We start from the raw sequence: 143,547 nt of genomic DNA on the forward strand, positions 1-143,547 counted from the left end.
TGATATTGACCTTACACCATTTCCTGACTTTGTTGCTACGTCTCGTTTTGGACTCAGACTGATTCTCTACACCTGACTTTGGCTTATTAAGACTAGGGTTGCCAGGTTCAGGGCCTGAGACTGCTCCTGTATCTTTAGGAGAAGAGAAAGTCAGCCAAGTGCAGGTGTTCTTACAACACTGTAATGGGAAAAGCCACAAGGTGGAATTCTCCCTTCCCCCTGCACAACTGATACAGAAGACCTCTTGGAGACTGGGCCTGGCAACCATGAGCTCTTCTGTATCTTTAAAAGTTGTGCAGGGGGAAGGGAGAATTCCACCTTGTGGTTTTTCCCTTTACAGAGTTGCAACTCACTGGCAGAGCTTGGAAAAGTTACTTTTTTGAACTACAACTCCCATCAGCCCAATCCAGTGGCCATGCTAGCTCTTTCCAAGCTCTGAACCTGCACTTGGCTGACTTTCTCTTCTCCTAAAGATACAGGATCAGTCTCAGGCCCTGAACCTGGCAACCCTAATTAAGACTATGCTGCACCTTGAATCCTGCTCTCTTGGATAAGTGTTTGGGTAAAAGGTTTTATCCTTCTTGCATGGAGACCCCAGTCCCTGAGGTCATCCCCGCCCCCCCAAGCATGACACTGAGCTAGATGAATCCATTTCCTGACTTCGTGTAAGGCAGTTTTTCTTTAAATCAGCATTTTATGTTGTTTTTCTTTAAATCAGCATTTTTTTCAGAACTATGAGGACTAGGACCTCACATTATTTTTAGGGAAGGGTTGCAGCTCAGTTGTAGAGCACCTGCTTTGTATTCAGAAGGTCCCGGGTTCAATCCCTAGCATCTCCATGTAGGGCTGTGGGTAAGTCCCCTTCCTGAACCTCTGGAGAGCTTTTGGCGGTCAGTGTCAACAATACTGAGCTAAACAAACCAATGGCCTGACTCGACATAAGGCAGCTTCTTATGTCAGATGGATCTGGCCTGGGGCACCCAATCTAGTAGCCCCATAGAAAACTATGGGAGCTGTGCACGGTAATTTCGCTGTGAATTTTAGCAGAGGACTCGCGCAGAATTTCTCCAGGCCGTGTCAGTAACGTTAATTTCCTCTTCTCCCAGGCAGTTTAGCATGTGTTTTAAATTGTGTTTTAAAGTGTTTTTAAAAGATGTGTTTTTAAATTTGTATATTTGTTTTTAATGTTTTTAGTTATAAACCGCCCAGAGAGCTTCGGCTGTGGAGCAGTATATAAATACAATAAATAAATAAATAAATAAATACATTTACCACATCCGGCTTTTCCACCCCAGATACTGAAACGTTTTTGGCTCGGCTGCTTCCAGTTGCATCACAAAATCATACACCACCTCCTGTTTTCTGGAGGGTGGATCCATTTTGCTCATCCCATGGCACCCGGTCGCTGCTAGGTTACACTGATTCATCCCTTTGAATCGCTTCTTCTGCACGAAGCATTCCAGGCCCTTTCCTCGGGCATTTTGAGTGCCAGTCCATCTTTTTCTACACACCAGAAGGAGATGAGCTCAAATATTTGGCTCCGCTCAAAGGCCTAAATAGCTTTGGGAGAGCTTTTTTCGTCTGTGGCATAAAAGCAATTTCCCCGCTGGTAATTTATAGCCTGAACCAAGAAGGCTACCTTGAGCTCTGGCCTGGCATGCTTGCTTGTGTGGACGCAGTGTTCTTTCTCAACCGCAGCAATGTTTTAACCTGTGCCTTGACATAACAGAAGTGGAGAAGGACAGGAAAGCAATGTTGTATCCACAGAGGTTGCTAGGGAGGGGAAGAAATCAGCTTCAGTTTGCATACCTTGCAACTCCCAAAACGATAAGTGAGATGAAATGTAGCCTTTGAAATTTATCGTCCTCTGATTTTTGCAATGCAGTTTTCTAACCAAAAATGTCTACAAAAATGCATATATTAGTGGAAAGGTATGCATACAAATGCATGGATTTGTGAAAATATACAAAAGTGCATTGTATTAGGGGAAATTCCGTACAAAAATGTGTATATTAGGAAAAACACGCACAGAGATGCTGATGAATTTTTGTGAGAACTTCTTATTAAAAAAATCTTTTTTGCAAATGGAGGCAGAAATGGGGAGAAATGAGCTTAATATTGAAAAAATGAGAAACCATGCACAGAATCGTCCATTCCTAACACTTGCAGAATATTGTGAATGGGAAAACAGCGTCCACAGCTTAATATCAGGGATGGAGACATTTGACTTGCTTTGCATTTGTAGGCAAACCTTCCTAATTTGCACTTTCTGAAACAAAATACAAACTGAAACACAGACATCCTTCACAATTTGCCCTTCTCCAAATTTTGCAGTCCAGTTCTCCATCCAAGTAATGTGTATGAAAATTAATATATTAGGGTGAAGTGTTTATAAAATGCATACAGTGTAGTGAAAATAGCATTCAAATGCATTACATCAGTAACTAAGAACTTCCTTTTTCTTTCCTCCCTCCTCCTCCTCCCTCCTTCCTTGTGTGTCACGGCGTTTCAGAATGTCAGCCTGAGGAAAGAGACCATTGTAGTACTGATTTTTGTAAGTCACTCTGCGAGCCTTTTTGGATAAAGGGTGGTGTATAAATGCCACAAATAGATTCTGAAAATGGGACTGAGACCTTAGAAATGGGCTGCTGCCAGTTAGTGTAGGCAAGGCAGGATTAGGAGGGCCAATGGTCTGACTTCCCATGAGTATGCACCAGATTGTGGGTTGAATTTATCTTTCAGCCAGCCTCCAGTTTTTGCATTGAGGCAGGAGGCATTTGGTGGGCGACAGTGATTGGTGGGGGGAGCCAAGCTAGTAGTTCTCCACGTTCCAGAGCCTTTGTCTGAATCAAATGGGTGTTCGCTTTGCAAACATTAAAGAATGTTCTGTATGCAGGCAGTCTGACAACATTAAGAGGCATCTTAATTGCTTATTTTGTGCCTTTCCCTCCCTCCTTGCCCCACATGGCTGCTAAGTGGCTACTTGTTCCAAGGAAGGGAACAAAATGCCACTTTGTCTTTGGCTCCAACCCTGACATTGCTAAGGAAGGGAAAGAATGTGGCCAGATTATGGAAGAAACGAAGCTCAGCAAGGAATCTCAGAAGGCACCCGCGCAATGGTGCCGTTTAGGTAAACGTGGACCAGAAGTAGTTGCAATAAACATATGGGCTAAGAAGTTTATGATCCAGACATCTCCCCAGTTGTAATTTGGGATGGGGAGTGATTTTGCAGTGCAGCTGGAGCTACCTTCTCCAGCTAAAGAATGTGTACAAAATGCACATCCCAGGGCAGAGGTGGAGAATCTCAGGCCCGGGGGCCAAAATGCGGCCCTCTAGGACTCTGTCTGGCCCTTGGAACTCTCACACCATCACTGGCTCTGCTTTGCTTCTCAGCTGTTTTAGGCTGAGTCCTTGAACTCTGAGAATGCCTACTGATTGCCTGGATGAAAGATAAAGAAGGATGTGTGAGTGTCTGTAGAAACTCGCATACCGTATAGAGGGGAAATTTATTTATTTATTTATTTATTTATTGGATTTCTTAGTCGCCCATCTGGCTGGCTAACCAGTCACTCTGGGCGACGTACAAAATTTGAATGGTGTATGCCTGCAGTGCAGACATATCCTAAGTCTTCAGCAATACGAACACTAGCATTAAACATTTCAATTGACAGATAGTATGAAGGGCTGGATTAATATATCATTCACCGTGTTTTACTAACATCATCATGCTTTACTAAAATTGGGGCTCAAGCGTATTTATGAAAAAAAGTAGTGCCTTTTCCCTTCACCAGCAGCAGGGCTATTCCACATCTCAGTAGGAAAACTCCCAAGCACGCAAGCAAGCAGCAGCTGTCTTAGTGGCAGCAGCATTGCTAACTGGAACATATTTTATTTAGGCACAGATATTTTCTTTATACTAGTTTTTCTACATAAACCCTTGCATTCATCTGGGCAAAGGTTTACCTGTAATTAAAATAAAGCTTCAAACCATAAATCTCACACATACCATTACAGATTACATTTAAGGTCCCATTTCATTTGACAAAAAAAATGTTTTGTTAAAGATTTGCAAGGGATTGCTTAAAAATGAGGCCTCAGCTGCTCTTTGCTTTTTAAAGTGCAAAAACTAATCCTGACAGTTGTGCTTCTTAAAACACCAAACAACTGTTTGATGTCTGTTTCAGAAATACCAAAGCACATCATTGCAAATGTTCCAGGCCTTGATAGAAAATCTGTAATCTTATAGTGGGCTCAAATATGTCATTGTATTTGGTAGTGATAGGGGCAGTGAGTCTTTAAGGTCTTCCTTTTTCAAAATGACATTTGGTCATTCAAGTGAGACTGGCATTACAAAAGATTTTTAAATGATGATTAGATGTGAAAGTAAACAGGGACTCACGCTGATGAAAAAGCAGCAAGAAATGAACCAAATTAAATTATTAAATGTAGCTCCTGTGATAAACCAGTCTCCGCTTTTCCCCCCTGATATTTTGTGAGTCACCACCGTCATCCCTACAGTCAGCCTTCCAAAACAGAAAGATTCTAATGTTTCATTTCCAAGGCAAGTAAATGTACTTTCATTGTTCAGTCCACGGCTGGCATGTGGCCCTCAGACGTTTGCCCAGAAGGGTGTGCAGCTCTCGAGCTGAAAAAGGTTCCCCACTCCTGTACTAGGGGAAACTGTATATAAAAACGCATGTATTAGTGAAAATAACACAAAACCCATTATATTAGGGGGAATTGCTTTGCAAAAATGCATATGCATATAAATGTGTTTATTAGAAGAAATTGGCACTAAAATGCTGATGAATTGTCATGAGGATATAGATATAGATATTCCAAACTGATGCAGAAATGCGGGGAACTGAATTTATAACTGGAAAAATGAGAAATTGGGAGAAAATGAAATTCACACATTTGCCTCTTGGTAATCTAACAAAATTCACACGCGCACGCACACACCTCTCTTCACTGTCCAATCAATGTTGAATCAACACACAATTCTGTCAATCCTGTCTTTCCCCTCACCCTCCCTCCCCACTCCAGCCCTCCCCCCCTTCTCCTCCCCCAGGTCAGTTTCACCTGTCCTAAGCATTATTGCAGAGGAGTAAATCCCATTGAACTCAGTAAGCATGCAAATAATCAATCCATTCTCAGCAAACTTGCATAGGATCCCATTTCTTACCTCCCAGATTAAAAAGTAGAGAAATTCACCAGTCTTACCAAATTCTTCCAAATTACACCAGAATTGGATTGGACTGTGAAAGACCAACCCAAACTGTGTTTGCATTTTTACAAATTTGTACAATATCTCAGAGAGGAGGTCCGGTCTCCTGCTCCCCTGGTGCATTCACTATAGCTGCCCAATTTCCCTGCTTTTTAAAGTTTGATAGAAAGATCTGTTGGCTTAAACTGCAAGGATTTTTTGCCTATTAGTGAACTCCTAGCGCGAATAACAGATGGAAGAGCTGATCTAGGGTTCCTCAACTGGAGGTCTTTGGTGTAGTTCATAGATCCACTCAACCTTTTCAGAGGGCTGGAGGCCCATTGCCTTGTTTCCTGCCATTGTGACTCTGGTCCTGTCTTGTTCCTCTTCTGTTCTAGAGTGGCTGCTGCTTATGCACGTACGTACGCTCAGACTGAACATTTGTAAATGAATTAATACAGCAGGCACCGTATGAGTCTCTCAGATTTTGCCCTCCAAAGGAAATGAATCTTGAATAGGCTGCCTTGTTTGCAGAAGGAGTGGAGTGATGAAACAGCCATTTGAATCTGGGCCGGGGACAAAGCAGCACACAAGTGCAAGCTTAAAAATGTCCCAGGAATAGGGATGGAAAGCTCTTTCAGTTTTGCTTCTCTCAGCGTCTCCCTTTTCCAATCAATTGATGCACCAATTTGCAATTTTTATTTAAAAAAGAAACCTCATGAAAACTTTTCAGTATTTTAGTGCAAACGTCTGCTACTAACATTTTTGTATGTCACTTTGGCTAATGTACACATTTCTGCAAGTAATTTCTCCTAACGTGATGCATTTTTGTGTAATTTTTCACTAATATTTTCAGTTTCATGCACACTTTCCCCTATGCACTTTTGTAAACATTGGTTGGAGAACTGCATCGCAACATGCAGATAAGTGTGAAGGATGGCTGTATTTGGTTTTCATATTGTTTCAGAAAGTGCGAATTTGATAAATTCAGCTTTAAATGCAAACTGAACTGAATGTCTCACCCATCCCTCCCTGTGCAGGATCATTATCGGTCCAAGCTATGTTGAGCATCTTCGGCTGCAGCTGTGGTTGCAATTTGTGATGCTGAGCCGAGGTAGCTGCTCTTGCAGATGCAACCTGTAAGTACTTTGGGGTTGCTGGGACAACCTGTCTGAAGATCATCTTGCAAACACAGTGTGTGTGGGGGGGGGGGAAACAGGGTGACAGTTTGACTTTGCACTGGTCTCCAGCTCTGTCAAATAAATTGCCGACACTCTCCAACCTTGTGAGATCTGTTTGTACTGCAAATGAGGAATGTATAGTATCCAAACCAGGCAGAAACCAAGCACACAGTATCTCTTTTCGGAAACATAAAACAGAACATTTTGGAAATGAAAGACTATAGAGAGAGACTCAGAGGCAGAGGCCTGGGGCAAAAGAACAGCTTTAAACAGGCACCAGCGGAAACAATTGTTTAATAATGGATTCCCTACCAGTGTGTTCTTGCGTGACATATAAGGATTTGCTTTTTCTTACTGTACAGCCTTTAGATCTGAAGAGGGCTGGGAGTAAGCGTGGATTGTTCTGTGCTGCATGTATTTCAACACTCCCTGTTGCATACATGAAAACAGCCCTTGAATGATAACATTATTTTCTGTATGTTTTATTGGATGGACACTTTAGGGCGTTCCCAGAGTGTTGCTATTTTGTGGGTGGGATTCACTCGCATATTGGAAAATGCAGCTTGTGCAATAAAAGTGGATTTGGTGCTTTTGTGCAACGAAAACGCTTTCTGGGGGGAAAATGGGACTTTTTTTCCCACTAAGTAAAGCGATGGTACAATGCACTGAAAAGTGTGGACTAGCCCTTACTGCAGCATCGTTTAACCTCCTTCAAACAAATCAGAACAAATGCTCGTTAAACAGCCAATACTGCATAATCTACTCGTAAACCTTGTGCAAACAAAGGCCATCTTGGAAACAACTGCAGATAAGGATTGTAACAGCACAAGAGATACGATAAATGTATGGTGGTAGCATGCTGGACACACATGCAACGCTTTGCTGCATTAGGATAGCCTCAACTACCACCTACAGATTTGCAGGAAAGGCCTTTTTTATTGGCGACATCCAGGACGTCACTTTCTCACATGGGTATCAGAATTCAAGGACACATTTCAGCCATGCTTGAGGAAGGTGCAAAGCAAGGTCGGTAAGGGGAATGTGGCCTTTGGAGAGGAATGTGGCCAGGGAGGGGATATGGCCTAGGGACAATCCCATGGGCCAGACAGGGAGGCTTGGAGAGCTACAATTGGCCCCTCACACCTGCACTTACCCACCTCTGTTCTGAAGATACACCTGCACCAGGTGGGAAGGCAATGTCATTCCACGTTCCATCCCCACAGCCACCAGGGCCACCCGGCCTCTAGGTTCAACTTAAAGGTTGACAGTTTCAGTCTCCTGCTCAGGACCTCTAGCCCAGGGAAAGAAGTACAATAAAAGCTCAGGGTGAAGGGCCAGAATCAAGAGTGCAGACTACTTTCCGATTTGCTTTATTGACTTTGTTCTTGGTTCCACCCCTTCCTATCTACCAGGCCGCAGTCCGAGGCACCAGCCAGACTGCATCATCTGCCCGCAACAGGTACCATTAGGCTCCACCCTGTTCTGTTGGGCTCCACCCCCTAGCTCCAAGGCTCCACCCCCTGTATCACAAGGTCTGAACCTCTGGAAACTGGCTGTTCTGCTCACCTCATTCATATGCTTTAACAGAGCCTGCCCAAAGACACTTTGGTGTATGAGGCCAAAAAAAGAATCCACATGGTGCTTGCAGACAAATTAACATGGGGGACAATCCATGTTGCACACCTCTGGTGTGAGCTTCGCTGGAATGAACAGAAGCTCTGCGAGAGCATGGTAACTCTCCCATTCATTCCAACGTAACTTGCAAGGGAGAATTTTCCAACGGATCATGTCCCATGCATCAGCACTCCCCCTCTGCCTTCCTCAAATGGTGTTCCAAATTATCTGCCCAAGATAGCCACCTATTTTTTGCCTCACATTAAGGTTACCTCATTTTCCTCAACATAAATTGTTTAGCTAAAATTCAGATGGACACAGGTCACTTTCACAGTGAGAACCAAGAGACGCAGAACTATGTGGGGTGAGCCCCCAAAGTCTGCTTGAGAAGCCAGCGCAGAGGGCTGAAAATCAGGATCTCACCAGAATCCACACCAGTGCGGGGTGGCGGTTTGGGGCACCAGGGTTCAAATCCTGACTCGGCAGGGAAATTCTCAGCAGTACAACTGGGTTGTAGCCCCGATTCAGAGTAGACTCAGTAAAATCAATGGACCTAAGTTAGCCATATCCACTGATTTCAATGAGTCTACTCTGAGCAGCTGGATACAACAACCCACTATCTCTCAGCCTAACCTACCTCATAGGATTGTTGTGAAGATAAAACTGGGAGGGGGAGAACCGTGTACGCTACTTTCAGTTCCCTAAAGGAAAGGTGGGATAGAAATGTAAGAATAAAATAAGTAGATAAATATATTAAGCTGGGACTTTAAAAATCTGCACTGCGCGGGCAGCACCGTCTCTCGGCATGTGCCAAATACCCTTCCTTTACCAAATAGCCACCAGAGCCTACCAAAGAAGAGGGAGTGTGGGCTTGTCAGGGCAGAACAGTGAACCTCAGCACCAATTCTTTCGCAGGGTACATCGCGTGGGCCGTTGCTTCTCTTGCAGGGAGAGATCCATCTCAAGTTTTCTCTAAGCAACAAAAGCTGTGCTCTTGTTCTGATTTTGTTTCTGTTTATTTCCAACGGGTTCCTTTTCCTTTTCCGTGTTTCTTTTTCCACTTTGCTTAAAAAAAAAATGAGCAGAAATGTCTCCTGTAATTTGCAATCTTTTATGTCAGAGCAGAGAAGGCGACCCACTGCCAGCTCAGGTGTAGCCAACCAGGCGTGGGGTGCTGGGAAATGTCTTCCGCATCCCCATGCATTTCTCCTTGTCGATGAAGAGGGAGTTGGCCTTCACCAGGAGGTCGTGCTCCATCTTTGCCTTGTTGAGGATCAGCAGCTGAAGGGTGTCTTGAGCCTCACGCAGGCGCAGCTTCAGAGTCTGCAGTGTGTCGTCGATGGTGAAAACTTCATTCACTAGCCTGAAAACGGAAAGAGAGAAACAAGTTGCTGTCTGCTAGCGACTTTACGGGAGGCCGCCTCCCCTGATGCTCGCCATCTCTTTCCCAATTACTTCCTGGGCTCAATTCAAAGTGCTGGTTTTGGCTTTAAAGCCCAATCTGGCTCAGGACAAGGGCCAGTTCTAAAGGGCGGCCAGGTGCTGCACTGGCCGAGGGCCCTTGGAGCTACAGGGGACCCCTCAGGGGCCCCTCCACTCCCCTTCCGCGATCCGTGGCAGCAGCCGCGGATCGCAGGGCAGGAGCTTCCGCCTGCCCGCCATTCCCTTTCCCAACCTACCTGTCTCCTGCCTTTTAGCATTGCCCTTAATGAAGATGGCAGCCGAGGTTTCCCTAAGGTACTGAAGTCCCTGCTGCCATCTTGGTTGATGGCAGAGATGCACGCGCATAGCACGCCGGGGCCCAGGGCAAGCTGATGCCCAAGTGCCCCAGCATGTCTGGGGCCAGCCCTGCTCAGGACCCCAGTACCTCTTCCCATATGAACCAGCTCAGACCCTACAGTCTTCATCAGAGGCCCTTCTCCATGTGCCCCACCTGACAGAGATTCAGGGGGTAGCCACATGACAGTGGGCCTTTTCAGCAATGCCCCCCCCACTCCATCTGTGGAATACTCTCCCCAGGAAGTCACCCAAGACACCATCCTTGTCAGCTTCTAGGCATCACTAAAGCCACTGGTAATTAAACTGCATCCTACAGCGGTCCTCCTCTTTTAGTGGGGAGGGGAGGACTTCTCCTTATTAGTGTAGTCTTGGATGAGTATTGTGTGTACTTTCTGTTGCTTGTTTTACTTTCTTTCTGGTTTTAAATTGCTTCCGTTATATTTTATCTTAAGTAGCTACAAGTCAGATGTTTTCTTTTGTATAAAGCAACTGACATAATGATGATGACCATCATCTCAGGGAAGGTCAGAAGGTATCAGGATCTACTGGTTGATGAGTGATTTGCAGCAGAAGGGCAAGAGTTTCTGGCTCCCATTTGTCTAACGACACAACCGCTAACAAGCTTTCCCTCCCTAAATTAGATTGCTGAAAAAATAATGCTTAGGGGGGGAAACCAGGAGTGGATTTTTGTTTGAAGAGACTTGCGAGTTTAATTCTAACGCTGATCACACACTTCTAGGCTGAGCAGCTGCCTACTGAGAGCCCTGTTCCTTATTCTTAGTGTGTGTCCACCCATCTGCGCTCTAGTTTGCACCTGACTCTGGTAGGTGGATCTCAGGTTCCTAGTACAGGGATGGGGAAACGTTTTCCGCCCGAGGGCCGCATTCCCTTCTGGGCAACTTTCTGGGGGCCACATGCCCGTGATGGGGGGTGCCAGGGGCAAACGTGGGCAGAGGAACTAGTGTAAGTGCGACATTTGTACAGTAGGCTAGTTTCTACACGCACTCACAACACAAGCCCCTCTCTATCCTCCATGGCAAGGAAGAGGTATTGTCAGAGTTCAAGGACACATTCCTGCCAAGTGAAAACACTGATAGGAACGTAGGAAGCGGCCTTATACTGAGTTAGGCCACTGGTCCATCTAGCTCAGTATTGTCTACACTGACTGGCAGCGGCTGCCCAGGATTCCAGGCGGGATTCTCTCCTAGACCTACCTGGAGTTGCAGGGGACCGAACCTGGGACCTTCTGCATGCAAAGGAGATGCTCTCCGCCATAGAGCTACGACCCTTCCCCACTCAAGGAGGGTGTGAAGTGAAGTGCAGCCTGGGGGTCATTCTTGACTCCCAGCTGACCATGGAGGCTCAAGTCTCGGCTGTGAGCCGGGCGGCGCTGTATCAACTCCATCTGATATGGAGGCTGCACCCCTACCTTCCCAACCATCTGCTCCCACCGGTAGTACATGCCCTGGTCACCTCTCGCCTAGACTACTGTAATGCGCTCTACGTGGGGTTACCCTTGAAAACGGTCCGGAAGCTGCAACTGGTACAGAATGCAGCAGCTCGTCTGATTAAAGGCAGCTGCCGGCAAGATCACATCACTCCAGTGCTGAAGGAGTTGCACTGGCTACCGGTTGTTTACCGGGCCCAATTCAAGGTGTTGGTTTTGACCTTTAAAACCCTATACGGTTTTAGCCCAGTCTATCTGAAGGAGCGCCTCCAGCATCGTCAGGGATGCCGCTCAACAAGATCAGCCTCAGAAGACCTTCTCTTGATCCCACCGGTTAAAACAGCTAGACTGGTGAGGACTAGAGAGAGGGCTTTTTCAATAGTGGCCCCCACCCTGTGGAACTCTCTCCCAAATGATCTCCGCCATGCCCCTTCTATGATAAGCTTCCGCTGGGCCTTGAAGACCTGGCTCTTCAGGCAGGCTTTTGGGGTGGGTTAGGTTTCTTACTGTTATGGTTTTAAATTTTAAAGTTTTAATGTATTGTTTTATCTTGTACGTCGCCCAGAGTGGCTGGACAACCAGCCAGATGGGCAACTAATAAATTAAATAAATAATAATAATAAATAATAATAATAAATAATAAAGAGTGTGGTCAGGGCAAAGAGGGTGTGACTGGGGAGGGCTTATGGCCAGAAAAAGAGGCATGGAGGGTTGGACTTGATGGCCTTATAGGCCCCTTCCAATTCTACTATTCTATGTTTCTAGTAAAAAACAAAATAGATCCCACAAGCCTTAAGGACTCCAGCCACAGAATGGAAGCATGTAGTGTGGGTACTACTCTGATCACTCAGCAAAAGAAGTAAAGTTTGGCCTCTTGCCTGCATTGCAGTGCCATCATCACAGATTGCCATTGCACCTACGAGTTCAACTGGATTCAGGTGACTCAAGGGTCATCCACTTGCACCATAGGCACAGACTGAACTCTCTGAATTTCTGTCTCTGCATCCCTGACTGGGCGAATGCTTCCCAGTTCAGCTCCAGATCACCAGCCCTGACCCAATATATGTGTGGGGTGGTTTTCTCCAACAATACTGATTTTGGAATGAATGGTTTTCACCCAGAATTTGCGACGATTGCTGGCTGGTTCACACACGTTACATCAGGGCACAGGTACTTATCCCAGTGTCGTTTTGTTTGTACAGAGAAGATGTGAGCTAGGAGCGGCTAGCTAGGTCATCTCAGGTGGACCATCTTCTGGAACGGCAGCAGTTGCAGCATCTGACATCCGTGTGAACTCCTGGCTCACACAAATGCAAATACTGGAATAGATTCTATGCCTGCAGGACTTATTGGCAACCCAGTTGGTGGTTCTGCATGGGAGACCTGCGGCTCTTCAAACAGAAAGTGTAGAGTCAAAGCACACTTTTTAAAAGCTCGATTAAAGTAAAGTGGCACTGGGCCCTTTGTTGCAGCCACATGGCCTGCAATAAGGAAGGGCTGTTGCTCAGGAGCAGAGTACCTGACTTGCACGCAGAAGGTCCCAGGTTCAATCCTCAGCATCTCCAGGTTAGACTAGGAAAGACTCCCTGCCTGAACCCTGCAGAGCCGCTGCCAGTCAGTGTAGACGATACAGCGCCAAATGGATGAATGGTCAGATTCCGTCTAAGGGAGCTTCCCATGTTCCTATTGAGTGTCCCTGCTCTTTGCCTCTGGAGGGGGGCTGAGGTGATGCAGTACTTGCAAACTCTGTTTAAAAACCTCTTTGATCCTTAGCCGCAACCTGAAAACGCCTCTGGCTAAATAGCTGCTGGAGATGTTCTCTGTCCCACCCACTGAGGCTAAAACAGGTGCGCTTGGAAAAGATGACTTAGGGCTTGGGGGGGGGAACCTTTCTAAATGGCTTTCTGTAAAAGCCTTTTCCACCCTTAACGCTATAACCACCGCTGCCTGGAGTGCAAACATCCTGCACCCTTCCCTATATTACAGGGAGTAGAGAACTTTGTTTTAGACATATTTTATAACTGTTATTAGACGTATTTACAATTGCTATACTTTCTTGTTCTGCCTTTGATGATATGTATATTGATTAAGATGTATTGTTCAGGTATGTTTTATAATGTGATGTCTGGTTTTCCTTTATTTTTGTTGAGATATTTTTATAATTGTGATGTGTTGTTTTTGAAGATATGCATATTGCTTGAGATTTATTGTTCAGTTATGTTTATTTAAAATGTGATGTATTTGTTTTCTTTTACCAGCTATTGCACCAAATGTGATGGTATATTGCTTTTATGTTGTAAACCGCCCAGAGAGCTACAGCTATGGGGCGGTATAAAAGTGTGATGGATGGATGGATGGATGGATGGATGGATGGATGGATGCAACAGATGCGCAAAACCTTTCATGACAAAAGGAAAAGACAGAAAGGGAATAAAAGCATTGGGAAACTGTAGGCAGGGATAGCCAACATGGTGCCCTCCAGACGTTGTTGGACTACAACGCCCATCAGCCCCAGCCAGCACAGCCAGTGGTCAGGGATAATGGGAGCTGGAGTCTACAACAGTTACATCCATGCCATACATTTACAGCATGTGGCTTCCCCCAAAGAATCCTGTGGATGCAAAACCCATAAAGGATGAATACTATTATTGGATCGGGCAGATGGTTTAGATGCCATCTCTGAGTTCCCTCCAAGCCCATGGTTTTATATCTGTAAGATGGAATTCTGAAGTAAAAGGGACTGCTAAAATGGTAAAACCGGTCTCTTTGTTAAGCTTTTTACGAGTCTTTTACATGACTAAGGGCCCCTCAGAATCCTTAACAAACTACAGTTGCCAGGATTATTGGGAAGGGGGGAGAGGAGGAAAAATGTGCTTTAAATGTATGGTGAGTATGCAGCCAAAGAGAGAAGACTCTGAATAAACAGCACACAACTAGCATGGACAGGGGCGTCACTACCGGGGTGCAGAGGGTGCGGCCCGCACCCAGGTGTCACCATGAGGGGGGTGACACCCAAAGCCACCCCACCCCACGCCGTTGCCCGGCAAGGCTGCTCCAACTCCTCCTTGGAGGCGGGCGGGCGGGCGAGACCGGGAGCAGCGTCGGCGGGGCGAGGGAGGCGCGCCGGCGTTCCCAGGCCTTCTCCGGCTGGGTGCCCCTCCAGCGCGTGCCCTCCCAGGGGCATGGACGGGGTGGCTGGTCTTGAGTGCGCGCATATGCGCGCACGCACGCAAGCCCAGCCACCTTGTCCATGCCCCTGGGAGGGCGCGCACCGGAGGTCCGCACCCCCCCCGCACTCCCGCTAGTGATGCCGCTGAGCATGGAAACACATGCAAACAATGTAAGCAAATAGTGTGCCCACATGGCACATCTGCCAACAGTAGGCTGATCAGAGGAACAGAGATACATCTCTGGGCTTAAAAAAGCACACCAAACCAACACATTACTGTAGCAATTGTCCTGTGAAAATTAAATATGCATCAAAGTGAAACAGGCATTATTATTTTTCCCTCCATGTAATTATTTCAGCTGACCAGCTCGCCAGTTCACAGAGACTCAGCGGCTGTATCAGAGCTTCCTTATAAATAAACAGCTATGATTTCTGACAATATGTACAGGGTTGTGATTGCATTGTCAAGAGTGCTTCCTTTCCTTAACTGTGTTATCATCAAACTCCTGACCTGATCCATCTCGTGTTTATTTTCCTTACATAACACTGAATTTAGAAACAGTTCTATTGAACCAGTGATCTTCAGGGACAGAACAGGGACAAAATACTCAGAAGGCTAGGCTCTTTTATTCCACATTCATTAATCCATAATAAATACAGGGGGAAACTCTCTAAATCTCTGTCCAACATGGCTGCAGCCTGACCCAAAGCATGTTTGGGACTGCAGCCTAACACAGATGGCAGTTGGCAACCTATACTTTGCACCTCAAGATCACAGTTCATTGTACTGACATCAATATGTTTAAATCTAATGCAATAATAAAATAAAATAAATGAACATGCCATCCTGCTTGCTACAAAGAGGAAACGAGTAATTAAAGCCTTGTCAAATTGGCAAAGAACAGAAACATATTAATTAAAGAGGCCAATTCAGGAATTCTCTGGCTGTGAGTGAAAGCATGCAGTTTATTAAAGGGCCATTTAGCAAAGTAAAATCCACTTCAAAAGGAAGAGAAAGAAGGAAATTATTTATTAAAGGACCAGTAGTCAAGGGAAGTGGACCCTTCGCTCAACAAGATTTACTTCTGAGTAAACATAACTTAGGGTCTTGCCTGAGGAGTCAACTGCTGCAGATTATGGCAAAATACCACTATGTTAAGTGCTGTGTATCAACATCTTTTTAATTCCACTTCCAATTGATTGTGGGAACCAGAGCTTGGAAAAGTTACTTTTTTGAACTACAGCTCCCATCAGCCCAATCCAGTGGCCATGCTGGCTGGGGCTGATGGGAGTTGTAGTTTAAAAAAGTAACTTTTCCAAGCTCTGGAATGCCTCAGTAGCAGCACTAAAGGACACTAATGTGGAAGCAACCCTAGGGCATTCTAGTTATGAACATGGGCTTCCCATGTCACCTTTGCTAAAGCAGTGGGAGAAAGCAACCATAAATGTATCCTCAGGCTTCAGAGACGTCACCAAACACAACCAGTGGCAACTGAACCTGAGCTGTAACTATGACGTAGTCATGGACATGCATTGCTTTGCTAACCACCAGGCAGAGAGCCATGTCCCAGATCAAGACAGGCACCCTGAGCAGTTGTCAAGTTGCAGAGATCCAAATCTCCTATTCTGCTCCAAACATCCTGTGCCTCATAAGAACATAAGAAGAGTCTGCTGGAGCAGGCCAAAGGCCCATCCAGTCCAGCTCTCAGGGTGGCCAACCAGATGCCCATGGGAAGCCCACAAGGAGGACCTGAGCAGAAGAACACTCTGCTGGTTTTGACCTATAAAGCTCTATACGGCCTAGGTCCAGGCTATTTGTCAGACCGTATCTCCCCATATGAGCCTGCCCGGGCGTTGAGATCCTCAGGAGAGGCCCTTCTCTCAGTCCCAACACCTTCGCAAGCGCGATTGGTAGGGACGTGAGATAGGGCCTTCTCGGTGGCTGCCCCCAGGTTCTGGAACTCTCTTCCTAGGGAAGCATGAATGGCCCCTTCCTTGCTATCCTTCCGTCGGCAGGCAAAGACTTTTTTATTCCGACAGGCTTTTGGACGAGAAGTTTAAGATAGGGCCTCATAAGGTCTGTTGTACTGTTCTATGGTCCTATTCTTAATGTTTTAAATTGTTTTAGTATCTTAAGTGTATGTTTCATGATTTTAATGTTACGAATAGTTTAATTCTATTTTAATTGTATATTTTTGTATGTTTTTTTACCTATGTGTAGTTTTTATTTGTAAGCTGCCCTGAGTTCCAGTTTTGGAGAAAGGGCGGGGTAAAAATAAAGATTCATTCATTCATTAATTCATTCATTCATTCTCCCCACTTGTGCTCCCCAGCAATTGGTATTCAAAGGAATGCTGTTCCCACAATGGAGGGAGAGCACAACCACCATGGCTAGTAGCCACTGATAGCCTTCTCCTCCATGAATTTGTCTAAACCTCTTTTAGAGCCATCCACGATGGTAGCCACCACAGCCTCTTCTGCGAGTGAATTCCACAGCTGAACTAGGTCCTGTGTGAAGAACGACTTCCTTTTATCTGTCCTGAATCTTCCAACATTTAGCTTCACTGGATGTTCCAGAGCTCTAGTATTTTGAGCTCTCCATCCTGCTGTGCCTCAGGGTTCCAAAGGGGACAAATGGGAAGGACGGCAGAATGCATCCTGCACCGCACTTTCCCCAAAGATCTGGCTGTCCTGCCTAATGCCAGGATTCAGGCAAGATGGCGAGAGACGTTTCTCTGTGCTTCTTCGTCTCGGCCTGAGAGGAGTGGGTGAGGATCTCTCTTTTCAGATTATTGTGCCTCAGAACAGCCCGAGCTCCAGTAAAGACGGAGAATGGAACAGCACCTTTCTCATGCCCCCACTTGAGAGCTGGATAATAACCCTTCCAAAAAAGCCATACCTACTTAGCCTCACTTATTCACACCGCTCTTCAGTATTGGTCAGTGGAGGCTAGTCAGATAGGGTGGGTGAGTTCAGTTGGCCCTCAGCCAGTCCCCACCTGCCTGTCTTTACTTACAACCAATCAGGGAATGGCTCTGTCTGTCATTGGTTCTGTTTCCACCTACTGTTGCTCTCTCTGCCTTCTGTCCTCCCACTCCGAATGGGCACCAGCTGCCACCGCGTTTGCTCATACTCCAGCTTGCCCATATTGCTGGGATGGAGAAGCGAGCTAAATACTGCTAAGCAACAGCAGGAAATACCCATAGCGTGAATCCTTTATGAGTTTTGCACCCACAACCAATAGATCTGAAACTCAGCAGGTCTTCAGATGGCCATATCTGAGGGTGGGGGGAGGAGAGGAGGGGGACTCACTTACTTGAACTGTGGTACGTCCCGGCATAACTCCATATTAGGCCGCCATGTTCGTGCTTCAAGGCGAGTCTGAGCCACCTTGAGTGGGCATTCCTTGGCCATTATAGCTCTTTCCAGTAACATTATTGTATTTTCTGTTTGAAAGATTTCTTGAAGCGTCTGAAAGGAGAAGAAAATATTTTTGTGAGGGTTCTTTTTAATCAGAGTATGGTTTCTGGTGGATTGATATGACTTTCACTGTCCTCTCGGCTGATTCTAATGTAAAGTTAGGACTGCTTTGGGAAGAAATGTACTTGGGGAGGGTGGGATATATCAGAATGGAAAAGCCACATGGATGTTCTTAGAGCTGCCAACAGGAATCCAGTATCATACCAATACAAAATCCATGTGAATATTTTGTTGCAATACCACATTTTGTTTCCTATATTTTACATACTAATCAGTCCAGTAAATCATAGCATCGTCCTCATTCTTTGTGTTGCTTGTCTCAGAGCTATGCTCAGGATACACTTGGCTGGATGTATTCATAGAACAGTAGAGTTGGAAAGGCCTAGATACAGTATCTTCCATATAAGGAAAAGTGAGTCAAAGAGCTACGAGCCTTGTCCACAAACAGGGTAGAGGCTATAAGTAAAATAACAGAATCACAGAAGAGTAGAGCCTATCAAACCCAACCCCCTGCTCAATGCAGGAATCCAAATTAAAGCATACCTGACAGGCAGCTGTCCAGCTGCCTCTTGAAATGTCTCCAGCGTTGGAGAGCCAACCACCTCCCTAGGTAATTGGTCCCACTATCGTACTGCTTTAACAGTTAGGTTTTTCCTGATGTTCAGCTGAAATCTGGCTTCCTGCAACTTTTTTGTAATCTCTCTCTCTACTCTCTCTGCTAAAACCTGTGCAATGCACATCTTTGTATATGCGTTGTGTAAGAAATGTATTTATAAACTATTATCTTGGGGGAGGTTCTGATGCATCTTATGGATTCATAGTAGCTGGAGCCCAGGAAGGGGCAAAGAGTCATGCCCCACCCTCACTTCCCAGAATCCTCATTTTTCTATCCCAATTCTTCTCCATGCCATATCAGGAAGTGATGCTTTGTGATGCCTACTTCCGGGAAGGACAGGGTCTTCTCTGCAATGGCTCCAGCTTGGATGGAGAAACCCCATTAGGAGCATAGGAGGAGCACAAAAGCTGGCAGCATCTCTCCAGGATTTCTGGCAGGAGTCTTTCCTAGCCTTCCCTGGAGACACCAGGGATTTAACCTGTGGCCTTTTGCGAGCAAATAACATAAGAACACAAGAAGAGTCCTGCTGGATCAGGCCAATGGCCCATCTAGTCCAGCATCCTGTTCTCACAGCGGCCAACCAGAGGCCCATGGGAAGCCCACAAGCAGGACCTGAGTGCAACAGCACACTCCCCTCCTGCTCTACCACTGAACCATGGCCCTTCCCAATATACTGGGGATGTATTTTTATATACCAGTTCTTTACAAATTAATACGGGCTCCAAGATTGTCATGAAAGCAAGCTGGATAAGTTATTTTACAGAAAAAACGTCCTAGAGGGCTGTATTTTGTCTCTTCAAACATAGCAGTACTCCTGCCCAGTTAAGTAAAGGTCTAGCCCTACAAATTATTCATTCTTTCTTACCTCTTTTTTCCTTTAGTAATTAACAAGATACCTGAAACTAGCCTCTTATTTCTCCATTGGCTGGCCCCAAATCTGTAAGTAACCCTAAGCCCTTCCCTCCCAACCTGACTGCCGTAAAGTCCCATAACAAAAATCCTGCCTCCTTATTGGAAAAGTGGAGAAATGCAGGAAAGAAATGCAGTTTGTCATAACTCTGACTGAGATGGGAGTATGAGGGGTGCCAGTTTTTAGCAAAGTATCTTTCTGTGACTTAAATGCCAGCTCAGCAAAATGACCATCGATGCACAGTCACAGATATGTTCATCTTGTCATACTCTTGCAAAGTACCAGTTCATTCTGATAGGACTTCTGCAGGATGACATCAAAATGCTACCAATGTAGGATCCAAGCGGATATCCTAGGAGTTCCTTAAGCTGGGTGCAACTGTGGTATTTAGCAGGTGAGTGGCATTCGTGCAGGGATGCCATTTGGAAGAACTGGCATTCCTACATGGGGAACATCTGCATGGACACCATGGTCTGCATCATCACAGTAACCTTCAATCCACTGCATGTGTGTGCAGCTGGGTCTACAGCCCTCAGACAAAAGTGCCATTGCTCCTAAAAAATGCCTCTTGAGATGAGTGCCGCCTGACTTCCTGCCAGATTGTGCCCCAAAGGAGGAGATAACGGATATGTAGCCAGCAGTTGCCTCCCTTGTCAGCAACTGAAACAAAATATTATTTGGACCTTTGTGCAAACTCCCAGTCCAAACCAAACATTCAACCATCATTTAGCTCTTGGCTGGGGATTTAATAATATGAGTGGTTTTAAGGTCATCCTGCTGCCTTCCTGGTTGCAATCTCCCATCTTTTTCCTCTTCCGCTTTAAGAGTATTATTAAGAATCAAGAAGAAGCAGGATGGACGGGGAACCTGTGTCTACAGAGTAGCTACACTTTACAACACATGGCAGAAACTTACTACAAGTGGCCTTTGATTACACACCGTAACTATGCATTGGCTCAGAATAATTCACATCATTTGAAAGGGCTTGAATGGATTGGCAGGGAAAGTCATCAGATTGTATTACATTATTATTATTATTATTATTATTAGCTTCAGCTATGGGGCGGTATACAAGTATAATAAAATATAAATAAATAAATAAATAAAATATTATTATTATATCCCGCCCTTTCTCCCAGTAGGAGCCCTGGGCGGCAAACAAAAGCACTTAAAACACTGTAACCCATCATAAAAAACAGAATTCAAAATATATTAAAGCAAAACAACAATTAAAAATGTATTAAAACAAAACATCATTAAAACATTTTCAAAAGCTTTAAAACATTTCTTTTTAAAAAAAGGTTTAAAAACATATTAATCTACATCGTTCTGTGGCCATATTTCATGAATTAGGAAACATCTCTCTCTCTCTCTCACGCACACACACACACACACACCAGAGTCTGGCTGAGGATTAGTATGTGCCAAACATATACCCTTCTCTTCCAGAAAATAAGCACAAGTTTGCCCTCCAGCTTTCTTAACAGTTGATGTAAATGTCTATCCGTCTTCATCATAGCCAGAGACAAGGTGTGCCATGCACTCCTTTGTAAAAAAATTAAAATGAGAGTGCTCTTTTTAAAAAAAAAAATACCGCTTACACAAAATTCCACATTAGAAAGAACAAAAACGGAGACACAAAAGGGGTGTGACTCAGTGTGAATAAGGTGCTACATAACATATTTCAGACACTCCTTTGCATTCGCATTGAGTGGCTAAAATGTATTAAGTGGTATTCATGATGAAGAAGGTTAGAGTGTTGAAAGCATGAACATTCTCACTCTGCATGTCCATGATGTGTGTGTGTGTTTCATTGTGCTATTTTTGACCTACTGTTTTTTCATTATGAACAAACAGAACCATAAATGTAACAACTATAAAATAAAAAAAGCACGTAAATATAACCACCAGGGTTAAAGAGTGTATGCATCTTGCTTATTGGTTCTACAGAATCTCATTAAATGTGCATGATATACCTTCTGACACATAAAATGCAATCTTAGTATTCATGTCATGAAGATTATGTGGGTACCTTACACCAAAGAGTCCCTCCAAACCAACTCTCCATGGTGTTTTGACTCTGGATTCGTGCTTTGTAAGGTCATTCCCAGTTGGCCTCTTTATAGAAAATTCATCCAGATTTGTTTGCACAAAATTTGTGGGGAGGTAATACAACACCCACTGTTTATTGAAGATTTATCCTGATTTGTGGGGAGGTTATATGGCACTACATCAACAAATTATTATCCCGTACTTCCTTACTGCAGAAAGTCCATTTGGAGATGGGGTTAGGAACATAGGAAGCTGCCTTATACAGTAATACCTCAGTTAATGAATCCTCCAGGAAGGAAATTCCTTTTAACTAAGGCTTTTTCAAAGGTGAAATTGACCAGCTTTGCTGTGCTTTGGATAAACTTTCAGGGCTGTGCCTTTGCTTTAAAGTGAAACTGACCACCCTGTGTCTTTGCTTTGCTATCAATAAACTGACAAGCATAAGCCTGTGCTTTAGGGAGAAACTGACTAGACTGTGTCTTATGCTTTGCTGTGGATTAACTTTCAGGCCTGTGTCTTTGCTTTGCTAAGGTGAAACTGACAGACCTGTGTGTTTGCTTTGTATTAGAGATATCTTGCTTTCTCCCAGGGCTGGGGAGGGAAGGTTCCAATACTAGTCAGAGGAGAAGGAGGGAGTGGGGGAGTGGGAGTGGGTGGATGCTGGATAGGCACCCTTTAAAGCCCCTGTTGAAACTGCCCCCACCATCTTTGAGCAGGTGTAGGAACCTACCCCTATTCTTTCCATGTAATTCCTACCTCTGGTACCAAAGTTTCTGTTAAAGAAGTAATGTTAAGTGAGGTATTACTGTACCGAGTCAGAGCATTGGTCCATCTGGCTCAGTATTGTCTACACTGACTGGCAGTGGCTCTCCAGAGTTTCAGACCAGGAGTTTTTCCTAGCCCTAACTGGAGATGCAGGGTTGAAGCTGGAACCTTCTGCATGCAAGGCAGACATTCTACCACTGAGCTACATCTCTCCACTGTTAATTGTGCAACCTGAATTTGCTGATATGCAGTTGAATCACACCTGCAAATATCAACAGTCTGGAAGTGGCCTAAGTCTTTTGGGGTAATAAATAAGGAAACATGAAGTCTTGTGGCACCTAAATACAAACAAATTTATTATGGCATAAACTTTCATGGTCAACAGTCCACTGATGAAGTGAACTAGAGCCCACAACAGTTGGTGCTAAAATATATTTGGTAGTCTTTAATGAGCCACTAGTCTCTGTTGTTTTTATTACAAAAGACTAATAAGGGCTACCACTCTGGGAATTTTAACAGAAAAGCAACTCATGAATTCCTAAAATGTATAATATGCCATCTTTTACTTTTACATTCATTACACAGATTAACATCCCTGCTTCACATTGAAGGAAAGCCCACTCTTTAGACTAGGGGTGTGAACCTTTTTGCAGTCTGAGGGCCACATGCTAGAGGTGGGTGGGGCTAGAGGCAAAAGTGGGTTGAGCGACAAATGCAAATATTACCTTTGCACAGCAGGTTACTTGCACTCTCAAACCCCCTCTTATCCTCCATCTGGACAAAAATGCATTATTGCATCCAATTGCCTTGGAGTTCAAGGACACTTTCTTGCTAGACAAAAACACCTGTGGTATGAAGTAGGGCCAGTGAGGGGTGTGGCCTGGGAATAATTCCAGGGGCCAAGCAGAGAGGTCTGGAGGGCTGCATCAGGATCCTGGATCTGAGGTTCCCCAGCCCTGCTTTGGACTGTTTAACCACACTGATAAGTTCCACCTCTGCATGGGACTGGGGGCTGTCTAGAATAAGAAGCTTCCACTCTGAAACAAGAAAGCACCATTGGGCCTTGCCTAGCAACTCAGCTGGCCAGATCTCCATGATGCAGAAGCACTCTCCAGAGCCACCTCTCTCTTCTTGAAAGTGCATCTGCCTCCAGGGGTAGTAGCTGGCATGCATCTCGTTGAGTGATGCCCACCAGAGAAGGTTGGTTCTGCTTTAATCAGATGCCTTCTGGACACAGCTTAAATAGAGGCCTGCAGTCCTCCCTTCTTAAGCCTTACAGTTAAATTAAGCAGAAGCACCCAACCCAAAGAGACGGTCCTTGCCATTTCATATGCTGGACAGGAACCTTTACACGAAGCTCTAGGCAACAACCAGCAAAAGCTCACACATGCCTATGCCCGTGGCAGCAGGATGAAAAATGTTGTGCTAGACTCGGTGCCCAGTCCAGCAACAGTGGAAAGAGATACAACTCAATGCACACATGCAAGGTCTACCCTTCATGCAGTGGGTAAGTTAGCAATAAAAGGAAATCATTAGCTGCAGACCCAGATTGAGACCCTAGTCTGCCAGTGGCACATTCCAATCCTAGGCCAACAGGTTTAACCCAATAAAGGATTTCAACTTAGTTATACATACTTTCTTGTGTGTATGTGCATATATGTCCATCAGCATTTTAGATATATATATATATAAATCCATCAGCATTTTAGTGTAAATTTCTCCTCAAAGACATACTTTTTCAAAGCAATTTCCCCTAATATAATGCACTTCTGTATGTTATAATGCATGTTCAAAGGATGGCTCTGTTTCAGTTTGTATGAATGAGAACTAAATGTGAAATTTAAATGCGAACGAAATCAAATTTCTCAGCTATCCTTACTTGGGAGTCACCTGCACCAAACTTAGTGGGCTTATTTCATAGCAAGCATGCGCAATATCAGTCTGCACATTTAATTTTTTTTTAAAGGATTACGCAAAGGAGTTACCAGCTAAGCTAGCATCCACTTTCACAATGTATTGTTTTAATAGAAGAGGTTAAACAGATATTAATTATCATCATGACTTATGTACATTTTTATGCTAAAACTTTTAAACCATTATCCGATCAACATGTGGCCAAGCAAAAAGAAATAAACAAAATCATTTCCTCTCTACAGTATTGCAAAATCGATGGGGGTGGACTCCTCAGCATGATAACTCTTACCAAATAATGATTTACAAAGCTCCAAATCCAACTGAAATCTAATAAATTATTTCAAAAAGTTAGAAATAATTGAATAATCTGAATTTAGCTATTTTAAACAAAATTAATTTTCAAGCATAATCTAATCAAAACAAGTTTTGTGTTGTTCTGTGGGGCATTAGAGATCATTTTTAGCTGCTTTAAATGGGGGATAAAGTTGCCTAAAATAGAAATGTTGGGTAATGGCAGAGTTTAAGTTCCTGATGGTTTTTTCCAAAAGCATTTCAATTGCAGAGCATCATACAAATTCTCCAAAACGTTTTCCAAAAAGTATACAGAATGCTTGGGAAAAGACTGTGGCCCGGTTCACACGTCACTTTAAACCATAGTTAAGCTTAGTTGGTGCATGGAATGAAAATCTCTGATGCTTCACTCACTTCTCCTGCTCCTGCTATAGTGCCAGGAGTTAAGCCGTGGTCTGGCTTTGCGTTACATCCAAACCCAAGCTCTTGGTTTGACTCTCTCCAAACAAATCATGAGCTACAGCCAAAGTTTGTCCTTTGCTTAGTGCTCACTGTTTGTTTTGGGAAAACAAACTACAAGCCTGGGTTTGGACATAACTCTAAGCCAAACCATGGTTTAGCTCCTAGCAGTGCAGCAGCAAGAGGAATGGAGCAGCAAAACAGCCATGATTTTCACCCTGCGTACCAGTATGCTGCCCATTTATTTTGAATAATATATGCATGTTTGTGAACCTTTTCGATTGGAGAATTACAGAGCAGAATTCGGATGAGTGCAAGTTTCAAAGAGTGGCTGTGTCTCTGTTTTCATATCGTTTCAGAAAGTGTGGATTTGATAGATTTGGGTTTAAATATGAACTGAATCAAATTTCTCTTTCATCCCTACTCAGAGTAGCCTCACTGAAATGAGTCATGTTGCAATGGGTCCACTATGAGGAGGACTAGCATGGGTTGGGGACCATTATTCTGGGTTCGTCTTGTGAGCAAAGACGACCCAGGATAGATTCCTTGCGGGAACAGCATCAAAGTAATGGCAAATATTAAACAAGATTTCCTTGATAGCAACAATTCACTGTCACCCATGTGCCCCCCACACATACTGCGAACACAGATACTGAAATAAGACAACTCCTGCCCCACCCACTTTTCATGCCAAGTCTGCCCATACGATGCTGCCTATATGTTCCTGCCCAACATGAATGGGGCTTGCTGTGTTCTCCCCACACACCTCTCACCGCTGTCCACTGGTAAACCTTGTCCAGGTTCTGTGGCATGGTGACATCACAGTGCAGCTTGGGCAGGGCAGAGCTACATATTCCTGAACTAAGCAATTCACAAGGCCAGCATACTGAGCTGAATAGACAGCACCCACCCTGGCCTCCGAGAGTTATCATCCAGGACAGCCACCTCACACTGCAACATGGTAAGATCATCTCTGGTCCAGAGGCTTCAGTGTGTACATCTCCTACGCTCAGCCAGAAGTTCCATGAGGACCTGTGCTCATGAAGAATGGAACAGTTGGAGGGCAACCCAATGGGTCACCAATCTAGGGGGCTTGCTCGAAAGGAGGCATGGAGGAGAAATTAGATCAAATTCACATGTAAAGGCTAATTTACCTAATTTGCACTTTCAGAAACAATCGAAGAACCGAAACACAGCTCTCTTTCAAAACTCACACTTCGCCCAATTTTGCGATGCAGATCTCCAGCCAAGTAATGTGTACAAAAATGTCAATTAATGTGAGTGGGGCTGGGGTGTTCATTTGTATTTTCTGCTTCAGGCACTATAATGTTTTGGGGCAGCTATGGCTTGACTTCCTGTCCAGAGAACCACAGAGCAGACAGATAACATGTGATCTTATCAGCACAGAGTAGGGATATAAGAAGACATCATTTTCCATTCCATCCTGTATTCACCACATGCATCACTGTTTCCATTCCACTGCAGTTGGTCTTCCAACAAAAACAATACTATTCATCTCACTGGCCGCCGTGGCGAAATTACATAACTTAAGTAATTAACTAAATTGATTACATGCATTACATTGTCATTACGCTATTCCACCCCATTTTCAGTGCAAAAGAAACACAATGCAAGGAAGGGGAATGTAATCAGTTATGTATTATTTGCAGACTGAAAGCAGCAACAGCGAATACAGATCATATTCACTGGATTGATTTCCATTCTGGACATGAGGTAAATAAGCAGTATTGGCAATTTCTGCTCTCATTTCCATTTTTGTCAGAGTTCTCCAACATCCCTAGCCCAAAGCAGAGTACTAGAGCTACATTCACACCATACTTTATTCCATTTTAAATAGTCATGGCTTCCCCCCAAAGAATCCTGGGAATTGTAGTTTGTGAAGGGTGCTGAGAGGAGAACCCTATTCATCACACAGCTGCAGTTCCCAGAGTTCTTTAGGAAGAGGGACTGACTATTAAACCACTCTGGAAATTGTAGCTCTGTGAGGAGAATAGGGCTCTCCTAACAACAGAACCTGTAATCAACTACACTTCCTAGGATTCTTTGGAGAAAGCCATGACTGTTTAAAGTGGAACAAATGTATGGCGTGAAAGTAGTCTAGCTGTCTAACCCATCCAGCTTTTTAAAGAAATGTTGTCCTACCTTGGCCAGCTGTGCCTGCAGCTGGTTCTTGGCATCAGCTATTTCTGCAATGCGGGCATTTAAAGCCAAGTTGGTGTCTGTCCACTGCCTCCACATATCATCGGAAGTGATTTCCAGGGTATGATCTGCTTCCTGGCGGAGGGTGGCCGAGTTGGCCCGTGCGTTCTGAGAATACCGGATGTTGTCATCGCTAAACTTAGCCCATGTTTCAGGGACTGAGACTCTGCAAGGTGAGAATCAAGTTATTGCTAAAACCCATATAACGTCCAATGTTTTAGGTTGTTGTGCACCTCTTTCATCTATGACTCTCCAACTTTCTTTCCTTTCCTTTAATTCTTTTACGTTTTATATTATTTATATTTAAATTATTTTAAATGCAGCTGCCACATTTCAAAAAACATTAAATAGACAGGTGTTTTTTTTAAACTGAGTTTGAATCCTGAGAAAACAGAGGTTTTGTACGTAGTCGTTTTCTATGTCTGGAAGATAGGAAAATTGCCTGTGGATGGGATTGTACTCCCTCTGAAAGAGCAGGTGCATAGCCTGGATACATATTTGCCATTAGAAGCCTGCATGACCTATGTGGCTAGGAGTGCCTTTTAAGAGCTTCATCTGGTACACCAGCTATGACTGTATTTGGATCAGGATAGCCTGGCCATAGTAGTCCATGCACTGGTGACCTCAAGACTGGATTACTACAATGCACTCTATGTTGGGCTGCCCTTGGGCCAGATCCGGAATCTCCAACTAATGAAGAATGCAGTGGCTAGACTGCTGATGGGGGCAGTCAGCATGTGATATCTCTGCTAAAACAACTACACTAGCCGCCTATATGCTACCAGGCCAGGTTCAAGGGCCTCTCCCGATACAAACCCACCCGTACACTACGCTCAACATCTAAGGCCCTCCTCCAGGTGCCTACTCCGAGGTAAGCTGGGAGGGTGGCAACAAGGGAGAGGGCCTTCTCAGTGGTGGTCCCCAAATTATGGAATGATCATTCTGACAAGGTGCGCCTGGCGCCATCACTGTTATCTTTTCGGCGCCAGGTCAAGACTTTCCTCTTCTCCCAGGCATTTTAGCATGTGTTTTAAATTGTTTTGAATTTTTTAAACTGTGTTTTAAATTGTTTTTAAAAGATGTGTTTTAAATTTGTATATTTGTTTTTGATGGTTTTAGTTGCTGTAAACCGCCCAGAGAGCTTCGGCTATGGGGCAGTATACAAACACAATCAATCAATCAATCAATCAATCAATAGTGTTAATATTGTCAACTTGGGTCCCGGATATCCTAAGGACCACCTGAGCCCCTATATCCCTCCTTGATCAGTAAAATCATTTGGAAGAGCACTGTGAATTGTCCCCAACTGACCTCAGCTATAAGTCAGGTATTTAGCGTTGCCAGTCCAATGCCAAAAACGTTGTTCCAGCATTCAGATGTCTCTTGAAGACTTTTTTTTATGTTGACAGACCTATTCAGTTATTTACATTTTTAGAAGATGAGCCTGTCATTTTTATGATAATTTTAGATTATTTTTACAGTATTTTATTATGGGCTTTTTTTTGCATTTTAAATTTTGTGATACACTGCTGTGGTATCTTATATGAAGGGTGGTCTATAAGCAAAGAAATAAATAGAAAAGGGGATAGGAGCATTTCGGTGTTATTATATGCAGATGACACTGTTCTTTTGTCACACGCCCAAATGGAGATGTGAAGGCTCCTAAGGGCTTTAGGTTTATATTATGCCAGGGAACTTCTACAAGTCCCAGGCTATGGTCTGAAGGCACCTAAGGCCAGCTCCCTGCCGGTCAGGTGTGGTCAGTGCCTGGATGAGAGACCGCCTGGGAACCATATGTAAGCCGCCTTGGGTTTCATGAAAAAGAAAGGCGGGGTATAAATGTAATTAATAAATAAGTCAACTATGCTAAAAACAAAAATCTAGTTTGGGGGAAAGAGGAAGAAGAAATACTGATGGCAATTAGATAACCAGCCATTCGATCAGGTCAAAATGCATAAATACTTGGCTGTGACATTTAAAAGCTCAGGATCCTGGTCTGCACTCCTGAAACTACAGCTCTGGTGGCCAGTGTCACTTCCTCCCGAAGGACCTCAGGGTGGCAAATGCAACATGATAAAACAACTCCTTGAAAAGCATTCTAAAACCAGTTAAAACATTTTTAAAAACCAGTTAAAACATTCAACTAGTAGTCTCAGGGTTGTGAGGAAGAGTGTCTTTTGCCCACCAAATGTCTGGGTAAAGGGGAATCTTTAACTTCCTCCTGAAATTCAATAAAGAGGGAGACAGATTGGCCTCATCAGGGAAAGCATTCCACAAATGAGGGACTGCCACTGAAAAGGCCCTGTCATGAGTCAACGCTAACCAGGCTACCCCCAGTGGTGGCACCACCAGGGGGACGCAGAGAAGGGTCTCTAAAGATGATCTTAGAGTCTGGGCGTGCATACAGTGGAGGAGATGATTCTTCAGGTAACCTGGCCCAAAGCCATTTTGGGCTTTAAATAGTAACACTTTGAACTGGGCCCGGAAATGGACTGGAAGATAGTGCGTATTGTACCAACCAGTCCAAATTTCCAGTCTTGCTGCTTTATTTTGGACCTACTGAAGTTCAGGACTATTTCCAAAGGTAGCCCTTTATAATAATGCATTGCTGTAGTCCAGCCAGAAAGTTACTAGAGAATGGGAAACTGTAGCAAGACTATCTCCTAGGTCACAGTTGGTATATCACCATAATCTGATAAAAGGCACTCCAAACCACTGAGGCCACCTGCACCTCAACAGTATTGAACTGGAGGCATGAAGAGAGGCAGAACTTGCAAGGAGGGAACTATTAATTAACTGAAAAGGCAGGACTAAATCGCACAGAATGATCTTGGGGACGGGTAAGAGCATTGCAAGATAATCTAGCGCTATGCTATGTGGAAACATGGTTTTAATGTCCCTTCCTGCTAAATGTGGAGAAGCAATGCTTCAGCACCATTAAGGGTTCAAAGGTGGAGGCAACCCATCTCAACAAATGCTTGCAGCTCTTGAGTGTGTGGCGCTCCATGCACACATCAGACACGCAGTACTCTAAATCATTTATTTATTAGGTTTATATCCCACCCTTTCTCCCGTTAGGAGCCCAGGGCAGCATTAGTGGGGAAATTTCTGCCCACCAGATTTGCTGAACTACAACCCCCATCAGTCCTGACCGTTGCCCGAGCTTGTTGGGGCTGATGAGAAATGCAGCTAAGCAACATGTTGAGGACCACACATTCCCCACACCTGCTCCAGGTCCTGTTTGTTGGGTCCAGTGGATCATCAGCACTGCCTAAAAGATTTAGAGATGGCTCTATAACAGAGTTCAGTTAGACAACATAACAAGCATTTCTCTATCTATTAATACAGGAAACAAAAATGTTATCGCCTTCCCCCTCTCCCCGATGTACAGTAGGGCAGGGGTTCCTAAACTGTGGCCTGTGGACCATCAGCAGTCCATGAACTTCATTCAGGTGATCCATGGAATTCTACAGAATTCAAATTGTAATACGATAAAATGCAATTTATTAGAAATAAAAGAAGGCAATAAAAATACAATTAAAAATCATACAGCAGAAAAATCATAAAGTTTTCCCTCAATTTTCAAGTGGTTTGTTCTGGGGTGGAGAGTTTGGGGACCACCTCAGTAGGGGATTAAGGCACTTCTCAAGTAGTTAGCATTCAAGGAAACCCCAGCAACACAGAATACTTGTCTTCTGAAATTAAGGAATTTGCTTTTTAATAAAAATGTTGTACCATCTGAAAGTCATGCGTTTTGGGCTTGGTATCAGTCTTATATCAAGCATACACAAGTGCATGCTCCAGTCATGGATATTTTAAGAGTGCACTATACTTACGTTCCATCTATTTTTTCCACTCCATGGTAGTAGTTAATGCTGTCAGAAGTATTCCTCAGGTTATAGCACTTCTCATCAATGAAATGGGCTGAGCTTTTGTCACCAAGGTCCCTCTCAAGGGCATGTTGGGCATCTCTGTTAATACTACGGAGAAGAACAAAGATTTCTGTTATATCTGCACATTTACAGGTTTTTTTTACAATAATTTTTATTCAAATTTTCATAAAACAAACAAAACAAAATCATAAAACATTCAAAGACAAAACAAAACAAAACAAAAATGATTAAACAAAAAAATAAAATGTTGACTTCCCATTTGTCGCAGATCAGTTATAGGTCTACAATATATAACAATCCTGTCTCTTAAATTATATTATAAAATCACTTTCCTCCAGTAGTTATCTTAATTAATCATCAAATCTCATAGACATTACTTTATTCTTTCCACAAAAAGTCAAAGAGAGGTTTCAATTCTTTAAGAAATATATCTATCAATTTTTCTCCAAATAAACATGTCGATTAATCCATCTCGTTAATAATAATAATAATCTTATTGTCATAACCATAGTCCAAATAAACATATCGATTAATCCATCTCATCAAATCTGTTAAGTCCAATAATTTCAATAGCCATTATTCCATTATCCATATTAATTCCATCTTCCATCTTCAATAGTCCTGTTAAGTCCAGTAATTTCAGTGTCCAATCTTCCATTATCAGTATTCCATAATAATCTTGCTGTCATAGCCATAGTCATATAATAAGAGTCTAATGGGAATTTCCTCTATCCCAAATATTTTCTTGCCATCGATTCTGAATAAGTTGCTGAAATATTGTTGTAAAGTCATATCTCTGTTCTTCTTTTTTACAAAATGCACTGGCTCATCTCTTGAGAGTTTTTCCATTGTCACATGGCTGCAGTTAATTCCATAGATTTTCTCTATATCAAGCTCCATCACGTCATTCCAGTCCAGAAATGGACCACAGATTGAAAAATGTTTCCCCACCCTTGCTGTAGCCCAAACTTCAGTTTGTTTTCACAATTTGTCTGGGAATTCTACTTCCATATTCACAAATTGTGAAAACAAACTGAATTTTGGGCTACAGCAAGGGTGGGGAAACATTTTTCAATCTGAGGACCACATTCCTTTCTGGCAACCTTTTAGTGGAGGGGGGCACATGCCCCAGTGGGCAGGGCCAGTGGCAAAAAGTAGGCAGAGCAACTAATGTAAATCTTTACCTTTGTACAGTAGGCTAGTTTCTACATACATGCATACACTCCTCTCTATCCTCCACCCAGACAAGCAAGAGGCATTATGAGAATTCAAGGACACAGAGGTGTGTCCCAGGGGCGTCACTAGGGCAGTGCGGCAGGTGCGGGCCGCACCGGGTGACACCACCAGACGGGGGTGACACCCAGAGCCACCTCCTCCCCAGGTACCGCCTAAGCACCAACAAGAGTCTTCGCATGGTGCGCCGGCTGCCTTCCTCGGCTGTTAGAAGGTGGAAGCGGCGGCAGACAACGAGGCGGCGGCGCGCTCCCGGGCCCTGTCATTTGGCCGCATGCTGCTAGAGGCTGCGCGCATGCTCTGCCCCACACGCGATCGCTCAAAGTATGAGAGAGAAGGCGCTGCGGGCCACACCAGGTGACACCAACCCTAGTCCGACACCTTCACTATACAGTTTTCGTTGTATGCTCTTTAATCCTGGTCTTTGATGCTTGTGATGCCTATTTGTACGACCCACCATATTCTTGTGATTGTAATTTGTTTAAAACTATTATTAATACTGTATTTTGAAAATAGTTGTTGTGCCCAGCCCTGGGACCTTAGCATGAAGGTGGGTAATAAATGATGATGATGTTTTTTGTAAACTGCTTAGAGGTTTTCTACAAACAAGCAGTATACACATTTTGTTAAATAACAATAAATAAATAAAATGTGATGAAGATGAAGATGATAATAATTCCAGCCAGGCAAAAGCTCTGAAGGAGGGTGCAAAGCAGGACTGATGAGGCGTGTGGCTTGGGAGGGTGTGTGGCCTGGGTAGAGTCCCAAGGACCAGAGGGGGGTGGGTGGTAGGCCACAATCAGCCCCTGCACCTGAAGTTCCCAACCCTGGCCTAATGTTTTGCAAAATAGCAACACGCTTGGCCAGAAACTTGTCATCCAGGCTTTGTTCCTGACAGAGTTCCTGTACTTCTCTCATTCCTTTTAGTGGGACTTCAGATTTGTATTTCTGATTCCTCAATTGAAACTAGTGCCATCAGCTCAGCTAGGCCTTTTTTCTCTCTGCAGGGGGGCTGCTGTGCATTTTACCAGCTTTATAACGGACAGAAGCTGAACAGGTAAGTGAAGATCCCCCAACACGGTATCTTCTAGCCAGGAAAGGCCTTGCCTGTTGAATTTCCACCTGCTGTTGAAGTCACAGAAACCCTGTCGGGAATTTGTTTTTTAAAAGCCAGTTGTACCAACAATTATGCTTTTTTAGCAGTTGCAAATTTTTGCAGTTCCTCCCTTTGAGGACTGGGTGTGATTTCCTGAGTAGTGTTATGAATTCTGGGTGCATTCCAGATGGCTGCAAATCCAGATATGTTAAATGGCTTTTGCCGTTGAGAATTGCCTGCTGAAGCGACTGCCACTCATTGGAGGATAACACCCTAAAGGAGACTTCTTAAGGCAAAGGATGCTGAGCTATAACTGTAACCATTACATTATAAACGGATGCGTGCAACACAACTTGCCGCCCACCTTTAAATACCAGGTTACATTTTTTAAAAGCTTACTTCAGTTGTTGGTCAATTCTTCCTGCAAGCTTTCTCATTTTATCTTGGCATGCTCTGATCAAATCAACCTCCTATAATAGAAAACATACACACCTGTTGTCAGTGAAGATCCCACAAAACTGAAGGCCAAATAGTATCCTTTGTGGGATTGTCTCTCTATAATTGGGGTGGGTGGGTGAGCAACACATAGGAAATGGAAGAGATAACATGAGAGTTGGCAGCTCTCCAGCTCCAACACTTTGAAAGTCTTGTCCCGGGAGACTCATGGGCGTTCAGAATCATCTTTGGCACCTGCAAAGACCCTCTGCCCTTCCCATTTTTAATGTTAAGTTTTTAAATGAACTTTTTTGGTTGTTTGGACTGTTCTGGGGGGCAATTCCCTGGGTTTTTGTGGGGGTTTTTGTGTATATAAAGGGGGGAGAGAGGGGTGTTGCTTCTCACATTTGTTGTTACCAACATGGATCTTAAGGTCCACATGAAGGAGTGCTTTACTGAAAGATTATGCAAGAGAGATTCCACAGTGAAACTAGAACTTACCAAGTAGTTTGATACTATAAGTATAGGCTTGAATTGAGGCAATAGATTCTTCTTGCACTACAGCTTGTAATGAATGCTCCCAAACTAGGATGCTTGTGCTGTCCCCTTTTACCGCTGGTGTGAGGGGTCATTGGCTTATTTCATGTACATTTATGCAGAATATATATAAATACCATTGTCTGTCAGCTGACACTACCTCACAGGGTTGTTGTGGGGATAAAATGGAGAAGGAGAGAACCATGTACACCACCTTGAGCTACTTGGAGGAAAAGTGGGATGTAAATGTAACAACAGTAGTAACAACAGCAAGAAGTGCCATTTGAGGAAGGATAACACTTCACAAGTATGGTGAAATGAGTTCTAGACCATGGAAACTTCTGCATCAATAAATCTGTTAGGTTTTAAGTTTAAGTGGTTCTGTTTGGTTTCGTTTGTGGAAACATGACTAAGGTCACATCCACATCATGCGTTTAAAGCCGGTGGCTTCCCCCAAAGAATCCTGGGAACTGTAATTTCCCAATAACAGAGCTACAATTTCCAGCAACCTTACCAAACTATAGTTCCCAGGATTCATTGGTGGAAGCCACATGCTTTAAATGTTTGGTGTGGATGTTACCTACTACAGCTGTCAGTTTTATGTCAGTTTCTCTTTTGGGACTAGAACTGGACTAGTTTTTCTAAACCAGTTTCAGGGGTAAACCTGGCATCATCTAAAGTGACAATGAGCAAAAATCCAGATCAGTGGGATTCATGTAAGTGCACTTTTGGGACAAAAAAACCACAGTCCTTTAAAACTTTATTTGAAGGCCTGGCATTCTCACTTCCCAATGTGCTAGAGTGTATATCTCCTGAGCTTTCTTTTTTAGGAGGCAAACAACAGCACAACTATCTCCTCCTTTTTTCTATAATTTGGCTTTTGGTTCAACTCATATTTGATGTTAAAATTTCAACAAAATCCCCCATTTACTCTAAAGTTTCCAGTCAGCTTTGCCTTCCATGGGCCAGATAAGGTTTCAGGGGAAAGAAAAAAGAAATGCTTTTGTCAAGCAAAGAAGACATAACAGCTTGAGTGATATTTTTGGCTACCTTCTGCAAATGTTTTCATAAAGCCAGCAAGCCTTGTACCTGTATGAGATTCTTTTCCACATCATCGTGGACCAAGTCAATCCCCATCCGCTTCTCCCGATTGTATAAGCATTCCAAGGCCACCTGCAAGAAGCAAGCAAGAAAATCTTTATACAGTAGGGCATTCGTGGTGATTTGTGCTGAAATCCTGTAACTTTTTATACCACAAATGTCCTGGTTTATTTTTGTCTTGCTTTTGTTGTGCTCCAGACAGCAGTAATGTGATAGTATTAGGGAAGCAGAATAAATCCACCACCAATGCACTATGATTGTGTCAGGATCAAGAACACGTTGCAGAACACACAATAAAACACCAGTCTAGAGGAGCCCTCAGTGAGTCTTTGGAAAACATTACAAGTTTCTTTCTTATCCAAGTTAGGCTGTGAACACACTAATCGCCAGTGCAAAGCATTTCCATTAGCTGCACCTGGAGGGACAATGGGTTGATCTGCCAATCAGCCGGCGAAATCTGTGTGAAGCTGAATTTAAAAAACGCACTTGAGCTGCTCCAATGAGGTTTTACAGTAAAAAGGGGTGGAGATTGACTAGTGTCATGTGCCCCCATTTTCAGAAGAGAGAGGCGGAGATGCACTGGAACCAGCAAAGCAGTGAGTGTGTTTCTACCCTTAATCTCCTAGTAGTGGAAGAAAAGAGTTCCAGATATACCTCTGAATAATTAACATGTAACTACACGAAATGAATGGATGGATGGTGGTTTGTTGTTGTGACCCAATGATCCAAGTGCTGGATCTGTCAAAATGATAAGTAGGAGACCCATTTGCTGTTAACTCACTGGGCAACTTCTCTAGGCCAGCCTAAGGACACTTGAGGAATTTGATCTTTGTGAATTCTGATCCAAAGTGATCTGCTCCACACTTCCCGAACCAATGTGCAGATCAGAAGAAAAGTTGCAATTCTAAACCTACTGACCGGAGTGTAAACGCCATTCACACTTCCTGAATCCTGGGAGTAAAACATCAACCAATGTAACAAGTAACCTGAACTAGTGTGGGGGCAATAGTCAGAAAGGCAATCTATTCTTCCCTTGCTTATTGATGTAGTTAAAGTGTTGGACTATGACCTGGAAGACCAGGGTTCAAATCTCTACTCAGCCATGAAGCCTATTGGGTGACCTTAGCCCATTCACTGTCTGTTAGCCTAACCTACTTCACAAGGTTGTTGTGAGGATACAACAGGGAGGGAAAGAAACATGTACTCCACCTTGAGCTTCTTGGAGGAAAGGTGGGATGTAAATGCAATAAATAAAATGAGACAGTTGCATTACTTGTTGATATGCAGACTGTTTTTCTCAGGCTTTACTACCTTCCTCCTCCTCCTTAGATAGTGTTAGTGTTAACTTCATGACTCCATAATGGCCAAATGCGTGTCTGTACTCAGAATGGCTTTATTTCCTGCGAGTAATAAACCTTAAGTTTCTTTATTCTTTCAACCACCAGTCTTACCAGATTACTGTATTAATTTCTGAACTCTGCTGCACTCTCTCCATATATATATGAGGCTATCAGCTTGAAAAAAGTATCAAAATGTGTTTTAAAATCCATATTTTGTGTGGAAATACTTTTAAAATACATATCTAAATACTTATTTACATTCACATTTTTGTGCACATTTAAAAATTCACAGATTAATGCAGAAACAGGACAGAACAGATTCATCCATCAATACAAAAAGTGACAGATAGGAAACAGGCAGATTAACCCATCCTTACATCAGTGTCAGCAGAAATCCAAGCTCTTGTTATGAATGTTTTTTAGAACACACACATATTTATTTTTCTTAGCTAAGAAAACAAAAGTTGTTTATATGAATGCTGATTGTGACAATACTTCATTTATTTAGATTTCAGCTCAGTGCAGGCAACACTATTTTCAAACAAACAAAATCTGTGTTAAAGAATCAAGTCACATCCCCAGACTTTACCTGGTCCCCTTCCTGACGAACCAATTATGATTGTCAATGCACATGTAAAAGTGCAAAATTTCATTGCTGTAATTATTCGTGTTAGGGATGAAAAAGGATTTGCAACTCATGTTATATGGCTGTTATTCACTAATAAATGAAACCAAACGGATTTCAAAAGGAAAGCTTAATGCGCCACCTCATGGCCAATTTTAAGAACGTAAGAAGAGCCTGCTGGATCAGGCCAATGGCCCATCTAGTCCAGCATCCTGTTCTCACAGTGGCCAACCAGGTGCCTGGGGGAAGCCCGCAAGCAGGACCCGAGTGCAAGAACACTCTCCCCTCCTGAGGCTTCCAGCAACTGGTTTTCAGAAGCATACTGCCTCTGACTAGGGTGGCAGAGCACAGCCATCACGGCTAGTAGCCATTGATAGCCCTGTCCTCCATGAATTTGTCTAATCTTCTTTTAAAGCCATCCAAGCTGGTGGCCATTACTGCGTCTTGTGGGAGCAAATGCCATAGTTTAACTATGCGCTGAGTAAAGAAGTACTTCCTTTTGTCTGTCCTGAATCTTCCAACATTCAGCTTCTTTGAATGTGCACGAGTTCTAGTTTATATGAACTGTTGTGATTACAGTTTTATAGTAAGATGGGAGTATTAAGATATTAGAAGGAAATAATAAATAATAATTCTCCTAAGGTCTTGCAAGATGCTGGTAGTTTTGAAGACCTGGGAGTACTGTTTTGGGCTGCATTCAGACAGCAGTTTATTCCATTTTTCTGAAATCTCCTTACCTGATAATTTCCACATTTTATTTGATCTTTCATGTGACGTAAAAGGCACTTATGCAAATCTAGCAGAATATAGTGGAAGTTTAGTGTCCATTTCCATGTTAATTGCTTCCAGAAAAAAAATGTGCTTGCAACCCCATTAACCCAGAAAATTGTGGAAGTAATGTGACAAAATTTGAAGCAGTATACCAGCATACAGTTCTTTTCTGTAGTTTTCATGGGGGAATCATGGGGGAAGGAATGGTGCATGCGTGGAAAGGGTGGGGAAGTAGCAACATACCCAAAGACGTTCATGGTTGTGTCACATGATGCCCACTGATGTGAATGAATTTTAGCGCAGCATGGTAGTATATCAATCAAAAAGCCACAGTTCTATAATGCTACTGCAGTGTGAAAGGAATATTAGAAATCAGGACATTAGTACTACCATTATAATCAGTAAAACAAACACAATAAACCCTCTGTCAGAATGTAGCCTTGATCTTAGAACCAAGGAATGTTTCTAAGTGGACATAGCTGGAAAGGATGATGGATGGGGTGGGACCACCATTCATGCCACCGAGGGTGCCCCAGGAGAAAGGCAAATGGTCTCCAACAACTACATTTCTCAGCACAGTTGCATACCAAACCAAGAGGCTGCTATCTGGACGAGCCCTGATACCCACCTGCAGCGGCCCCTGGGCTTCGTCCGCAGCACATTCCAGGCGCCTCTTTGCTGTGTCCAGCGCACGGGTTTCAGTTAGCAGCCTTTCGAGTTCATAGGTCAGCTCGGACCTCCAGAAATCTATGTCAGCTAGCCTCTGCCCAATATTCTTCCCAGAATCCTCCTGCTGTTGCCGAGTCAGCTGGTCTTTGTCTTGCATTAGTCGCCCAGAGTCGGCATTAAGCCTCCCAGCCCAATGCCGGTAAGCCTCCGAGCCTTTAAGCTGGACAGCATTTGCTTTATACCAATCATGGGGGCTGTAACGAGCATACAAGGCTGATCGCACCGAAGGCAGTATAGTGGGTGGCCGTAATGGGGCACAGAGGCGGCCACCTCCCTCATCATTGGGCCGGAAGGCAGATACTTTGTAGAACAAGCTGGGTCTCCATGAGCTCAAGTAGCGGTACCCAGGCAGGTAATAAGCCTGGTAACTGTCCTGGCTTAGGCTGGTGGGAGCCACCTCTGGAAGCAGGCAGCTTTTCCTAGGTCCGCAGTAGCTGGCAGTCTGGGTGGTGCCAAGGAATTCCATCTAACTCTGTGAATCAGTCACCCAACCTTTCTTGCAGGTCAGGCCCCTGAAACGAAGCAGGTGCTGCAACTTTTAATTTTATTTATTACAGTTGGGGGTTGATGCACTGTGACTCAGCCATGGTGTCACAAAAGATTAGTGATGAGGATATCATGGCCCCAGCAAGGAGGCCCTGCAAGACTCACACATGATGCCTGGTTAGTTACATTTAAAAATAATAATAAAGGTCAAAACCCGCCAACACTCAAAAACAGAAATGGCAACTCTTATTTTGAGGCAATAAGGTCATATGCCAGAAGTGGTGTTGCATAATGACTAAATATGTGATCGGTGAGTGAGAAAGTCTCTCCTGGTTCAAATCTTTCTGTGTGTCTCAATGTGTTACAAATTTTTGAGTAAATGCCAGTCATTTGGGTTGGCTGCTAATTCCCCCCCCCCAAAAAGGCTACTTTTTCATTGATAAAGTCAACCACAACATCAGTATTTTCTCTCAGTGTGCATGCTTGGTGTTTTCTCACTGAGCTCAGTCCAGGACTATTGCTGCACATGCAAATGTAGTCTGTGGATTTCTCATGGCCACATGCCTGTGCTATTTGTCCACTCCATGCTGGAATCTCCCATGCACAGGCTTGTTCAGCCCATACCAGACAGAAGAAAATGGAAACTTACCACTCTGTGAATGCTGACTCCGCTTGCCCCCAATACCATAATATTTAAAATCTCAAACCCTGCAAACACTCAAAACACAAATGGCAGCTCTGAATTTATTTATTTTTATGAGATTTCTTTCCCGCCCTTCATCACAAGGTCCCATGCAAGTTGCAACAATAAAATATACAATGATAATAAAACCAATCAAACATCCGTTAACAACCACAAGACAAATATAAAAACAATTTACAATAGTTCCATGTAAGAACAATGCAAACATTTTAAAACAATTGCATATATGAAAACAGTTTTAAAAAGTTCCAGTACAGAGGCAGACTGGGACAAAGATCTTTACTCCAAAGGCTTGTTGAAAAAGGAAAACAACCATGGTAACAGATGGAGAGGAAAAGAATGTGCAAATGCAGCAACAAAGAAAGAAGAGGGGAAAACACAAAATATTGGTGATACCTTGACTTTCGTTAAATAGAATCAGCTTAGCTTGAATTGTTTTGTTTTCAATCATTTTGTTTGTAGGTTTCCAAGCTCGATTCAAGGTGCTGGTTTTGACCTATAAAGCCTTACACGGCTTGGGACCACAATACCTGATGGAACGCCTCTCCCGATACGAACCCACCCGTACACTATGTTCAAGATCAAAGGCCCTCCTCCGGGTGCCTACTCAGAGAGAAGCTCGGAGGGTGGCAACAAAGGAGAGGGCCTTCTCAGTGGTGGCCCCCAAATTATGGAATGATCTTCCTGACAAGGTGTGCCTGGCGCCAACACTCTTATCTTTTCAGTGCCAGGACAAGACTTTCCTCTTCTCCCAGGCATTTTAGCATGTATTTTTAAATTGTTTTTATATTGTTTTGAATTTTAAAATTGTGTTTTAAATTGTTTTTAAAATATGTTTTTAAATTGTGTATTTGTTTTAATGTTTTTGATTGCTGTAAACCGCCCAGAGAGCTTCGGCTATGGGGCGGTATACAAATGCAATAAATAAAAATAAATAAATAATAAGATGGTCATATATGTCATGTGGTAGGGGGGATGACTTTTCCTCCCCAGGCCTTCACATCTCAGAGCTACTTTAGTGCCATGACTAAACATGTGATCAGTGTGAGCAAGAAAGTCCTTCCTGGTTAAAATATTTCCGTACGTGTGGATGTGGGTGTTAAATATTAAACAGTATTTAAAACCAGAAGTTAGCAACCGCACACCTCAGCTCCAAAATTCTAGTAGTGAGCTCAGAGGGTTTTAAAAAAAGATCAGAAACGGCGTCTTTCCTTTTTTTCTGAAAAGTTGACAAGGCCATTCCGGTGAGATTTGATATGTACTTTGTGGTCACTCTTAACTGGTCATCGTATGCACACTTTTTCTTGAGAGGACGTCCACTGAATGGGCATAAATTCCATTGAACTGCACAGAAGTTACTGTTTTATTCTGATTGTTGCTGGACTAGACATTGTCCTCCACACATGCAGATCTTAAATTTCTCCGTTTTCATCAGACAACCACAGCAATTTCCCTCACACCAAACTGAGTTTTATTCAGTTTTTCATCACCAAATCTGGGTGTGATGACAACATGGCACCAGCCTGCATTTGCACATCACAGCTATTTGTGATACTGCACCAGTGACCAATCCTTGTACAAAGCTAATTCCCTAGTACAGGTAGTTGTGTGAAATCCACTGCGATCCCTCGAAATAATATGTTCCTATTTGTTTTTAAATAGAGATGAAGTGCTTTTAATTAACTTTTGCTAATCAGAAAATTGTGTCATTTCTTTAATTATACCAGTGGTGAAATTCATAGTACTTTGTTTTAGCAGTGGTAAATGCTAAAAATCGGCTTTTGAACAATTTTGTGTGCGTTATTTTTCCTGCAGTTTTTTAAAATTGTTTGGTTGTTTTCACGTGTATATGTTTTACAGATCGTGTGAACCGCTCTGGGATTTCTTTTCAGCAGAAAAAGCAGCCAACGCAGAGCCTTTAAAACGAGTAAAATTAATTAGGTTTTTCTTATTTTTCGCCTTTCACATGGTGCAGCTTCGAAACGAAGAGAAAACATGTGAGGTATTTAGTTCCCCGATACGCAAACATATTGACGTGTGAACGAAAGTCTCGTGTCACGAAACTTAAAGGGACACCACACCATCTCCCCCGATTGAGACGCTTAAACTTCCTCAGAAAAGAAAACTAGGCTCCGAAGAACCGGACCATCCAATAGCAAACGCTAGATGAGGTCACATGACACAGCTACCCTCCCTCCGTCCCTACAGAGAGAGAGAGAGAGAGAGAGAGAGAGAGAGAGAGAGAGAGTGTTATCACCATACCCAACGTACCTTTAGACTGGGCATGCGCAATCATAATACCATTCCTTCCCATTCGCCTGTTCTGGGGCGGAGCTTTATAATCCTACTCCCTCTTCCCTTTCTCCTGCCGTCCTCAGAGTCACGTCGCCGGATCAGCTTTGGAAGGATCCATTTTGTAGTTACAGAGCCAGCCGTGCTTTTGTGTTCCGGGAAGCTGGGGGACTTGTTTGAACGTGACGCCCGCCCGGAAGTTCGGTTGTTTGTGCTCCTTCCCTCAGCTGGGTCTGCCATGGCGGAGGCGACTGACCCTGCCTTGGTTGACGTGCCGCCTCACGGTGAGGAGAAAAGGTGGCGGGGACGGGCAGGCAAGATGCGTCTCCTTTTTCCTCTAATGCGGACTTTGTCCCTTTTGTGTCCCCTTCAGAATGCCCCGGCACCGGCAGCGAACAGGCGGGCAAGGCCGATGTCTGCCAGGGGTGCCCCAACCAGGGCGTGTGTGCCTCGAGGGGGCCCGTTGGCCCTGACCCAGGTAGGGCTTTCTTTGCTGGATGTCGTTAGGGGGGGCTGCCAGGTCGTCTCAGGAGCAGGGGGTGGAGCCTGGGGAAACAGGGAGGGGCCTGTGCCAGGGGGCGGAGCCTTGCGACCTACATCTGACACTCCCGAAGGGGGACCCATGGCTGGCAGAATGAAAGGACCATTTTGCACACCAAGTAAAGGGAAAACCTCTTGCATGTCCCCTAAAAGGGAGCTGGGGTCAGTCACTACTTCCCTGATGGCCATGCGAAGTGTCCTGCACTCTCTGAAGTAAAATTTAAATGCTGAGTAGAGGTTTTATAATCCATAGCTAAAGGAGTCTTGGATAACAATCACCGTTGCCAGGTAGAACAAGCAGAACTGAGCTAGATGGTCTGGTGTTTTTACTGACTGATGGAGGCAGTACATGGCTAAGGATAATTCATGGCATCTGCACAGCTCTCTTCATAGCAACTTCAGTCATCCTTGTAAGAGCCTTGTGAGGTTGTTCACTGTTATTCGATTCCCCATATTGCACCTTGGGAGGCAGATCTTGCCCAAGAACACCTAGTGAGTTTGTGGCAGGGATCGTATTTTTGCAGCAAGGCCTTCCCACATCATTACTCGGATGGGGCTCAAGTCACAAAGCAGGAGATTGTAGAGACAAAGCCAAAGGGCATTGAGAAGCAATGGAGGACAGCAAGGCCCTGGTGCCTTTTTGAACTGTTGTGTAGAAGAGGGCATCTTGGCTTGGTATGCAGGTGAGGAAAGCATCCATTAATGATGTCTCCCCTTCAATACAACAGTTACCAGTACACTGTTCCTAATTACAGCTGTACCTCCTTCTGTGCATGGAAACTGCAGTTCCCCATGCTAGGTGGTGATGGGGGTAGGGAGAGGGTAGAAGGGGATCAGAAGGTTCCTTGCAATCCCTCAGTGATGTGGAAAAGGCACTTGATCATGTCATATTTGCCTTGTTCCCCTTCCCTTTTCTGGGGCTTCTGCACCGTTACCACCTGTATGGCAAATCAAAGTTACTAAGAACATAAGAACCTGTTGGATCAGGTCAGTGGCCCATCTGCGTTTGCACCCTGTTCTCACAGTAGCCAACCAGATGCCTAGGGGATTAATCTGCAAGCCTGCCTAGGTAGTTTGGTAGGGTTCCTATCAAGCTGTCTTGGAGCAGGGATTCTGTACACTGTGGCGTCCTTCCCACACAAATTCGGTGGCTTGCCTTTTTCCTTTCAAGCTATTGAGGAAATCAAGGAGAAAATGAAAACTGTGAAGCACAAGCTCTTGGTGTTGTCTGGGAAAGGAGGTGTAGGCAAGAGCACGTTCAGTGCTCACTTGGCACATGGCTTAGCAGAGGATGAAACCAAACAGGTAGGTGTGATCCTGGTGATGTTTTTGTTTGTTTTAAAGCCCCTATTATTCCATTGTAAATGGGGGGCAGTTCCTCCCTGAATATTTACACGTTTGCTGTAACTTGAAGAAAATCAGTTACATAAATAAGGTAGCCTGATGGATCTTAAATAGAAAAAAACAAGTGTGTATTCTTCTAGGGTGACACAATTTATTATTTTCCCCCCAATATGTTTTGTATTGTGCATTTCCTCCAGGGAGCTCAAGGTGGGGAATATGGTTTTCTCCCATCCCCCTTATTTTTAATCTTTGCATCAACTTTGTGACAAAGATTAGGCTGAGAGGGAATGATTGACTCAAGGTGACCCAGTGAGCTTCATGGGGCAGAGTGGGGACCTGGATCTCCCCAATCCTAATTGCCACCCCAACCACTCCCTCACACTGGCTCTTACATAGTTTCACCACTTAAGATGGTGAATGTTAATGGAAAATATTTTAGAACTTAAGATGAATAGTGAGCCTTTATTCATATCCTGTATTGAGAATATTGCCCATTATTTTTGTTCTTCTAGGTATGTGAGTTTACAGCCAATTTTGGAATGTACACATCAGGTGTGGGGAACTTTTGACCTTCCATATGTTGCTAAGCTACAATCCACATCATCCCTGGCCATTGGCTATGCTTGCTGTGGCTGATGGGAGTTGTAGTTCAACAACATCTGGAGGGCCAAAGGTTCCCCACGCCTAGTATACACTTTAGTATAAAATTTAGATTTGTACAGCCTTTGCATATTCACCAGTAACTCCTGTGCACTCCTATGTTATCTTAAATGTAAATGCACTGCCTTCAAGTCAACTTTCCACTCCCTCTCTCATGCAGCACAGAAAAACAGAGCACACATTTTCTCAAGGCTTCCATGTTATCTTGCCATGTTTTTAAAAAGGGGTGTATATTAAAAGTTACCAATGTGAAACTGAATTGCAGTTAATTTCACCTTTTTTTAGTCAGATGCATTAACTCAGACATAGGTTTAAACGTTAATTGAAATGAATTAAGACTAAACAGAAATTATTTTTAAGAGTTAGAATACTGTGGCACATGTGGTATTCGCTCGAACAGACCCAGTGCAGAAGAGGGCACCTTTCCCCCCTCAGCTGATGCAGCCTGAACACAAAGGGATATACAGGATAATATCCAACTAGGTTTTACTCAGGGTACAATGTAAATGTACTGCCTTCAAGTCGATTCCGACTTATGGCGATCCTATGAATAGGGTTTCCATGAGGCTGAGAGGCAGTGAATGGCCCAAGGTCACCCAGTCTGCTTCATGGTTATGTGATGATTAGAACCCTGGTCTCCCAGGTCAGAGTCCAACACCTTAACCACTATACCACACTACCCTGATGAAATATCACTGTCCAAAGCATGCATGCTCACTTGAAAGTAAGTCTCATTGAACAAATAAATGTGTTTAGGATTGTGCCAGTTAGGTGTGCTTCACTGTGCTATTTCTAATATTTGGAATTTACCTAAGTAGTGTTCCATCATATAAACCCAGGATGGATAAGCTGTGGCCCTCAAGGTGTTGGGCCCCCAACTCTCATCGACCCTAGCCAGCATGGCCAGTAGGTCAGGCATGGTGAGAGTCAGTTGAGCAGCATCTGGAGGGCCACAGCAGGGCTGTGGAGTCGGTACGCCAGACCTTCGACTACGATAACGACTCCTCTATTTTTCTACTGTCTGACTCCAACTTCGACTCCTTCATAAATGGCAAATGTATATTAACTAGTAATAACACATTTAATGTAGTAAAATGGTAGCACAAGGCATTTCATCACCACCACGTGAATCCAGAGCTTGGAAAAGTTACTTTATTGAACTACAACTCCCATGAGCCCAATCCCTGGGGCTGATGGGAGTTGTAGTTTTAAAAAGTAACTTTTCCAAGCTCTGGATTCACATGGTGGTGATGAAATGCCTTGTGCTACCATTTTACTACAGTAAATTTGTTATTACTAGTTAATATACATCTGCCATTTATGAAGGAGTTGGAATCGGAGTCGGAGTTGGTACATTTCTACCGACTCCGACTCCACCTAAAATTGCTCACGACTCCAACTCCACAGACCTGGGCCACAGGCTCTCTATTCCTTATACATAATAAGGGCAAGCTCGTGCTTCAAGCACCGATCCTTATTTAGCCCAAAATGGCACCATCTGTCACAACATATCATCAGGCTTGGAGAAATCCCTAGGTTTGCAGTACAAAAAAGTGTTTAGTAACATAAGAAGAGCCTGCTGGATCAGGCCAGTAGCCCATCTAGTCCAGCATCTTGTTCTCACAGTGGCCAACCAGATGCCCATGGGAAGCCCACAAGCAGGTCATGAGCACAAGAGCCCTCTCCCCACCTGTGGTTTCCAGCAACTTGTAAAAAAAATGAGGGGGGCACCTCAAAAGAGCCCAGGGAGCATACTTGGCCACCACAGAATGTTAGTGGGAGGGGGACAAAACCTGTTTGGGGGGAATCTAATACCCTGGTACAGGGTATAACTGTTTGGAACGCTGAAAAGAAGCACACAGCATCATTTTGTTGCAAGTTCTTCCACCTTCTCAACTTCTCATCCCCTCCAGGTTGCTGTCCTGGACATTGACATCTGTGGTCCGTCTATCCCTAAAATCATGGGCCTAGAGGGGGAACAGGTATGAAATAACTTCATAAGTGGGAGAGAACACTTTGCAACACTCCCCATTCAGATGTTTTTAAAGGGTGTGTACGCGCTTAAAATGTTTCTCCCCTGTAGTTTTCCTCAGGAGTAATTCTACAGATATATAAGAGGATATCTTTGGCTAGATGAGCATAGAGATCCCTTTCAACTTCAGTGATTCTTTTAGCAGTGAACAGCTGCATAGACTGTATGAAATAAGAAGAAACCATTACTGTTTTGGCACTTGTCCTAAGATGTACTTAATTGTTCCGCTAAAGTGCTGGAAATGAAAAGATGCTTGGAAACAGGGAGCACACGTCTCTGTACAGAGTTCATGAGAGATTATTGAAACCCTTTAGCTAGCTCATAGCCCTCCAGAACAAGAAAATGTTTACAACAAGGATGATCAGGGGACTGGAAACAAAGCCCTATGGGGAGAGACTGAAAGGACTGGACATGTTCAACTTTGAGAAGAGAAGGCTGAGGGGAGATATGATAGCATTCTTCAAGTACTTGAAAGGTTGCCACACAGAGGAGGGCCGGGATCTCTCCTCAATCATCCCAGAGTGCAGGACACGGAATAATGGGCTGAAGTTACAGGAAGCCAGATTTTGACTGAACATCAGGAAGAACTACCTAACTGTTAGAGTGGTACAACAGTGAACTGATGACCTAGGAAGGTAGTGGGCTCTCCAACACTGGAAGCATTCCAGAGGCAGCTGGAGAGCCACCTGTTGGGTATGCTTTAAGTTGGATTCCTGCATTGAGCAGGGGGTTGGGCTCAATGGCCCTTCCAACTCTTCAGTTCTATGATTTTACTTACAGCCTCTACCCTGTTTATGGACAAGGCCTGTAGGGCATTGGCTCTTGTTTCCTTATATCAAAGATATTTAGGCATGCAGCTAGCCTTTTTCATGACCATGTCAATTTATGTTTTGTTAAAACTTCTTGTCATTTTGCATTCCAAATTGAGGGCATCAACAGAGCACTGGAGTTCCCACTAGCTGACTGATGTATACGTGTTCTGCATAAAACAGGACTTGGCAGCCACTGGCCTAACTTCATGCAGGTGCGGTGGGGCAGTTAGAGGGAAAGGAGGTTGAAAAGGGCTGGAGAGAGGCAAAACAGATTTGTTTTATTTAATTAAACTGCTTAATGTTTTAAACATCGCTAAGCAGTGTACACTATGTACTGTATAAAGGCAATACCCATTAAAACAAAGATGCAACCTAAAATCAATAAAACACAAGTATAAAAACATAATAGCAAAAAGAAAACCCACCAAAGATTCATGGGATTCATATACATAAAAAACAGAGTCCAGTCTTATGGATCTTATGAAGTCTGGGCAAAAACCGTATGTTTTTACAAGATGTGGTTGCTGCTTTACCTCTGAACCGCACATTAACGCTCTAAAATGTTTTACCTTTTCAGGTTCATCAAAGTGGTTCTGGGTGGTCTCCAGTGGTGAGTTGTTTTTTTAAAAATCTTAATATGAATGCTCTTCCTGGTTCATGGAGGTAACAATAGCAGCACCCTTCCATTAAAAAAAAGGGGGTGGGTGACACACACACGCCTCATCTGTTTTATAATACATTTGATGCTGAACAACCTGATTCATAAATTAACTACCTCCTGGCTGTTTGTATGCCAAGTGATTTGCGTCGGGGGAAATTAGGGTGGGTGCCAGAATAATTTTGAACACTAGAAGTAGTAAGACTACTATGCGTATGCTTTTTTTTAGTACGTTGAAGAAAACTTAGGAGTTATGTCGGTGGGATTCTTACTCAGCAGCCCCGATGATGCTGTTATTTGGAGAGGACCCAAAAAAAATGGTGTGTATCTCATAATGATCTATACCAACAAACGTCCATCTCAGAATGCAAACTACTGAAGTTCAAATGGCCCTGTTTTTAAAAAAGATAACATTGGCAAGGAATTATTGTGCCCAAGGTCCATATTTTTACTGTTTATTAGGCAACTAACAATAATTCTGGTGCTTATCTTGTGGGATGGTCACATGGAAAAGAAGGGAAAAGGGATTGTGAACATGAAGATGCTGCAATGTAGAGCCATGCTTGATAGAATGTAGCTTCAGCCAGCTCAGGGTGATTTGGGGCTAACTTCCAGCCTCCACAATTAGCTTTGTGGCCTTACGGGTATTTATCATTTCTTTTAATTTATTAACACCATATCACGTGGCAGCCTTTTAACAGAGTTTGCAAGGCAGTTGACATACGCAAAGGAGTTTTGAAATAAAACCAACTGAAGCATCTTCAGGCCAGAAATTAAAATAACTTAAGCAACAGTAGCCGTATCTGTACTTGGGAGGGGCAGGCAGGGAGATACTAACACAGTTTTAGAGTCCTGCCTGCTCTGTGCATTGGCTCTTTAGAAAAGTGACCTTGATTGCTACAGCGTACCTGAGCGGACGGGTTGTAATACCGTGCGCGGATCAGGAACAGGTTTCGCTCGCAAAGACGGGATGCCCTACCTAAGCTGGTTATTTATTCCCAAGTATAGGAGGGCATTCTCTTTGGCTCGATTTAATGTCCTACCTCTAATCTTTTGGACAGCAGGTATAATAAACTCCAAGAAACAACAGGTGTTGCACCTGTGATAATGACGAAGTGTTGTCTATTTCACACGTCCTGTTTAATTGTAGCTATTACGAAGGGGCCAGAAAAGACCTAATATACCCTATTATGCAGTCTTTTCCAGGCTGTTCTTTTGAGTCTCTTGATTGTTTTACTTGAGGGTTCAGATAAGGCAATTACTGAGCAAGTGGCAAAATTCCTGAACTGGCCATCCAGAGTAGACCCTGTATGATTGTCAACGGTAATTAAATAACTTGAGTTGTTTATATAATCCAGTTTGTTGCTCGTTGTATCCTGTGTTACTATGTAGTCTTATTTTATAACTCCCGGCATTATGTTTTATATTTGTGGTCAGTTGACTGTACATAAAGATTGATGATGATGATGATGGTGCATTGACTCACAGCAAGGGATCTCAGCTCTACTGATTGTGAATTGAGAACATGATCTGCCTTCCTCTGCTGCTTTCCCACTCCACCCCACTATTTGTTAAACTACTACAGAGCCTGGAAAAACTCAGGTGTTGCTTCCAGACCACACCATTCATATAATAAGCTTGCTTATTGCAATAGAGTTCAAAAGAAGCTTTGCTTTTTTCTTTTTTTACTGGTGTGTGTGTTACGTGCTCTTGTACCTTTGGTGAAGAGGGCAACAGGGTTGAATCACGTTTTTAGGAGGCTGGAAATTCAGCACCCAACTTGAATCATTTGGTGTTTTCAGGAATGATTAAACAGTTTCTTCGTGATGTCGACTGGGGCGAGGTCGACTACCTTATTGTAGATACACCTCCAGGAACATCAGATGAGCATTTATCCATAGTACAGTATCTCAGCGCTGCTAATATAGATGGGGCAGTGATAATCACCACCCCTCAGGTAAGATAAACACATCTTGTCTTCAAAGACTTAGTTGAGCATGAGACTAACTCTAAATTACTATCGCTAAGTTTTACCTGTGTGGCTTTGGAACCCTAGATTGTATCTGATGCTAGTCCTACTCAGAGTAGACCCACTGAAACTAATGGGCATGTTTAACATGGGTTTGTTAATTTCAGTGGGTCTAGTATGAGTAGAATTTAGTTGGATACAACCCACTGTGTACAAGATATGAGTGTCAAAACACAGACTGAATTTGTCGAGTAACTAATTATTTGTAATCTCAAATATTGCCCTAAACCAGGGATGGGAGGCCTTCTAGATGCTGTTGGACTCCACTTCCCATGAGCCCCAGCCAGCATTGCCAGTGATCAGGGATGATGGAAGATGGAGTCTAGCAATATCTGGAGAACATCAGAGATGATGGGACTTAACAGTTTCCCAACCACAGGAGGGATGCAGTCTCCCTGTTCCTGCTCTTAAGCAGTACAGCTGTCACGACTGCCAGCACAATCCTAACCATGTTCTACCCAGAAATAAGTCCTCCTGAATTCAGTGGGGCTTTCTCACAGGTAAACAGGATTTAGGATTGTATCCTAAATTTCTGTAGTCTACCCTTGGGAGGCAATAGGGCAATTTCCAGGAAAAGCATGTTAGGACAGACTTCATCTGGCTCTCTTCTAGTTGTACAAATGGCCTATCAATGATTTGCACAACATCCCTGTGAAGTAGGCTCTGGTATGTCGTCATAATAATAGGAAATAATTCAGGTGCCTCAGGATTTTGTTGATAGTAACATTTTGTTGGCTTACATTTTTGTTTGCAAATAGGAAGTTGCTCTTCAGGATGTCCGAAAAGAGATAAACTTCTGTCATAAAGTGAAGCTGCCAATCATAGGAGTTGTTGAAAATATGAGTGGCTTTATATGCCCCAAATGTAAGGTAATTTTTCCTGGATACGTTTAAGCATGACATTTATTCTTGTCCTACTGGGCTTTTAAACGGAGAAGAGAAAGGTTTCCCGTAAGGTGAAATTTGATGAGGTGTTACCCTGTATCAATCAGATTTTTTTCCAGGTTTTAGCCTGGCTGCCACACAGATTACTGGCATATTAATTCAGGGTTGTTTCCACATTCTGGCAGTCTTGATCCCTATTTCCCCTGTGAGTCCCCCTCATGACAAGGCCTGTTGAGGCAAGTTGAATGGCCCTTGCATCAAGGATATTTCATCAAGGTCCCAGACTATGGTCTGAAGGCACATGAGGCCAGCTCCCTGCTGAAGCTAAGCAGGGTCAGGTGTGGTCAGTGCCTGGATTGGAGACTGCCTAGGAACCATATGTAAGCCGCCTTGGGTCATGAAAAGGAAGGCGGGGTATAAATGTAATAAATAAATAAATAATAATGTGCCCTAGTTTCTGACTGGATGAGCCCTTTGAGTGGCAGAACTGCAACACTGCAGAAGTGGGAAGTGTTAAGAAGATAGAAACTCACCTTATACCGAGTCAGACCACTGGCCCATCTAGTTCAGTATTGTCTACACCGGGGTGGGCAACAGGATCTGGCCCACTGTGGCCCTTCCACAGGCCAAGTGACCTAAGCCAGCCCCAGCCGGGCTTGCTGTAAGCACTGCTCGGCTGATTGGCGCTCCCAGCTAGCTTTGCTTGCCAAGAAGCAAAAGGGCACAAAGGCTCCCAGTTGTTCTTTTGCAGCTGCGTCTTTACCTGCCCCACACCTGACTTTCCATAGCAATGTCAGTTGTGCAGCAGTTGCGTGTGGTTTGGGGGAAATGGCCTCATGGGCCAAATGATGAGGTTTCCTGCTGCTGGTCTACCTGGTGTGGCAGCAGCTCTCTGGGAGTTCAGTTAAGACTCTGGCACAGGATAGGCTTCCTCGGCTAATTGCAATACGTTGGGTTGTAATCCAATTGGGGTCCTGAACTGAAGTGTGCTTAGCAGTAAAGACTCGTGTCTGTGGAGAAGAAGGTTGAAACCAACACATTTTTCTTTTTGTATATCGTGGGGCATGTTTAATGGCATCTTCGTTTTACAGAAAGAGTCACAGATATTCCCCCCGACAACTGGGGGCGCAGAGGCCATGTGCCACAGTTTAAACGTGCCTCTCCTGGGGAAAGTGCCTCTGGACCCTCAAATAGGTAATGGACCGTGTTGAAGCACCTTCCATGTTTGCTCACAGTCTGATCAGCTAAATATTGAAGAGAGTTTTGCCTTGCATGCAAATTTAGTACAAAAATAGTGCAAACTGTCAGGAATCTCTTATTGCAGGGATGTATTGGGCTCCACTTCTCATCAGGCCCAGCTGACATGGCCAATGGTCAGGGGTTGTTGTTGTTAATAATAATAGTAATAATAACAACAAATTGCTTTTTTAATCAGCCCTTTGCCATAAGGTTCCCGGGCATGTTACAACAATTTAAAGTTCAATATTAAAAATGGTTCAAAACAAGTTACCGTAAGAGGAATAGGATGGGATGATGGAGTTGTATTTTAAAGGGCCTGGCAGTAGCAACCAAGATAGAGTCAGAGGCTAAAGATTGATTGATGCCACTGCCTATCATCCATTGAAATAGAGCACCCAATAACATCTGCTGGGGGGCAGGTTTCCTATCCCTTCCATGGGTTCTTTGGAACAATAATGCAGTGGGGCCAGGGGGTAGAAGAGAGAATGCATTGAGCTGAATGATGTCATTTGACTGACATTTGCTTGTTTCCTCTATTCTCTGTGGCTAGGAAAAAGCTGTGATACAGGACACTCATTCTTATCCGAGATACCAAATTCTCTAGCCACGTTAGCCTACAGAAATATCATCCAAAGTAAGTACAGTATCCTGGAAAGAGTGTGCAATCCAGAAACATTTGCATTCCCCATATTTATGTTGTACCTGAGAGCAAATTTCTGCAGGTCCAAACAGTTACTCATGCTGTTAAGTCGCTTCCTTTGAATAGCCAGCCAGGTCTGCTGCTGAGGCCACCTTGTGGCATGTTGGTGGATGTGAACTGCTTGTTGTTGTTATGTGCAAGTCGACTACGACTTATGGCGACCCTATGAATCAGTGACCTCCAAGAGCTGCTAGGAATGGTTTTATCTCTGACTCTACTATAATGGTGTGGGCTGTATCCAACTGAGTTTTACTCAGAGTAGACACATTGAAATTGATGGACCTAAGTTAGTAATGTTCATTAATTTCTACTTTGAGCAGGACTAGCATTGAATACATCCCTGTGTCTAGAATTCTGAGCAGATTTCACTAGAAGTGATTCAAAGCTAACCTGAGTTGTTACGAATACCTGGCAAAACAGTCATGAGTCATTAGGCATTCAGTTCTAAATTAGAGCATTCCCCAACCAGTTCGCAATTAAAACATCTCCTTTCTGAGGACTGAGCACTCATGCTGAATCTGGTGCCAACTTAGCCCTTCTGTTTTAAAATGAGCTGGCACCAGTTGAGGCAGCTTTTCCGTGATGTGAGGTGACCGCTTCAGTGGGCAGCGCACTTTGGGTTTTGCTAAGGATGTCATAGTGCAGGATGCACGGTTCTCCAGGGCAAGCCTCCGTTGACATGAGGTCCTATTCTGGTCAACGAGGCTTTGCAGTGGAGAACACAGAGTGAATTGTGCTGCATGTACAAATGGAGAAGTGCGCACTTGCATTTCCAGCCTCCAGCACAGGAACATGAGGCAACATTGTGTTTTATCTCATGCAATGTCTTTCTGCAGGAATCCAAGACTTCTGTAGCCACAACCAGCCAGAGGAAGAGAAAAATATTTGAGTAGCAAATGTAAATTTGGAAGAGTCTTAGGAAAGCGTTGATCGCCTTAATCCTGTCTGTATAAGAATATATGAAGCCTTCATTTTGCAAACAAACAAATAAATTTTGAGTAATAAGTGCCAGTTTGTCTTTTTCTCTTCCCCCCCACCCCCGCCCCTTTGGACACCATGCCTGAGTTTTTCAGGAGAGATGCTGTCTTGACACGTGGAGGAAGTCAGCTTCTAATTGCTAGATTATCCTTAATGGCTATTAGGTTAATCAGAAAATGCCATTAAACATGTAGGAGGTTCTTTTATTTGAAAACATGTACTTTGCTCTTTCTATTTCAGGAGTGTTTCTTGCATTCACTTTTTTTGATGTACTCTCCTTAATTTTGTTTTCATTCATCGTTGTACAGAGTTGTTGATGATGATCCATATTTAGACTGCAGATTCCCTTGATTGCAGGCCTTTCTCTGGAAAGGATCTGGAACAGCAGAGTACATTTAAGAGTAACAATTTAAATAGCAAACATACTAATACATGATTAGTTCTGTGCTATATACAGTGCCTTGCAAAAGTAAGCAGACCTATCACCAATGCTCTCAGGATACTTGTGAGAGAAGCCACAGAGAGGCCAACGGTCACTTTGAAGGAGCTACAGAGTTCAGTGGCTGGGAGTGGAGTAATGGCACACCAGTCAGAAGCATATGAAGAGTTCTGCATAATACGGGCCTGTAGGGGAGGGTGGCAAGAAAGAAGTCGTTACTCAAAAAGTACCGTCTGGAGTTTGCCAGAAAGCATGAGAGTGCCCCAGCTGCGATGTGGGGAAAGGTTTTGTGGTCAGATGAGACCAAGAGAGAGCTTTTTGACCAAAACTCAAAGCACTATGGGTGGTGCAAACCTAACACTGCCCATGCCTCAAGAAACACTATCCCTACAGTGAAGTATGGTGGTGGCAGCATCATGCTGTGGGGATGCTTCTCATCAGCAAGGACTGGGCATCTTGTTAAAATCGAAGGAAGAATGGATGGAGGAAAATACAGCAAGAGAACCTGCTTCAGTCCACTAAAAAACAAGCTTGGGATGAAATTCACTTTTCAGCAGGACAGGGATCCCAAGCACAGGGCCAAAGCAACATGGAGTCGCTCAAGAATAAAAAAGTGAATGTCCTACAGTGGCCCAGTCAAAGTCCTGAACTCAATCCCATTGAGAATCTGTGGCACTCTTTGGAAATTGTGGTCCACAAGCAACATCCAACCTACCTGAACAACCAGAGCAAATCAGCCAAGAAGAATGGGCCAAAATCCCTCTGATGCTGTGTGCAAAGCTGGTACATACCTTCCCCAAAAGACTTAAAGCTGTTATTGCGGCAAAAGGTGGCTCTACCAAATATATGTGGGGGTTGAATACTTACGCAAGCAACATGTTTCAGTTTTTTGTTTCTTACAAACACTTCCCAATATAAAAACCAATGTTGCCTTACAATAATTGATTTTGAGTTTCAGCATTTCAAAATAAAATAGCATACAGAACGAAATTGCAATGTACCATTTGTAATTCAGTACTATGAGAGCATTGATCAGGGGTCTGATTTCTTTTGCATGGCGGTGCAGTTCTCGGGAATGTCACCACATGAAGGGGTAGAGAATGCAATGCCCACCTGCAAGATCTCCCCACCTCCATGCCCGCTGCTAGTTCCCAGAAAGCTAGAAACATAGGATACTGCCTTACACTGAGTCGGACCAGCAGTCCATGTAGCTCAGTATTGTCTGTGCTGAGTGGCAGCAGGTCGCCAAGATTAAAGATATGGATCTCTCCGTGTTGTACCTAGAGATGCTGAGGACTCGGTGTGAGACTTTCTGCATGAAAAGCCTGTGCTCTACCACTGAGCTATGGTCCTGCCTCCAAAAAAATAAATCCTCTAGTCCTAGTGATTCTGAAGAAAGGGCTCAGTTAAATAGGAAAGCGCCTTACACAGAGTTAGACCATTGGTCCATGTAGCTCATTATGGTTGACTGTGACGGGGAGTGGCTCTGTTAAGGTTTCGAGCAGGGAACCTTGCAGGATGGCTAAATAGTGAGTTCTCCCACCATCTTCCTCCCCTAAGTGCATGTGCGGGACAAACGTTTGTGTAAAAGTATGTATTTCATTTCAACAACCATTTATAAATGACTTAACACCATAGTTTCTAAGCAGCTACAATGACGTTACAAAAAAGATAAAAAGTTGTGGCATTTGTTGTCTGTGGGTGCTTTCTTGGAGAAATTCCTTCAGCGCTTGCTGTTTGTACAGATTTCTTCTCAACAAACGGCAAGCCAGCCCAGTTGCATGTGGGGGCCCCTCCTGCCCATTCTGCTGAATGGGGCCCTTGACCTCTGCCCCAAAGTCCTGATGGGAGAACACCATGGTCTTCCAAGTAACAGAACACTGGGGGGGGGGCTATTTGTGGACCACTGACCAGTTTAAAAGCATCAGTGGGGCCTCACTCCCTCTTCTAGAGCTTCAAAGAAATAAATGCATGAGCTGACCACTGAGGACAATGCTGACTGTCTTCGTGAAATCAGAACTGGACCAAATCCCTTTGCGATGCTTCAGTGCTCCTTAGGGGCCGGTCAGCAGTGTTGGCCAGCGATGCCTCAGATTTGGCTCAGCCGGCAAAGCCGTGATGCAGAGCGGCCTTGACTGACGGTTCTCGAGACTGTTGGTGTTAATGGGCGGGAAAACTTTCAGTTCCTCTTTCGCAATCAAAGATGTCAAATTTCATGCTAGGGATGAGCTGGCTGGAGGGGAATACCAGAGGGTCCAACAGAGGAAGACGCTAGAACAGCTTCCTAAGATAGTGGCTGGGGGGGGGGGGGTGCTATTGAGTGCAACAGACATGAGGTGAAAGAGAACATCCTGTGCTAGCTGCTGTTGCATCTGCACTTCTCAAACAAAACACAGTACTTTCAGATGCTTCCTACCAGTAATATATTTTTTTCTTTTGTCTTGCTGCTCAGTGGTTTCGTGTCCCCATCCCCTTCAGGACTTTCTTCTGAAATCCTTCTGGCATCTCCTGCAACATACATTAAAGTGTCTTGTGTCTTTGTCACTGCAGCAGGCCAGACACCTTCAGAATGAGTTACTGTTAGATGGCTTCAGTTAGTTTTGCTGATGCGTTTAGACTCAGCCTCCAACATGTACAGAATACACCAGCTAGTGCCTTTTTCTCTAGTATTGCTCTTTACTATAAGGTGTAATCAGGGGCAGTCCTACTCAGAGCAGACCCCTTAAAATGGATAGAAATGACATAACTTAGGTCCATTAATTTCAATGGTTGAGGTGTTGGACTACGACCTGGGAGATCAGGGTTCGAATCCCCACACAGCCATGAAGCGGACTGGGTGACCTTGGGCCATTTACTGCCTCGCAGCCTCATGAAAACCCTATTCCTAGGGTCGCCATAAGTCGGAATCGACTTGAAGGCAGTACATTTACATTTTACCCTGAGTAAAACCTAGTTGGATATTATCCTGTATATCCCTTTGTGTTCAGGCTGCATCAGCTGAGGGGGGAAAGGTGCCCTCTTCTGCACTGGGTCTGTTCGAGCGAATACCACATGTGCCACAGTATTCTAACTCTTAAAAATTTCTGTTTAGTCTTAATTCATTTCAGTTAACATTTAAACCTATGTCTGAGTTAATGCATCTGACTAAAAAAAGGTGAAATTAACTGCAATTCAGTTTCACATTGGTAACTTTTAATATACATCCCTTTTTAAAAACATGGCAAGATAACATGGAAGCCTTGAGAAAATGTGTGCTCTGTTTTCCTGTGCAGCATAAGAGAGGGAGTGGAAAGTTTGTGGCAGGTGGCCCCCGGCAGCCTCGCAGGGAGTCACTGTTGCTGCTGGACTGAAAAAAGATTGGCTACCCTGTTCTAAGATAACACGCTGCCTTATACTGCATCAGACCATTGGGCCATTTTGCTCAATATTGTCTGCAGTGACTGGCAGCAGCTGGCCAGGGTTTCAGATGGTTATTTTCTCCAGCCTTTTCTGGAGATGCGAAGGATTGAACTTGGGACCTTCTGCATGTAAAACAGATACTCCACTAGCGGTATAGTTGTCCAGGGTCTTGGGGTGTGTGCCCTAGAGTCCTTACATTTTTGGGAGCAGGGTCCCTATATCTCCAGCATCCTACAAGCCAATCAAGAGGCGAGTCAACCACTGAGAAGACTCTTCCATGCTGATTGGCTGCTAAGGATGTCTGTGTTGTGGGAGAAAGCATGAACCAGGATCTCATTCTCAACCCAGCCGGGGGGGGGGAGATGTGGCTGTGACTATCATGAAGGGGCCCTGCGCCTGCCACTATACTATTGTACACCACTACGGAGCTATGGTCCTATCCTCGATAGAGACTGAAGGGAACAGTCTGAACTCCTTGAGCTCTTTCCCTTCTGCTGCCACACAGCAATATGTTGCTTTTCCTTCCTCTTGGAGCTACCTGCTGTTGCTGTTCACTTTGTTCTTCCCACCCCCAACCCAAGTGCAAAATCAAGTGTCACTTCTCCCAAGAGGATGTCCTGAGAATTGGAATTCAACTGCTTCTGCTTTTGAAATGGAAGGCGTGTGTGAGCACCAGGGCCATCAAACATATCTCTGAATAGGAGCCTGTCCAGGGAGCTTTGGAAGCTGCCTTAGGCTGAGTCAGATCAGCGGTTTATTTAGCTTTGTATTGTCTGCGCCTCCCTTTTTAAAAAGGGGCTTTGATGTTTGTGGGGGGGGTATCTAAGGTCTCCCAGTCCTGGCGTAGCAGTGCCCTATTGGCTCTGGACCTCTTTGAAACTGTTGGGCAGATACACCATCACAAGATGCTGGCTGTGTGACTGAAGATTCATGACTTCCTTCAATTAAGGCCGCAGGCGGGGGCATCTTTAGCCAAAGGCTTGTGACTTTGTCCATGTTGCCTTTTCCCAATCATACTCTTTCAAATTTTACAACTGAGAGGAGGGGGAGTCTGGATTGTAATCTTTGTGAGTGCTTCATACCACTGAGGCCCCTTCTGCACTATACACTTGCAAGTAGTGTCACACCCCTTTATATGGTCATGGCTTCCCCCAAGGAATCCTGAGAGCTGCAGTTTAAGGGTGCCGAGAGTTGCTAGGAGACCCCCATTGGCCTCACAGAGTTACAGCACCCAGAGGTCCCTGGGAAGAGAGAGTGACTGTTAAACCACTCTGAGAACTATAGCTGTCTCAGGTGAATAGGGGTCTCCTAACAAAACTCCCAGCAGCACCCTTTGCAAACTACAGTTCCCAGGATTCTTTAGGAGAAAGCCATGACTGTTTAAAGTAGTATGATCCTGCAGTAAGTGTACAGTTGCTCCATACTAGGGAGCAACATCAAGAGTGCTGGATTGGCTCCAACAATGCAGTATGTATTGCGTTGACCTTAGCCCAGCCTTGCCCATATACTTGCTGCATATACTTGTCAGAATGACTTTTGCCTGTTGGCTAAGCCACCCAGAGGTGTTTCTATTAGAATAGCAGGCCTCAAGATCAATATTTTCAGCATATTACTCCTAGCATACCAAAAAATTCAAGCTGCATTTCTGCTCCTCTGCATTTTGGATCGTGACCAGCCAGCTCTTGCTTTGATTCAGTGTTGACTCAACAACCTGCACAAGAACTCACCCTCTGGAACATCTGCTGCTTTGGGAACCTGGAGGTGACTCTGTGGACGGTCTGTGACCCTCCTAATTTACAGTGGACGTAGCCGTAGAGGTTGGCAGCTTGGAGGCAGATGCCAGCTATTACGAGGGCCTGAAACGACAACAAACAGCAGCAATAGCAGATTGGTAAATTTTCCAGAAAGACTTAAAATGCTTTTACGAAGGTTTTGGAAATATTTTCCATGAGGTTGAAGACCACAAGTTGTGGGCTATGGAGTTGTATGTATAGCGTTCGCATGAAGAACTGGCCCTTACACAAGTGCCACATAATGTTCTTTTTGCACTTGCAAGAAACTGACCCTTGTCCAAGATAGTGCTTTGAAAGGGGCTGCTGGATACCTGACAACCTGCTGTTTGGGGGTGCCTGCAAACCCCTTTTCAGCTGGAGTAGGTTTCTGTTTGCCCCCAAACTGACATCAGGCATAGGGTAGGTGGGCTTGGCCTGGCCAGAATGGGTTTATGGGCCAAATCTGGCAGATCAAATCAGACCTGCAGGGTGGAGATTCCTGTCCCCTGATCCAAGGGCTTTCTGTTTGGCTTTCCCTTAAATATACTAACAGACTTTGCATTAACTAAAAATATTGGTGGGCTATGTTCAAATATACCTTTATAATGCTTATTGGCTCCATAAAGATATATACGTATACTTTTCTTCCTTCTTTCTGTATTTTGCTATAAGATAACCCCATAAAATAATTCACAGTTCATTCATGCCAATCAAAGAAATCATAATTGGCTTCATGATATGAAGATCATTTTTTGCAAAAAAAAAGAAAAAAAAGTGTAATAGATTTTAATATTAAAAATATTACAACTCCCATCAGCCCCAGCAAGCATGGCCAATAGCCAGGGATGATGGCAGCTGTAGTTCAGCAACATCTAGAGGGCCAAAGGCTCCCCACCCCATCCCGACTTGGCCTGTAGGGTCAAATTCACCAACGTTACCCAAGAGACAGTAGATAACAACACTATTTGTTTATGCAGAAACTGAGTTTGTTTTTCCAGGATTAAAATAAAGTGTAAGTCGCAATTCAGCTGTGTGGTATATTAGGAACAGTCTGATGATCTTTTTTCATTCTGTTTCCTTGTTTTCTGCTTGAGTCGCTCTTTAAAAAAAATTATAGGGGTGTTAATAAGAGGTATATTGATAATTAAAAAGAACCAGTAGCAGAGCACCTACTCGCCATGTAGAAGGGCCCAGGGTTCAAATCCCACCATCTCCACTTGAATAAGAACAAGCGGCGAGCATGGATGTTGCTAAGAACTTAAAAGCTTCAGAGCACAGTAGGGATGGAAGGCTCTGTCAATTTAGGTTCTCTCCATTTCTCATTTTTCCAACGTTAAATTCAATTCTCCACATTTCTGCAACAATTTGCAAAATATTATTTTAAAAATTCGTTAGCATTTTAGTGCTAATTTCTCCTAATAATCACATTTTATATAGTTTTGACTAATGTATACGCTTTTGCAAGCAAATTGTCTTAATATAATGGATTTTGTATGATATTTTCACTAATATATTCATTTTTGGGCACACTTTCCCCTAATATATTCACTTTTGTATGGTTGGAGAACTGCGTCGCAAAATTCACGTACGTGTGGATTTCAAAAGATGGCTGTGCTTCAGTTCTCATATTTTTTCAGAAAGTGCAGATTTAATAAATTCAGCTTTGAATGCAAACCAAATCGAATTTCTCCCTCATCCCTAGCCAGGTATGGCCCCATGCCACAAATTTCCATAAAATTTGCAAATGGTAGTGTATATGTAATGGATGCAAACCTAGATTTCTGAGTGTATTAACATGGTGGGTAGTGGGGGAAGATTTTGTCAGCACAATGCCTTTTGCCCAAAAGCTCTGTAACCCATGTAAAATTATTTTTTTGTAATTAAAAGGGGGGGAGGTGTAGGAAATCAAGGGCCCAGCACAACAGACCTGGGGCTTGGAGCTCCTGGCAAAACAATCCTGGTAGGAGGTGATGGGGAAGATGTTTCTGCCAGTGAGCTGCTGCCAGTCAGAATACTACTACTACTACCACTACTACTACTGGCGCTCACTCGTGACTGAGTAAGATTGTCTTCCAAAATAAGGTAGTTAAGGGTGGGTCCGTAAGTGACTCTGGAGGCCAATCCTAGATCCAGAGTAATAGTACTGTAGTAGATGGACAACCTGGTATAAGACAGTGCCCCATGTTCTACGGAGTGCATCCAATTAACCCCACTCAGAGTAGACCCATTGACATTAATGGTCATGGTTCACATTGGTCCACTGACTTCGTTGGGTTTACTCTGAGTAGAACTCAGCTGAAGACAACCGGTATCTCACATCTGTGCAGAGCAACCATGTAAGCTGATACTGGGCAGAATGGGGATCTCAGCGCATTTGTTAAAAAGCAGATTTCTAGCAAAGTTTTCCCATTAACACAACAACTTGTGTCTGTGCTATGGGACTTCCTTTCCTCCCCCATACCCCCAAATCTGTTCTAGGGTTTTCCCCCAACCCTCCAGAGCAGATTTGGGAGAGGGAAGTCCCATTGCCCAGGCAAAAGCCCTTGTGCTAATGGGGCAACTTTATTGTATACAATCCCTAGACTATATTCTCCAACACTATATTCTCCAGCAATGCCTAGTGAAATGCCAGCAGGGTATTAAATAAGATTTACAGGCCTCAATGGGATGGGACTACTGCAAAAGTGTGATACTGATAATAGCCACAGATATTAGAAAGGAAAACGAGCCCCTGACGTTTTCCTCCAGTTCTCCTTGCCTGAATCGGCATTTATTATTTTGCGTATTAATAGTCTGCCTGCCTTTGAGTGTACATAAGGTCCCCAGCTGGTCTTCTAGATGGGCACTGGCAAAATCCAGCTGGGCATTGGCAAGGTGGCAGCTTAATGTCCCTTAAGATTAGAGAAAAATTTCGATTCAGTTCTCATTTCAAGCGGAATCTATCAAATTCACACTTTCTGAAATAATGTGACAACTGAAGCACAGCCATCCTTTGAAATTTGCACTTGTTCAAGTTTTGTGATGCAATTCTCAGCCAAATAGTGTTTACAAAAAAGCATATATTAGGGGAAAGTGTGCAAAAAAAGGGACATATGAGTGAAAATAGCATAAAAATGCATTATATGATGAGAAACGGCTTGCAAAAATGTGTACATTAGTCAAAACTGTCTACAAAACTGTGCTTATTAGGAGAAATTCACAGTAAAATGCTGGAGAATTTTCATGAGGATTTTTTTTAAAAAAAATGCAAATTGCTGCATAAATGTGGAGAACCGAACTTAAGATCAGAAAAAGGAGAAACTGAGAGAACCAAAACTGACAGATCTTTCCATCCCTACTTAAGATCAAGCTGTTAATGAAGTTATCAGAAGCACTTACAGAATGCTCACACACACACACACACATGCACGCACATGTACAAAATGCTTAATTTTTGCTTGCCCCCCCCACAGCTTTGTGCTTGCCAAGTGTTGTCCACCCCTTACCAGCCATTTCAGTTTCAAGGAAAACAAGGTGCTGAAAAAGAAAAGGGTCCAAATGACGGGGCAAATAATCAGACCCAGCCAGAATATCCGAGCTTCTACCTCAGTGGGAGCAGCTACAGCTGAAGGCACCTAACGAGGGTAAAAGAAGAAGAAAAAGAGAGGGGGTGACTTCAAATCATATATGCTGTTACTGTCAGCTAAAATCTCTTATTAAAATGACGCAGAATTCAGCAGAAATGGGAACAAATGAAATATACAAGCTAATTCTCGGGAAACAGATTCATTTCCTCATGCTTGTCAATAAACTTCCTTAAAAATTTGGTGTCATGATGGTAGTTATATTGGTCCCAAGCACTATACAAAACCTTTTGCTGTTGTTGTTCAGATTAGAAATATTGGTCGTCTGAGGCACTTCTCTGCATGACACCACGGAGGGTGGTGAGGAGATATCCCAGGTAGGGCCATAGCTCAGTGGCAGAGCATCTGCTTTGCATGCAGAAGGTCCCAGGATTCCTATGAACAGGCCTTCTCTGTAGTAGTTCCCTGTTTATGGAAAGCTCTCCCCAGGGAGACTCGCCTGGCATCAACCTTGTCATCATTTTAAGCACTGGGCAGATACATTTTTGTTTCCCAGGCACGTGGGCAGCACCAGTAATATAATATATTCCTCAATTTGTGTTCAATGTGTTGTTGTACAGTTGTATTTTGCTTGCTTCTAAATTGCTTTGGGGCTTTTTAATGGGAAGCGAAATACAAATTTAATAAGGGTGGGGATTGGGGAACCTTTTTGGCCTGGTGGGCCTGCTCTTTATCTCCCCTCCCCCAAACCCACTGTCCAACTTTGATGTCAGGAGATTGGCAGGTCTTGTTCGCACGCCTGAACCAAGCAGGATTGAACTCCTTGCCCATCACCTGATGCCCAGGGAGTTCAGTTGTGTTTTTTGCAGGGATGAGCCTTGTGAGCAGCCGATCCAGCCACCTCCCTACCTGCCCCACACCTACCCCTGCGTCCAATGAAGGGCACGTGACTGTGGTTTGGAGAAAACTGGCCAATTGGGGAGGCCTGGTGGGTCAAATGTGGCCCGTGGACCAAAGGTTCCCCACCCCTGCTTTAGGAAATAAAGCTGCTATTAAAATTCCAGGGCTAAATGAGGCACCTCTCATTTGTATGGCCCCTGTGTCAAAGGCTTTTTCACCGTCCACACCCTGAGGCAGTCAAATCAATAAGTTAATTGTGTTTGAAGACGTACTTTGGTTTTTTTTGTCATCTGTCAGATGGCTCTAAGCTCTAACATTATGAGACAGGGAGAAAAACGTCTTGTAACTATAAATCTCCATCGTGTTCTGCTGTATGTTTTGGACGTCTGTTGCACCACTCAGTCAACTGGAAAGAGAGTTCCTGTGCTTTGGAAGAGACATTTTAAAGGGATACCTTTTTCGCTTCGTATACCCAGTGGCTTTTCCCATCCTCGTCAATCTGGTTCCACCATCGCAAGCCGACCAGCAGCCTTCCAGTGACATTCTAATGGCAGAGTTAAAACCAGCAGATGCTTCAGCAAGAGAGATCCACACTTTGTAGGTCAACTTAGCATTTTTGGCATTGCAGAAATTAAAATTTTGAACTGAGGAAGGGCCAAAGAATGGTAGAGCATGGGATTTTGGCATGCAGAAGGCCCCAGGTTCAATCCACGCCGTCTGCAGGTTGAGCTGGGAGAAATCCCTCCCTGAAGCCTTGGAGAGCTGCTGCCAGTCAGTGTAGACAAAGTCGAGCTGGCTGGACCAATTGGTCTGACTTGGTCTAAGGCAGCTTCCTAAAAATGTACAAGGTCCTGGCAATTTAGTCAGATCAGAGCAAGCAAAGGTTTCTCTCCTACCTCCGGTGGGCGATAGCCTTGCCGTCATGGCACAGAGAGGCAGACCTTGGTTTGTTCTACTGGGTCAGAGGCACTCTGGAAGCACCATCATCTCTCCCGCTCTGGGAGGCGGGAAGTGAGGCTACATCAGATTCATTCAACCTCTTGCTAAAGGAAGGACCATAGATCAGTGGTAGAAAAACTGCTTTGCATGCAGAAGATCCCAAGTTCTATCCCTGGCATCTCCTGGTAGATCTGGGGATGTCCCTTGTGTGAAACCCTGGGAAGCTGCTGCCAGTCAATGTAAACGATACTGAGTTAGATGGACCTAAAGGTCTGACTTGGTGCAAGGAAGCTACCAATGTTCATATGATTGTAAGGGTAACGATGTGTAATGCTGAGTGTGTACACACACATGGATTATCAGGAGTATCAGCTCTGTCCCCATGAGTTGCCATGCTCAAAGAGTATGAAATATGGCAGGATGAGTAAACATCAAAGTCCATGAGAAATAATGCGTGGCATCCAGACTTAGTCATGCTTAGAGTAGACCTGCTGAAATCAATGGAACTTAGAGTTAGCCATGATGAACCTATGTCCTTTGTCTAAATGTGACAAAATCTGGATCCTACCCAATTAAATTAAAGGCTCCTGTAAGCCCAAAGCAGCTATTCATGGAGAAGGATGCCTGCTGTGTCATTAGCAGAGTCCTGCTGGATCAGGTCCAAAGGCCCATCTAGTCTAGCATCTTGCTCTGTACAATGATCCCCCAGATGCCCACGGGAAACTTATAAACAGGACATGAGCACAATGGCTCCCTCCTGCTGTAGTTCCTTAGCAACTGGTTTTCAATAATAAGGAACCACTCTTATCAGATGATGCCTGCTATGGCATGATGACGACGATGATTAGCATTTATTAAAGTTCCATCCCGGTGTTCCTCCCACAGGATTCCAGAGTGGTAAATGACAAACCAGCAACATGCAATTAAAACCTACTTCTTGCTTCAAGAATATTGGATTGTATTCAATGTTAGTCCTACTTAGAGTAAACTCATTGGGTTATATTCAGCTAATGGAGAGTAGTCCATGGGCCACACCACAAACTCTGTACTCCCTCTCTCATGCAACACAGAAAAACAGGGCATGTGCTTTCACAAGGCTTCCATTTGACCTCAGCATGATGTTTTTTCTTATAAAATATATATTAAAAGTTATCTAAACTGAATTGCAATTAATTTCAATTTTTATTAATGCCTGTGACTAACTCAACTGAAATGAATTAAGACTAAACTGAAATTATTTTTAAGACAGAATACTGTGAAAGGATGGTGTGGGTAAATAAATAAATTGTGCATAGTATTCACTCTAAAAGGCCCAGCACAGAAGGCAATATTCCTGAACACAAAGGAATATACTGGGTTATATCCCACTTAGCTATACTCACAGTAGACCCACTGAAATTAATGGACCGAAGTCATGTCTATTAATTTTGATGGGTTGTATTCAACTAAGTCCTACTCAGAATAGACCCATTCAAATTAATAAACATAAATGATCCATGTTCATTAACCTAAATGGGTCTACTCTGAGTAGGACTGGCGTTGAATATGACCCAGTGGGTCTATCCCAAGCAGAACTAACACTGGATACAACTCACTGTTTTGATCCATATGCACATTTAACCGAATGACTAAAACTCATGACTAATCTATTAACGTTTATTTGCAGGGTATGCCTACAGCCACAGGAGTGCCACTCTGCCAGCAGAGAGGGAGACCTGTTCTCAGGGTGGCACTGTGGTAGGCTCGTGGAAATATCAATTGGCATAGATGTCCCATCAGTGGTGGAAGCCAAGACGTGGTGTTCCAGTGTTAGCATGCCCATGGCAGCAGTGGATCCATGGAATCTTGCACATTCCCTTTAAAAGGGCCCCAGAGTAAACCAGCCCTGGGGTGGGCTAGTTGCTTCTCTCTCATTGGAGTCAATGGGAGGGGTTAGACTGATATTCATCATTTATTGCTGTCTGGCCATAGGCTTCAGACCAAAATACACTTTAAATACAAACAAATGAATCTTTTAAAAACAGGAAAAATCATTAATATTAGTACACTCATAATGACGTCATGGAGAATCTATCTGACATGCCCTAATTTATCTACACATTTCCTTCGCAACTTTTGTGCTGCTAAGGCAAATAGGGCGACCCTATAAGTTATACCTGGGTCCCTGTCTGAAAGAAGGAAAGAGATACGTGAAGGTAAATCTTCGGGCATGTGGGTCAGTATCTCATCTAAGAATTTGGCCCTGGGGTGGTTATAGAGGGAACATTTTAGCAGGTAGTGTGGAAGATCTTCCACCTCAGGGGCTTCACAAATACACAGTCTTTGGGCCCGGGGAATTCCGTTGTAACGTCCAGCCAAGTAAGCCGTAGGCATTGACTGGAATCTCAGGGCTGTAAAAGCATGGCGCAGATTTACTGAAGTAAGGAAGTCTATATAATTTGCTTTTGTTTGGTCAGTTTTAAATAGATTATACCATCTTGAAAACTTAGAATTTACTAAAGTTAGCCTGTCTGTCCAAGCAGTGTGCTGAAGGATAGCCTCCTTAAAACTGACTTTATTGGAAGGATCTTGTAACGTTGTACTGTCAATATGATAAAGTTGGCAGATTTTCATAAATTGGGCGGACCAGAATTTATCCAACCATGCATTTGTTGCACTGATTTTTAATGTTTGACGTAAGGGGGATTGCTTGTCCGCCTTCCAGAAATTTATCAAGGCTGAGTGAATCAATGCTCTAACTGGTGGGATCCCAGTTTCTGCCCGGATTAACGCCGCTGGAGTAGATGAAGGGAGTAGCAGAATTTTTTTTAGAAATTTGTTTTGAACTGTCTCTAAATGATCGAGTGATGGATTTTCCCATCCCCATATTGGGGCTCCATATTGCATCATCAATACAACTTTGCTTTGGAATATTTTTAAAGCCGGGGAAACTAAATTACCCCCTTCTGAACGGTAAAAATTCAAGATAGTTCCACTAACTCTAAGTGCGGCCAGTTTAGTTTGCTCAATATGCTTTCTCCAAGGGAGGGAGTCGGTAAAGAATATGCCAAGGTATTTAAAAGTCCAACACTGCTCAATTGGATGTCCGTTTATTAACCATTTATATAATGGTGGCCTTTTGCCAAAAACCATGATTTTAGTTTTGGCACAATTTATTTGTAGGTTTTCGGTGGTACAATAGGATGAGAGCTTTGCCAGAGCCCTTCTAAGTCCATTACGGGTTATTGATAGTAGAGCCATATTGTCCGCGTATAATAGTAGGGATACTTTCTTTGAGCCCAAGGAAGGAGGAAAAAGGTCCATTCCCGATACTGCTGGTATTATATCATTTAAATAAAAATTAAATAAAAAAGGGGACAAAGGGCAATGGGAGGGGAAACAAAGGGGGGGGAGCTCTGCACCAACACCATCTCTGGCCGCAGTGATCTGAAAGAGCTTAAAGATGTGGCGGTTGCTTTGCCACAGAATACACTCTCAGAGGGATTGCTCTTGTTAATCACGTTGCAGCCCTAATATGGAGACATCTGAGGTAGAACTGATGGTGCCAACAGTTCTCTGGGTGAGTTAGTAGCTTGCCACAGCGAAGGCTGGTGCTCACTGGGACTGGAGGGGAGGAAGGCAGGGAGCCCAGTGGTAGGTGAAGCCGGAGCCAATGACTGGCAGAGCCAGCTCATCCTAGTGCCGTCCTCCCTGCTGAGTTTCACAAGGGCAACACTGAGACCAAGGAAGAGGAAGTTGATGCCACCTCTTGGACTGGCTGCAATTAAGGCAGGCAGGTGGAGGCTGGTTCGCGGGGCAGTGCCCCAGCCTCCCGAATGAACCAGTCTCCACTGGGTGAAGGAGAAAATGCAACAAGGTGACACACCGCTAGAGTGGTGAGGTGGCCAGGGCCTTCATACCTTCACAGACCAGAAGTCGAAGGACAGGAGGAGGAGAATGAGGACAAAACAGGCAATGAAGCTTTTGCTGAACCAGTCACAAAACAGGTAGGTCAGGATGGCGCTGACTCGGAAGAAGAGATGGAAGAAGGTTGCCAGTGGGTGCCTAGGAGAGAATGATCAGGAATGTATGCAAAGCTGCCTTAGGCTGCATCACAGCATTGAAGCAGTATAGGTAGACCACCTCCTGTCAAAATGTACTACTCATTGATTGGTCTAGCTCAGCATTGTGTACACTGATGACCAGTGGCTCTGCTGGCTTTCCAGCCCTACGTGGAGATGCCATGGCTTGAACCTTGGACCTTCTGTGTGTGTACAGCATGCGCTCTACCTGTGATCCCTCCCTCAAGCCTCCGTGTGAAGTGATTATGGGCTGGTTCACACCCGCATGTTATCTCCAATGCTAGATCCTACAGCAGGGCAGGCCTTATTAGAGTCATGCAGCACCTTCTGAGGGGCGGAGAGTAGACAGAGCTGTATGTGCACATAAAGTGTGCCTGCTGCCCTCGGGCAGCCAGCGGAGGCTGGCTGGGGCTGATGGGAGTTGTAGTCCAAAACATGTGGAGAGAACCAGGTTGGCAGAGGCTGGATCAGTCCACCTTAGCCTGCTGCTCCCCTGACTTCCTTTGTTTCATCCACCCTCAACTGCATGGAAGAGTGCCTACCTCAAAAAGTGCCTGGTTGGTGTTGACCCATGACAGGGCCTTTTCAGTGGCCGTTCCCCATTTGTGGAGTGCCCTCCCTGGTGAATTATGCCTGTCTTCCTTGTTACTGACCTTCAGGAGGGATCTAAAAACATTCCTGTTAATCTAGGCATTCGATGGGTGAAATATACTGTTCCTGGCAACCCTGAAATTACAGGCAGAAAGCATGCTTTTAACTGTATTTAGTATGCTTTTTTCCAAAAAGAAATTATTGTTGATTTTTTTTGTGTCCTGGGCTCCGTCAGGACGGATGGATGGAGGGATATGAATTAAAATAACCAAAATCCTAATAATACTCTGAAACCCATGGGCATTTTGACTCCTGCATATGAACCTTCTAATTATATCATTGTTCCATTTTAGTAATCTGAACGATTTCTATTGCATTTTGTGGACTGTTTCGTAACGCACATGATCAACTTTTTAAAAAGGAACTGGGGGTGTATATTTTTTAAAATAAATAATGATACATAGAAGCTTCTCAAAATCTATTTGCAGAGACCTTGCAGTTGTTATGCTTGAGGTCTCTTTGATTTTTTAGGGCTGGAACGGTGGCATCTGACTTCTCACTTCCTCATACATTTCTATGTTCTGTCTAGTTGTGTTTTTAGCAGAACCTTGCCATGGGTTCCCCATTATGGGATATAATAAATGTGAAGCTACACGTGAGGTAGAACGAACAGTTGTGCAAAAATCTCCAGGCCTTTCAGCTTCGTCTGTACCTGAGGGTTTAATAAAGGAGTATCCTTTCAGAAATGTGTACAATTCAGTTAGAGCACAGAGTCTCCAATTTAACCGCTGGGAGGCTGTCCAAGTCAAGACTCAAGTAGTTGGAATGTTCCTGTGGACAGGTCTGATGCATCAGTTTTATAGCCTGCCATATTGCAAGGGTATGGGAAACTTTGCGTGGGAGAAATATATATTGAAAAGTAGAGCCAGAGGGGACCGTGGAGATCATCTAAGGATTGTCTTACCCCACGTATGCCAACAGAAGCACTTTGATCCATGGAATTGGCACTTTTACAAGTGCCAGGAACAAAGAAGGGGGGGAAGCACCCAGTGGGGGTTGAAACAGAAGGAGACAAGCTTTGGTGATGTGTGGATGATTTATTATGTGCTCTATGCGTTTCAGAGAATATATCCTCAGAAGTTTAATTATTTATTTATTTATTATTTAATTTGTATCCCACCCTCCCAGCAGGAGCCCAGGGCGGCAAACAAAGCGCTAAAAACACTTTAAAACATCATAAAAACAGATCTTAAAATACATTAAAACAAAGCAGCATTAAAAAAACAACTTTAAAAAAGGGTTAAAAAATTTATTAAAAAACATATTAAGCAATTCTAACACAGATGCAGACTGGGATAGGTCTCAACCTAAAAGGCTTGTTGAAAGAGGAAAGTCTTCCAAAGGCACCAAAAAGATAGCAGAGGTGGCGCCTGCCTAATATTCAAAGGGAGTTGTGGAGTTGTGTGTTTTCTTCACTCTGCCAAGTTATCAATCAAGACAATGAAGCATGTAACAATCTGCTGCCAACCCCCCCACAAAACACAGTCATCAGGGCATCAGATTCTCATATGAGAGTTTTGACTGAAATCTTGTTTTGATTGATAACTTGACTGAGTGAAAAAAAACCACGTTCCTGAGGAAGGAGATACATTCTCCAAAACATGTAGAGCACATAATAAATTATCCACACAACACCAAAGCTTGTCTCCTTTTGTTTTGACTTTTACAAGTGCCACATAACGCTTGTTCCACGCTTGCAAGGAATCATTTTGCGTGGCAGCTCCTACGCTTTGCAACTCCCTACCCAATGGCCTTAGGCAAGCACCTTTGCTGTACTCTTCGTTGCCTGCTAACAACTTTCTGATTTAGGCAAGCCCACCCAGACATGCAAAGTTGTCATGAATTTTAATATGTAATTTTAGCTCCTAATGTAGTTTTCACTGTTGATTTTATTTATATTCTGATTTTTTTTTAAAAAAAAACCGCCTTACTTTTAACTTTGACTTTTATTGACAATTATAATGTATATTTTAAATTCTTTGTAAACTGTGTGGTGGTTTTTTTTTTGTATTTTTTACAGTTGTGGTCCACAAATTCTGTTAAATAAATGAATAGAAAAGAATGAAATAAATCCAGTCCAGCCCCCTGCCTTATGCTGGTTCTGCCATTCAGGCTGCAATTTCAACATCCTTAACAGGTAGCCAACCAGCCTCCGCTTCAAATATTTCCAGCAAAGGAGGGTGTGCCATCTCTTGAGGCAGACTGTTCCACTGACCAACAGCTCTTATGGTTAGGACATTTTTCCTAATATTCAGCCTAATTCACTTGCACAGAATAATAAATCAAAGAATTATAGAATAGTAGAGTTGGAAGACCATCAAGTCCAGTTCCTGCATTACCCACACATTTGGAGCTGGTCCTGTTCTCTGGGAGCCACAGACAGCATCTTCACCGTGACATCCCTTCTAATAGTGGGAGACGGCTCCCCTGTCTTCCCCTTAACCTTCCCTTCTCCAAGCTAAACATACCAAGCCCAGTGGGTGGCTGGTGTCCACTGGGACTGGTAGGGCATAAGGCAGGGAGACCAGCCCTAGCTGAGCCAGAGCCACTAAGAGGCAGACCCACCACCTGAGTAGGGATGGATGGATCTGTCCACTTGGGTTCTCTCCATCTCTCATTGTTCCATTCTGAAATTCGGCTCTCCACATTTCCGCAACAGTTTGCAAATTTTTATTGTAAAAACCCTTATGAAAATTCTTCAGCATTTCAGTGTAAATTTCTCCTAATGAACACATTTTTGTAGACAGTTTTGATTGAGGAACACATTTGTGCAAGCAAATTCTCCTCATTTAATGCATTTTTGTATATTTTCATAGATATATTCATTTTTGTGCACACTTTCCCCTAATATATTCGTTTTTGTAAACACTGTTTGCTTGGAGAACCGCATTGCAAAATTCACGTAAGTGCAGATTTCGAAGGATGGCTGCATTTCTGTTCTCAGATTGTTTCAGAAAGTGAGAATTTGATAAATTTGCCTTTAAATGCACAGCAAATCAAATCCCCCACCCCACCCCTGCCCCTGACTAATTTGTAAGTAAGGAGACAGACTGGCTGTGGGCAGGGTTTTTAGTGTGTGTGTGCTTGTGTGTGTTTGGGAGTTCCTGTGTCTGAGTGTGTTTAGGAGTGCCTAGGTGTGGGGAGGTGGGGGTTGGTGTGTAAAGCGTGCAGGGACAAAGTCCCTAGTGTGTGTGTGTGTTAATCGAGTAGAGAAATAACTGGTCTGTTAGGACTGGTAGTTGAAAGAATAAAGAAATGTATGGTTTATTACTACAAAGAGGAAAACTCATACATGGTGAAACAGCCATGACTAACTGAGAACAAAGGAAGAGAAGGGGAGGGGAGGAGCAAAGCCTGTGAAAAACAACAAACACTTTAGAGGAGGAATCAGCAGATGGAAGAATATATTGCCTTTCTGTCTATTGCCCCTTCCGCCACTGTTCAGGTCACTTGTAACATGCATTGGTGCTTTACTCCCAACATGACTGAGGTGGGTGGGGCAGCATCTCATTTGTCCTAAAGGACCGGCCTCCACTGGCCCAGCTGTTTCAACCCTTCCTCATGGGACTTGGTTTCCAAGCCTATCCCCATCCTGATCAGCTCCTCTGGACTCATCCCAGTTGGTCAACATCCTTCTTAAAATGTGGCACCCGGAAATGAACACAGTACTTCAGATGCAGGCTGACCAGTAAAGAATAAAAATGTGCACGTGAAGAGAAATTTGCAGCCAAATGCTGATGAACTTTCATGAGGCCTTTGTAAAAAAAATTAACAAGCTGATGTGGAAATGTTGAGAGCTGAACTGGAAAAATGAGAAACTGAAAGAAAGTGAAACTGACACACCCGCCCATTCCTATCTATCACTAATAATGATCACCACCATCCCAACACACTGCTCTCCAACCTGAATTCTCCATCTTCATTTACCTGATTTTTGATTTCCTTAGTGACAACTCCTCTTCATTTCCAAAGTCAAGAGACACATCTTCAGTGTCATCTGCTAAAGTCTGGAAAAGACGCACAAGCACACGTACATATTAGGGGGGAAAACACCACCCATCTAAGGAGAGGCATCGTGGCAACATCCTTCTCCCATCCCTCCCAGCTGCCGCTATGTGTAAGCCTCTTCCTCCAGACAGTTGAAGTCCACTGCAGAGGACTAAAACTGCTACTCACCAAGGTGGAGAAGAACTTTGCGATATCCTCAATTCACTGAACATGATGCTTTATGTGCAGAGCCGCCCAGAGACATTTGCTTCCTGAGGCAGAGTTGCAAATGACACACATCTCCCCCCAAGTGATGGTGCATGGTAACCATGTCGATCAAGTTACTTTGGCACCTGAGCCAGAAATCCCCACAAGCTCCCCTCCCTAGCAATAAAAATACACACTAAGATAATCATTCATGGGCAAGGGCTGCAGCTCAGTGGCAAAGCATTTGGTTTGCACGCAGAAGGTCCTACACTCACTTCCCGGCATCTCTAGGTAGGGTTGGGAGAAAAAGCTGCCTGAAATTGTGGAGGGCTGTTGCTAGTCACTGTAGGCAATACTGAAGGACAGATGGACCCATTATAAGGCAGCTTCCTGTGTTCCTGGGTCTCTAAACAAACCCGTTTCCTTCAGCCTTTCACCACAGGACTTAGTCTATCATTCCCAGGATTCTTTGGGGGAAGCCATGACTGTTACAAGTGGTATAATCGTGCTTTACATCTGTGGTGTGAATGTGATTTGTAACCACCACCCCTCTTCCTAACAACCATGTAGTACTGACCCCATCATCACCTCTGCCCAATCAGTGCTGTGATCAAGACCCGCCTACTCCCTATTTCTTTTAAGGGGTTGTTTCTTTTGCCCAATTCCGATCACACACACTTTTTTTCAGAAACACACATATTCTAAGCACAGTCACCCACAAACACAATCTAACAAATTAAAGGCAACTTAGGCTATGTACATGTCGTACATTTAAAATACATCCCCAAAGAACCCTGGGAAACTAGGGCCACATCTACACCAGACCTTTATTCCACTTTAAACCGTCATGGCTTCCCCCAAAGAATCCTGGGAAGTGTAGTTTGTGAAGGGTGCTGAGAGTTGCTAGGAGACACCCTATTCCCCTGACAGTCCCCAGAAGGAGGGCTGACTGTTTAACTCCTCTGGCCACAGGAGCTCTGTCAACACAATAGGAGTCTCCTAACAACTATCAGCACCCTTCACAAGCTACACTTCCCAGGATACTTTGGGGGAAGCCATGACAGTTTAAAGTAGAATAAAGGTTTGGTGTGGATGTGGCCTAGTTTACCCCTCAGAGAACTACAGTTCTCAGCACAGTCCTCAGCACATGTGCCCCCCCAAAAAGAATCCTGGGAACTGTAGTTGGTACTACAGTTCCCAGGATTCTTTTTTTTTTGGAGGGGAGGACATGTGCTTTAAATGTACGGTGCATATGCAGCCTTTATCCCAAGTGAGGTTATCTTGACAATGGAAATGGACTGCCTTCAAGTTGATTCCACCTTATGGCAACCCTAAGAATAGGGTTTTCACGGTAAGCGGTATTCAGAGGGGGTTTACCATTGCCTTCAACTTAGGCTGAGGCAGTGACTGGCCCAAGGTCACCCAGTGAGCATGTCTGTGTGGGGATTTGAACCCTGGTTGCAAGCTCACACCAACCATTCCCTCCCTGACCCCTTCCCGACAGTCTCCTTCTCTCTCACATGCACCCTGTAGGCCCAACGGCAACCCATAATACTCTCCTCCCTGTTGGACACACACACACACACACACACACACACTTTGCAGCGTTCCTCCTCCTCTCACCTGCTTCATCATCGCAGCCAGGCCTCTTCCTCTTCTCTATGGCTCTGCGGATGTGATGCTGTGTTCAATCCACCTTCCTCCGCCTGGGTGGTTGCCATGGAGACAGGAGAACGATGATGCAAAGAGATGCAGGGGACGCAGGTTGGACCAGGCAGGCCCTGAAAGCGGGTGGGGAGGGGAGAGATTGAATGAGGGAGACATATAGGAAGGAAGAAGCACAATTTGCAGAGGGGGGTTGCCTGGATTGGGGGGGGGAGAAGTTAACTGTTCTAGCATCTTTAGCTTTGCACATTTTAAAGTGGATTAAAGGACTCTGTCACCCTAGTGCTTTAAATCCATTTAATTGCTGCAGCAATTTTCAATATTGTAAAAAAAAACCTCACAAAAACTATCCAGCATTTTAGTGCGAATTTTTCCTAATAAACACATTTTATGCAGCTTTTGACTAATGTACACATTTTTTCAAGCAATTTCTCGTAATACATTGCCTTTTTGTAATGTTACTTTCCTGATAATGTGTCATTCTAATGCCTCTTTTCCTCTAAAATATGCTTGCTTATTTATTGAATTTATATCCCACCCTTCCTTCCAAAGGAACCCAGGCCAGCAAAAACAACAAAACAATTTAACAGCAACACAGAAGAAAAACATTCCAAAAAGAGTTACAAACATTCTAAAACCCAGTTACAGTTTAAAAACATTCTTGCATCTAGTGATCCCCAGCTTGCCAGGAGCAGCCCCTGGAAAATTCAGTTGAGTGTGAATTTCGAGGAATGGCTGTGTTTTGGATCAATCCCCAACATCTTCAGGTGAGGGCTGCAAGAGACCTCACTCTGAAATCCTGGGGGATTGCTACCAGGCAGTGTAGATGATGCTGGCAGTTTCTTGTGTTCCTAAACAAGTCCAAAACTAGCAGCCCTCACCGATGATCTAATATTCAACATTTTTATTTTATTTATTTATTATTTCAATTTATATACCGCCCTTAGCGAAATAGCTCTCAGCAACATGCAACTTAACTAACTCCCAAATCAGCCCCACACCCCCGGACTCATCGCTGTGTTTTTAATAGCAGCTGGACTTTGACAGGAATTTCCCAACGCTTTTGTCTGCCAAGAGTCTGGCTGTTGGTTACAATAAACATTGGATAAGGGCCACGCGCACACGAATGCTCATTCCACAGAAACAGTTTCAGTTCTTTAAGTGGGGTGCAGGAGTGGGGAATAACATCTGCGCTGGCACCCCTTGGTGCTTTCCGATTATTTGTGTGCTGTGTTTATGTATTATTGACATATTTTAGCTGCTGCTGGGCAGTGCTCTCTGAAGCCGAAACTTGTGGGAAATATTTTGTGTTTATCCAAGCAACTGCCATACCGGCTTTTTACCAGGTGATCTAAGAGGGAGATATTGATTCTAAAATGTTTCTGAGGAAATGCAGCAGAAAAATCATGTGACTTTGGAGAACTCGTCTCAGGCTCATTATATAATAGAAGGAAATACAAGCCAAAGGGTTTTTTGGATGGACTGTTTCCATGCCTCCTACATTTGGCAACCTCCCAGCTTCAGAAAGCTTAACTATAACAAAGAGATCTTGGAGAGCTCACAAACATACATTCAAACAGAATGAGAAACATGAACCAAAGCCAACTTCATGCAGATATCCGTTGCCAGGTGCCAGTTCGAAAGCATTCCATTGACCTAACAGGCCAGTCTTGATTTGAGTTCTTTGTCCGCTAGTCGCTGCTTTTACCAATCGGTTTTTTTCCCTTGCAAAAAAAATTGATACTGATAATTTTGAAAGGAAATATTGATCTGTTGAAAGAAAATATAGCTATTTTGAAAGGAAATCAAATGAAATATCGATTAAATTAGCATCCTTAATATCAATATTTTAGAGGCAGAATTTTTTGGAAAAATCTGTTTTCAAAAATAGCCGCAGAAAATTGCTACGTAAAAATACAATCTGCAACGGTATAGAATAAGTGAATTAATGGAAAATTCAGTACCAAATCCAGATTGGGCAGAATTCTAACACATCCCTACTGTATATAGATCAGGGATGAAGAACCTGTGGCCCTCCAGATATTGTTGAACTCTGACTCCCATCAGTCCCAGCCAGCATACCTAATAGTCAGGGATGATGGGAGTTGGGAGTCCAATATCATCTGGAGGATCATGGATTCACCATCCTAGCTATTGGGGATAGGGGAGAAATTTGATTCAGTTCTCATTGAAAGCCAAATCTATCAAATTCACACTCATATGTAAACCAAAACATAGCCATCCTTCAAAATTTGCCCGTATCCAAATTTTGCAATGCAGTTCTCCAATCAAATAATGTTTACAGAAATGCATATATTAGGGCAAAGTGTGCATAAAAATAAATATATTAGTGAAAACGGCATACAAAAATGGAGAAATTGCTTGCACAAATATGTACATTTGTCAAAACTGCATACAAAAATGTGTTTATTGGAAATTTCCACTACAACACTGAAAATTTTCATGATTTTTTTTTAAAAAACCGCTAATTCCTGCAGAAATGTCGAGAACTCAATTTAAGATTTGAAAAATGAGAAACTCAGAGAACTGGACAGATCCTTCCATCCCTGTCAGCTGTAGATATTTACAATCCCCCAATGTGTTCCTCCTTATCTTTGCCTTTCTCCCGTTTCCTTAACTGATTTCCCCATTGCCTCTTTTAGACTGTAAGTTCCGAAAGGCCTAATGGTAGGGCCGGCCCTGGTGCCTTGATGATGCTTCATAATTTTGCCATACCAGCAATTCGCCGACCCCCACCACCTGCTTGCTTGCCTGTTTGGGGTTTTTTAGTTCAGAGAAAAGGCAAATAAGAATAGACATGTAATAGACATGTATAAAATGGAGCATGATGCAGAGAAAGTGGATAAGGAGAAGTTTTTCTCCTTCTCTCTCATAGTAGTACTAGAACTCGGGGACATCCAATGAAGTTGAATGTTGGAAGACTGAGGACAAACTAAAGAGACTACTTCCTCTCACAGCGCATAATTAAACTATGGAATTTGCTCCCAGAAGGGGCAGTGATGGCTACTCACTTGGATGCCTTTAAAAGAGGATTAGACAAATTCACAGGATCATAGGATCACAGGAAGCTGCCTTAGACTAAGTCAGACCATTGGTCCATGTAGCTCAGTGTTGTCTACACTGACTGGCAGCGGCATCCCAGGCTTTCAGGCAGGAATGCTTCCCAGCCCTACCTGGAGATCATCATCATCATCACTGTTTATTTGTATGCCGCCTTTCCATAACAGTTTATGCACAAGGCGGCTCACAACATGAACAGAAAAAAGTTACACAACTCACTGTAAGAAATAAATGCAAATGGTCAATACGTGAACAAAAACATCATAAGAAACATACAATAAATCAATGCATCCTTATAATTCCTAATAAAATCCAACAATAAAATCCAGAAGCATAATCCCAATAACAGCAAAACAAAAAAACCACCATCAGAGATTAAACTTTAACCCAAACAGAAGCCCCTAAACAGCACCCCACAGTCAAGGTGGTCTCTGGCATCTTCAGGTAGTGATACTTTTTACAGCTGCAGTCAATCAAGGCCCCACCCTTCCAGGCCAGGTGGCAAGAAGCCAGCAAGTAGGGAGAGGATCTTACAGCCAAGATGGTCTCTGGCATCGTCAGGTAATGATACCTTTTATAGCTGCAGTCAGTCAAGGCCCCGCCCAGGAGCTGCTGGGAGATTAAAATTGGGACCTTCTGCATGCAAGGCAGATGCTCTGCCATTAAGCTATGGTCCTCCCCCTAATTCATGGAGGATAAGGCTATCAATGGTTACAATGGCTATGTTCTACCTCCTCTGTCGGAGGCAGTATGTCTCTGAATGCTAGTTGCTGGGGATCACAAGTGGGCAGAGTGCTCTTGTGCTCAGGTCCTGCATTCCGGCTTCCCATGGGCATCTGGTTGGCCACTGTGAGCCCAGAATGCTGGACTAGATGGGCCAATGGCCTGATCCAAGAGGGCGTTTCTTAGGTCCTAATGACCCTTAATGTGGAATTTGCCTTTTTTTTAACAGCTGCCAGACATTATCTCCACATATTTTTGCTGTTCTAGCATTAAAAGAAAGCAAAACATTGTGGTTAGCGTGATTTGGTAGTTGCATTCATAACTTCAATTAAATGAGGAAATGTACATGCAAGAATCCTCAGAATTGTTGCTACAATTCTCTTCTTTCACTTCATCTTTTTAGATGATGGTGGGATGTGTACTGCCTTTTATATATGTATATAAATATGTAAATAGTCCACCATTTATCTCAAATCCTCATCACACAGTTGATGCAGCCAGTATGGAGCTCTTTAAGGAGATCTTACCAGGAGTTAGAGAAACTGTATGCAACGCATCGCCCACCCAGATTCAAGCACTGTTGAACCTCATGTTGGAAGGACGAGTCATATCTAAGGAATACCACCAGACGTTGCTTCATGAAAGAGACAGGGATGATCTAGCAAGGAAAATTTCACTGACCTTTGTGGAAAAATGCGCCATGCAATTGAATTGTCAAGATGCCATAAGCACTGCGTCAGCGAGGACTAGAATCTTGAGTGGTAAGCTTGGTTTATGTAATGCTATTTATCATTCACATGCTCAGCATTTTCAGCACAGAAAAAAATATCATTACAATCTACAACAGTCTCAGTTCTGTGAGCAGTAGGGTGACTGTAGTTCTTATTTATCAAAGGACAGTCTTCTCTTTGAAGGGCTTCCAAGAGACTTCTGTTCAAAGGTGTCCTCTCTTTGAAGGGCTGACCAGTCCAAGTCCAGTGTAAAGATAAATAACCATAAGAAAAGAGATCAGGGACATTGGAGCTGCCCATCAACACTTGGACAGCGAACCGAGCAGACGCCTAGCTCATCTGGTCACAGACTTCCCTATGATGATGGCAAGTTGTGTAGTGTTTTTATTTACATTAAAATAATTGGGTTGTATTCCACCACGTCCTACCTAAAGAAGACCCACTGGAATGAATGAATTTAAGGTAGCTGTGTTGATTAACTTTAATGGGTTTACTCTGAGTAGTTCTAGCACTGAATCCTACCCATTATTTCTAAATGGGCATATCTATCTATCTATCTATCTATCTATCTATCTATCTATCTATCTATCTATCTATCTATCTATCTATCTATCTATCTATCTATCTATCTATCTATCTATCTATCTATCTATCTATCTATCTATCTATCTATCTATCTATCTATTATCATATGCAATTTTTTATTCAAATCTGTATCCTCTTTTGTCTTCCTTTTTGGGGTACATTTCCTCCATATGGGGTGATGGATAAGTGGCCAGCCTAGTGAGCAAAGGCTGCATGCGTACGCACAATGGGGGCAGTGAGATCATTTTAGATCCTGACCGTAATGGTCTTACGGGGTGTGTGTGTTGGGGGCTTTCGATGGCCATAAGTATCCCTTCAGTTGCCAAGCACACAATAAACACTCTTTCCTTACTTCCTATGCCTTGCTTTACAACTCTGACTGTTACATTCCCAATATGTTGGAGCAACACTCAAAACAGCCACCAGACAACAACAGCTTGCGCACCCTGATGCAAGATAAATACTCATGTGCAGTTCTGCATTTTCAACTTCCTTAAATTCAGGGGTGTAGTTGTCCAGGGACTCAGGGGGTCTGAGAGTCTTTACTTTTTTGGGATCTGGGTCCCAGCAGGGTCCCTATGTGTCCAGCATCCTACGAGCCAATCAGCATGAAAGGGGATTGTGTTAGCCACTGAGAAAAGTCTTCTAACTTGCTTCCTTGTCCTTTCCTGCTGATTGGAGCCGATCAGAGTGAAAGGAGTTCCTACTTCAAAAACCCAAGTTGTGGAGAGTGAGAATTCTATAATTGCAGAAGAAGAAAGGGTGAATCCTGTTGATAGCATCCTACCTACATCATCAAGCAGTTTGGTAGCAGCAGGAGATAAACGGGTAGACACTGAAATCAGTAATTCAAGTCATGTCTCTGACAGTGAGAAAGGACAATCAACTGGTGACAGTGATAGAGAGGCAGAAAGCAGTATTCAAGCCTGGCCAGATTATTCTATAATCTAAGGTTATATAATTTTAGAAGGGGCATGGCTGTGCCTATTATGAAGGGGATCCCGCATTTCTGAATTTGCCACTACAGTATTGCTTAAATCCAGAACTTGGAAAAGTTACTTTTTTTGAACTACAACTCCCATCAGCCCAATCCAGTGGCCATGCTGGCTGGGGCTGATGGGAGTTGTAGTTCAAAAAAAGTAACGTTTCCAAGTTCTGCTTAAATCATAGCACAGTTGTGATTTTCAAGAATCAAACGGCAATTTGCTTTTGCTCCCTTTTCCTTGGGCATTTAGTTGTAAGAAAGGACAAGATGTTTTTAAAGGAAATAATAATAGTAAAATGGGCATCTCTAACCATGGACATCTCCATCCCGCTGACCCCTAACGCTTTCAAGGGGAGCGTTAAGAGGAAAGGACAGTGGCAGAGCATCTGCACTGCATGCACAAGTTCCCTAGCTCGGTCCCCAGCATCTCCAGGTAGGGATGGGAAAGAATTCTGCCTGCATCCCTGGAGAGCTGCTGCCAGTCAGTGTAAGTAATACTGAGCTAGATGGACCACACTGTGCTGACACGGAAGGACCAATGGTCTGACTCAGTATAAGGCTGAGTTCTTTGGGGAAGGGCCGTGGCTCAGGGGCAGAGCACCTGCTTTGCACGCAGAAGGTCCCAGGTTCGATCCCCGGCATCTCCAGGGAGGGCTGGGAGAGATCCGATGTGATAGATGTACATATATATATATATATATATATATATATATATATATATATATATATATATGCACATGTGTACATGCATGTGTGTATGTGTCTGCGTAATGCATTTTAATTTACTGTAACGTTTGTATTTTTATTGTGTATTTTACTGTATATATGTGCTATTTTATTGTAGCCGCCCTGAGTGCCTTATTGTAGGGTAGAAGGGGGGGACAGAAATATTTTAAAATAAATAAATAATAAATCCTGCAGGGCTGCTGTTGGACAGTATAGACAGTTCTGAGCTAGACAGACCGATGGCCTGGCTTGATAGGTAGAAGGCAGTTGCCAACATTCCTAAGAAGGAAAGGGTGCTATAGCCAGAGCTTGGAAAAGTTACTTTTTTGAACTACAGCTCCCATCAGCCCAATCCAGTGGCCATGCTGGCTGGGGCTGATGGGCGTTGTAGTTCAAAAAAGTAACTTTTCCAAGCTCTGAGTCTGGCATCAGCCCCGATGAGCCTTGGCATGCCCACGCCAGTGCAATTGCTGACATCAGGTCTGTCTGTGTCGTATGCCCGACTCCCTCCCCTTGGCTGCATGGTTGAAGGATCTTTCCCTCCCAGGTAAGGATGGGGGAGAAATTTGATTCAGTTCGCATTTGAAGCCGAATCTATCAAATCCACAGTTTCCAAAACAAACTGAGAGCCGAGCCACCCTGCAAGACTCTCTTATCCAAATGTTACAATGCAGTGCTCCAGCCGAGCGACGTTTACAAAAAGGCATATGCTAGGGGGAAGTGTGCACCAAAATGAACCCTTTTAGTGACGATAACGTAACAAAAATGCATTATAGTAGAACCAAGGGCTTGCAAACATGTGTACGCTCGTCAAAACTGCATACCAAAAATATGCGCGTAAGGAGAAATTCGCACTAAAATGCTGACGGTTTTCATGAGGGGTTTTGTTTTTAAAAAAATTGCAAAGTGCTGTAGAAATGTGTGGAACTGAATTTAAGACTGGGAAAATGAGAAACCGAGAGAACGGACATGGACAGATCTGTCCATCCCTGCTCCCGGGGTGGGTTTTGAACCCTTGTTCGAGGTGGGCTCCCTGCGGACATTCTGCAATGGAAGCCATGCAGGCACTGTGTCGTGTGGGCTCCTTCTTCCTTCCATCTGTGTATTATGCTCCAAAAGGGTGATTGCGAGCAGCATAAGGGGGATTCAACTCCCTGGCCGTACGGATGCCTAGGGGATGGCCAGAGTGAGTGGGGTGGTGGCGATCGTTCCTGGCTATGCCCTTGGAACTAGTGTTGTGGGCTGTGTGTGTGATGACTCAGGAGTGTGTGCTGGGGGTGTGTCCCTGTTGTTGCAAGTTCATTGGCTCCCTCTGTGTATGGATGGCATGTGGCCACTATCCTGATTGGTGGGCTACAGTGAGGTTTCCAAGGATACTGAAGGCTGAGCATCAATGGGATGCGGTGTCTGTTCTACCAGCGCAGTGGCAGCTTTCTTTCCTGCCCCACCCACCTCCTGCTGTGCTCCTTGGTTGCTCGCATGACCTATTGTGCATCCTGCAGGAGCAATTTTTATTGCCTGTATTGTGTGGGGTAGCAGTCCGAGTGCTGGACTCAGACCTGGGAGAAACCAGGCTTCCAATCCTCACTCAGCCATGAAGCTCCCTTAGGCCAGTCACTGCATCTCATCTAACCTACCTCACAGGGTTGTTGTGAGGATCAAAATGGGGAGGTGACAACTATGGGCTCCACCTTGAGCTCCTTAGAGGGTGAGACATAAACATACTCATCAATAAATGAATAAATAAAATTAGTGTAAGGATGGGATGAAGCAACAGAAGATTCAGGAGAGACAAAAGGAAGTCCTTCACACAGACAGCATATAGTTCAGCTATGGAATTCGCTCCCGCAGGAGGCAATAATGGCCACCAACTCGGATGATGTTAAACGAGGCTGAGACGCATTCGTGGAGGATAAAGCTATCAATGGCTACTAGCTCTGATGGCTACTAGCTCTGATGATTGCGGATACCATGGACCACGAAAAAGACGAATAATTGGGTGTCAGAACAAATTAAACCAGAACTATCACTTGAAGCTAAAATGATGAAACTGAGGTTATCATACTTTGGACACATCATGAGAAGACATGATTCACTAGAAAAGACAATAATGCTGGGAAAAACAGCAGGGAGTAGAAAAAGAGGAAGGCCAAAGAAGAGATGGATTGATTCCATCAAGGAAGCCACAGACCTGAACTTACAAGATCTGAACAGGGTGGTTCATGACAGATGCTCTTGGAGGTCACTGATTCATAGGGTCGCCATAAGTCATAGTCGACTTGGAGGCACATAACAACAACAGCAACAACAACAAGCTCTAATGGACAGGTTCTACCTCCCCTGTCGGAAGCAGTTGTTTTGAATCACAAGTGGGGAGAGTGCTCTTGCACTCAGGTCCTGCTTGTGGGCTTCCCATGTGCATCTGGTTGGCCACTGTGAGGACAGGATGATAGACTCAATGGGCCATGGCCCTGATCCAGCAGGGCTCTTCTTATGTTCTTCACACAATGGAAAGTTAAAGTATGGAATTCACTCTCAAAAGATGTAGAGGTGGCCACCAACTGGGAGGGCTTTAAGAGAGGATTAGACAAAATCATGGAAGGTAAGGCTATCAAAGGCTACTAGCCGCAATGGCTATGTTCTCCCTCCATGGTCGGAGGCAGCATGCCTTGAACACCAGTTGGCAGGGAGCACAAGCGGAGAGAGCACTATTGTGCTTATCTCTTGCTTGTAAGAACAGGATGTTAGACCAGATGAGCAGGGCGTTCCTGAGGTTCTGAGGGTCTTAAACAGCAAGTCGTGATGAATGAACAGCATGGAAAGACATAAAGACTTCTCATTGAAGTCAACATGGGAGTGAACTGCTAGGTGACTTGGAAAAGAGGTGGGCATGGTGAGTGAGACACAGCCTGACCCGAAGGAAAAATAGGATCGAAAGTGAAAATAAAATGCATGCTCAACTTTCACTTCTGCCAGCATGAACTTATTTGCAGCACAGAAGGTAAGAAGGAGGGCTCCTGCAAATTAGAAGGGGATTTTTATTCCTGGGGAGGGTTGCTCGGTCGAGCTAAGGTCAAAGTTTTGTGCTCTGTCTTGTTTTTATTGTGCGGGGGTCGGAGCACTGGACTCTTCCCACTTTTACGGTAAGTTCTTGGCTCCAAACAGCCACCTTGGGAGAAGGGCAGTAGCTTTTGGCTGCAAGGCAGATTAGAAATCAGGCATTCATACCTGCCAGTCTGTGCAACAGGTGGCGTATTTAATATGAAAGAGGAGGTGGGAGGGGGAGGGGAGGAGGGCCTTTCCTCCAGACCTCCTGACACATGTCCTTATCATAACAGTATCAAAATAAAAGGGAATTTCCTCTTTCCTCCCCTTTCTGGGATTCCCCCAAAGTTGTGATGGCCAGCCCAAGTCCAACTGCTCTGCAGCTGGTTTGCAGGGAGCGATTGCTTTCAGCAGTTCGTCTCCTTCCACGACAGAGTTGCTTGCTGTGCGTCTTGAGGATTACTTGCAAAAGTGAACTCTGCAACCAGCAGGTTTCCCAAACAGGGGAACTTGAGCACTTTCTCAAAGGTCAGTTTTTCATCCTGCCTTGAAAACTTCCTGTTGCTTATCATCCACTCCAAATGGTCCTATTCCCCCAGGAACATCCCCTATTTTCTGATTCTACAGACTACAGGGAGATTTTGAGGGTGCAGGGTGCAGGGGAGTGCCTTACATTTCTTTATTTACTGTGTCCATGTTTGTGGCTTAGACTCCTTTCTATCACCACCTATGGCCCAGAGAGTATATTGCTGGATGTGTTTGAGCTATTGCAAATCTGTGGACTTTAAGGGGCTCTTTTACTTTGCAGAGGTGCCCCCATTTTCTGGTCTCTAACCTGGGAAACGGCTCTTCTATTTTGTACCCAAGTTTGGCCCTTGGAGGCATGAATGCCTTCTCATGTCAGCTTGGGTTGCAGATAGGGGGCTGGTTTTGCAAGCTGGCTGTTCCGATATTGCAAATAATTATTCACATTTTCTGAAACTATATGAGAACCAAAACACAGCCATACTTTGCAATTTGCACTTATTCGAATTTTGCAATGCAGTTTGCCAACTAAACAATGTTTTCAAAAATGCGTATACTAGGTGGAAAGTGTGCATAAAAATGTATATATTTCTGAAAATAATATATAAAAATGCATCATCTGAAGAAAATTTGCTTGGAGAAATGTGTACATTAGTTAAAACTGTAGACAAAAATGTGTGTGAGGCAAAATTCGCACTAAAATGCTAATAAATTTTCATGAGGATTTTCAAAAAAAATCTGAAAATTGCTGCAGTAATGTGGAGAACTGTATTTAAGTTTGGGAACAATGAGAATCTGAGAGAACTGAAACGGACAGATTCTTCTATCCCTGTTAGCAACAGTGGTTTTAAAAGCTTGTCAACAGGGCCAGCACCAGACTTGGGGGGGGGGGAGTTGGCATTAATGCCAACAATGGGCCTAGTCCTTGGCCACTGTCCGATCTGGCCAACTGCTGGTGCTGGGCCTGCTTACCAGGTTTTCCTTGGAAAGAGTAATTCCAGATGAAACAGGGAAGGGAGGAACTCGAGTGGGCATTTTGATGCCAGGAACATGTTGGACACTGAATAAAGCTTGCATACACAGACAGCTAAGATCCCAGAATAAACACCCATCTGGAAGCCCCCCCTTCTCCAGGGTCTCTACAGTGTTTATCTCAGAGTGGGGTGAGGATGGATCAGTATACTACATTGTAGTTATTTAGGGCTCAGCACCCTCAATAAAGACTAGCCTCTTTATCTATGTGATGGGGCACCCTTAGCTCCTGTTTTTGTTTCTTTTTTAAGGTTCTGGGGATGGACATTATTTGGCTAAATTAATGGGGAGTCAAAGAGGGCTCGTGGATTTCATCATGTCCCCTGACCCAATAATCTGAGTACTATGTTGTTGACTGACCTCATGCTCATTGAGGTCAATCCTTTGTTGTGATTCCTGGTTTTACCTGGTGGCAGACTAATGAGTCATCTGTAACAATAATATAATGAAGCTGGGAGCTTTCTTATCAATCAGCAAAAAGACATTTATTAGAAGCATTACTGATAATGAAAAGTCTGACCTTTTTGGGGGGACCATTGGGTTGTTTTTCATGTTTTGTAGGGGAAGCAACACCGCAGGCTGCAGCAGTGAATGGGAGGAGGGTTGCGGTTAGCTGGGGCCCTTGAGGACATTCAAGAGCCCATCCCCAAGTTTTCAAATTTCATTAAAAAAACAAAAATGATATAAGGAACAGCTGCTTTAAGCTGTGCCTCCACTTATGAGCAACCTGTATATTTGTAAATAAATGCAAATAGTAGAAAACATCAATAAACCTCCCGCAATCTCTTTCCAAAAAGAACAAGATCAAGACCAAACATTTAACCTCCTGGAGAGGTGCGGTGAGCTTAAGAACATAAGAACATAAGAAGAGCCTGCTGGATCAGGCCAGTGGCCCATCTAGTCCAGCATCCTGTTCTCACAGTGGCCAACCAGGTGCCTGGGGGAAGCCCGCAAGCAGGACCCGAGTGCAAGAACACTCTCCCCTCCTGAGGCTTCTGGCAACTGGTTTTCAGAAGCATGCTGCCTCTGACTAGGGTGGCAGAGCACAGCCATCATGGCTAGTAGCCATTGATAGCCCTGTCCTGTTATCATGTATTTCTAAAGCCACATCTGCTTTTCAAGCCCTCCTAGGGAGTTATATAATTATAGGCACATCCCACTCATTCAAAGCAACACCTTGTGTGTTCTGGTTGCAGCAGATTAGGTAACAAGCTTCCTCACTTATCTTTTTCTTCTTGGTTTGGCGGGATGCTTGCTTGTCCTCCTTTGCAACAGGACACCTTAACCGGAACCAGAACTGAACCCCGAAATGTACCAGCTGTATTTCACAAGCAATCAGAACATGACTTGATAAAGATATATTGCAAATCAAAGGAGACATCAAAAGTTATGGTTTTCTCTTCCCCTTTTTTGCGTGTGAACTGAGAACTGTGGTTTGACGTGCCCTCTTAGATGTTTGTTGTGACAACTGGTTAGCTTAGATGGACCTCAGGTGATTTAAATGGCATGTTTGTTAAGGAGCTTCTAGACCAGCACAAAACTTGTATGGACGTTATACAGTAGGGCCCCGCTCACACAGCGGGTTACGTTCCGGACCCCCGCTGTAAAGCGAAAACTGCTGCAAAGCGGATCCCATTGACTTACATTGACCAAAATGGCGCCTGGCGGCAAAAAAACACCGTAAAAGCGGAACAAGCACTGTAAAGCGGGGCCTTTCTACAGTTCACAACTGATGTATTAGCAGAACGCTGTAAAGCGAAGCGCTGTAAAGCGGGGCCCTACTGTATAACATTTCCTGTTTATTGAATGTTCATGCTGATATGCTTGCAAAAAACCTGTGCAGTGTTTACAGCATCATGCTGATAGGCCCAAGCAAAACGTGTGCGGAAGTTAATCATCACCTGTTTATTGAGCATTAATTTTCACCCTGATGTGTTTGCATGGTGATGAGACGCCGTTGTTACCCTTCACTTTCCAGTGCAATGTTCCATTACTTTTCTGATCGGATTTGTATGCGGTTTAAAAAGTAATGAGAATAATTACACTAGAAAGTGCAGGATGATAACCAGCTTTGTGGAAATAAGTGGCCTGTCTGGCAGTGCCGTTAGTCTTCAGCATAATAAAGATGTTTTTTCCCCACTGGGTTTTTAAAAAAGAACTTCTTCAAATTTTAAAAAAAATAGTAATATGTGAAGATCCTTGATCCATTGCCCAACGGTGTATCTTCTTATCTTTGAGAGTGAAAGCAAAAGAAAATGATAACATTGATGTAAAATTATTCATTGTACCTTGTTCAATTTGTGTGGGCATTCTCCAGTCCTCAATTATCCCTCTCCGGTAAAGAGCCATTCAGGCCAACTCTCTGATGCATTAAACATCAGTAGGCCAAATGACATCTGTATGAAGCTTGGGATTCATTTAACATCCACCGTGCTGCTCTCTGCTGTAGCAGTCAGGCACACCATGCTGGGATCCAAAAAACTACTTAAGGCATGTTTGGGGATTTTCTTTCCTTTCAATTTTTCTCTTTTTTTTCTCTTTTTGAGTCAACTGTCATGCTACATTACCAAAAAAAAAAGAGCTTTTGAAACTTGTCACAGTTGCAATAGTACTTTGGCATGCAACATTGTGGGCGGGGAGGTTTTTTTTTTTAAAAGAGCCCTGCTGGATCAGACTATCCTCTTCCCCCACAGTGGTCAGCCTGCAAATAGCCCATAAGCAGAGTCCTCTCATGTGGCTTGATGTCAGCATTAGGTCCCAAGGAGGGATTCATTTGATTCAGTTTGCATTTAAAGCCAAATCTATCAAATTTGCACTTTCTGAAAGAAATATGACAACCAAAGCACAGCCATCTTTCAAAATTTGCACTTATCTGAATTTTGCAATGCAGTTCTCCAACTAAATGATGTTTGCAAGAATGCATATGTTAGGGGAACGTGTGCATCTAAATGAATATCTTAGTGAAAATAGCCTACAAAAATGCCTTACAGTAGGAGAAATGGATTGCAAAAAATGTGTACATTTGTCAAAACTACAAACAAAAATGTGTCAGAAGTTTGCACAAAAATGTGGAATAATTTTTATGAGGATTTTAAAAAATGTATCACAAATTGCTACAGAAACCTGAAGAACTGAACTGGAAAAGTGAGACAGAGAGAGAACTGAAAATGACAGATCCTTCCATCCCTGGTCCTAGGGACCTTTGGACCCAGGGACCTGTGCTTTTTAAACGTGTGAATTAATGATCTAGAGTTAGGGGTGAACGGTGGGGTAGCCAAGTTTGCTGATGATAACAAATTGTTCAGAGAGGTGAAAATAAGGATTGCAAAGAACTCCAAAAGGATCTCTCCAAATTGGGTGAATGTGAAATAAAATAAATGCAATTCCTTGTAAGCCAGTGTAAAGTGACCCATATTGGAGGGGGAAAACCTACATTTCACATATATGCTTATGGGGTCTGAACTGGTGGTGACTGATCAGGAAAGAGGCCTTGGGAACACAGGAGATTCCTATATTCTTATGATCATGTGAAGCCATCACCTTGCTAAAGCTAAGAGGTCTGGGTGTGTTCAATCTCCTGGACAGAAGACCAATAGGGGACAAATTTGTACACTGCCTTGAATTCCATGATGAAAGAACGGTGGGGTGTAAATAAATAAGTAAATAATATCCCAATGTATACTGCCTCTGAATAAGGAGGTCAGGGCAAGGATTGACACTTGCACAATGGAACTCCCCCTCTCTCCCGGCACCTCCCCCCCAAATCTGTTCTGGTAGTTCCCCAAACACTCCAGAGCAGAGTTGGGGAGGGCATACACAGTGGGAGGAGAGAGGGCGATCTTCCGTTGCGCAAGCATTAATCCCCGCACTAATGGAACAAGTGCATTGGATACCACCCTCTGTCCTAATGGGCATAAGCGCTTGACTTTACAAAGCCAAGCAATGAAGTGCATCAGCACCTGCATTTTAAAAATACACACGAAGCCACATATTTTTGTACATTTCCAAGCCCCACTTGAACAAACAAAACAAAAAACCACATACCTCAAATAGGGGCATTCTTTGAGGTGGGGGGGGAATCAACAAAACTGAGCAATGACACAATTGGGCTTAGCAGCACTAATATTGAGGAAACGAAAGTGGGCCTGATTTGCAAAAGGAGGGGGGGAGATAGGCAAGGGGATACAGAAGCATGTGGAGAGGGAGAGGACTGTGAGCCACAGTGCTGGTGGCACAGGCCTGGCATAATTCCCTGCCTGGGGTATTGATCAATTCCTGGTACCAAAAGATCTGGGCTGCAGCATCAGGGGAGGCTGGTCCATTAGGGCAAATGGGACAGTGCCCCGCCAACCTCAGTCTGCCCTCAGCCAGCCCCCACCTGCCTGCCTTCTTACTTGCAACCAGTCCAGGGGTCAGCACTGGCTGTCGGCTGTCTCCTCCGCCTTAGTCCCTGTGCTGCCCTGTTAGAACTCAGCAAGGAGGAGGATGGGGGAGGGAACTAGGGTTAGTGCCTCTGCCTGTCATTGGCTCTGGCTCCACCTACTGTTGGGCTCCCAGCCTTCTGCCCTACCACTCCCAAAGGGCACCAGCCACCATGGGCAGGATTGCTTGAGAAACTGATACAGTTTAAGGTGATGCGGAGCCAGTGTAGAAATGATTTCTTTTGGCAGTGTGGCGTGATTTGATGGTTTTTGCAAGCATGGAGGAGCATGGCTGGCCTCGGCCTGATGGGTTTCTCCACCTGTGGGTTTTCTGAACAGGGAAAGAAAAATATTAAAGTTAAGCCCAATGGTCCTAGTATTGACAGTCTATAACAAATCCTCCGTAACTGATTTCATATATTTCCTGGGGTTATTTGCCGTTTATCATTTACATCTGCTTTGATTATTGCTTGTTGGTTGGTTTTATTTTTGGCATTTTCATAATATACACGTTAGCCAGTGTGATGTAGTGGTTAGAGTGTTGGTCTGGAACCTGGGAGACCAGGGTTGGAATCCTCACTCAGCCATGAAGCTCACTGGGTGGCCTTGGGCTAAACAGAGTCTCTCAGCCTATCCTACCTCACAGGGTTGTTGGGAGGATACGATGGAGGTGGGGGAGAGCCATGCTTGTACACCACCTTGAGCTCCTTGAAGGAAAGGTGGCATGTAAATGTACTAATAAATAAATAAATAAATAGTTATAATGGTTAAATTCAATGTTTTTTTTAAAAAAGGGAAATGATGGAAAAGACGGTATTATACACTTTTATTTTATTTTATTGATGATGATGATGATGATGATTTCAGATAACACAATGGACCCAGGAATCCTAGCTGGGAAGAGCTACTTGGAACTGCTGTATGGTGACGTCGACCTTCCAGTTCTGTATAAGCAAATAGCAGAAACAGGTGAGCTTTCCCGAGGTGGCTAATCATGGCATAAAGAATATTCCATGTTTTGTTTTGTTTTTTTAAACATCTCATGGCATTTGAATGGGGCAAAAGGTGGGCTTCCCTCTGGCTTCAGTTAAAGCAACAATACTCTGCGCACTTCAAGTATTCAGAGCAGCATGCAAACGTCAGCTTGGTTATCCCTACAACATGCCTGTGAGGTAGGTTAGCTTTTTCTTTACAGCCATTTTTCAAATGGGAAAGGGCGAGGAGGGGGAGGATAAGGAAGAGAGGGCGGCAATGAGTTTACGGCAGAGGCAAGATCTGAACTGCGGGGTGGAGAGAGGTGTCCTAACGAGGGATGGGGGAGAAAATCGATTCCATTCACATTTAGAGCTGAATCTGTCGATTCCAAAACATCTGAAGGGTTCCAGTTTGGCAAAGGCTGGCTGAGCAGATGAGTCGCTTTTGAATGTGTGCAGTGCATTGTGGGGATTTTGTGTCCATTTTCTGCTCTGGGGGCAAGCATAGTGGTTGCTGAGGAGACAAACAGATAGAGGAAATGGGCAGACTTTCACAAACAGCTCTCTCTCTCTCTCTCTCTCTCTCTCTCTCTCTCTCACACACACACACACACACACACACACACCCAAGAGCATCTTTCTATGCCTGGCTTTAAGGGGCCGGGACGGGGAACCTGCGGCCCTCCAGACACTGCTGGTTTAAGTGCATGCACATCACTGTCCCAGCCCACCTCCCAGGCTCACTCCCTTAGGAGCCATTCATCCTATTCAGCCCTTTCCTTTTCCATCTGTAGCCGTTAGGGTCGCCATAAGTCGCAATCGACTTGAAGGCACATAACAACAACAAATATATATACCATTACAGTTTGCATTCCATAGAATTCAAGCGGAAACACAATAAAATACAATATGAAAAATAAAAGAAGCAGTAAAATCACAATTGCCCAAGGACCCAGCAACGCCCTTCTGGAAGACACACCGGAATGGCTACAGATGCAAAATCCAATTCCCTCCATGCACCTTCTTCGCACAGCTTTCGGCAAATGCTAAAAACACACCTCTTTGCCCTGGCTTCAGGACCCACCCGAGTTCTGTGAATGTATTGTGTCTAAATTGTTTTTAATACTGTGTTTTAAATTTCTGGAACCTGTTCTGGAACCTACTGTTGGAAGGTGGGCAATAATAATAATAATAATAGCTAGTTCATTCATTGGCTTTACCAGGTAGGGCTGGGAAAAACCACTCTCTTCGGGTGTCCCCAGACGGAGAGGGTTAACATTGCAAATGGGTTGTTCAGATACAGCAAACAGATCTTTGGGAACAGGTTGTGTTTTATTAACACCAGATTTTCCCTCAAAAGGATACATTTGGATTCAATGGGGTGGGTGGACTGGCATTTTGATGCCAATGGCATCATGTGGATGCAGCAAAAAACTTGCATGCACGAGGACCGCCTGTCCCACTATAAACACCCATCTGGACTGGAAGCTCTCACAATCAGTGGAGAGCCACTGCTAGTCAGTGCGGACGATGCTGTGCCAGATGGATCAAGGATCTGATTTTGTACATGTTCCTTTAGCAGTGGCGGCTGGTGGCTCCAATGTCATTGGGGCAGTGAATCTGATCTGGGTTTTAGTTCAAACTTTCAAGGAGCTGTTCAAGGTGCTGAACCTATTTTGGGACTAGCTCATTGAAAGTTCGGGCTAAAACCTGGAATGGATTCACTGCCCCACTGACATCAGAGCCACCAGCCTCCAACTTGCCTATAGGAGCACATATGTTCCCCCATAGGTGCTGCTTCCTCTTCTCAAACTCCTCTCCAAACATAAGCAGCCAAATATCCACAACCAGGGGTGTAGTCATCCAGGGTCTAGGGGGCTGTTAGACCCCCTACTTTTTTCAGAGCAGGGTCTCAGCATGGTTCCTATATCTTCTTTGAACTACAACTCCCATCAGCCCCAGCCAGCATGGCCACTGGATTGGGCTAATGGGAGTTGTAGTTCAAAAAAGTAACTTTTCCAAGCTCTGATGAAAGGGGAATGTGTTAGTCACTGAGAGGAATCTTCTAACATGCTTTCTTGTCCTTTCCTGCTCATTGGAGCCAATCAGAGTGAAAGAAGGTAAGTCAGCCACTGAGAAGACTCTTCTCAGCAGCTAACACACTCCCCTTTCATGCTTATCGGCTCCTAGAGATATCTGTTGTTGTGGGAGAAGGTTTAAAAAGGATCTCATTCTTAACCTAGCAAAGAAGGGGGGCATGGCTGTGACTAACATGAAGGGACCTTTCATTTCTGAATTTGCCACTACACTACTGCCCACAACTGGGTGGCCAGGTGATGAATAGGATAAGGCTTCTGCCCCTTTAATAGTAGTGCAAAAGAGGGGAAGTCAGCAGATGTAGCTTGTCACTCAAGCAGCAAGCACTATTATTTATTTATTTATTTATTTATTTTATTTAACAAAATATATATATCGCTGGATTGTAGAAAATCTCTATGTGGTTTACAAAGAACATTAAAATGATCAATTAAAACAGTTAAAAATAAGTAATTAAAAGCATGTTTAAAACTGTTAAAAGAGGAACACACTAAAAAGAGATTAAAACATATCAACATCTGTGTGTCTGGATAGGCTTGCCTAAACATAAAGGTTTTAAGCAGGCACTGTAAAGAACACAGTGAAGACATCTACCTGATGTCAATAGGCAGGGAGTTCCATATTTCCACTTTTTGAAACAATATGAGAACTAAAACACAGCCATCCTTCAAAACTCAAACTTATCCGGAATTTGCAAAGCAGCTGTCCAATGAAACATTGTTTACAAAAGGAAAGTGTGCATAACAATGAATATATTAGTGAAAATAATGTTAAAACGCATTATATTGAAATTGCTTACAAAAACGTGTACAGTGGTCAAAACTGCATACAAAAATGTGTTTATTGAGAGAAATTTGCACTAAAATGCTGAAGAATTTTTCTGAGTATATTTTTTTAAAAAACCACGAAGGGATGTAGAAATGTAGAAAACTGAATTTAACAATAGAAAAATGAGAACCCGAGAGAACTGAAACTGACAGATCACTTCTTTCCTAGCTACCAAATCTTTAATTCTGAATAAATTCTTCTTCTTCCACATTTAAGTCCCGTCCCAGTGTTTCCTTTTTCTGACTATCTCTTACTGATTCCAGAGGACTTGGAGCCAAGTACTCTTTTCTATTGATCACAAATTGCTTCAGAAAATGTGCATTTCAGCAGAAACGTCCACTAAACTGCTGATGAATTTTCATGAGGACTTTTTAAATATAAATTTGCGAACTGATGTGGAAATGTGGAGAACTGAACTTAAGACCGAAAGACGGAGAAACTAGGGAGAAATCAACATGGACAGATTCATCTACCCCAACTCTTAATTGTGACCGGATGTTCGGCGGGGCTCCATAGTGTCTCCAGTTTATGATGCACGGTGAAAGGCTAGGCATGTTTATTCAGAACTAAGTCCCACTGTGCTCAACAGCAATGGCAGCTGGTGGCTCCGTGTCAGTAGGGCAGTGGAATCCACTCCGGGTTTTAGTCCAAACTTTCAAGGAGCTGTGCACTGACACGGAGCCACCAGCACAGCAGTTACACCTAAGCAAGTGTGCATGGGATTGCAGCTTTCATTGTACCAATGCAAAGCTTGCAAAAAGACATGTCGGAGTCAAATGACAAATGGGACAGGGTGTAAGTGCAAGAAACAAAAGAGGCATTTCCAGGGCGGTTCTGGCTGTCTGCATCTAGCAAAAAAAGAAAAAGCACAACAACACCAGCCTGCCTTTATTCTCTTCTTTGACCAGGGAGATGGTTGACTCTGGGGAGGGAGATGAAGGGTAGGAAAGGAAGTACTTGAGGGCAACCTTTGGCCAAATCAGGTATTTTTGGACTGGATTTCCTGTTTCTTTTTTCTAAATAAACAAACTTAAAAGCAGCTTTACGGGAATGGTGCTAGGAACTGGATGGGAGCAGGATGGTGAAGGAAGGAGAATAAACCTCCTCTCTGCACCATTTTCCTGATCTAAATTGCCCGCCCCACTGAAACTGCAACAGACCAGAAAAACCTTTTAAACAGGCACCCTAAGCATGTTCATAAGGATGGGAGAGAAATGCCGTTCTGTTCACATTTAAAGGCGAACCTCCCTAATTCCCACTTCCAGAAACAATAAGCAAACTGAAACAAAGCCATCCTTTGAGATTCCCACTTCTCCAAATTTTGCAATGCAGTTCTCCAGCCAAGGAATGTATACAAAAATGCATATACGAGGGTAAAGTGTGCATAAAAATGCATGGATTTGTGAAAATAACACACCAGAACTGCATTACATTAGGGGAAATTGATTTGCAAGAATGTGTATATTAGGCAAAATTGCACGCAAAAGTGTGAACATTAGGAGGAAGGTGCACTAACATGCTGATGAACGTTCACAGTGTGGAAATGAGGATATCTGAAGTTAAGGTTGGAAAAACAGAGAGAAGCTGAAATGGATGGATTCGCCCATCCCTGCCTATCAATACTCCACTCCACACTCCACCCCAACAGGCTAACAGCAGCTTTGAACAAGCAGTTTCAACCAGGAAACAGTGGACAGGAAAATAGCACAACGGGTTTTTTTCTTAGGGATTTCCCTTTTCAGCTTGCAGAGAAGATTACACTCCTCAAGCAGGGGCATCGCTAGGTACATAAAGGATTCAAGGCATGGGCTGACAGAAACAAATGGGCATAATATTTGCTTATGCTGATTTATTTGCATAGATGCACATTTAGTTTCTAAACATCACAGAGGGCAAGGCAACTAATTTCTGACCCATATCTCTGCAGTTCTCTAATTTGCTTACCTCCCCAGATCATCCCGCATTGATCCCTCTTCAATTGATTTGCTTCCATTTAATTTCCCAACAGATGCTCCTCCATGTCAATTACACTTCATTTCACACTCATTGATTACCCCTCCCCAAAAATTATCCCTAGATAAAGTTATCTTAAGTTCTTTTATTGCCCTAAATTAATAGCCTATCTAGTAATCCAGATGAACTCCCTCTTAAATTTCCCCGAAACTCATTACCCATCTAGAAACATCTGGATCACTTAGAAAAAAAATTCTGAGCCCATGTCCCATGGATCCACCTGCAGCCATTCCCCGGGTAGACAGACTTACATATGGATATATAGGAGGCATTATTGACAGGATTAACAAAGGGCTTCAGAGAAAACATTCTCAGGTGTCACAAGAAAACAGGCAAGCAGAAATTCTTCTCCATTAGGGCAAATGGGGCACTGCCTCACCAACCTCACTCTTGATTCCTCCAAGTCCCCCTGCTTGCCTTCTTGCTTATAACCAACTTCCTGTGAGCTCCCTGGGTCTCAGTTTTGCCCTTGCAGAATTCAGCAGGGAGAAGGAAGATCACACAAGTAGAATGAGTTGGCTCTGTCTGTCATTGGCTCTGACTCCATCTACTATTTGGGCTCCCTGCATTCCATGCCACCTGTCCCAGCAGGCACCAGCCACCCCTGGGAAACCCACTTCCTGAATAGTAGTTAACACATTTTTTTAAAAAAGACAATTTTTCTGCCTTTTAGACATGGGCAGTCAAGGCAAGGGAGCAGGTTATGATAATCTTTATGCCACAGTGGGAAATCACTCTTACTGTCTAAAGTTCTGTGTTGAAACTACATAGAACTGCTACACATTGGCAGAGATATAAGACATTCCTGCAGCTGATGCTTATTGTCCTTCCACATTAAGATAAAAGCTGCATAGATACTACTGTACACTATGAATGTCTCTTTTTGTTTTGTTTTGTTTTATTTTACTCTAGATCAACCTTCTGACAATATCATTGATGATCAGGACAACAATCCTGATGTCTTTTACACAGTGGAAAGTGATGAGAGTGGGGAGAAAGTCTGCCTGTGTTCAGACACAGGAGAGGCCTATGACAAAATAGGTAAGGAGTGTCATGTCCAGAGTGGAGAGAAAGTGGTTTGTTTCAAGGTCAGTTTTGTTTTAGATTTTCTTTTGTAGGCTGCCTTACAGCCAAAGGCTTTGAAGGAGCGCATCCAGCATCGTCAGGGATGCCGCTCAACAAGATCAGCCTCAGAAGACCTTCTCTCGATCCCACCAGTTAAAACAGCTAGACTGGTGAGGACTAGAGAGAGGGCTTTTTCAATAGTAGCCCCCACCCTGTGGAACTCTCTCCCAAATGATCTCCACCATGCCCCTTCTATGATAAGCTTCCGCCGGGCCTTGAAGACCTGGCTCTTCAGGCAGGCTTTTGGGGTGGGTTAGGTTTTTTACTGTTATGGTTTTAAATTTTAATGTTTTAATGTATTGTTTTATCTTGTACGTCACCCAGAGTGGCTGGACAACCAGCCAGATGGGCGACTAATAAATTTAATAAATAAAATAAATAAATAAAATGGCTATTAAAAAATAGTGTAGATATGCTGACTTCAGTCCTTTTATTTTGTTTTAGCCCACTTTTGTGCATATGCAATCCAAGCAGCATACAGAAGCTGCTGGTGCTGATTGGGTGAGCTGCTCTGATGTCACAGAAGGGACTCTGATGCCCTCCAGATGTTGTTGGACTACAGCTCCCATCATCCCTGACCACTGGCCATGCTGGCTGAGAATGATGAAAGCTGGGCTCCTACTGGGAGGAAGGGTGGGATATAAATCTAAGAAACAAACAAACATTGTCTGGAAGGCACCAGATTGACAAAGGTTGGAGTAACAAGATGCTACTCTGAGCTAGATGGACCCATGCTCTGGCTCACTATAAAGCTGCTGTGTCTGCCTAAAAGACTGCCTGACCCTCACCCTTCAAGGAAGTGACCATAGAATCACAGAGTGGTAGAGTTGGAAGGGACCCATAAGGTAATCAAGTCCAATCCCCTGCTCAATGCAAGGAACTTCTGGCCCATGGGCTTAATTAGGCTCACCAGGCCTCTCTGTTTGGCCCGTGATGCTGTTTTAGCCAAGCCATACTCACCTGTCTTACACCTGGTGTCAGGTAAAAAGGTAGCTTTGCAGGCACAGCTTATCAGCAGCGCCTTCAAAGGCACAGGGGCTTTGCAAGTGCCGACAATCAGCTGACTGGTAGTGCTTGAAAAGTCCTGTGCCTTTGCAGGTGCCACCTGTCACAATCCGCTAAGTGCTGTGCCTTTGCCTGTGTGAATGATTTCAAGCCACACAAGCAAAGGGAAATGGGTCACCTGGCATAATTATTCCACCAGATGATTGACAGGTGGGCACCCACCTTTCAAAGTTAGCTTGCAGGAGTGGGAGAGGTAAAGATCCGTTGGCCAGACCCAGTTTCCCAGACACTTTCTGGGTAACATTAACTTCCATATGATTATCCTAAGGGTGGTGGCTCCTACCCTTTGGAACCCCCTCCCACTGTGTATCACACAGATGCCTTCTCTATTGTCTTTTTGGTGCTTGCTAAAAACGTTCCTCTTTCAATAAGGCTTCTCAAATCATTATCCTAGTTGCTAAGTATATTTATTTATTTATTTATTTATTGCACTTGTATACCGCCCCATAGCCGAAGCTCTCTGGGCGGTTTACAGCAATCAAAAACATTAAAACAAATATACAATTTAAAACACATATTTTAAAAACAATTTAAAACACAATTTTAAAATTTAAAACAATATAAAAACAATTTAAAACACTCGCTAAAATGCCTGGGCGAAGAGAAAAGTCTTGACCTGGCGCCGAAAAGATAACAGTGTTGGCGCCAGGCGCACCTCGTCAGGGAGATCATCCCATAATTTGGGGGCCACCACTGAGAAGGCCCTCTCCCTTGTTGCCACCCTCCGAGCTTCCCTTGGAGTAGGCACCCGGAGGAGGGCCTCAAACTGATTTTGTTTAAACAGTTTTTATATTTATAATTTTTATATAAATATGGCATTGTTGTTAACTGTTTTCATAGAAGGGACTGTTTTATATATGTATTATACTGTAGATTGATTTGGAGTGCCTCAAGGAAAGTGATTCAGATGTGAAATGAATAACAATAAATACTAAGCTGTTCCCTTGCCTTAACTCATTGGAGGCTGGTGACTTCATGTCAGTAGAGAATGGGGAATAGATTTCAGTACCTTGAACAGCTCCTTGGAATCTGGACTAAAATCCAGAGTGGATTGCCCCGCTGACCAGGAGCCAACAACTGCCACCGCTTTGACGGCACATGTGCAAAAAGCCTCAGGAGCTAGCAGAGGACACCCAGACAGGAAAGCGGAGCACCAGTGCCTTTCATAGGTCTTCTCCACTTCCCGACGATCACAATAAAGCAAGCAAAACCACTGCGCAGTTGTTCTTCACTTGCATAATTTATGTGGGTTGCAGAATTCTGCTGTGGCTGGAGCAGAAGTTTGACGTGGCCCCAGTGGAAAATTGCAAAACATCTTTAAGCCGACGTGGGCAAACGTGGCGAGAGGCCAATTGCTTTCATGAGAGGTTTGAGCTTCTTTCTTTCCAAAAAGAATTCACTGGCACAGTTTCTCACATTGTGTTACCCCTCCTTTTTTTTTTTAACTCTTTAGCTGCCTTGGCTGAATACTTACTGAAAGACCAGCAAGAGAAACCAGAGGAAGATCTGTTTGGTAAGTTTCTGGCGTGACACCCTTTGGTTCCGGGAGACAAGCTAGGTGGTGAATTTGGGATCCCGTTGTGGGGGAGATGTCTCTCTCTCTCACGACAGGCTGTTACCTGACCAGGAAGTTACACCCCAGTGGGACATTCTCCTTGAAGCAAATAGGTCTTGTGCAGAAGAACATGTTGCTGGAGGGTGGTCCATTTAATTGGCAGGTGAGGGGTGCCATTTGGGTTTTCTGCCTGAAACACCAAAGATGCTGAAGGACTACAAGTCCCCTAAGCCCTGACTAGGGATGGAAACATCTGTCTATTTAGTTCTCAGTTTCTCATTGTTCCAATGTTAAATTCAGTTCTCTACATTTCTGCAGTGATTTCCATTTTTTTTTAAAAAAAAAGTCCTCATGAAAATTCTCCACCATTTTAGTGCAAATTTCTCCAAATAAACACATTTTTGTAGGCAGTTTTGACACCTTTTTGAAAGCCATTTCTCATCGTTTCATGCCTTTTTCCATGTTATTTTCACTCACCTATTCATTTTTATGCACACTTTCCCCTGATATATGCATTTTGGTAAATGTTGTTTAGTTGGCGAACTGCATCCCAAAATTCTAATAAATGTGAATTTTGAAGGATGGCTGTGTTTTGGTTCTCATATTGTTTTGGAAATTGCAAATTTGATCAATTCTGCTTGCAGTGCGAACTGAATCAAAATTCTCACCCATTCCTAGCCCTAACTGTGCTAGCTGGGGCTGATGGGAGTTGTTCAAAGCATCCCGAAGACAGCAGGTTGGGGAAGGCTACCCTTTTGGAAATAAAATGCATACTTTGGATCTCTCTCTCTCTCCCCCCCCCCCCGCCTTAGATCATGGTGGGGGTTTTTTTGTGTTTTTGTGGTCTATTTGATCCAAGTGCTAACAGCAATCTGTTCTTTCCTTTCCTTCTTCAAAACAACCAACCAGGAAGCCTCGTTTCAGACGAGACAGCCGCTGAACGCCCAGGGGGATGCACAGAGGCGAAGAAACGGCGTAAGTGGAGAGTGGCAGGAAGAGCAGGGATGATTGCTAGGGGGCCGAACAGGGAATGGGTGTGGGTTGGGACATCTTTCAGGTTTTGAAATTGATTTTAGGCATTTGTTTTAGGTATGCGTCACCTGCCTTATGCAAATCGGAAGATAAGGTATAAAAATACGTGAAAGCAACAGCAGATAAAAAGCCATGTACTAATGGTTAATTTTTTAAAAAAAGATGTAGGGAACCTTTGGCCTTCGAGATGTTGATGAACTATTCATTATTTATTTATTTATTACATTTATACCCTGCCTTTCTTTCCATGACCCAGATGGTCTCCCATCCAGCCACTGACCAGACCTGACCCAGGGTGCTGGCCTCATGTGCCTTCAGACCATATGAAATGACAGATCCCACCATCCCTGGCCATGACTGCTAGGCAGTAGCAGTTGTTGGGGCAGTGCAGGTGGAGCTGCGTTGCTATCCTAGCTTCCCAACACCGCGGGTCACTGTCGCTGACTGAGAGGGGAAGGAGGAAGGCGCAGGGAGCACGGCAGCACATGGCAGCAGGAGCACCACATTGTCTGTGCCACATTGCACCGAACTTCCTGCTCTGCAGCAGCGTTGGGAAGCTGGGAAAGCAACGCAGCCTTGCCTGAGCCGTCCCACTGGTCGCGATTGCTGCTGGCACTGCTGGGAGCTTTAGTTCAGCAGCATGGGAAGGCCGAGAAGTTCCCTACTGTTTTGAAAGCAGAATAAAAGAGCAATTGGCCCATTTAAAAAGGGGCTAGATACAATCAAAGGCCATTCATGGCCCTAGAGCCGCTGCAGAGAACCCTTTTCAGACTGTCGGGTATGCTCTGCTTTGGATTCCTGCATTGAGCAGGGGGTTGGACTCGATGGCCTTACAGGCCCCTTCCAACTCTACAATTCTATGGGCAACCTGATTGCCATGACCTGCCTTACCACCAAAGGCAGGGCCCCCAGAAAAGTCCCTCCCCCCAAAAAAATGGTCTTAATTGGCAGGCTCATTTAGGTGAAAGAAGTTCTTCTATTGGTTGCATCCAGTTTTCTCTACCAGCTCTTCACCCAATGCCTATCAGCCATATCCTCATATCAGCTGGTTGGATTAGCACATGAGGACAGGTGCCATTGGTATTGGTGCCATTGGTGGTATTGGGGAGGAGCAATTTTTGTCAAGACCACAACACAAAAAAACAGGGTTGAACCCAACCCCTGCATACCATAGGTCTCATCCTGATCAACACAATTAAAATTCCTTTTTTTAAAAAAATGAGGTTTTTATAGCAAATTTAACAAAGAAAGAATGAAAGAACCATCAGCTCACATGAAAAGTGCAATAGCCATCAATACATGCATCTTAGGTTAAGCATATAAATCCGTATATGCCCTCCAAATGGTCAAATAGGTATCCACAAGAAGTTGACTTTTACAAGAAATATGTTAATATGTAGCAAGGGCAATAAGGTCCCCAGACCATTGTGTAATAGTTGGTGGGAAATTATCCTTCCAGGCTCAAAGTATAAGTCTCTAGGTGACCATAAAGGCATGCAAAATCCATGGACATTTGCAAATATCAAGGATTCCATCAGAAGTGTAGTTTCTTCCATCCCTACAGCTCTGATGGGGAGAAGTCAAATCTTCTGAAGCCATTGTTCAAACAGCTGGATCTTCATCTTGCTTTTTTCCACCCACAGGCAGCTGTTCTGATGCCCTGGAAGCCAAACGAAGGAAAGTCGGTGAGTTGGTAGTTGCATCAATAGCTGGGCGTCCCAGAAAGATAAATGTGCCTGGCTACGACATTATAAGGGAGCTTGTTTCTCTAATACAGCCTTTCCCAACCAGTGTGCCTCCAGATGTTGTTGGACCACACCTCCCATCAGCCTCAGCCAGCATTGCCAATGGTCAGGAAAGATGGGAATTGTGGTTCAACAACATCTGGAGGCACACTGGTTGGGAAAGGCTGCTCTAATAGAATAGACATGCACAACAGAACTTGCCTCTCCAAATCTACTTTGTCTCTGCAAAGGGACACACACAACATTCTTATCTAGTTTTCCTATAGCAATTATACCTGCAATTAGTCCTTTCCTACATGGATGACTTAGATACTATGTGCTTTGAATACAATGATATTGCCTCATGCTTCCCACTTGATCAATTGATGGAAAGTTCTGAAAGTGAAGTCTTCCCTAGGGTCAATTTTCATTTCATTTGTTTGTTTATTGCAGAGTTGGCTATTTATTTGTTTGTTTGTTTTGGCCCAAGGGGTCAAAATTCATCCTTGGCCAACCCTCCAGGGGATGCATGCACGGTCAAAAGTGGCTGTTGCACTCACATTATTTATTTATTTGTTTGTTTGACGCCATTTTTATTGCACTCTTCAACTGAAAAATCTCCCACAATGGCTTACAAAATATTAATAAAAATAATAAACAAGACACTCCCTGCTTGCGTGCTTACAATCAAAAGGACATGACAGGAAGGGGGGGAAAGGTATCGTCTTCTTCGGCCTTTCCTGAACCTGGTACCTTCCAGATGTTTTCCTGGCTGGGGCTAACGGGGTTGTTGTTGTTGTTTATACCCTGCCCTTCCTCCCAGTAGCCCAGAGTGGCAAACAAAAACACTATAAAGCTTCATAAAAACAGACATTAAAATACATTGAAACAAAACATCTTGAAAACCATCTTGAAAAACATCTTTAAAAGCAATTCCAACATCTGCGTTCAAAACATCTGGGGGCAGCACCAGGCTGGGGAAAGGCTGGTCTCCTCCACTTGGTAGTAATTCTCCATGGCCTCAGGACAAGGGAGAAAGGCTTTTGCTATCACCAGTTTCCTTTCCCCCATTCCTTTTCCCTGGAGATGCTGGAGGTCCAACTTGGAGCCTTTGGTATCCAGAGCAGGGGCTCCAACACTGCGCTATGGGGCTCTCCCCATATGCAATATCATTAAGTGCTGAACTCCATTTGGCAAGCCAGACTGAAATGAAAGAGTGGACGAGCAATGAGATAGCAATGCCAAGGGCAGAGTGCGCCTCCGTGCAGTTAGGAAGACCCAAAGAAACCCACACCCTACTGAGCTCTTGCATGTGCGCACATACACACACACACACACACACACACACACACACACACACACAGAGGATAGCCACACAACCCTCTCTGTCCACCTTGGCATTGAGTTTACTTCCCCCCTCCCTCCTGCCACCCAAATCAGTGGTGTCTTGAGCTGCCAGGGGAAAAAATACTTGGTGGGGAGGGACACTGATCAGGCCCTGGGCCAGGAATTATCTATCCCTCGTTTATTGTATCTTGCACCTTTCCTCCTAGACAGGATTATTGCCAAACAGGGTCCAAACGATCAGCAATGTTATAAAGCAATAAAATAATTTATTTAAGATAGAAGAATATGGGGCATTTATGATGGTTTTTAAATTGTCCTGTTTACTTTAGCTGGGCAGGCAGGCAAGCAAGCAACCTCACAGGACTATTATGTGAAGAAGCATCAGCATCTCTTCCCCAACAAACAGTATGCCTTTTGAGCCCCCTCCTCTCCCAACCTCCGTGGGCTATCTTCTGGCCATCCAGCTGCAAGTTTTGTACATCTTTCTCCTTTGCTGGCTAATTTCAAGGTTTCCACCAAGTTCCTTCTCTCCAGTCCAAACCCAACCCAGAGGGGGTGCACATTCAGTAGCTAGCAGCCACCAGGCACCAAGGCCATAAGCAATGATCTTCAACTTGTACTAAGCTTTGTAAAAGCCTAGAGATCACATCCCAATAAAATTGCATCCCCTACAGCATTGATCTGTTTCTGATGTTTGTCTCCCCTTGCAGTGCATTCACCAGCTCTGTGCGTCATCAATGCCGACTCCATCACTATCCCTCTGGGTTGTTCCCCAGTCTCGCAGTCCAACTTCCACGTACAGTTTTCTGTGACTACCATCAGTCCTGCAGGAAGACCTCCAAAAGCATTTGGTATGAGATGTATTACTTGTGTAGGTTTGCATTCTGCACTTATTGCGACATGCCAGAAATATGACCAAGAGCCAAATTCCATGTTAATTTTATTCATGCAGTAAATTGTCAGGTGAATCTGTCAATTTTGGATCTCTGTCAGCTTCTTACTTTCCTCTCTTAAGTTAGGTTCTCTACATCGGCACATCAATTTGTGTGCTGTTGTTTTTAAAAGCTCCTCATAAAAATGTGTCGGCATATTAGTGAGAATTTCTCCTAATATACATATTTTGTATGTTATCTTCACTAATATATGCATTTGTATGCACACTTCCCCCTAGTATATGCATTTTTGCATCACATCACTTGGCTGGAAAACTGAATGGCAAAATTCAGAGGATTGGGAATGTCAAAAGATGGCTCTGTTTCGATTTGTGTATTATTTTGGAAAGTGCAGATTTGGTAGGTTCACCTTTATATGCGAACTGGATTTCTCCCCCATGCAGTGTATTTTGTTTAGTGCTGTGCCAAAACATGTCCTCCGATTTTTCAAAATTTTCTTCTCCTGTGAAAAAGACTTCTGTTTTCCTTCCTCATTATTTATTTAATTTATTTAATTTATTGATTTGTATACCACTTCACAACTGGTAAGAAGCCTCTAAGCGGTTTAATTAAAAAAAATCAAACCAAATCACACATTTAAAACAATACAAAACATTTAAAAGAAACCATCTTGAACGTTACCATCTTAACGTAAACGTTAAACGTCATAAAAACCAAATTACACGTTTAAAACAATACAAAACATTTTTAAAAATCTTAAACTTCAGTATGACCTAAAATAACATATTAAATCGCAATCACTACTAACAGATTAAAGCACAAATATACCAGGAAGACAAGACCCACCCATGAAACACACGAGTGTGTGTGTACCGGTAGCAGCAGCATCCTCAAGGAGCTTTGTAATTTCTTTATAATTCTGGTGATTGTGGGGTTCAGCTTACCTTATCATTGCAAGGTGGCTGAGGGTGACATTTTTTCCAGCACTCTGTAGCCTCCCAGGCTGCCTACACTTCCTGATCTGGAAAATGGGAGGAGTTACATAATGGCATCTTCCCATGGGTTTTAACTGAAGCGTGGGAAACTGGGAGGGCTGGCTACCAAGCCCATGAGACTGGTGCATTCCCTGACCTTGTTGTTAGAGGAAGTCCTTCCTTTTTATCTTCTTTACAAAATATTTCCACAACAATTATTTCTTGAAAAGTAAAATGACTTTACTACTTAAAAATAGCAATGAACAGCTGTTAGGCACCTGGTAGGCAGCTTTTTGGCTTCCCCTTCTTAGAGGAAAGCACAGCTGAGGATGCCTTGGGGTTTTCAGGAAGTGCGGGCACCCAGGGAGGCTGCAGGTCGCTGAAGAGATGGTTTGTAGTATGATAGAAGGGACACTCGCAAACACCTCTTGGCCACCTCGAAAGTAAGGAAATCACAAGAAAACCTGCCAGCTGGGTTTCATTGACATGTTCTCCCCCTTCTGACCATTTTCGAATGCAGCTTCAGTTCTCCTTAACTGATGGAGAAAATGTTGGCACAGCACTCGTTTTGTCACAGCGTGCTGAAGCTGGGGATAGGCTTTCCTCCGGTGCAGCTTGGCTTGGAAGGTGGGATTAGAGTTACAGCGTCAGGATGGGAGGTGCTTTGGTTGGAGAACTGGATCCTGTTGGCTGCAGCTCAAAGCAAGCGATGTCTGGGGCTGGATGGAACCAGATGGCGAGGACAAATAGCTGAGTGAAGGAGATGAAGAAGCGTGACAACTGCAGAAGATCAGATCACATACGAAGCTGCCTTATATGGAGTCAGACTCATTGAGCCACCTTTTGTACCTTGATAAGGGATGGGGAAGGACCCGGGAAAGCTGCTGCCAGTCGGAGATGGAACACAGGAAGCTGCCTTGCACTGAGTCAGACCATTACTTCATCTAGCTCAGTACTGTCTACACCGACTGGCAGCAGCTGTCTAGGGTTTCAGGCAGGTCATCTTCCTCAGCCCTACCTTGAGATGCCGCTGGGGGTTGAACCTGGGACCTTCCATACGCAAGGCAGGTGGACCGTCTCTTCAGTTGCACACCTCCCTACTCCCTAGATCAATTTTCTTGTTTGCCATTTTGGGGGTGAAAGACAATGGTGAAGGCTGTTCCCCACAGATGTGGTGGGTAGACTACTACACCTGGAGTGGGGGTTCACAGATCTGCCTTGGGCCTTGCAGCAAAAGAGAAGGGTAAGCACAGTCCATGGAGTGAAGAAAATCCAACTGAATTTAGTTACTTATCTATAATGCACATGAAAACAGCCCTGCCAGATCAGGCTAGTGGCCCATCTAGTCCAGCTCTCCATTCTCAGGGTGGCCTGATGTTGAATGTAGTGAGTGGGTAGGTTCGTATCGGGAGAGGCGTTCCGCCAGGTACTGTGGTCCCGCACCATGTAAGGCTTTATAAGTCAAAACTAGCACTTTGAATCTAGCCCGGAAACAAATAGGCAGTCAGTGCAAACGCGCCAGAACAGGTGTAATATGCGCGGACCGCCTGGTCTTCGTCAGCAGTCTGGCTGCAGTGTTTTGCACTAACTGAAGTTTCCGGACTGTCTTCAAAGGCAGCCCCACGTAGAGCGCATTGCAGTAATCCAGTCTAGAGGTTACCAGAGCGTGCACAACTGAGGCGAGGTCATCGCTTTCCAGATAGGGACGTAGCTGGGCTACCAACCGAAGGTGGTAGAACGCATTCCGTGCCACCGAGGCCACCTGCTAACAATATACAGTATACAATATACAGTCTTTAAAAACTCAAAGCAAGTAAAATAACGACTAAATGCAGCAGTAAACAGCCAAAAAACACCAAGCACATGAAAAAGCACGAAAACCCTACAGAAACTCAGAACCAGCGAATAACCAATAACGGAGCCAACAAAACTGTAGGATTGACATCATTTCAGACCAAATGCTTTTCTGTAGGCCAGGATTTGGACTGCTGCCCAAGCCTGCCTAGTATCTGGTCCTGGTGAGTTTACCAGGAAGAAGTGGAGAAGAATATCTTTGGTTCACCTTTTAATGCAAACCGACCAAATCTGTACTTCCCAAACCAATACAGGAACTGAAACACGTCTCTCCCTCAAAATTCACACTTCTGTAAATGTTGCGGTACAGTTCTCCCACCACAGAATGTGTATGACAATGCATATCTTACTGAAAAGTGCACACAAAAATGCATATGTTACTGAAAATAATGTACAAAGACGCATAGATTGGGGTAAATGTGCATACAAACGTGTACGAATTCTCGTGCAGACTGTAATTTTTTTGGGGGGGGGAATCACAGACATGTGGAAATTGAAAGAAACTGAAGATTGGAAAGATGAGGAACAGAGTGAAAGTGAAATTGACAGATTTGTCCATCCCTATGATCAGGGAGGGTGTTCCACAATGCTGGTACCACCTCTGAAATGGTGAACATCTGCTGAACCTCAGTTGTTGGAGGCACCCAAAGCAAGGCTTCTCGTGCTGAACAGATATTGTACATATGGAAGAAGATAATCTCTTGGGTGTCTTTAATAGGCAAAAAAACCTCTTGCAGTTTAAGAATGTGCCTATAGCCAACAGATATTTCTACCAAACTTTAAGAAGCAGGGAAATTGGGCAGCTATAGTGAATGCACCAGGGGAACAGGAGACCTGACCTCCTCTCTGAGATATTGTACTGCCCTACAAATTTGTAAAACTGCAAAAAACTTGGATTGGTCTTTCACAGTCCAATTCACTTCACAGTCCACTCCACCTGGGTAACTTGGAAGAATTTGGTAACATGCGCCTCTGGGCATATGATGAGTGGAGGCAATACCTGCCATCTCCAAAGATGGAGAATTACATTTTTGTATGTTTGTTGGTGTTCTCACTTTGCCTCTTTCCTGTGCTACTGCTGTTTCTACAGATAATGTAACCTAGAAAATTATATTTCTCTCATTATTCATCCTAGAAATCTGTATCAAATTTATTTTTATTAATTTCAAAGCCTTTTTATTGGTCAATGTCATATGATGATGACGACAGCCTTTTGTGTTTCAAACTGGAGTTTATGTTCTATTTCTATGTTGAGTGCATTAACAGTTGAATCTGAAACTGCAGTTGGATGTAAAATCAGACTGATTACAATCTGTTGCTATTTAAGCAATGAATCTAGTTACTGGAAAAAGACAAACTTGGATTGCCCAGGATGCATGTTTTCAGCCAGCTATGCTTAAACCACTTCACTTAAGGAAAGGTGGTCATGGTCAATTAAAAACATAGAACATACCTAGAAATTTGCTAGAATATATTTCACCTCCCACTGCATGGAGTGGGGGGCAGCTATCCTTGCAAGGTCTCCCCTGTACAGTGGTTTGTTTTTTCGGAGAATGGCCCAGTTCTTCTGTTGCAAAAAGATGAGCCAATGTTGATGTGCAAAACCCTCTTTCCTCATTTCCAGAGCCTTCAGAAACTCCTAACTTGGGATACTGCCCGCTCAGCATGGAAGATATTCAGGTGATTTTGGCCTTTGCACCTCTTGCTCAGCATGTGGATTTTCCTGCTGGACCAGATGTTGCTGACATTAACACCTGTCCTGGTAAGCATAATGATTTTTGTTCCAACTGCTTTATCAATCAAAAATTCATCCAGTGGACCATGGGTTCTAGTAATAAGAATCAGTGGATTGCATAACATCAGATTTTTGTTTGTTTAAAACCATTTGTTATTGCAGTGGAAACACAGACAGAGGCTGCCTCTGATAGATAAATGATCTGACAAAATATAGCATAGAGGTTGCCAGTGTGGTGGCCATGGGTGCAGAGGGGCCCTTGAGGTCTTCCCCCTGGTGCCCATGATTCCCCTAAGCCCCACACACACACTGTCCCCTTTGGTCATGAGGTGGTGAGAGTGGTTACCCTTTTCCTCCCTTGAAAAGTTCATAGAACTGAAGGAGGAAGTTGGAAGAGTGCCACTCTTTCTCACTTCCTCTTTCTGCTCTGTGCACTTTGCAAGACTCAGATTAATTCTACTGGATCCAACTTTTACTCAGTCTCCTTGGAAAAGTTTTTTCTGTCTCTTGGGAGTAGGGACTGATTTGGGGGGGGGAGATGTGACCAGAGGTGGTGGTGCTGATGGCACTCACTCAAAAATCCAGATGTGTCCTGGGCCTCGAAAGGTTGGTGCCCCCTAGCACAGATTGTAAAAAAGGACAACCTAGGTTGTACAACGTTAAACTCAGTACTACATCCTTGACAGTTTTTTTGGGGGCGGGGAGGGATGGAAGGGTTACATGGCTGTACTTTTTCAGTATGCTGTTTTTTTACTCATAGGTGAAGTGGAGGTTGACAGGAGACCTGAAACCCCACCTGTCCATTCTGAGCAAGCAGACAAGCTACCAGGTGGGTGTGTTGTTGCTTTGTAATCTTCTGTTTCAGCGCTGAGACCTGGCAATGCAGCTAGGGAATTTCAGAGCAGGAGTGGCTAACCTGCGGCCAGGGGCGTAGTTCAGGTCTCGGGGGGTCTTAGACCCTTTACTTTTTTGGGAGCAGAGTCCCAGCAGGGTCTCTATGTCTTCAGCATCCTGAGACAATCAGCATGAAAGGGGAGTGTGTTAGCCACTGAGTAGAGTCTTTTAACATGCTCCTTTGTCCTTTCCTGCTGATTGGAGCCAATCAGAGTGAAAGGAGGTGAGTCAGCCATTGAGAAGGCTCTTCTCAGCAGCTAACACTCTCCCCTTTCATGCTTATTGGCCCCTGTTGTTGTGGGAGAAGGCATTAAGAAGGATCTCATTCTCAACCCATTAGCAAAAAAGGGGGCATGGCTGTGACTAACATGACGGGACCCTGCACTTCTGAATTAGCCACTCTACTACTGCCTATGGCTCTCCAGATGTTGCTGGACTCCAGCTCCCATCATCCCCAGCCAGTATGGCTACTGAACAGGAATGATGGGAGTTGGAGTCCAACAGCATCTAGTGGGCCTCAGGTTCCCTCTCCCATTTTCAAGGATAGCCTCCAAAAATGTCATTACTCACATCCAGAGCTTGGAAAAGTTACTTTTTTGAACTACAACTCCCATCAGCCCCAGCCAGCATGGCCACTGGATTGGGCTGATGGGAGTTGTAGTTCAAAAAAAGTAACTTTTCCAAGCTCTGCAACATCAAAACCCACACCCTCCTAAACCTGAGAGGCAAAAGCCCAAAGGAGTGCAGAGAAACATCCACACCTGAGGGTTTTTGTGTTGGGTCATTCAGTGTTCCAGAAAGTCTGGTTTTCCACATTTTAGGCAGAAAAAAGGATGGGTGGAAGGAAGATAAAACAAAAGCTGATTGCAAAAAGGTGATAAAAGAGCTGCAGTTCTCAGAGTTTCCTGGGAAGAGGGATTGATTGTTAAACCACCACTCTGGGGATTGCAGCTGTGTGAGGGAAACAAGGGTCTCCTCTCAACATCCTTAACACACTTCAGTTCCCAGGATTCTTTGGGGGAAGTCACAGGTGTTGAAGTGAAATCATTGTGCTTTAAATGCATGATGTGGATATGGCTGATCATTCTCCCACATCACTGAAATATAATTTAAGAGTGTGTGGACATTTTGGAAATGGCACGTTATCCTTTCTCCATTCTTTATTTCTTGTAGACCACGCCGAAGCTTTTTGCAGGAGGCTAAAAAGCCACTTCAGGGACGCATGCAGATTTGTGCCAATGGAGCGAGAGGTCTCCCTGGACCATCTTTACATCGAAAGTGGCATGGTGCAGTGCCCCACAGAAAGCAGAAATACCGGGAGAAGTGCCGAACTGCGGCCCTGCGACCCCAGAGAGAAAGGGAAGGCCACTGTGGAGAGGAGCCAGCTCTTTCAGCTGCCATGGAAGAACAACTCGAGAACCAAAATCGTCCTCATCTTCGGAAAAGCAGGAATGGGGAAAAGCCTGTTGGTCCAAAAGATCTGCCGAGACTGGTCCGATGGCAACTTGCCCGAATATGACTTCATCTTCCGGTTTGATTGCCGGAAGCTGAGCCTTCTCCTTGAAGATCGCTACAGCCTCAAACACCTGCTGTTTGAGCTCTCTGATGGATTCCGAGAGGGTAATGACGAAGTCTACAAGTACATATTGCAGTGCCCGGAGAAGGCCCTTCTTGTTTTTGATGGCTTTGAAGAGCTGAAGGATCAAGATGGCTTTACAGCTTGCTCAGACAGCCCACCCTACAGGGAGCCCTTGGGCATTGGAGCAATCTTGGCCGCCATCTTCCAGAAGAAGGTTCTCAACGGTTGCACTTTGTTACTAACAGCACGGCCCAAGGACAAGCTGCACCAGTATTTATCCAGGATGGATGCAGTCCTGGAAGTGGTGGGATTCTCCATGCAGCAAGCTGAGTTGTTCCTCACTCGATATTTTGAAGGATCCCCCTGCTATGGAGAGGCGGTGGATTTAATAAAGAACTGTCCTTATCTCTTCAGCCATTGTTACAATCCTGACCTGTGTCGGTTCATTTGTGAAACTGTCTGTGAAATGGGAGATGAAGAACTACCTTCTACTCTTACCAGCCTCTTTGTCAAGTTCCTGCTCCAAAAGCTGGCTCATTCGGCAAAGAAAGGAGCTCCCCAGAGGCACCGGAATATTGCTGGTTTAGCCCAGGTGGCCTGGTCTTTTGGACAAAATCACCAAAATGCACTCACGAGCTATCAGTTCCCTTCCACAGAAGTGATGGAGTTTGCTCTGAACTATGGACTAGTGGTACCCTTCACATTCCCAGAAAATTCAAGCAGCGGAAAACAGGAGTGTGGGTATGTCTTCTCCAGCTTTGTGGTCCAAAATTTCCTAATTGCACTGCATCTGGTACTGGCCAAAGAGATCAAGGACAAGATACTCACCAAATATCTTCGGTTGCTCACCAAGTCAAAGAAGTTTCTCTCCTCGTGGGACCTGGTACCTCGTTTCTTGTCTGGCTTATTGTTTTTGAGGGAAAGTCTAAGCTCCTCTTTCCATTTTGGAGAGGAAGGGGACCTGGACATTGAGAAAATGGTCACCAAGAAGCAGAAAAGTCTCTCGAAATACATCCGAAAACTCAAGATAAGGGATTTCGGTCCAGACAAGTTGCTTGAGCTTCTCCACTGTGTCCATGAAACAGGAGACCAGTATCTTTTGAAGCACTTGGCACTAGAAGTCAGATCTGATCTCTCTTTCTTGGGTTTTCCTCTCACCCCTTCCAATGTCTATGTCCTCCACTCTGTCTTAAGAAGATCCACAAGGGAGTTTGCTTTAGATTTGAGAGGAAGCACCATAAACTCAGAAGGCCTCAGACAGCTGGTCATTCTGAAGAATGTTACATCGTTCAGGTTTGTTGGTTTTTTTTCGGGATCTTGAGACTCAGCAATGGTCAGGCTCCAGGACACTGGGCTCCAGGACATTGGGCCCTTGGGGGGGGGGCAGCTGGCTTTTAGTCCAGGTGTGCCAGAAGCAAGTATGTAGCCCAAAGAGGCAGGAGTCAAGATCCAAGGCAGCAACAGGGGTTCAGAGGGGCCAAAGGCAAGTGCACCATCAAAACAAGGTTGAGACTGAATTTTGGAGTAATTTGCATAGGATAACCTGCATCTGAAAATTCTCACTTTGCATCAGAAAATTTTCTGATGCCCTAGAACAGCGCTTCCCAAACTTTTTGCTTCACAGACCACTTGAAAACTGTGGAGGGTATTGGCGGAACACTTCATGAGTTTTCTGCCTGTTGTAGTGATTGTAATGCAGTCTGCTAGATGCTAATTGATTTTTAACTGTACTTTTATCACTTCTTTTATTTCTTTTATACTGTATCTTATTGTACTACAATTTGAAATCCACAGAATTGTAATACAATCTGAGGAATATATGGCTTTATTGGGTATTTATGTATTGTAAATCGCTTTGATGGGTTTTTCGTAATGAATAGCAGTATATAAATATCTTATAAATAAATAAAAGAAGCAGTAAACACAATTAAAAATCAATATGAATATTTAATATAATAGACATCCTGTCTCCTGTCTTGAACCACAAATCCATGAACATGCTGTGGACCACAGTTTGGGAACTCCTGGCCTAGAGAGTGATCTAACTTAGCATGTTTATTTTACTTGTGTTTAGCAAAGAAAGCATTAAAAAGTATGTTGGGTTCTATTCAACTAAATCCTACTCAGAGTAGACTCATTGCAATTAATGAACCTACTTAGTCATGTCTATTCATTTTGATGGGTCTACTCTGAGCAGGACTAGCACTGAATACCACCCATTTTTTCCAATACGCTACAAGTATTTGGCCTGAAGTATTTGAGAGATGGGTAGGAATTAAAGCAAACCTATTGTGGCTTAAATGTTATACTGTGCAGAAAATTTTATTGGAATAGTTGTGGAAATGTAGGGACCCTCCAGACGTTTTTTAATATTTATTTTATTTTTATGTTGTTTAACTACATTTATATACCGCTTGACTGGTAACAAAGCCTCTAAGCACTTTTATTGTGTCCATTCATGATGATTTCTGCTCTTGATGGCAGTGGGGCAGTTAATTCTGTAATATTTGCACCTGCAAACGTTTCAGGTCCGTCATACTGCTTCATTAGCATGCCATCCATGGATCATCATTTCCTGATGAAATCTTGAAACTTTTCATTCCACCAAAGTTCCTGTTGCAAAATGACAGCAGTAGCTGCATTGCGTGTCTGTGGATTCTGGTTTGAAGGAGCACACTCTACCCTGGATATAATCACACTGAGACTCTGGATTTAGGACAATAAGAAACTTGACATTTACTGTAAACCGCCCAGAGAGCTTCGGCTATGGGGCGGTATATAAGTACAATCAATCAATCAATCAATCAATAAAAGCAGGGGGTTCCAAGCTGTGGAGCGTGAACCCCCAGTGGTCTGTGAGCTTCATTCAGGTGGTCCACAGCATGCCTGCATGAAGTCTTCATTTTGATTTTGAATTGTATTTTTCTTGCTTCCTTTATTGCTTACAATTTCGTTTGTTGTATTACAGTTTGAATTCTATGGAATGCAAATTGTAATACTATAAAGTGCAATTTAAGCAACAGAAAAAGCAAGAAAAGTGCAAATAAAAATCATACAGCATCTAGCACAGCGCATTACAATTGCTATGAGAGGCAGAAAAAACATTAAGTTTTTAAGACCTTGAACCATTTTCAAGTGGTCCAAGGGACGGGAAAGTTTGGGAACCACTGCATTATGAGAAATACATACTTGATAGAAAAGATCGTAGTTCTAGCTAATTAGAGTTGGAGATGCAAACAGCCATGATGAAGAAGACGGAGACAAGCAGGAAATGAGGTCAGCGACCCTAAAAGTATCAGCACAGTCAGGAAGTTTCAGCACTTTGGACAGCTCCTTTAAAGGCCAGCCTGCCTGGTTTCAGCACCTTGGACAGCTCCTTAAAAGTTCAGGCTAGCCAGTTTCAGCGCCTTGGACAGCTCATTGAAAGTTCAGGCTAAAACCCAGAAAGGATTCAATTGCCCCATTGACATGGAGCCACCAGAGCGTAGTGCAAATAATTTACATTGCGGGGGGGGGAACAGAAGCTTCTGCTGTTATGCTACTTGCACATACTTCATGTTGATGCCATATACTGATACTCCTTTGGGGTTCCCCCCCTGCAAACAAGCATGGTTTAGCACAGCAATCACAGCCTCAACCTAAAAGCTTAAACAAGCATATAAATGAAATTATGATGGTGTGATACAACTTGCTTGCACTGGGGGGGAAGGGGGAATCGGGGATGGCAGGAACACGGGCAGTGGAGTGGGCGAAGTCAATGTGTAGATGCAATGTGCGGGTATTGGGGAAGCATCACAGTGGGATGGTGTGTGGACGCTCCAGTATGCATCTGCTTCAAATGCCCTTTTAATGGGCCAAAGACATGTTGCTGCATACGTCTGTATTGAAACAAAAGTCTGGATAGGCCCTCAAAGACAATAGTGTGTACTTTCCTTGCATCGTTTAAATCTGGGGTTGGTGGGAGGGGGCAGGAAACAAAGGTACTGAAAACTGTTGACACACTAAATAAATGTTAGCAACCCGAAGAACTGTGCATGGTGTGCTGGCTGCCGTACTTGCTAGGGATAATGACCAGATTAATTACAACCTTGAGACTACCAAGCCTTGCCTAAGATAGTGTTGCAGTTGGCCTCCATTCATTGAGTTGCACCCAGCGTTAGTCATACTCAGACTCATTGGGCTGTGTTCAACTAACTTTTACTCAGAGTAGGCCCAGTGAAATTAATGGCCATGAGTAACTTTGGCAAATACAACCCATTAAAATCAATGGGGTTGATTGACTTGTGTCCACTGATTTCAGTATGGCTTAAGCCACATTCACACCATACATTTATTCCACTACAATTCCAAGAGTCGGGACCGTGAAACAACTCTGAGGATTGTACTTCTGTGAGGAGAATGAGGGTCTCCTAACAACTCTCAGCACCCTTCACAAACTACCCTTCCCAGGATTCTTTAGGGGGAAAACCACAACTGTTTCAAGTGGAATAATAGTGGAATAAATGTTTGATGCAATTTGTTGTTCTACTGAATGGAAAAAAATGGAAAATCCTCTGCAGAGAAATATAGCAGAGGAAAATGTCCTGCTGCACTTCACTGGTAGTAGCAGAGGCTTTTCTGGACCGGTGGCCTCTTTGGAGGCCATCAGCAAGCCTGAGACCCACATTCCCTTCTGGGAGACCTTCCAGGGGCCAGAGGTGGGTGGGGCCAGGAGCAAAAGTGGGCACAGCAACTACTGTGACTTTTACCTTTGTGCAGTCTGCAAGTTTCTACACAACCCTTCCATCTGGGTGAACGAGAAGCATTGTCAGAGTTCAAGGACACATCGTAGTCAGGCAGTGCTTGGAGAGACCTAGTTTGGTGTAACGAAGTTCACTGAATTAGTTCAAAAAATCTCTGGCCTAGACCTGAAAGTAGTGCCCATAATGACCAGGTGGACAGAACTTTGAATGATTTCTAGTTCATCTTCAACTTCATTCTCTTACATGTGTTCCTGAGTCTCGTGGGGCCTTTAAGTTTAAAGATCATAATTGTTGGGGGAAATAAATTAAACAGCTCACATCCCACTGTGCACGTGTTTTGATGTTTTCTCCTTCATCTTAAGCATGCTTTCTACGTCAGGACAGCAGCTTGTAACAGTCTGAATGCTGGGGAAAAATGGCTGATAAATGTGAATTTGACTGCGAACTGAATGGGAACCAAACTAATTTGTTTTGTAAAGGAGCAAACATGAATTGGTTCCTTTTAGGACAGGTTGAACTTGGACTAGAACCAGTTCCTTCTCAACATGAACTTGCCAAGCTCTGGCATAAGCACTCAGTGAGGGTTGGAACTGAGGCCCAGGAAGGATGTGGCCTGGAGAGAATCTGAGGTCCAGGTGGAGAGGCTTGCAGGGCCACACTTCCACCAGCCTCCGGAGCCTGAGCTTTCCCATGCCTGGCACAGACTCATCAGCCTCTGTGTGGCTGTGTTGCTCTTCTGTAGGGCATCTCTCAGCGATGCTGTCCAGCTCTGGAGACACTTGTGGGAAGCCCAAGAAGGAGAGCAGCTGCAGTCAGCCATGGAGAAATTCATTGTCGTTCCATTCAAAGCAAAGACAATGAAGGACATTGATGATCTCTCTGCTCTTGTCCACACGCAGGAGCAACTCTCCAAGAGGTATGAGTTTATGTCAGCATAACCATGGTTGTTAATGACTGAATGCCATAGTGTACTTATATTCTACAGCAGAGCTTGGAAAAGTTACTTTTTTTGAACTACAACTCCCATCAGCCCCAGCCAGCATGGCCACTGGATTGGGCTGATGGGAGTTGTAGTCCAAAAAAGTAACTTTTCCAAGCTCTGTTCTACAGGTCCATCTAAATTAGGCCCCATCTGTGCTAATCATTTACAGCAGCATCATACCACTTTAAGCAGTCATGGCTTCCATCAAAGAATCCTGGGAACTGTCATTTGGGGAGGATGCTGTTCCGCTCAAAGGCTACAGTTCCCAGAGTGGTGTAACAGTCAGTCCCTCTTCCCATGGACCTCTGAGAACTGTCGCTCTGTGTCTCCTTAATAACTCTCAGGACCCTTCACAAACTGCAGTTCCCAGGATTCACCGATGGAAGCCATGCCTGCTTAAAGTAGTATAACACTGCTTTAAAAATATAGTGCAAATGGAGCCTTTGTTTCCCTAGCGCAAGGGTGAGAGCCCTCAGTAGATGCCTGATAGCGCTAACCCTTGGTTCTAGCCCTGACTACCTGGGGATCATATGCAGAAGGGCAGGCTGGCAATCCTGTTATAAATAAATAAATAAAAGAGAAAACTGACATAGGGATGGGTGGAGGAAAAATCAATTCAGTTTGCATTTAATTGCAAACCTGCCAAATTTGCACTTTCTGAAACAATATGCAACTAAAACGCAGCTATCCTTTGAAATTCCCACTTTTCCAAATTCTACAACCGTGTACGGAAATGCACGCACTGGGGTAAAGTGTGTCTGCAAAGGCTCGTATTAATGAAAATGGCATACAAAAGTGCATTAAGTTAGGGGAAATTGTTTTGGAGAAATGTGTGCATCAGGCAAGATTGCATGCAAACATAAGAACATAAGAAGAGCCTGCTGGATCAGGCCAGTGGCCCATCTAGTCCAGCATCCTGTTCTCACAGTGGCCAACCAGGTGCCCGGGGGAAGCCCGCAAGCAGGACCCGAGTGCAAGAACACTCTCCCCTCCTGAGGCTTCCGGCAACTGGTCTTCAGAAACATACTGCCTCTGACTAGGGTGGCACAGCACAGCCATCACGGCTAGTAGCCATTGATAGCCCTGTCCTCCATGAATTGGTCTAATCTTCTTTTAAAGCCATCCAAGCTGGTGGCCATTCCTGCGTCTTGTGGGAGCAAATGCCAGAGTTTGACTATGCGCTGAGTGAAGAAATACTTCCTTCTGTCTGTCCTGAATCTTCCAACATTCAGGTTCTTTGAATGTCCACGAGTTCTAGTATTATGAGAGAGGGAGAAGAACTTTTCTCTATCCACTTTTTCAATGCCATGCATAATTTTATACACTTATACAACATATGTATAATACAAGAAATCTGCAGTAAAGTGCAGATGAACTCTCATGAGGACCGTTTTTTTAAGAAGAAAATCACCAACTGATATGGAAATGTGGAGAACTGAATTTAAGAATGGAAAAATGAGATTTGCCCATCCCAACACATGGATAACCCCCGTCATTCCCAGGGTTGCTGCTCTTACAGCCGTGGAAATATCTGTGGAGTCTGTTGCAGACTTCATCCCAGTGACCTTCTGTAGCCAATAAAATACCCTCCAAAGGAGGATGGGGTTGGCTCTTGGGTAGCTGCAACTGTCTGGATCTCCAAGAGGCCCGATTTAAAAGCTGGATGAAATGAGTACTGCTCTTTTCTGCCATTTTCTTCTCTTTCAAAAAAAAAATAAAAAATCATTTCCCTAACCAAATGATTATTATTATTTGTTTAGCAAGGTGGATTCAGCTGGCAGCAACACCCGCCTCATTCCGGCTGTCACAGAGCTTAGACAACTAGAATTCACGTAAGTGAGGATTTTTAAAGGGATCTTTTAAATAGACATCTTGGCAGCTACTAGCAAAAAGTGGAACACCCATGTACTAAGGCAGTATATCTCATAGTACCAGATTAAATGACAGGAGAGGGCAGTTGTCTTCAAGCTCTGCATCTGAGCCTTCTCTGAGACATTTGGCTCAGCCATGGATGGCTGAGACAGAATGCAAGCCTTGATATAAATTTGTTCCAAACCAGCAACACAGCTCTTTAAAATCCCCAGCAATTACTCCTCAATTTACGAGATCACTTTTTCTGAACGGGTGTTTCTTTACCCATGGAACGAGAAGAGAGGGCCATAGATCAGGGGTAGAGTATTTGTTTTGCATGCAGAAGGCTCAGTCGCCGGCATCTCCAGATAGGGTTGGGAATGACCCCTGCCAAAAAACTGAAGCTAAGCAGGGTCAGTTGTGGTCAGTGCCTGGATGGGAGACCACCTGGGAACCATATGTAAGCCGCCTTGGGTTTCAATCATGAAAAGAAAGGCGGAGTAGACATGTGATAAATAAATAAATAACTCAGAGAGCTGCTGACAGTTCATGTAAACAACACTGAATTTAAGATGGACCAATGATCTGACTCCCGTGTTCCAAACCTTTCCTCATAAGGGAGTTGCTCCAGACTCACAATCATTTGAAGAAGGGCTGTCTCTCAGTGGTGGAGCATCTGCTTTGCATGCAGAAGGTCCCAGGTTGAATCCCCAATATCTCCAAGGAGGGCTCAGTGACAACTCGGTCTATAAACCTGGAGAGCCACCGCCAGTCAGGCTACACAAGTGTTCTTCAACCTTGGGTCCCCAGATGTTGTCAGACTACAACTTCCATCAACTCCAGCCAGCTTAGCCAATGAAAAGGGGTGATGGGAGTTGTAGTCCAAGAATGTCAGGGGACCCAAGGTTGAAGAACAGTGATGTAGACAATGCTCATCTAGAGAGACCAACGGTCTGACTTGGAACATGTCGGCTCCCTATGTGTCTGCATGAACCTTCCATGGGTGCTGTTTCCTCTTCTCTCACCCCCTCCCAGTTCGTGACTGACGATGGGCCATAACTCAGTCCCTCTTGCAACACGACTGAGAAAACAAGCATTTGTCTGTGCTTTGAAACATCTTGGGGAGCAGGGAATGCCTACAGTTGATTTCTCCCCCTTTTCTTTGCAGATTGGGGCCTGCCTGCAGCTTGAAGGGCCTCCAGAAGTTGGTGGGACTCCTGGTTGCGTTTCCAGCTCTTCAACATCTAGAGTAAGCGGCCTGGGGCAAGGGGGTGCTGTGCCTTTGGGGCAACACCAGTTAAAGCAGACGAGAATGAATATACTGGGATGCTGGGAGGTACATGTGAGTCCATGTCCTGGTTGTGGGCTTCCCGTAGTCATCTGTTTGGCAACGGCAACTGTGAGAAGGAGGGTGGTAGATGAGATGGACTCTCTACAGAGAAACTAGGGATGTCAGAGGAGTCTGACAAAGACAGTAACAGGATTGGAAATTGTGGATGTTTGCTTAATCTTCCCATATTCGGAATGAAAATTAATCCGGCAAATACAGTCGGCATTTGCTGTTGTTTTTGCTTTCAGTCTGCAAATGATACGTAATTCATTATGTCCCCTCCCCAACCCACGTGCAGCATGTAGATAAGAATTCCACTAAAGTCAGATGTAAAATCGGATTTTGCATAAGTTCTCATAGTCTCCATTTTTGCGGAGCTACCACATTTGCTCCAGACTCCAGTGGCTTTCTCCCGACACCGAATTAAAAAAATATATCTTGGAATTCTTAACCATTTCTACTCACACAGCACAGCAGTAACTTATATACATCTCTCCCTCTCTCTTTCCCTTCCATTCTCTCTCTCTGTCCCTCCCTCTCTCCCCACATCTCTCTCCCTTCCTCTGCTGGAATAATCCAAGGGGGAAAGGACTGGACCAAGCCAAGCCTAGCCTCTCTGTTTCTGGGTTCCTGGGGGGGGGGAATCACCAATCTGCTAATTCCATTAGGAGAAATTGCTTGCAAAAATGTGTTTATTAGGAGAAATTCGCACTAAAATCCGGAAGAATTTCCATAAGAATTCTAAAAAACAAAATAATTGCAAATTGCTGCAGAAACCTGGGAAGCTGAATCTAAGATTAGAAAAATGAGAAACAAAATGGACAGATCCTTCCATCCCTAGTGCTAGGATACACTTTCTTTAACTTGCAGGGACTTCTAAGTTGATCTATGAAATGCAATATATTCTTTTCAAAAAGGTGGCGCAGAGTGGTAAGCGGCGGTAATGCAGCCGAAGCTGTGCTCACGGCCGGAGTTCGATTCCAACGGAAGGAGGAAGTCGAATCTCCGGTAAAAGGGGTCAAGGTCCACTCAGCCTTCCATCCATCCGTGGTTGGTAAAATGAGTACCCAGCATACGCTGGGAGGTAAAGAAAGGCCGGGGAAGGAACTGGCAACCCCACCCCATATATATGGTCTGCCTAGTAAATGTCACAAGACGTCACCCTAAGAGTCGGAAACACCTTTACCTTTACCTTTAGAGCTGGAAAAGGTTGCAGGAAAGGGAAATCCACATGATCAAGGAGAGGGAAGGCTAAAACAATTCCAGAGGCACAGCAGTGCTAGTCTGTTGTGTCAAAATCAACAGATTCTTGTAGCACTTTATAGACTAATAGATTTGTTATGGCATCAGCTTTTGTGGATGAGTGTCTAGGTGGACTTGGGTCCACCAAAGCTTACCTTAGGTCAGCTATCCCCAAACTGGTGCCCTCCAGATGTTGCTTGTTTAATTAATTTAACAATATTTATAGACCACTTAATCAAAAATATATCTCTACTTGGCTTACATAAAACAGTATAAGATATTTATATGAAAACAGGGAAAAATCAATTGACAAGTAGCCATATTGAGTTTATTTATTTATTATTTTATTTATACCCCGCCCTTCCTCCCAGCAGCAGCCCAGGGCGGCAAACAGAAATACTAAAAACACTTTAAAGCATCATAAAAAGACCTTAAAATACATTAAAACAAAACAACGTTAAAAACATTTTTAAAAAAACAACTTTAAAAACATCTTTTTTTAAAAAAAAAAAGGTTAAAAACGTATTAAAAGACATATTAAAAGCAATTCTAACACAGATTCAGAGTTGTATTCGGTGCTAGTCCTACTCAGGGTAGATCCATTAAAATTATGGAAAATTCGTTAATTTCAGTGGGACTACTCCGAGTAAAACTAGCATTGGATGCAACTCGATAAAATTATCAAATATATATATCACCCCTGACCATTGGACACATTGGCTGGGACTGAGGGGAGTTGGCATTGAAAACATCTGATGGGCATAATCCAGTTGGTGAATTTCAGGGTTGTAGGGAAAAAAACAAAATAGATCTCAAAGGCCTGAAGTCGTGCCCACCCCTCTATTAAGGAACCCTTGCAGTCATTCTGGCCCCATTGGCCCTTTCCTGTCCAGTGTCCCCCCCATATCACAGCCCCCCTCAATATCACAATACTATTTTCCTATCATTTTATGCAGCTTGGATTCTCCCAATGAAAATGAAATTGGAGATGAAGGAGTGACGAGCCTCAGCAGTGTCCTTCGGCAATTGACCTCCCTGGAAACGTTGAAGTAAGTTGCCGAGCTTAAGATGGCCAATTTCAGTCTGAAAATGGAAATGGACTGCCTTCAAGTTAATCCTCACTTATGGTGACCCTACGAATAGGGTTTTCATGGTAAGCGGTATTCCGAGGTGGTTTCCCATGGCCTCCCTCTGAGGCTGAGAGGCAGTGACTGGCCCAAGGGCACCCAGTGAGCTTCATGACTATGTGGGGATTCAAACCCTGGTCTCCCATGTCATAGTCCAACACCTTAACCACTACACCAAAGGTATTTACTGGGGATGTGCTAGAAATCTGCCCAATTTGGATTTGGTACTGAATCTACCATTAATTTGATTATTCCCTATTGCCGATTGGATTTATGTAGTGATTTTTTGTGGCTATCTTGAGAAATGGATTTTTTTTTTAAAAAATCCATGTCTAAAATATTTATATTAAGGGTTGGTTTAAATAGGAATATAGGAAGCTGCCTCATACAAAGTCAAATCATTGGTCCACTAGCTCAGCATTGCCTACACAGACTGGCAGCGGCTGCTTTCAAGGTCTCTTGCATTTGATGGGCTTCAACCAGCCAATTAAAAAACAAGCCCGGTGGGGCAGGTGCCCAGAGATCTTACGGAAAGCCCGACAGCAGCAGGCTCCAAACTGTCCAATCAGCTCCTGGCCCAAAGGATGGGGGTCAAAGAAGGGGCTAGCTAGACCTTCAAACCTGCTCTTTTCTCCTTTTGTATTATAGAGACAGTAGTAGTAGTAAGCTGCTGTATGCAGAATCAGACCATTGGCCCACCTAGTTCAGTACTGCCAACACTGACTGGCAGCGGCTCTCCCAGGTTTCAGGCAGGGGTCTCTCCCAGCCCTACCTGGAGATGCTGGGGATCGAACCTGGACTTTCTGCATGCAAGGCAGATGCTCTGCCATTGAGTTACAGTCCCTCCCTGAGCCACTTCAATGACTGCCTCACACTGGCTCCTAGTATATTGCAGAGCAAGGGTCATCAACCTGTTTGGGCTCATTTGGAATTATGAGGAAGTGCCAGGGGTGCCAGTCACAAAATGGCCACGGGGTGGGTTGCAAGGAGCATGGCATGATAGCTGCAGTGCTGGAGAGGCAGAGTCAGTGCAAATAAGAGCTGAGTGGGGGGAGCAAACAGTCTAGTTTGCATTGTTGATATGTCAAGCGGATATATACTGAAACCTTTTGCGAGCACCATAGGCGGTACTTGGTGGGCACAAGGATGCCTCTGGGCACCACCCTGGTGACCCATATTGCAGAGCAGTGCAAGGGGAGGAAATGGACGTGCCTGGCAATGTCACAACCACCACTTCAAGAAAGGAGATACACACAGGTCCTGAACCTTAACATCTTTTCTTTCCAGCCTGTCACGGAACAAGATAACAGATCTGGGTGCAGAGCAGTTGGCAAAAGCACTGCCCTCGTTGCCTTCACTGAAGACGCTTAGGTGAGTGCTGGTTGACTCATCTCTAGCATCCTCCAGCATTGGGTGGACATTAGCATCCATGGCGGGGGGGGAAGGGGTGCAAGTGAACCGTAACCCCCAGATTCCCAGTGGATCAATCAGTTGTCGACACACTTGGATGAAACGGATTACTTAGATCCATACCAATCGGGCTTCAGGACTGGTCACGGAACTGAAACAGCCTTGGTCGCTCTGGTAGATGATATGCGGAGGGCATTAGATAGGGGAGAATTTACCTTCCTTGTCCTCCTCGATCTCTCAGCGGCTTTTGATACTGTCGACCACAGTATCCTTTTATATCGCCTAGAGGGATTGGGAATAGGAGGCACTGTATTACGGTGGTTCCGCTCCTTTCTCTCTGATAGGTACCAACAGGTGGCATTGGGGGAGGAGGTTTCAGACCCTTGGCCTCTCAATTGTGGTGTGCCACAGGGCTCTATCCTCTCTCCCATGCTATTTAACATCTATATGAAGCCGCTGGGGGCAATCATCAGGAGATTTGGGCTGCAGTGTCACCAATATGCGGATGACACTCAGCTCTATCTCTCATTTAAATCTTCACCAGAGTTGGCTGTGGAGACCTTGTCCAAGTGCCTGGAGTCCGTGAGTGGATGGATGGGAAGGAATAGGCTGAAACTGAACCCCGACAAGACCGAGGTACTGCTCGTGGGGGACAAGAGAAGGTTGGGAACCGTTGACCTGAAGTTCAATGGGGTGAGTTTACCCCTAAAGGACCAGGTCCGCAGCCTCGGGGTTGTACTTGATTCCAAGCTGTCCATGGAGGCTCAGATTTTGGCTGTGAGCCGGGCAGCTTGGTACCAACTACACCTTATACGTAGGCTGCAACCCTACCTTCCTGTTCATCAGCTCCCACTGGTAGTACATGCCCTGGTCACCTCTCGATTAGATTACTGTAATGCGCTCTACGTGGGGTTACCCTTGAAAACGGTCCGGAAACTACAACTTACTCAGAATGCGGCGGCTCGATTACTCACAAACAGTCGTCGCCAGGACCACATCACGCCAGTGTTGTTCAATCTACACTGGCTTCCAGTTGTTTTCCGGGCCCAATTCAAGGTGTTGGTATTAACCTTTAAATCCCTACACGGTCTCGGCCCAGTTTATCTAAAGGAGAGCCTACAACGCCACCAATCATGCCGCCTGACAAGATCGGCCACACAAGGCCTTCTCTCAGTCCCGCCAACCAAAGCAGCTAGGTTGGCGGGCACTAGAGAGAGGGCCTTTTCAGTGGCGGCCCCCACCCTCTGGAACTCCCTCCCACAAGATCTTCGGCACATCTCTTCCCTGAATATGTTCCGCAAGGCCTTAAAGACCTGGCTTTTTCAGCAGGCTTTCAGGACTTTTGGGGAGGCTTAATATCTTTCTGTTTTAAATGCCTCCTATTATGTATTGCTTGCTTTTATAATTTATATTATTTCACTGTATTTTGTACTGTATTCTGCTATATATTTATTGTATGTACGTCGCCTAGAGTGGCCATTGGCCAGATAGGTGACACATAAATTAAATTTATTTATTTATTTATTTATCTTCTGGGATGTCTCTCCCCTTCTGATGTTTTCCTTTCCCCACCTAGACCAATTCCCATGCCATTGGAGCTGAGATTGGTTATTGCACAAGGGATAACTGCTCCCCACTAGGAATGGAGGGAGGATTTTGATTCATTTCATTTTTACATGTGGATCTCCCTAATATGCATTTTCCAAAATAATGCCCAAACCGAAACACAACCATCCTTTGAAATTTGCACTTTTCCAAATTTTGCAGTGCAGTTCTCCAGTCAAGTGACGTGTACAAAAAAGCATATGGTGTGGTAAAGTGTGCGTTGAAATGCATAGATCCGTGAACATACCATGCAAAAATGCCATATATTTGGGGAAGTTGCTTTGTAAACAATTGTGTAGTAGGCAAAAACACATACAAACATTTGTATATTAAGAGAAAGTTGCACTAAAATGTTGATGCACTTTCATGAGGGTTTTTTCCCCCTGCGGAAATGTGAAGAACTGAACTTAAGACTGGAAAAATGAGAAAACTGGACAGATTCAGCCATCCTTGCTCTCACTACACACCTTCCAACATTTCACAGTCGATATAGGTACATGCTTGTAACGTCCCTGTTCTAGTCCCAAGGATTACCGCCCAAGGACTCTCCCCATAGCAGAAGTCTCTTCATCACTTGGTTGTGTGCGTTATTCACTTCATTTGCAAGAGCCTGCCCACCTGGTCACTTAAAAGGGCACCTCGGCTCACTACACACAAGACAGCTATTTCCACTTTAGGAAGCATAAGTCTGTGTTAGGACTAGGGATGGGGTTCGTTGCATAGTGCCGATCCACATGCATTTCGATAACCCGTCGTTTCTTTATTGGTCCGTCCTTTTTTTGTTCCTGCTTTCCAATTAGATCTGCTGCACATGCTTTGGGGTTATTCGATCCGCAGGATTTTTTTTTTCCTCGGGTTGCAAAAATTCTGTGATTGTTTTCGTATATACTTATGTAAATGAGGCACTCCACGTCGCTTTTTGGCAGCGGGAAAAACATTGCATGATTTTTAGGTCACTGATGTGAATGAATGATCACGGTGTTCCACGCAGTTTTTTGGTTTTTTCCAGTCAGTCTTTCACACACGCACACACATTTAGCACAGCGAGAGTGAGACAGTCCTTGGTTAGCTCAGGATAGCAGCAACAAAAGAGGGGTGGGGCAGGGCAAGGCGGGTAGTGTAGGTCAGTCTCATGATCGTCATGTTTCCCGCGCAAGAGATTCAGAATGCTCTGAGATATCTTGTTTGAAAAACATGACATTGCAGGAAGATTTGACAATTGACATTGAAGACACATATAGCCATTTTTTTTTTGCCATTATATTGCAATAATAACCAAAAAATCATAATATATAATGGGCAAATGGAAATCCTGTGGTTGACACAACATCTTAATTACAAAAAGAATTATGTAAAATAAGGAGAGGATTTTTTTAAAAAATATTCTTGCCGATTGCAGTTGCAGCTGCAAAATCCGTGCTGATTGCAGCTGCAGCCCACCGCAAGAGATCAGTACCACTCCGAAGGGATAGCGAACTAGCGAATTCAGTCAGAATCCATTACCAGTTTCAATTTTGTCGGATATTCTCCCCCATCCCTAGTTAGGGCTAGCCAACATGGTGCCCTCCAGATGTTGTTGGACTCCAGTTTCCATCACCCCAGACCACTGGCCATGGTCAAACAACACCTTGGTCTGTGGCAAGGATCTTTGGCTTCCATTGGTGGAACAAAGCAGAGGTTGCAAGGAATTGTGAGGCTGCATAGTGGAAGGGTATGACAATGGAACCAATGACCTAGGGAGGTGGTGGGCTCTCCAGCGCTGGAGGCCACCTGTCTGGTATACTTTAATTTGGATTCCTGCATTGAGCAAGGGGTTGGACTTAATAGCCTTATAGGCCCTTTCCAACTCTGTGATGCTTTGAGAAAAACCTCACTTCCGATTAGGGACGGGTGAGAAATTTAATTCAGTTCACGTCTGAAGCTGAATCTATCAAATTCACAATTTCCAGAACAATACGAGAACCAAAACACAGATATCTGTCGAAATGAGCATTTATTTGACTTTTGCGATGCAATTCGCCAACCAAACAATGTTTACAAAAATGCATGTTAGGGGAAAGTGTGCATAACAAGGAATATATGAGTGAAAATACCATACAAAAATTCGTTATATGGTAAGAAATGGCTGGCAAAAATGCGTACATTAGTCAAAACTGCAGACAAAAATGTGTTTGTTAGGAGAAATTCTCACAAAAATGCTGAAGAATTTTCATGAGGGTTTTTTTTAAAAAAATGCAAAATGCTGCAGAAATGTGAACTGAATTTAAGGTTGGAAAAATGAGAAATGGGGAGAACCAAAATTAACAGATTTTTCCATTCCTAATCAGGAGGGCCACAGGTTCCCCATCAGTGCCTTAATCTTTTTTGCAAATGTCTCTGTTCTTTTTTCATTTTAAAATTTCAGCTCCATTGGCTTGTTGGACTGTGTGTTTGTATGATTTGTTACTTTAAAAACAACTTGAAGATGGGTGTAGCTTTCAGATGAGTTAGAAATACGGGGGGGGGGGGAGAGAGTTTTCCTTCCAAGTCAGTAATGCTGTGAGTGACCCTGTTTAAATGGATCCACTGCCAAAAGGTCAAACTTGCCTTTATTTTCCGCAGCTTGTACAATAACAGCATTGGAGATGCCGGAGCAGAACATTTTGCCAAAATTCTCCCCGAGATGGCTTCTTTGAGAGTGCTAGAGTAAGTATATAACACAGGCATAGGGAGCTTTTAACCTTCCAGATGTTGAACTACAATTCCCATCATCCCTGGTCATTGGCCATGCTTGCTGGGGTTCACGGGAGCTGTAGTTCAGCAACATCTGGAGGGCTACAGGTTCTCCACTCCTGATATAACACATTCAGCAGCAGAAACTTAGGGCCCATAAAGGGGGGGCAGTGCATACAACCAAGCATTGCAGTAATGTTGTGAGATACATCAAGCCTTTTAAGTAGAGACCTTATCCCAGTCTGCGTCTGTGTAGGAACTGATTTTTTAAAAAGGTAAAGGTGTCCCAGCACTTGTAGTGCGAGTCATTTCCGACTCTTAGGGTGACGTGTAGGAACTGCTTTTTAAGATGTTTTTAAAGCTTTTTTTAAAAGATGTTTTTAAAGTTGTTTTGTTTTAATATATTTTAATGTCTATTTTTATGATGTTTTAAAGTGTTTTAGTGTTTATGTTTGCTGCCCTGGGCTCCTGCTGGGAGGAAGGGAGGGATGATAATGATGATAATAATGATAATAATGATGATGATGATGATGATGATGATGATGATGTTTTAACTCCTGTAATGTAAATGAGAATTTCATCCATGACAAAAGGTGCTTCCAGTGCCTCTGGGGGTGCAGGGAAGGTGCCATTTACACAACCAGTTAGCACAGGTGTGTTAGGGATCCCAGGACTAGGGCTATGGAAAAATTGGATTCAGTTCACATTTAAAGGCAAACATACCTAATTCTCACTTTCCAAAACAATACACAAACCAATACACAGCCATCCTTTGAAATTCCACTTTGCTAGATTTTGCAGTGCAATTATCTAGCCAAGTGATATGTACAAAAATGCATATATACTGGGGTAAAGAGCACTTATTCATGAAAATAACATACCAAAGTACTTTATATTAGGGGGAATTGCTTTGCAAAATTGTGCTTATTAGGAGAAATTTGCACCAAAGTGCTGATGAAGTTTCATGAGGCTTTCTGAAAAAGCAAATATGCAAACCGGTGTGAAAATGTAGAGAACTGAAAAACTGGACAACTGGGAAACGGAGAGACCCTACAATTGACAGATTGATGCATCCTGACCTGAGACTCCAGCTAGGAATCGGTGTCTTGGCTGAGCAAAGGGAGTGGGTGCTTGTGCTGCAGAGCCGTCTTCAGGCTCAGAAGGGAACAGCAGTTTGCAGACTCGGTCCCTAGGACTGGCAAGCAGTGTAAGACTGCAAAACAAGTCCTGCAGGATCAGGCCGAACATCTAGATCAGGGATGGGGAGCCTTTTTTCAGCTGGAGGACCACATGGGCAACCTTCCAGGGGCCACATACCCTCAAACAGAGGACCGTATGTTTCAGCTAATACTCCAACTATGTCCTTTCCTGAGCAGGGATAGCTTGGCCCACTGTGATTCATTGGTTGGTAACCTCACAAACGGCCTGCTGTCATGCACTCTTTGCTGGGCTTCCCTTAAAATTGCTCTGGGACAGCAGCAGACAGCAGGATAGGTCCTTGCCGATCACCTGACCTCCATCCTGCTGAGTAACAGCAGCATACTAGGATGGAGAGGGGGAGGGGGGCAGCGAGCTCCGTGTGGTGCAAATGCACTGACCTCATCGCTGCATTTCTCCCTCTCTTCATCCCAGTATGTTGCAGCGACTCAGCCAGCAGGAGGTCAGGAGGGCAGCGCAGCCACATCGTGCGGTCCGCTACTACTCCAGAACTGCAGCTGGTACAGAACGCTGTGGCCAGGTTGCTGATCAGAGCACCTGGATCATTGCAGTGGCGGCTGATGGCTCTGTCAGTGGGGCAGTGAATCCGTTCTGGGTTATGGTCTGAGTGTGGCAGGAGCTGTCCAAGGTGCTGAACCTATGCTGGGACTAGGTTTCAGCACATTGAGTTCTCCTTGAAAGTTCAGACTAAAACCCAGAGCAGATTCCACTGCCCCACTGATGTGGGGCCACCGGCTGCCACTGCCTGGATGTGCGCATATCACACCTATACCGAAGGAACTGCACTGGCTGCTGATCAGCTACTTGCCTATGTTCAAGGTCTTGTTGACAACATATGAAGCCCTGAGCAACTCAGGACCAGACCGCCTGTCCCTGTATATTTATTTATTTTATTTATTTTTATTTATTGTGCTTTTAGACCACCCTTTAGCAACAAGCTCTCAGGGCGGTGTACAACACGATAAAACCACATTAAAATACAGGTGAGAGTGGATACAATACAACGATAAAAACATTTTAAAAACAAAATTAAGACAAAAATTAAAATAAAATTACAATTACAATAGATTTAAAATTAAAATTGGATTATTTAGGTCAGGTGTGGGGAACCTTTGGCCTTCCAGATGTTGGTGAACTACAAACCCCATAATCATGGGCTCTTGGCTATGCTTCCTAGGGCTGATGGGAGTTTTAGTTCAGCCACAACCGGAGGGCCAAAGGCTCTCGACTTAGACCATCTGGGGAAATTCCTCTTGTGGCACCCCACCCTAGAGAATGTTGTAGGCCAGTGACTCAAAAATGAGCACTTTTGGCTCTTGCTCCATTACTATGGAATGCCTTTCCCTCTGCGATGCAACTCTCATCAGCTGCTTTGCACTTTTGTAAAGACTTATCTTTTTGCTGAGGTTTTGCCTGACCCATATAAAGCGACCCCTATTTTTATGTGTACGAATTCCCTGGGTTCACCTTTTTATTTGTTTTCATATACTTTTATGCAGAGCTGGGAAAAGTTACTTTTTTTGAACTATAACTCCCATCAGCCCCAGCCAGCATGGCCACTGGATTGGGCTGATGGGAGTTGTAGTTCAAAAAAGTAACCTTTCCAAGCTCTGCTTTTATGCTACTGAGTTATTTTTGTTTTGTTTTCATGATACCCTTTACTGTTTTTATGTTGTCTACTGCTTAGAGGTTTAAAAAAAAAAAAAAGCAATTCATACATGTTTCTACTACATACAATTAAATATGTCTCTAATTTACCATTCTTGGGCAAGGTGATTGAGCGAGTGGTGGCCAAACAGTTACAGACACACTTGGAGGAAACAGATTATCTGGATCCATTCCAATCGGGCTTCAGGACTGGACATGGAACTGAAACAGCCTTGGTCGCCCTGGTAGATGATATGAGGAGCGTGTTGGATAGGGGAGAATCCACCTTCCTCGTCCTCCTGGATCTCTCAGCGGCTTTCGATACTGTTGACCATGGTATCCTCTTAAATCGCCTGGAGGGATTAGGAATAGGGGGCACTGTTTTATGGTGGTTCCGTTCCTATCTCTCAGACAGGCATCAACGGGTAGCATTGGGGGATGAGGTTTCAGACCCTTGGCCTCTCAATTGTGGAGTACCACAGGGTTCTATCCTCTCCCCCATGCTATTCAACATCTATATGAAACTGCTGGGAGCCATCATCAGGAGTTTTGGGCTGCAGTGTCACCAATATGCGGACGACACTCAGCTCTATCTCTCATTTAAGTCCTCACCAGAGTTGGCTGTGAACACCATGTCCAAGTGTCTGGAGTCTGTAAGTGGATGGATGGGTGAGAACAGGCTGAAACTAAACCCCAACAAGACCGAGGTGTTGCTCGTGTGTGACAAGAGAAGGTTGGGAGACATCGACTTGGTACTCAACGGGGTGATTACCCCTGAAGGACCAGGTCCGCAGTCTCGGGGTCATTCTTGACTCCCAGCTGTCCATGGAGGCTCAGGTCTCGGCAGTGAGCCGGGCAGCTTGGTATCAATTACATCTGATACAGAGGCTGTGACCCTACCTTCTGGTGCATCTGCTCCCACGAGTGATGCATGCCCTGGTCTCCTCCCGCTTAGACTACTGTAATGCGCTCTACGTGGAGTTACCCTTGAAAACGGTCCGGAAATTACAACTGGTACAGAATGTGGCGGCACGCTTGATTAAGCATAGCCGTTGCCGTGACCATATCACTCCGGTGTTAGTAGGCCTACACTGGCTACCAGTTGTTTACCGGGCCCAATTCAAGGTGTTGGTGTTGACCTTTAAAACCCTATACGGTTTCGGCCCAGTTTATCTGAAGGACTGCCTCCAGCATCACCTATTATGCCGCCAGACGAGATCAGCCGCACAAGACCTCCTCTCGGTTCCACCAGTCAAAACAGCTAGGCTGGTGCGGACCAGAGAGAGGGCATTCTCGATTGTGGCCCCCATCCTCTGGAATTCCCTTCCTTTTGACCTCCGACATGCCTCCTCCCTGATGGGTTTTCGCCGAGCCTTAAAGACCTGGCTATTCAGGCAGGCCTACAGGATTTCTGGGGTGGATTAGTTTTATGATGTATTAATTGAAGGCTGGTTTTAGATTAACTACTGATTGTTGCTTTTTGATTTGTATATTGTATTTTACTATGTTGTTGTACGTCGCCTAGAGTGTCCGTTAATTCGGACAGATAGGCGACTCACAAATAAAATTTTATTATTATTAATTTTATTATTATTAAATAAAGAAGGGCACCTGGCCACGAGGCTGCTGCTAAAGACTAGCAATGCAGAGGCTACTGTAGGGCAGGCTAATAGCTGGGATGGTTGTTTCTTTGCAGCATACATTGCAACAAGATAACAGCGGCTGGAGCCCAGCACCTGACGAACAGTTTGAGGAAATGCCCCCGCATCCAGAGTGTGGCGTAAGTCTTTGGCTTGCGTGGCTTGATACCTCCACATTTGTCAGTAGGTCTTTTCCCACTTGATTGCACCACCCACTCAAGGGCACGATACATTTAAAGCACTATCATACCATTTTAAACAGTCATGGCTCACTCCCCCAGAGGATCCTGAGAACTATAATCCGTTAAGGGTGCTGAGAGTTGTTAGGAGACCCCTGTTCGCCTCACAAAGCTACAATTCTCAGAGTTCCTTGACAAGAGCCAATGTTTGTTAAACCACTCTGAGAATTGAGGGGATAGGGAGGGGAATAGGGAATCTCAGCACCCTTAACAGATGACAATTCCCAGAATTCTGTGGAGAAAGACCTGGCTGTTTAAAGTGATATAATACTCCTTTAAATTTATAGTGGAGATATTGAAAAAGAGTCATGTTCTCTTCCTCAGTTAAAATCTAATAGGCTAGTTCATGCTGTAGTGGTCAACCTATAACTCAGCTAAGGCCACATCAACACTATACATTTAAAGTACTATGATACCACTAACAGTCATGGCTTCCCCTCCAAGAATCATGGGAACTGTAGTTCATTAAGGGTGCTGACAGTTGTTAGAAGACCCATGTTCCCTTCAAAGAGCTACAGTGCCAGAATACCCTGGGAAGAAGGATTGATTGTTAAACCACTCTTAAGTCTGGTTCATATGTTATGTGAATGGTTTGGGAGTCAGTGCAGTATTCCATTTCAGCAATGCTTTACAGAAAGCAATCATGTGATGGATGGGCGGACGTGATGACTGTTCTCAATGGCATCGCCCCACTAAATCACCTCCCATCAGCCAGTGCTCTTTTTCTTTCTTTCTTTCATAATTTCCCTCTTGATGCTGAAAACAAACCAGATTTTTTAAGGAAATTAAGGAGATGGTCGCTAAATTAGAGATGGTATGGGAAAATCCCATTGGTTTGCATTTGGATGCACACCTACCTAATTCACCCTTCCTGAAGCAACATGTGAACCAAAGAGCAGTTATCCTTTGAGATTCACATTTCTCCACATTTTGCAATGCAGGTCCCCAGGCAAATAATGTGTGCAAAAATATGCATGTTTAGTGAAAATAGCATATGCATTAAAATGCATTATGTAAGGGGAAATTGCTTGCAAATATGTGTATATTAAGCAAAATTAGGAAACTAGGAAGCTGCCTTATACCAAGTAAGGCCAATGGTTCATCTAAGTCGGTATTGTCTACACTGACTGGCAGCGCCTCTCTAGAGAACCAGACAGGGGATGTTCCCAGCCCTACCTGTAGAGCCCTTCTGCAGGCAAAGCAGAGCTCCGCCACGAAGCTACAGCTCTTCCCAAACATATCTGGGTGCATTCAAACCAGATATAGGAGAAATGTGCACTGAAATGCTGATGAGCTCTCGTGAGAACTCCTTTAAAAAAAAAATCACAAACAGATACAGAAATGCAGAGAACTGGAGTTAAGAGTGGGGGAAAAGGAGAAAGAGAAAAACTGAAGCTGACTGATTTGTCTTATCGCTGCTCAGGATCACTGACTCTAACAAAACTGTAATTGGGTGCTAATCTCTTTATTGTGTTTTCCTTTTTTTAAAAAAAAAATCTCTTCCAGATTGTGGAACCCGACTATCCCGCACAGAGTTCTGGATTATCTGCGGCAGCTGGATTCTCGAATCCGATTGCTCTAGATCCAGCAAAACCCAGTGACAAAGAAGGTTGGGATTTTGGTATGTGTAGATTTCTTTAGACCAATATTTAGGATGCTCTCTGCTCCTACATCTTGCTCTGCGTTTGCTGGCTCTAATAAGAGGGGTGGAATGCATCTGGAGAAGCGTGTGACTTTCACGTGGCTGGAATCAGCAGAGGCAGGCCCACTAGGACACATGCCCCACCAACCTCAGTCTGCCTTCAGCCAGCCCCCACCGCCACCCACCTTCTTACATACATACCGTTCAGGGAGTGGCCCTGCCAGTCAGATTCCTCTTCCTCACTCTCAGTGTTGCCCTTTGCAGAACTCAACGAGGAGGAGGAGGATGGGGACACGACTAGAAAGAGTTGGCTCCGCCTGCCATTGGCTCTGGCTGCGCCTGCTGGTTGGGCTCCTGGCATTCCGCCCCACCGGTCTTGACAGGCACCAGCTACCATAGGCTGGAATATAGCCTACAGTACAAAGTGAAAAGTCACATTCATTGCCCCACCTCCTCCTGCCTTTAGCTCCGCCCACCACTGGCATGCAGTCTCGAGAAGGCTTCCCATGAGGGGATGCGGCCCTCAGGCTGCAAAAAGGTTCTCTGTTCCTGCACTGGGGCATCCGGATGGCCCGTGAGAAGTGCGACACAGGATTAGAGGGACCTTGGGTCTGATCCAGCGGGGCTCCTCTTATGTTTTTCTCTCTCTCCGCCCGAGAGGCTTCAGCAAGAATGTTCTTTAGGCCATATTCACACCATTTGTTTATTCTACTATTACTTCCACTTCATTTATTTATTCTACTTTAAACTGCCGTGGCTTCCCCCAAAGAATCCTGCAAAGTGTAGTTTGTGAAGGGTGCTGGGGGAGACTCCTGTTCCTCTCACAGAGCTACAATTCTCAGAGCAGTTTAACAAACCATCCCTCTTCCTAGGGAACTCTGGGAATTGTAGCTCTGTGATGGGGAACAGGGTTTTCCTCAACACCTTTCACAAACTACAGTTCCCAGGATGCTTTTGGGGAAGCCAAGACTTTTTAAAGTGTAATAATAGTGGAATAAATGCATGGTGTGAATGTGGTCTTAGTCTTGATTTGTTTAGAACATCAGTGAGAAGATAACTTTAAAGCAAGCCATAAAAAGGTTTGTGTGTGTGTGACTTGACAGATGCATCCTTCCAAGGTGGAAAAGGAAACAGACACTTCATATTCAATGCTGCATGAATGAAAACTCTGCAACATCTGGTAGCAGATGTCTCTGTTCTGAACTGGATTCGGAGCACCGCTTGATGTGGTTTTGAGAAGCAACTGAACCATGCAAATCACAAGAATATACAAACAAATCTAGAACGCAGCTTGTCCAATGTAGTCTTATGAATGGACTGTGAAGGGGGTGCAACATATTTTTGTATACATGAGCTTTTTTTTATTTGACCATTGTAGATTCCACCTCCCACATACACACGTATCTGTGAGAGTCAACCCTGGTGTACAGTTTGTATTATCTTCAGTAAATGTATATTAAAACTTTTAGATGACTTGTGTAAAAATGTTCTAGCCGATGGTTGCAGAGAGGACTGTTTATCACAGAACCATAGGCCACATCCGCACCATACATTTAAAGCAGTACTATATGACTGTAAAGAGTCCTGACTTCTTCCAAAGAATCCTGGGAACTGTGGCTTTTAAAGGGTGCTGATAGGAGACCCTATTCCTGTCGCAGAATTCCCAGAGTTCCGTGTGAAGAGAGATTGACTGACCAACACTCTGGGAATTATAGTTCTGTGATGGGAATAGGGGTCTCCTAATAACTCTTAGCAGAAACTACAGTTCCCAGGATGCTTTGGGGGAAGCCAAAGTGACAAAACAGCATTTTAAATGTATAGTGCGGATGTGGCCATAGAGTTGGCATCATGAAAGGTCATCTAGTCCAGCCCCCCGATGCAGGTAATCACTGCTATAGCATCCCTGATAGATGGCTATCTTCAGGAGACCCTCACCTGCAGAGCACAGTGATCAACTGGGTATATAAAGGGTAAGACGGTTTTTCAGGTATCCTGGTCCCAAGCTGCGTAGGGCTTTGTACATCAAAAGGAGAACCTTGAACTTGGCCCGGTAGTTAATTGGCAACCACTGCTGTCAAGCCAGGCATCACCCATTCTGCATTCTCGCCCCCCCCATTTTTCCTACCTAAATGCAGAACTTGACATTGTATAATTAATTTTGTTAGTTTTGGCTCAATTCTCCATCCTGTTAAGATAATGTCGAATCCTGTTTATGTCTTCTAAAGTGTTAGCTACCCCGCCCAGTCATGATGACATGGCTTAAGGACTTGAAGCTCAAACAGCAGCTCCAAATTCATTTCACACAACATAGTATTAACTTAGGGAATTTAGCGCAAGAAAATGATCTCATGTCGTGAGTAAATGAACATACAACATTCCCAGTCAGCTGACCTGCATACTTGTGTATTTGAAAGAGTAGTTATCAATATATTGCTTTTTACATCTTTTTTTTAAACATAAGAACTGCATTTGAACACTTTCCAAAATAGCATGATAATTAACAAGACCCCCTTCCTTTTTCCAAAATTACAAAAATACTTACAAAATAACTTTTTTCCCCATAACACTGGGTGGCAGATGCACTCACTCCCTGCTATTCTTTTGTTTTTAATTCTTCAAAAGGCTACATTTTGAGGGTTAAGAAATGTTTTCCTGAAGCTTTATCAGGGGAAAAAAATCAAACAATTGCAACCTGATCTACAGCTCATAAACAGCAAATGCAGATTGTCAGTTCGAGGTTACGATGAGAGTAGATTCTGCATGTTTAGGAAGAGCACAAACTATAGTCCCTGTGGGCTATTAATAACTCTGGATGCAAGTGAGGGAATTTCTCCCACATCAACTCTCCCTGCAGGTGGAAATCTAACATGTCAGGGAGAAGGGTTCTTTAATGACATATAAGCTTTCCATGTGGAGGCAAATTTTGACATGGGAGAGATTTTTTTTATCCCTTGCATACGCTGGAGAGTTGTACAGGTGATACATGGGGAAAGCACCCAGTCCTGGGCCCAAGGAAATTCACTTGCCCCATGAGGCTTTGCTGTACAATCCAACCTCAGGATCACATGCAACATTATGGAAGCTGCCAGGACCAACTCTCTAATTGTGTGCATAATTCAAGGGCAACACATCAGTATTCTCTGCAATGTTGCAAGGAATCCTGAGATCTCACAATGATTTTTCTGGCACCCCTAAAAACCAGGAATGGGGAGCCTGCGGCCCCCCAGGTGTGGCCAATGGTCAGGGCTGATGTGAGTTGGGAGTTCAGCAACATCTGGACAGCTGTTAGTCCACCACCACTGCCTGAAACCACACTGCCATGTCTCACCCCAGCAACCACTTAGCAGGGGTTGGGAACTTTCCAGATGCTGCTGAACTACAACTCCCACCATCCCTGACTATTAGCCATGCTTGCTGGGGCTGATGGGAGTTGTAGTTCAACAACAGCTAGAGGGCCAAGGGTTTCCCACTCCTGCACTTTGATTCCTACCCTGAGAGTCCCACTTGCTCTTTCATAATATCAGAATTGGCTCTTTGTTTGTTCCCTGGAAGTTTGCAGAGTGTGAGTGGGCAGTTTTGTCCTGCATGAAAATGATCCGAGAGTGTTTTTATGTGACTGGAAGCCCTTCCAAAATCTCTAAGCAAATCTTGATAGCTGTGCATAATAAATTCCCACAGAGTCATAGCAAAACCCTGAAAAACAGCAAGAGCCGAGGACAGGGAGCATCCTCGGCCAGGCTCTCTTATGGAGCCCAGGTTGCTTTGGAAGCATTTCCTTGTGCAGCGGATGCATGTTCACGACCAGGCTGTCTCACCCCATCACCTTCATGACCTGGGCCTTCCAGCTTCTTTTTTCACACGTGCAGGTAAGCCTGTGCAAATCTGACGAAAGAGAATATTACGAGAAAAAAGGTGAGCGAGGAAGAGGGGGAGGGTATGACAGAGCTGGAAAGGGGGATTGCTTATTAAACCAACTTGGGCGGCTGCAACAGGCCTGGAGTCCAACTGAGCAGGACTCTTCTTAATAAATGATATTTAAGGGAAGGGAATTCCAGGGTAGGTGCTACAAGACTAAAGGCCCGATTCCTATGTTGTGTGGAACAGACCTCCTGATGAGACGATATCTGCATCTTTTAAACTGGAGATGTTGGGGCTTAAACCTGGGACATTCTACATGCATGTGGAGAGACTGAGAGATACGAAAGCAGATCCTGAGCAGCTGCAGCAAAGCAAAGCAAGGGATGTGAGTGTGTTCATATGAGACACAGGACCTCCCGGGGGGGGGTTGGGCCTTGACACCCCTTTTCACTGCCACTTCTGGGGCGGGGGTCCTCACATTCAACCCTCCCTTCCTTGGATCTTTCATCCTTCCCTTAAAAAGTGTGTTACTGCATGTCCTGACATCTGTCTGTAATACAGAGAGGCGCTATTTCAAAAGTCAGCAACAAACAGTTTGAATGTGTAAACTGATGAGGTTTAGCTCTCTCTTTGATGTCAGGAGACAACTTCAAAGGGACTTGCTGTCAACGCTAATCAGCTGATCAGAGCCGATAGGAATCTCGTTCGAAGGGGATGCAAACCATGCATTGTAAATGGACGTTTTTCCCCTCTGCGGGGTGGCAAGGCTGTCTGCAAAATCACTGATTGGTGCTTCAGTGAGCCCTGCTTGCCAAGGAACAATTGGGAACGTGGTTTTGGGAAAATGGCCTTGCGGGCCTGATTAGGCCCAGGGGCTTCCTTATCACTGTGGCAAACCATTTAATAATAAGCCCTCCAGAGCTCACTGCTCTACGGCTGCCTCAAGTGCGTTTGCCTGGCTGGGATGCATCTTTCAACTGGGATAATGCCTCTTGCTTTTTAGTGTATGGAAACCTCTGAATTATGTATGGCTGGAATGTAGCCTACTGTACGTGGGTAAGAGCCCCATTTGCTGCTCCACCCACTTTTTGCCTCTGGTTCCGCCCACCACTGGCTTGTGGTCCATGGAGGGTTGCCCACAAGAGGATGCAGCCGTTGGGCTGAAAAAAAATCTTACCCCACCCTTGGCCTAAAGCAGAAGTGCCTCCCTTAGTCCTGGGTAGCAAAGCGCTTTTACAGCCTCTTGAGCAGAAATGCAGTGACCAAATTGAAAGCATTAGAAGGCAGTCAGTGCTGTTGGCAGCTTTGGCAATGGTTACAGTACGGAGTACTCAAACAAGCAGCAGGCCGTGACTTGGCTTTGCCCTGGCTGAACCTAGGAAATCCGTAAATATCGTACATATTTAGCAAGCGCGGAAGATGATCCGGTTTTGAAACAGAAAATGTCATTGACTGCTCAACTTCGAGGAGAGCTAAGTAGAACTCCTCTGGGAGGAGCAGCCGGATACGACAACAATTCATAATCATAATATCTGTTAGCAGTCTGGACTCCACCTCAAAAGCTTTGGGAATGGATAATTACAAAATGCTGCATGAGCCTACTCGGATCCAGCAGGAATGAAATAAGCCCCTAAGCAACCGACCAGCCCAAATGCACAATGTTCTATTGCAGGAGAGGCCAACGTGGTGCCCCCAAATGTTCTTGGGACTCTCATCAGCCCTAATCAACATGGCCATTGGTTGGGGATGATGGGAGCTGTAGTCCATGAACATCTGGAGGGCACCATGTCGTCTGTTCCTGTTCTGTAGCAACCGTTGTCAACCTAGTATCTTTCCAGATGTTTTGGACTATAACTCACATCAGCCCAAGCTAGCACATGCTGGCTGAGGCTGATAGGAACTGTAGTCCAAAACATCTGGAGGGCACCAGATTGGCAAAGGCTATTCTATTCCTTGAAGTGGACCATCGATTCCAGTTAGCTGACATAGAACACCACCAACTCACTCCTCCTAGGAAGTGCTCCTGTGCAAGCCGCATTGAAAGGAACCTGAGGACCCATGACCCATTTAGTCCAGATCTCACAGTGGTAAATGGATGTCTACGGAAGCCTGAAAGCAGGACTTAGATGTGCCACCTTGCTAGGAGGTTGTCGACTATCTCTGATGGGGACCATATCAAAATAACTGAGGGAGGCTATAACATTAGCGTAACCTGGGAATATAGAATAAGAATAACGAACGGCGTGGCTCGAAAACTTCTTTCTCTAAAAGAACGTAAGAAGAGTGTGCTGGACCAATGGCCATATCTAGTTCAGCAATCCTGTTCTCACAGTGGCTAACCAGATGCCTACAGGAAACCCACAAGCAGGACCTGAGTGCAAACAGCACTCTCCCTACTTGCGAGTCCCAGCAACTGGCATTCCGAAGCATACTGCCTCCGACAGGGGAGGTAGAACTTAACTGTCAGAGTTAGTAGCCATGATAGCCTTATCCTCCATGAATAGGGTTAGGATCTTAGGGTTCTTGTGAGGGGGGCACTTCTTAGATTAGGGGTGGCTTAAGCTTTGGCCCTCCAGATCCTGCTGGACTACTGTCATCTCTGACCATTGGCCCTGTTGGCTAGGGCTGATGGGAATTGGGAGTCCAACCATCGCTGGAGGTCCACAGGTTCCCCAGCCCTGCCTTAGATCATGCACTTGCTTGTTGGCACTACTAAAAATTGTGCTTCTTCTCCTCCACCCCAGCAACTGGGACTGCTATGCAGGTGAGTGTCCTGGTTCTCATATCATATTTGAACTCTCATTATTATGATGATCATTAATTTAATGTATTAGTTGCTTGCTATCTGAAGGTCTCCAAGCACAACATAACTAAAAGCCAAAATAATATATCATGCATAACAGAAAAAATAAAATAATAACCAGCCCCATACAGCCACAGAAAACTTTGGCAGTGC

At 44.1% G+C, this 143,547-nt stretch overlaps 5 protein-coding genes and 1 long non-coding RNA gene across 11 annotated transcripts in view; 3 read left to right on the plus strand and 3 right to left on the minus strand.

Moving 5' to 3' along the window:
• Positions 1 to 6,698: 6,698 nt before the first annotated feature.
• Positions 6,699 to 39,329, minus strand: TEKT5 (tektin 5). Its single transcript, XM_061599227.1, has 7 exons — positions 38,763 to 39,329; positions 35,387 to 35,470; positions 33,725 to 33,795; positions 30,940 to 31,083; positions 27,047 to 27,269; positions 17,713 to 17,867; positions 6,699 to 9,364 (listed from the first exon to the last, which is right to left on the minus strand). The coding sequence occupies exons 1-7, from the start codon at positions 39,327 to 39,329 to the stop codon at positions 9,148 to 9,150; spliced, it is 1,461 nt and encodes a 486-aa protein (XP_061455211.1). The 3' UTR covers positions 6,699 to 9,147.
• LOC133371651 (uncharacterized) lies at positions 27,232 to 41,252 on the plus strand. The gene is made up of 3 exons (XR_009759358.1): positions 27,232 to 27,276; positions 33,237 to 33,286; positions 40,515 to 41,252. It is a non-coding gene; the product is annotated as an uncharacterized LOC133371651 (long non-coding RNA).
• Positions 41,253 to 42,717: 1,465 nt separating this feature from the next.
• On the plus strand, positions 42,718 to 67,014 carry NUBP1 (NUBP iron-sulfur cluster assembly factor 1, cytosolic). Of its 2 annotated transcripts, none has more exons than XM_061599228.1 (10): positions 42,718 to 42,822; positions 44,056 to 44,189; positions 46,802 to 46,870; positions 48,310 to 48,342; positions 48,620 to 48,710; positions 50,193 to 50,347; positions 51,178 to 51,288; positions 52,395 to 52,497; positions 53,093 to 53,176; positions 54,079 to 54,250. In XM_061599228.1, exons 2-10 carry the CDS (start codon positions 44,079 to 44,081, stop codon positions 54,129 to 54,131), a joined length of 810 nt encoding a protein of 269 aa, XP_061455212.1. In that variant the 5' UTR covers positions 42,718 to 42,822; positions 44,056 to 44,078; the 3' UTR covers positions 54,132 to 54,250. The 2 variants fall into 2 exon arrangements, with proteins under 2 accessions (XP_061455212.1, XP_061455213.1); XM_061599229.1 differs by lacking the exon at positions 54,079 to 54,250 and adding an exon at positions 66,899 to 67,014 and having other exon boundaries at positions 42,738 to 42,822.
• TVP23A (trans-golgi network vesicle protein 23 homolog A) lies at positions 54,286 to 75,875 on the minus strand. The gene is made up of 8 exons (XM_061599230.1): positions 75,762 to 75,875; positions 73,872 to 73,951; positions 69,132 to 69,276; positions 64,748 to 64,837; positions 63,316 to 63,444; positions 59,786 to 59,914; positions 57,076 to 57,167; positions 54,286 to 54,596 (listed from the first exon to the last, which is right to left on the minus strand). Exons 1-7 carry the CDS (start codon positions 75,771 to 75,773, stop codon positions 57,108 to 57,110), a joined length of 645 nt encoding a protein of 214 aa, XP_061455214.1. The 5' UTR covers positions 75,774 to 75,875; the 3' UTR covers positions 54,286 to 54,596; positions 57,076 to 57,107.
• Positions 75,876 to 80,109: 4,234 nt separating this feature from the next.
• On the plus strand, positions 80,110 to 138,174 carry CIITA (class II major histocompatibility complex transactivator). Of its 5 annotated transcripts, none has more exons than XM_061600023.1 (19): positions 80,110 to 80,368; positions 92,525 to 92,626; positions 98,482 to 98,610; positions 101,213 to 101,272; positions 102,224 to 102,289; positions 103,990 to 104,031; positions 106,128 to 106,268; positions 110,763 to 110,900; positions 111,634 to 111,702; positions 112,941 to 114,639; positions 118,831 to 119,004; positions 120,831 to 120,902; positions 122,090 to 122,170; positions 124,450 to 124,542; positions 125,908 to 125,991; positions 130,237 to 130,320; positions 134,909 to 134,992; positions 136,598 to 136,712; positions 137,837 to 138,174. In XM_061600023.1, the coding sequence occupies exons 1-18, from the start codon at positions 80,110 to 80,112 to the stop codon at positions 136,671 to 136,673; spliced, it is 3,453 nt and encodes a 1,150-aa protein (XP_061456007.1). In that variant the 3' UTR covers positions 136,674 to 136,712; positions 137,837 to 138,174. The 5 variants fall into 5 exon arrangements, with proteins under 5 accessions (XP_061456007.1, XP_061456010.1, XP_061456008.1 ...); XM_061600026.1 differs by lacking the exon at positions 80,110 to 80,368 and adding an exon at positions 85,402 to 85,527; XM_061600024.1 differs by lacking the exon at positions 80,110 to 80,368 and adding an exon at positions 85,535 to 85,635.
• A 915-nt stretch (positions 138,175 to 139,089) lies between these two features.
• DEXI (Dexi homolog) overlaps positions 139,090 to 143,547 on the minus strand; it is a 7,173-nt gene continuing 2,715 nt past the window's right edge. Inside the window, exon 2 of the mRNA XM_061599414.1 lies at positions 139,090 to 140,615. The gene's annotated coding sequence lies outside the window, so the exon portion shown is untranslated. The remainder of the gene's footprint in view (positions 140,616 to 143,547) is intronic.

This window comes from Rhineura floridana, chromosome 17 (genome assembly GCF_030035675.1).
Source record: "Rhineura floridana isolate rRhiFlo1 chromosome 17, rRhiFlo1.hap2, whole genome shotgun sequence".
Classification (NCBI taxonomy): domain Eukaryota; kingdom Metazoa; phylum Chordata; class Lepidosauria; order Squamata; family Rhineuridae; genus Rhineura; species Rhineura floridana.

Coding starts and splice junctions, on each gene's coding strand:
- TVP23A (XM_061599230.1), bottom strand. Junction 64,838..69,131: donor TCGACTTCTGGTCTGTGAAG/GTATGAAGGCCC, acceptor CTCTGCCATTAG/AATGTCACTGGAAGGCTGCT. Junction 59,915..63,315: donor CCTTGAAACTGAAATGGCTG/GTAAGGGGTGGA, acceptor TTGTCGTTTCAG/GCCCTCGTAATAGCTGGCAT.
- CIITA (XM_061600023.1), top strand. CDS start 80,110: ATGGAGCTCTTTAAGGAGATCTTACCAGGAGTTAGAGAAACTGTATGC. Junction 120,903..122,089: donor CTTAGACAACTAGAATTCAC/GTAAGTGAGGAT, acceptor TTTTCTTTGCAG/ATTGGGGCCTGCCTGCAGCT. Junction 134,993..136,597: donor CCCCGCATCCAGAGTGTGGC/GTAAGTCTTTGG, acceptor AATCTCTTCCAG/ATTGTGGAACCCGACTATCC.
- TEKT5 (XM_061599227.1), bottom strand. CDS start 39,329: ATGGAATTCCTTGGCACCACCCAGACTGCCAGCTACTGCGGACCTAGG. Junction 35,471..38,762: donor AAGCCCAGGGGCCGCTGCAG/GTGGGTATCAGG, acceptor TGCTTCTTGCAG/GTGGCCTTGGAATGCTTATA. Junction 27,270..30,939: donor GTGGAAAAAATAGATGGAAC/GTAAGTATAGTG, acceptor CTCACCTTGCAG/AGTCTCAGTCCCTGAAACAT.
- NUBP1 (XM_061599229.1), top strand. CDS start 44,079: ATGAAAACTGTGAAGCACAAGCTCTTGGTGTTGTCTGGGAAAGGAGGT. Junction 48,711..50,192: donor GAGAGGACCCAAAAAAAATG/GTGTGTATCTCA, acceptor TGGTGTTTTCAG/GAATGATTAAACAGTTTCTT. Junction 51,289..52,394: donor TTATATGCCCCAAATGTAAG/GTAATTTTTCCT, acceptor TTCGTTTTACAG/AAAGAGTCACAGATATTCCC.